Source organism: Stenella coeruleoalba (assembly GCF_951394435.1).
Source record: "Stenella coeruleoalba genome assembly, chromosome: 4".
Taxonomy (NCBI): domain Eukaryota; kingdom Metazoa; phylum Chordata; class Mammalia; order Artiodactyla; family Delphinidae; genus Stenella; species Stenella coeruleoalba.
The window spans coordinates 68,701,001-68,832,821 of NC_137149.1; the positions used below are offsets into that span (position 1 = coordinate 68,701,001).

The 131,821-nt window shown below is 33.8% G+C and overlaps 1 protein-coding gene across 2 annotated transcripts; it reads right to left on the reverse strand.

Annotated features, from left to right (window-relative positions):
- Positions 1–56,649: 56,649 nt before the first annotated feature.
- On the reverse strand, positions 56,650–119,774 carry GABRG1 (gamma-aminobutyric acid type A receptor subunit gamma1; the record flags this gene model as incomplete). 2 transcript variants are annotated; one of them, XM_079920328.1, is made up of 9 exons in its annotated part: positions 56,650–56,919; positions 65,050–65,261; positions 69,463–69,615; positions 69,742–69,879; positions 73,098–73,180; positions 74,022–74,242; positions 88,918–88,985; positions 102,854–103,002; positions 119,656–119,774. In XM_079920328.1, the coding sequence occupies 9 exons, from the start codon at positions 119,757–119,759 to the stop codon at positions 56,650–56,652; spliced, it is 1,398 nt and encodes a 465-aa protein (XP_079776454.1). The 2 variants fall into 2 exon arrangements, with proteins under 2 accessions (XP_079776454.1, XP_079776455.1); XM_079920329.1 differs by having other exon boundaries at positions 65,050–65,138; positions 119,656–119,759.
- Positions 119,775–131,821: the final 12,047 nt, after the last annotated feature.

Here is a 131,821-nt window from a genome sequence, read left to right on the forward strand (position 1 = left end):
AAGAATTTAGGAATAAATATTGATCACACTTATTTTTCCCTATAATGTTTTGGAGCAATGTTTAATACATATATTCATACTGACTCTGGAATTATGTCCCTAGCTCTGACAAACATTCTTCCTCACATAGGGAGATTTTCTGAGGCCTCATTCATCACAATGTCCCACAATGTCCCACAGGGCATCTGGAGACTCATGAGTTGATGGAATTATATTACTTGTACAGCATACATGCATATAACAAGTATTATTTTTTATTTTACTTAATTAATTTATTTATTTTTGGCCGTGTTGGGTCTTCGTTTCTGTGCGAGGGCTTTCTCTAGTTGAGGCAGGCGGGGGCCACTCTTCATCGTGGTGCGCGGGCCTCTCACTGTTGCGGCCTCTCTTGTTGCGGAGCACAGGCTCCAAACGTGCAAGCTCAGTAGTTGTGGCTCACGGGCCTAGTTGCTCTGCGGCATGTGGGATCTTCCCAGACCAGGGCTCAAACCTGTGTCCCCTGCATTGGCAGGCAGATTCTCAACCACTGCGCCATCAGGGAAGCCCTATAACAAGTATTTTTATATGAACAGTACAGTCCTGTTGTTTTGTCTCTCCGTAGTTCAGTCTGAACTGAACTGAGAGAGCAGCAGAATGGATTTCAAATTTGCTTAATCAATATTTTCTGACAGTTGGTTTTTAAGTATTAGAATGAGTTATTTAGGGCTGCTATGAAATCCATTTCCTCTTGAGAAATCTAAGAGCCAGACATTCCTGTCCAGAATATATTTGAGAAAAATCTACCAAAAAGACAAAATGTTGGATTAGGTTTATTTCTTCATTTTTGACTCAGAGTATTTCTCCCTAACAATTAATTAGATAAATTCAGCATATCTAAATAGCCATGTAACAATCTTGTTTCAATTTTTGTATTCAGTTTTATATATCACCTTTATACTCAAGCCTGGAAAACAATATTGTATATTCATGCATTTCACTGCAAAGGAGTTAAGTCATCTGCAGAGCCTTCTTAAATCTGCTTTGAAAAAGGTAGAATATAAGTAAATACATTAATTAAAAAGTAGAGAAAATCTTCCTTTGGTCAATTTGTTTCATTTTAACTGGTGTTAGAAATATTTCTACATGGAGAGCTTTGAACTAAATGAATATTGGCCTTTGATAGAAACTTTTAAATACATCGTATTTATCAATTTGTAACTATTTTAAAACTGTGATTGCATTGTCCATGTACAGTGGCATTACAGAGTACATTAAACTGGGAAAAATTTCCTTTTCTATAACTCCTGCAGGGAGTCTAGTTTACTGACTCGATTATCATAATCCTTTAACTAGTAAGCAACCAGTGAAGCAAAGAAGGAAGAAAGGATGAAGTGATAAGAAGAAAATTCAGAATTTAAATCTCTTAACTTCAAAAAATTTTGCTTTTGCAATTTATGAGAGCTGATTTAATCTCTTCTGTTAATCATTTGAATTTGAGAAACTAGCCAAACATAATTAATAGAAATGGAAGTCACGAGATCTGGAGAAAGATATCCAGAGGGGATACTCTGAACAAAAATCACATTGATATTCAAGACAGACTTACGTACGGAAACTCTATCTTGTCACAGTGCATTATGTAAGCTACAAGAGCCAAAAGGAATTTTTTGGGGTGGGCCTTTTCCTTTTGCCCACAGTAGAACCTTGACAGTTAGACAAGAAGATCTAAGAAAAAGTAAGGCGTAGTAAAGCCAACCTCCCAAAAGGGAAAGTTGGCCCCCAAATTAATGTATTTATCCTACTCCTGATAAAGCACTACCTGGTAGAAAGATGGCCTATATGAGTCCTAGGTTCTCTCCTCTTCAAGGAGTGAAGAGAGGGGAGAAAGTTTCTTGAGTTTCTCTAAAGGTAGGAAACCAGTAATCTCTGTTAATCCCGATGTCAACTAGGGCCATTGATAGTCTCTTCAGGATATAACAAGGCTTTATACTTGAGGACCCCTTCTTCAGCCTTTTACTCTTCTTAGTGATCTCTGTGTTTTCACCGTGGAGTAATGAAATATATAATCCAGATCCTCAAGAATTTATGAATGTCTGCTTGGCTTTTCCCCCAAACCAAAAACACTAACAAAGACAAGTCCTATAGCAACCAACAACACCTCTTAAATGGGTCAGTGCATTGCTTAAATTAATTTTACCTCAAAGGCCAAAAAATCATCTTAGAAACAATACCCTCACCTATTCTCTATCATCAGTAGCTAAGCTAAGTTGTTAAAAGTTTCAATCAAACACTGAACAGAGATGCATATTGTGTTACAGAAAGCAAAACAAAGGGATGATAATAAAAACGGTCCAAACATGACTCTCCTCTGACCATTCTAGCAATTCAAACTTCCTTCATTATGAGCCAGTGCTCTAATGTTTATGCCTTATGCTGATAGACATAGATATAAAAATAACAATAGCTTTCCATTTCTTAAGCTTTGACTCTGAACAAGGCATTGCTTTAATGTGTAATATAAATGTGAGGGAAAAAAATCCAACAAAATGTGCACTAAGTAAAGTTTTCCAAACTCATGCTTGTTTATATTCAACCCCTTCTACTTCACTTCCTAACATAGAGACTTGATTATATCCTTATATTTGACCATGTAACCTCTTTCTCTCCTAAAGCAAGGGAGTGAGAGAATGAGGCAGGGGAGACAAATTGTGGTCTCTGGGTCAAATCTAGCCCAGGGTCTCTTTGTGTATAGTCCACAGAGCTAAGAATGGTTTTTACATTTAAAGGGTTATAAAAATAGAGCAAAGGATAATATGCAGCAGTGACCTTATGTGACCCATAAAACCTAAAATATTTATTATCTGGCACTTCACAGAAAACATTTGCCAACACCTTGTATCGTTTCCTAGGGCTATTGTAACAAGTTATGACAAACTGGGTAGTTTAAAATAACATACATGTATTCTCTCACAGTTCTAAAGTTCAGAAGGCTGAAATCAAGGTCAAGAGGGTTGGTTCCTTCTGGAGTGAGTGAGGGACAAACTGTTCCATGCCTCTTTCCTAGCTTCTTGGGTTGCTAGCATCCTTGGTGTTCCCTAGCTTTTAGACACATCACTCCATTCTCATCACAGGGCATTCTCCCCCTGTCTCTTGGTCTCTGTTTTTTCTTCTGGTAGGGACACCAGTTAGTGGATTAGGACCCACTCTAATCTATGTTGACTAATTACTGAAGACTCTATTTCCACATTAGGTCACATTGTCTTTTTCAAGTCTTTACTGAATTTGTTACAATCATTATTTTTTGTATTTTTGAATTTTATTTTTTTTATACAGCAGGTTCTTATTAGTCATCCATTTTATACACATCAGTGTATACATGTCAATCCCAATCGCCCAATTCATCCCACCACCACCACCACCACCCTGCCACTTTCCCACCTTGATGTCCATACGTTTGTTCTCTACATCTGTGTCTCTATTTCTGCCCTGCAAACCAGTTCATCTGTACCATTTTTCTAGGTTCCACATATATGCGTTAATATATGATATTTGTTTTGAGTTTTCAGGTGGACATGAATTTTAGGAGGGCACTATTCTATCCAGTACAGGCATTTTGAATTTCTTCTAGGTTCCACATATATGCATTAATATACGGTATTGGTTTTGAGTGTCAGGTGGACATGAATTTTGGGAGGGCGCTATTCTATCCAGCACAGGCATTTCGAATTTCTTCTAGGTTTGAGAATGCAGCAAACATTCCCCACCATCAGCCTAAGAAAATCAGGATAGTGTTCATCACATTGACTTTTCCACTGATAACCTCACCTTAAATGTCCACTCCCACACAGAGGTATTCCTGATCATTGAGTGTAAAGTAGCTGTACAGTCACTCTATTGTCAACCCAAATTTCAGATCTACTAGTTGTCATTTTGCTGAAGTGATTATTTGAATCCTACTTTTTTGCATGAAAAACATGTTTATAGAATTAAGCCTCTTAACTACTGGAGGGGAGCCTTGCCAAACTCCCAATATTCAAGCTTAATGCAGTTTTGTTTTTGATTCATTCAGCTATTGAGAGAAATCTCATGAAGTCATTAAAATAAACAAACAACAAAAAAAAGTCCTCCTAAAATTGCTGGTTCTCATGGGGGTAATTGTGGACTTCAAAAAAAATTGTTTGAAAAAAAAGGGGAAATATCTTTTTTCTATATTAAGCAATGAAAATTAGTTAACATATCAATAAATTGCAATTATAGATATCCTATAAAAGGAAGTTAACAACATAACTTGAGAGGGCATCATTTCCACCAGTGACTTACTTAAACACAGGATGCAATAAATATTACTATTTTGAAAGGTCAGGGATTGGACAGACTGAAAATGATAAGCATTTTAAAATAATAACACCACATAAATATAGTATTGTTTTGTATAGTACTTTTTAAAATATAATTTTAAGTAAATTCCAAGGACTTGTCTACTAATATCTTTTAAACGTAAAACTAATATCACTTTCCAATTATAAAATCTAAAGCATCAAATATGTTCTTTTAAAAATTCAGATAGCTTCTAGTATTCCTGATTCCCATAGAATCACTATGTGGATCTTCTTTCATAAATTGATTCACTGTTTTCAGTACCAGAAGCAGTTACAGACAGTAGTGTAAAGGCAAATAAAAATCAAAAATAAGAGGTTTAAGTCTCCCTGATAAAAATAAGGAAATAGAATCCTTCCCCTTCCTCACCCTTTCCTTAGAGCATTTACTTTAGAAAACTTGTAATTCTAAGTTATTTCTTTCTCTCTTTGAAATGTAAGCAAATCTTTTTAAAAGTTAAATAAGCCTCTTGTCAACTTTAAGACCCAGGAATGTCTTTCTCCAGGACCTGGGAAACATCCCTTTAAAATGTAATCATCAAAGAAGATGCTGTCCTTACCTATCTGTTTCTGTGGGATAATAGAAGCCTAAATGCAGCAGGTGCCTAACTCTAAAATTACCTCTGGTCAGAAAAATATGAGAAGTTTATTTTCCTCTGGATAAAATCAATTAGGCAACACAGATAATCACCTCAACTGCCAAGTCAATTTAGGATGAACTGTGTGACAAATGGTTTTGTCAAGTCTTCTTGAGGACCAGTCATTTAAATTGAGAACATGTATGTAACGGGTGAATCTGCCCAGCTATATAAAAGAGCGAGAGTTCTTTCTGTCTTTGCAGTCTCTCAGAAGATTGACTGTGATGCACATCCCATTCTGGTTTAATGCTTATTCAATAGCAAAACTGTTTACTTTCTCTTTTACCTTTGTGGAGAGGTTTTCTGGGTTGAGAGGAAATTTTGTTTTCAATTGTATTTCTTCCAAATAGACCATAGTAAGTAATCCATGTACTCTCTGAGTTAGCAGCTCATTGAAAATAGTATATATTTTATGCTTTCAGATAATCATCTATATTAACAGATTGTCTCTTCAAGTAGGTTTTTCAAAAATGTAGGAGTGTAATTATCTTTTTTAAAAGTTTGATTATATCATTCTATAAAAATAGAACTTCAAATTGACAATACAAACTTACCCCAGGATTTTATGTTTAATACTTGAAAAAATATTTAAACGGCATTTTTTGTTTCAAATTATATTTGAGGTAATTTCTTATTTTTTACTCGATTTTGGAGTTGCCTTCTTGATATATAATTTGAGAAGTGTTCTTAGTATTGCATGGCTTTGCTTATTAACTCTTTATTAAATACTTTTTCCGGGGCTTCCCTGGTGGCGCAGTGGTTGAGAGTCCACCTGCCGATGCAGGGGACACGGGTTCGTGCCCCGGTCCGGGAAGATCCCACATACCGCAGAGCGGCTGGGCCCGTGAGCCATGGCCACTAAGCCTGCGCGTCTGGAGCCTGTGCTCCGCAATGGGAGAGGCAACAACAGTGAGAGGCCTGCGTACCGCAAACAAAAAAAAAAAAAAAAAAATCGAATACAGTAGATTTAGGTTTCTTGCTAATGGTATGTGTTGTTTGTTGTCAGTTCATATTGGGTAGAAGGCCTTCATGGGCCACACACTAGTGACTGTTGATTACTTTATGTAAAACACCTACAAGGGAATACTTAGGTAATACATCAGTGCAAATGATTATATTGGATATTGTTGTTATCAACAAAGAAGATTTAAATCTTCTTCTTTCTGAGTAGAAAGTTAAAATAAACTTTCTACTCAGTTTATTTTAATAACTAGTTAAAACCTACTTATGCCACGGAGAATTCTATACTTACTGATGTATTTTTCAGGAAATAATCAGTAGGAAATTTCCCTTCCCCTCCATCTAATTGCAAATCGTTATTGTTAATCCTATTATGAATAAAACAAGTGTTGTAGTTAGTGTCCAAAATGGCTTCCCAATGGATCAATGGACTATGCCCCTGATATTCACATTGTTGTATGCCCCTCCCCACCCCAGCCCCTGGGTTGTATTTGGGCTGACCTATGTAATAAATAAAATGTGAAAGCGACTTCTGAAGCAAGGTCGTAGAAGTTTTGCAGTTTCTGTCTGAGTGTCTTAGAAAGCTTATGGGGTAAAGCTGGTGATCATATCTGATGTTTAACTCTTCTGAGCTGCCTTTCTATGAGGAAGCCCAAACTAGTCATGTGGAGAGGCAATACGGAAAGAAAGAGATGCCAGTCAGTCTCCAGCTATTCCAGCCATCCCTGCTTAAGTGCCAGGCATGTGAATGAAGAGCCATCTGGACCCCAGCCCAGTTATACCTTCAGATGACTCCAGCACAAGCCTGTGGTTTCTGACTAAAACCACTTGGGAGCCCTGAATGAGAACTACCCAGATAGGTCCAATCAACCCATAGAACGATAAAAAATAGTAATTTATTTTTTTCAGGTAGTCTCTTACGTAGCAATACAAATAGAAATCATTTTCTATGCTTAATTTGAAAAAAATGGAAAAGAATATACCCTTTATTAGTTATAATATGTAATTGTAAAATTTACACATACTTTAGCCTGAATTGTCCAAAAACATTTAAGAATGTGACCAAATCTGGCACAAGCTAAAAAAATAAATCCATACATAGGTCAAAAATCCTACCCAGGACTTTGGGTCGTATAACTGAATATTATGCACTGAAATATGCCCTCCCCTCCCCCAGTTTGTATGTTGAAGCCCTCAGTACCCTAGAATGTAAGGGCCTTTAAACAGGTGATTAAGTTAAAATGAGGAAGTTAGGGTGGGTCCAAATTCAATCTGACTAGTGTCCTTATAATAAGAGGAAATTTAGACAAACTGAAAGACACTAGAGGTGACCACACACAAAAGAGAGACCATGTGAAGATAATGGGAGGAGACCTCAATAAAAAACCAACCCTGTCAACACCTCTATCTTGGACTTCCAGCTTTCAGAACTGTGAGAAATAAATTTCTGTTGTTTAAAGCCTCCAAGTCTGTGGTATTGTGTTATGGCAGCCCTAGCTGACTAATACAAACATGAAATAAGAGTTAAGAGTCAGAGTATTTCCACTGCTGATCAAAGCAGTGTACCTGGCTGAAGTCTCCAGGGTTTGCTGGACCTATACCTGTATAGGACTCCTGACCTATATGAACCAGCACATCCCAGACCAGTAGTGGAATCCGGATTCTGCCTTGTCTGTAGCTGTTCTGGCTTAGGACGTCCCAACAGTTCTATAAACTCTCTGAATGAATCCCTTGTTCTGTTTAAGTTAATATGAGCAATTGGCTCTAAAAAAGAAACAAAAAAACCTTGACTAAAATATTTTGATTTTGACCTATATAACTTTGTGAAACTATATTAGTTATAAGAATAAAAACTGATTCAATTATACCCAAACTTAATATTCAAATCATGTATTCACAACTGATTTAATTTTAAATTATGTGGTAAATCTACTGATTCCATTTATATTATTCAAGGCACTAAGATGACATAGCCTTTAATGTAGTTAATGGAGCTTTTTTGTATGTTTATTTTATAAACAATTTATTAGAAATTAAAGTTGTCTCCTTTCTGTAAATGAGCTTATATAATATTTTAAAAAAATTCTTGTTAGTGTTCTGGTTGTGATTGTATACACACGCAATAAATATTTAAATTGGCATGTAACACACTTAAGTCTATAAAACAGATATATTTAATTGGAAAAAAGACAATGAATCTAGTAAAATTTGGCTGTACAGTATGTAAGTTTTAAAGTCCTAACAATATTACTTTATTGATATTATAATCTAGAGGCCATCAAGAGGTAAACTTTTATTTGTGAATAAATATTTTAAATAATCATTCTCTTTTTCTCTAGTAGGGGGGCCCTAAGCTAGCATGAATGCTGGAAATTGATGAGAATTAGATGTAGATGTATGTGAACAGAATCATCTACTTCTAAAGAGGAAAGGAGTGTCCTTTACTGTCTTGACTGCAAATCAGTGCTTTTAAGAAAATGACTGAGCCAGATTGTTTGGGCTCGAATCCTGGCTTTTCTACTGATTTTTTTTTTTTTTTTTAGAATATACTTAACCTTTCTATGCCCATTTTCTTAAGTGTAAAACGGCAGTACTTAACTCCTATGATAATTATGAGAACTAAATAAATTAATAATTATCAAACTCCTGGATCAATGAAAAGCACTTGTTAGGTTAGGTTAAGCCATTAGGAATTGTCATTTTTATAATTGAAAAATGATTGTGTAATAGCAATGTTGTACATCCCAACATAATATTCCTACTATTACCTGCCTGGCTAACTACTACTCATTATTTAAGATTCAGAGCAGGGATCACTTGCTCCCAGAGCCTTCTCTAACCCCTTACCCTCTCCTTTTTGTGACTAAATTCTGTTCTACATCTCTCTTTCTTGCTACCACAGTACAGAATATCTATCTTTATTAAACCTTAATCATGCATATTCTCTGTTTATTTCTAGTCTTGAAACAGCTTTTTCAAGATCATGCTTTTTATTTCTGTAATTCTAGCATGTATAACATATTTCATTATGCTAACATATCAAAATTATATTAGAAGTGTCAGTAGCAATACCAGCACAGAAATTTTCCTCTCTCATTGCCATATGTTTCACACCCACCCTGGGAGCCTAGCCAGAAACAGTCCCCCAGCTCAGTTTGTAGGCGTCTCACTCCATGTCAAGGGACTGCCTATTGAGCCACTTGGGATGCTGGGACACAGAAAAAGCAGCACAGGCACCTGTACAAAACGAAGTGAAAGGAACAATGAAAACGAGATTGATCCTGCTGTTAGAACTGTCTGCAAAACAATCCTCCAGAATGAATTTGCTATTTTCAAAAAAGTTATTTTCCAGATATAAAATTATGTCTACAGGAGTAATAGAAGATTTGATGCAAGTAGAGGAAGCTCATGATTTCTCATGCAGATCTATTGCCATATAGTGTGAGACAAATGCAGCAATCCTCAGATTTCTAATCTTGAGTAAGGCACGCATGCATTTCATTCTTAAAAGAAGAAAAAGTGAAAGAAAGAACACAAGAAAACAAGAAAGGAAAGAAGAAAAGTAAGGAAGAAGGAAGGAAAGAAAGAAGAAAGAAAGGAAGGGGAGGGAGGAAGAAAACCAGAAAGAAAGGGAAAAAGGAAAAAATACATTTAAGATGAATAAAATTTAAAAAGGACTTTTAATATCCTGTGTGCATTTATCTCACCATGAACACAAATATAGTATCATGTCAGAGACCAGGCTCTTAAATCATTAAAAACTTGGTTTGAATCTTGTCTTGGACATTTATCGTCTGTGTGATTTTTAGCAAGTTATCTTCCTGTCTATATCTCAGTTTCTTCACTTATAAAATGGAGATTGTAATTATAGTATCTACTTTATAGAGTTGTGAAGAGTAAATAAAGTAATGCACATAAATAGTACAATTCGTGGAATGTAACAGTTCAATGAAAGTTCATTACTATGTAAAAGATGGTGTGCAAGTTCAGAATTAGGTATGTTATGTGTATTTATTTTAAAAATACAACAATCTTGGATGAGAATATCTTCAGAGACCATTATTCAAAGGAGATTCCAAAATAGTGGTTTTTAACAATCCTAGCGATTATGATTTTGTTATTTTATTGTGACCAATTATAATTCTTATTTTAGAAAATATAAACATTAAAGAATTTAAATTCAAATTTGGTAAGTGACTCTTTGGATACTGTGAAACTTCATATATAAGGCGGTAAGTTCAGAAGTTTAAACAAGAAAGATGTTTGTTTCTCTCTTACCTAATTCTTTAAGAGGTCCAAAACTGATATGAAAGCTCCACAGTGCTGGAGACCCAAGTTCTCTCAGCTCCGTGTTCTACCTTTCATAGAATGTTGCCTCTGTCCATTCATTAGTTAGGACAAGCTATTATGCATTAACAAGTTAACCCTTAAATCCCAGAGACTTAAAGTAAGAAAGGTTATTGTCTACTTGCTCTGTAGCATATCATCAGCAAAGAGCTCTGTTCCACAAAGTCACTCAGGAACGTGGGAGGATGGGGACTCTATGATCTGATAGCACCAACAAATGGAATATGAAGCTTCACTGGTCACCGTTGCAGAGGGAAAAAGATACTGCAGATTAGCACCTGATATTTTCCCTACCTAAGCCAGGAAGTGTTAGAGGTCACTTCCTCTCTCAGTTCACTGAACAGAAGTAGGCATCTGGCCTTCCCTAAATACATGGGTTTGGGATATATTGAAAATACATAGAATGTCTGAAATGTCTGGTGAGCATTACTATCTCTGTCACAACTTACATTTTCTACTTTCGCCACCATAGCTTCTTTCAGCCAGAAGGAAGAGATAAAAAGGGAAGTGGAGTGTATTCTCCTCTCCCTCAAGCCAAGATCTAAAAGGTGTGCTCTCACTTTTGTTCACAAGACATGGGCCAAATTTAGTGAGGTGGCTATACCTCCCTGCAAGGAAGACTAGGGGATATGGTCTTTATTCTGATAATCATGTACCTTGCTAACATTTAAGAGTTCTATTACCAAAAAAAAAAAAAAAAAGGAAGGGAAAATTAGAATTGGAAGAAAAACTGCAGCCTCAGCCACAACATTTGTTGACAAAATTATATAATATCAGTTAAGGTAATTTAATATTTAGAAAAAATGTTTGAATTTATGGATTCTGATATAAATAAAAATTCTGATTCAAAGTAATCTTGAAGTACTTCCTGTGTCACCAGATATATATTTTTAATTAATAGGCAGTCTACCAATCGATTGAATTATCATCTATCCTCCTACCCACAAGGAATTTTTTCTGAATTACCACCTTGCAGGCTCCTAATGATGACAAACCTTATAGGATATTGGTGAAATAAGGTTGAGTACAAATTAAAGAGAGAAGAAATACACATTTATAGTTCATGGTTTATCTTTCTGTGCAGTTTCATGAGGAGAAACAAGCCATCCATTAACATTGTTCAGCAAAGTTTTTTTTTTTTTTTAATAACTTTATTTATTTATTTATTTTTGGCTGTGTTGGGTCTTCATTGCTGCGTGCGGGCTTTCTCTAGTTGCGGCGAGCAGGGGCTACCCTTCGTTGCTGTGTGCAGGCTTGTCATTGCGGTGGCTTCTCTTGTTGTGGAGCATGGACTCTAGGCACGCGGGCTTCAATAGTTGTGGCATGCAGGCTCAGTAGTTGTGGTGCACAGGCTTAGTTGTTCCGCAGCATGTGGCATCTTCCCAGACCAGGGCTCGAACCCGTGTCCCCTGAATTGGCAGGCAGATTCTTAACCACTGCGCCACCAGGGAAATCCCTGTTCAGCAAAGTGTTGATGGTTTCTCTTCTCTTTCAAGAAAGGCTCAATTCTTTGAAAGAGTTGGACATTTCCAAGAACTAATGTTCCAGTCTTGTACTTATATCAAAATCAATTTAAGAGAGACTGGTGCTAGTTTTGTGTGTGTGTTTTTCTTTTGACATTATTTTTAAAACACACAAAACAACCATTGCCAAAAGGCCTGTGGCCAGTTGAAATTGATCCTTAGATATCATTTTAAAATAATCTTTACCATTGGCTACCTAAGGGTTGCATAAAAGCTAATTGGTGGAAATTATATTATTATGCTGACCTTTACAACCTGAAATAATATTTCAGGCAATGAATGTTTTCTGCAATAAATCTACCTGGCTATTAAAGAGAGCTATACTTTCCTGTTATAAATAACTTCCTTGCAGACCAATTTACAGTGGACTGACTTCCTTCAGAATGCCATCTATCTTCAGAGAATGAATAGATTAGAAATGCATGCTGGTTAACAAAAATATTATTATATAATAATTCTAAAGCAGAGTACAGAAATGGAGAATTATTATACCCAGGCATTGGACGCAGTTTAGGTGACTCTCCAGGTTTGCTCACATCTCCCTTTCTGCACTATGTTTGTAATGAACTTCCAGAAAGATCACTTGGAATTATCTTCCTTCTGGTAGGTTTAATCTTCTGGAGAGGAAGTTCCACTGAGCTCTGATGCCGTGTCGTGGTGTTCATGGTAATCTACCTGCTTGGGCAACAGACCTTCAGGCTGGGGCTCCTGGTCTGCCATGTTGTTCATTGACATAGATACGCAGCACTTCACCTCACACCTTTACCTACACCAGTTGCCTTCTGCCACAGGTTCTCCTGTTGCTTCTGAGACACAAGGCGCCACTAGATCTTTTGGAGGCTTCCTCTGCTACTTTGAGATTGGCTCCCCTAGCAGATGCCCAGTAAGACTGAACTGAAAAACTTGGAAGCCTGGGTATAAGAGCCCTATGGAGGAATTTGGTCAGTGGGAGACAAGAAACAGAGAAACTTTCTGCAGCACAGTGGTTCTCTCAGATGCCCCTCACACTGAGAAGTTGTCTGTTTGTTACCTGGCTACAGCCAGCTCAGAAATGCACCCTCTTATGTGGGGTCTTCTTCTATCCTCGGCTCATTTTCCCTCACTCCATTTTTCCTGAGATTTCAATTTTCCTCACCCATAAAATGTTAGCATGTAAGTTTTCATTTCAGGCTCTGAATTTTAGAGAATCTGGGCTAAGACATCCAAAAGTTAAATATTCTTAAGACGTCAAGAGCAATTATATTTATCTTCCATTCTTCCTACATCCCTTCTTCTTTCCTCCTAATTTTTCCCTATCTCTTTTTTTCATTTCTTGTTAAGATTTTATAACTAATTTTTAGGCTATTCTATGAATTAGCAAGAGCCAAAATAAATTTACATATATTTGGAGGAAAAACAAGTTATGCTGTTATTTTCCTTTAAATGGAACTAATATCTTAAATGACCTCCAAATTAATATATATATTTTTACTCTCAGTAGAGAAAAGCATTTGAAGATTACTTAGGAAATTTGCTGTCAAATTGTAGGGTATGGGAAAACTTTGGTTATGTGGTCTTGACAGATATGAGAAGTTATAATTAATATATTTCACACATAAATCTGTATTGGGACTTTTAAAATTTGATTTTAACTATAGGAATTAACTGTAAACATATAAAATGTAATTTTAGAGACAGAAAAAGCTTCAGCCTTCACCTAATCCTAACTTTAATTATTATATAAGGCAGATAAGTCTCAGAGAGATGAAGTGACTTTGGAAACACCTAACCTTCCAAGTTCAGAGACTCAACTAAGACCTAGACTTCTGAATCAAATACCAATTTTTTTTAAGTCACTTGTAGGCAGTTTGCTATATGTCTTGCCTAATGTTCTCTCTACTTTGACTTTTTGAAACTAGAGCTAGAAAGGGGAAATTAAAAAATAAACAATAAAAAAAATCTAAGGAACTGAATACTAGACTTTAAAAAATCTTGTTAAAGGGACAGATTTTATTTATATCTCCCTTTACAGAAATGGCCCCAAAACTCAGTTTCTTAACTATGTGCTACAGAAGAGAAGGCTGTGGATTCCAAATTATTTAAATTCATGACTTTCTAAAGGGAATGGCTTTAACCCATAGAGAATGAAGCTATTGGCAGTACTTGAGATTTTCTGACTTAGGCTCCTCTGGAATATTTTGGGAAAGTATTTTTTTTTAACCCATACTTGTACTCTGAGTGATAGATGATTTTCAGCAAAACTGCCATGTGTAGATAATGAATCAAGAAATTAGGGAAACAACAAATTTCTACTTATGCGTGTTCTCTAACTATGATGAGCATGTGCAACATTAGCCATATTTTAATTTTATTTTATTTTGCTTCTTTTTCTTTTTCTTTTTTTTTTTTTTTTTGCGGTACGCGGGCCTCTCACTGTTGTGGCCTCTCCCGTTGCGGAGCACAGGCTCCGGACACGCAGGCTCAGTGGCTATGGCCCACAGGCCCAGCCACTCTGCGGCATGTGGGATCCTCCCGGACCGGGGCACGAATCCGCGGTCCCCTGCATCGGCAGGCGGACTCTCACCCACTGCGCCACCAGGGAAGCCCTTATTTTTCTTTTTAAAACTAATTTTTAAATTTGAAAAGTAAATCATACAAATGATATGAAAAATAGACAATATAATTAAGTAAAAAGATGAAAATAATATTAGTATCTCACAACCCAGAATTGAACAGTATTAAAATTTTGGAGTTTATCTTTCAAGAAATTTTTTATTCACATATATTTATGAATTTTTACAAATAAGAGGCCTCACTAAAAATACAACTTTTAACCTGATTCTTTTCTTTAAAATATCTAGGGTGCATAACTCCAAGTCTGAATAGTCCTTGATAAATTCATGCTAAATTTTTCAAAAATATCCTATTGTATACAATATATCTAAATAGTAGTAAAAAGGAAAAAATAAAATGTAAATAATTTGACCACTGTGCTTATGGCATTGAGAACCTCTCCACAGATATGGGATACTATCAAATATTTTACTTTTAGCTATGTAAGCTTTTTATTTACTAAGTTAAAGAGATTTTTTTTTGTGAAAAAGTATTTCTTTTAAAACCAGTGTATGTGACAAATGTGAATAAACAATTTCCCCATTGGAAACAATAATGTTGATTTTAAATTTTTACTATAAATATATGGCCAACATTGTGCTAAGTATTTGAACTGAATTATCTCACTTATTCCTCAGACAACTTAATTATATAAATACCATCATAATTCTCATTTTACAGATAAGGCTATTCAGTCTCAGAAAAGCTATTTTTTTCCAAAAATCAAACAGCTGGATAGCTAGAATCTGTCAGAATTTGCATACAGTTCCAGAACCCATATCACTCTAGAATCCATACTCTTAGTTATACACTGCTTTTAATTAATAATAGTAATAATAATAACAACATAATCTCTTTTCAGTGAGGATGTGCTATCTTTGGAATTATTTATACCACACTTTCCTCTCTCAACTTTCATAAATAGTAATCAATAATATAATACTTAAAGTGTATATGTTGCATGTAGAGTATGTAAATCCTTGGGTTAATTTAGTGAAAAATTACTAAGATAATTTTAATGTGCTGTTTACAATCTTGTTTTACTGTCAAAGATGGAATTTCTATTAGCACAAAAATGATATTTCAGAGAGACCCTTTTATCTTTTGCTAGAAAATACTTATAAAAACAGTTTTAAAAAGCAGTGGCCTGTTCTCTATCTTTAAATACATAATCCTAAAATTTGAGCATATTGAATGATTTCAAGTCGTTTTTCATTGTTGACCAAAAAATGGACTCAACACTCCTTACATTACATCAATTGAAAAATGTATCTCATTTTCCTCTACTAATAAGGAAATAGTTTGTTATTCTTCTGAGAACTTCAGCCAATCTGGCATGAGCAAAAAGGGGAATTTTTTTGGCTCAAGTATCTGAGAAGTCCAGATGTAGGGCGGCCTTCAGGCAAAGCTTGATGTACTGGCGTAAATGAGATCCTTAGCATCTGTTTTTTCCCCACCACTTGGCTCAACTTGACTCAATGTTTTGGCTCTACTCTCCAACAGGCTCAGAAAAACTAGCTGCAGAAGGTGAAAACTCTACATTCTCTTAGCTCCAATTTCCTTAAGAAGGGACAGTGTTCTCTCCCATAGGATTCCCGGGATCTTATTCTCTCTCATTGGTTTAAATTGTATATCAACTCTAAACATAAACCTACGGCAGGAGAATATGAGTCACCAATTTGTGTAAGGTCAGGTCATATGATACACTCTGTCTTAGGTCAGGTCCCCAGGTTCCTTTGTAGGTAAGTAAGGCAGTATTCCTAGAAGAAACCAGAAAGGAAGACAGGGATGGGAAGGAAAACAAGCAAGGATGTAATTTTAGGCAGAGTGCAGAAAAGGGGTATGTTTCAGGAACTGTCCAGAAAGGGATGTCTTCTACATTTTCCCACATGGAAAGCTGGTGTGTAATTTATTCCTACCCTTTTCAATGACTGGGCTTGGATAAACATGATCTCCAGATCTCCTGTGCATAAGGGTACAGTGGATCCAGGGTCCTGAGGGCAGTCTCCTGAAGAGGAGTCTTGAATGCAGACCACTGGAAGCAAATGCACATGGAAGCCAGGCGAGGGCTCACAGGAATTCAAAAGGATTGGAGTAACAGTGTTCCCTACAAAACCTAAGGTCAAGTGGTAGCTAGGTATCTAACTCTCATGAAAATCAGGGTGTGGCTACCAGAATATGGGTGAAATGAGTGCTGAGTAACACAAAACAAGAAACTTTCCAAATTAGATTTTGGAAATGAACCAGAAAACCTTTTAGTAAAATATTGGTAAATTGGTTAGTATTAGAAATCCTGATTCTATATATATATATTATTTTAATTATTTTATTAAAATTAATAAGTGGATTAATTATCTGAATTTATTACTTAAAATTTTTTGTGAGGGTTCTTTTTTTTATTGGAGTATAGTTGCTTTACAATGTTGTGCTAGTTTCTGCTGTACATGAAGTGAATCAGCTATATGTATACCTATATCCCCTCCCTCTTGGACTTCCCTCCCCCCCCATTCCACCCATCTAAGTCATCACAGAGCTGAGCTCCCTGTGCTCTACAGCAGGTTCCCACTAGCTGTTTTACATATGGTAGTATATTTATGTCAAAGCTAATCTCCCAGTTTATCCCAGCCTCTCCTTCTGCCTGTGTCCACATGTCCATTCTCTACGTCTGCATCTCTATTCCTGCCCTGCAAACCGGTTCATCTGTACCATTTTTCTAGATTCCACATATATGCGTTAATATACAATATTTGTTTTTCTCTTTCTGACTTAACTTCCCTCTATTTTAAAGGCAGTATTAGTAAATTAAGCAGCTATTGTGGAGTGGAATGAGCACAGCATTTAGTAAGAAGTTCTAGTTTCAGCCTCTCATTTAGAATGTAAATTTAGACAAATTAATTAACCTTTCTGAGCCCCAATTTCCCTACCTGCAAAGTGAGAATTAAAATAAGACATACATCACTAGTTGTAATGAAGACCAAATGAGGTAGTAAATGCAAAAGAGGTTTTGTAACTGTGACAGTGCTTGGAATGTTAATGGTTCCACCTTACCCATTAGTGTGTAAATTTCTGAAGGCCAAGACCTTACCTCCAAACTATTCTCAGTGTTTAGCCTAATACCTACACTTAATTTACACTACTTGGAGATTTAATAAGAAAACACATTTGGCAGGCAAGATTTTTGCTTTGGTAGCTATATGCTTGTGGGCATTATTGTCTCGTACAAATAAATTTTGTTTTGATAGAAATATAATAAACTATTTCAGCTTTTTAGAGGCCATGCTACATACTTTATAATGAGAAATAACAAAGACTGTGAGGCAAGCTCTTTTTCTCTTTTGTATCCCCTGTCTTAATGCTTTATAAGTTTTTGTTTTATTGAGCAGGAATTAACTAAGCATAAATTCCAAACATTCAAAATAACTAGCAGCCATTTGCTGTCAGAGTAGTTTTGTTCCTTCAGAAAATTGTCTGGAAGGAAACTATTAGTGATTATCAGAATTAAACTTGTCATCAAAATTTTCTTAACAAGAAGTGGAAGATATGAGGAGGTGTGTGTGCGAGGGAGAGAGAGAGAGAGAGACGGAGAGGCAGAGAGAGAGAGAGAGAGAGAGAGAGAAAATTTTATGTAAAACAGATTGCAGGTTAGAAGTGTAGCTAATTGTCTAGACTTCAGAACCAGGCTACCTTGAGTTATTTCAGTTCTGTTTGTCAATTTCTTCATCTAAAAAAGAGGATAATAGTATTGTTCTCATAGTTTGTGGTGAGTACTAATTGTTTTAATACATATAAAATATTTTATCAAAGCATATGCCTTGTTTTGTTTATTTTGTTAACAAACCCTGTTATGTTTATTGTTACCCTAAAATTACCAGTGGATAAAAGACACTCAGGACACTGTAGAAAATCCATGGATATTAACTGCAGAATACATTAGCACCGTAAGGGCAAATACAAATTAAAAATAGGAGGCTTAATTCTCTATGTGAAAAATAAGGGAAAGGAATTCCCTCTCCTCCCTTTTCTTAGACCATTTGCTTTAGAAAATTTCTAAGTGTAAGTTCTTTCTCTGTCTCTTTGAAATGTATGTAAAACATTTTATTTTTATTTATTTATTTTAACATCTTTATTGGGGTATAATTGCTTTACAATGGTGTGTTAGTTTCTACTTTATAACAAAGTGAATCAGCTATACATATATCCTCATATCTCTTCCCTCTTGCATCTCCCTGCCTCCCACCCTCCTTATCCCACCCCTCTAGGTGGTCACAAAGCACCGAGCTGATCTCCCTGTGCTATGCAGCTGTTTCCCACTAGCTATCGGTTTTACATTTGGTAAAAGCTAAAGAAGGTTTTTGTTGGCTGTTTGAATCCCCAGGAATGGCTTTCTCAAGGACCTGGAAACCATCTCATTGTAATGTAAACATCCAAGGAAGATAGGGTCCCTATCCCCCAGTTTCTGTGGGAGAATAGGAGCCTAACTTCAACTGGCTGCAAGTTGCAAAACTGCCCCGTCATAGAGATATGAAAAGATTATTTTTCCTTTGAATTTAGCTAAGTAACTAACACAGATGGTAATCCCAATTACCAGGGTATTGTAGGCGATCACACTACGTGTGGTCAATGATGCTGTCACGTCCCCCTTCTCGAGGACTAGTTATTGTTTATCTTGAGAATATATATGCAATGGGTTGTATCTGCTTGGTTGTAAAAAGGTTGAGATTTCTTTCTGTCTTGGAAACCTAAACCTCTTAGCAGATTACCTGTGATACACATCACATTCTGATAATGCTTACTCAATAATAAACTGTTTTCTTTCTCTACATTTTGGAGAAATTTTCTGAATTGACAGAAGATTTTGTTTTCAATTATATTTTGCCAAAACACCTTCTCTTTATATGTGGACCAAGAGATACATGAGCATTTATATCTATAGAGAAAGGAAGGATGACAACTGGCAAAGAAGTTCTGGATTTCTTCCTTATTCACACTTTGATAATTTTTTTTCATCTCTGCACATAGAGCAGTAGTCACAAAATTTGACAAATGTAGGATTTAGATAGACAGTCTTTCTTGAAGTGCTGGTAAAGAACTAAATCCATCAGAATCACTTGTTCTGCTGATAGAAATGAAGATTTGAGACCCACTGCATCTTTCTTTACTCAAGTACTATTGACCTTCAGTTATCAATCCTATGTATAAGTAACTTAATTGTTGTGAGTTTCAGTTTAATCATCATTAAAATGGGGATAACAACACCTACTTCACTGGGTTGTTATGCTTAGTTAACTTTCTGATGTAATGTGTTAGTCTTTTTTCACTAACATTCTATTATGGAATTTCTGTTATTGTCATTATTCTTTTTGTTTCAGTCACCATAATCTGTGAGTATCACCAAATTTCTTGGTTCCATTAAGAATACCTGCTTGCAGTTTATGATTGTGACTAGTCTAGGTAACACTGAAACTGTTGATTAAAAAAACGTCAAAAAGAATTTAAAAAATTTAAAAAGACTTCTAGATTAATATAAAAATGTCCAAGAAACTACTTCAAAGAAAATAAGTAAACACATTAGAAAAATGGACAAAGAATATGAACAATTAAGTTATAGAAAAAAATGGCTAAAACTATATGAAAAGAGAATTAACTTTGCTAGTAAATAGAAATGGCAAATTAAAACCACAGTGATATACCCTCAATCAGACTGGCAAACATAGATAAATATCAAGGGTTGTGTATTATGTGAAAAAATAGTAACCTGCATGCATTCCTCTTGGAATGAAAATTAGTACAGCTATTTTGGAGAGTATTTTAACACGGCATGTTAAAATGTAATGTAAATGTATAGCATGACCCAGCAATTCCACTCCACATCCAAACAAAAATGGGCTCAAAAGGGAAATTCGCAGAACGTTTACTGCAGTATTTTTTGTAGAAGTAGAGAGCTGGAAATAATCCAGTTGTTTCCAACAAAGAGAACAGTTAAATAAAATATAGTTTCCTTATACTATAGAACAGGCTGCAGCAGTAGCAGTTCAAAGCAATGAATGATATTTATATGCTAATGTGGACTGAAAATTGTAGTATCAAGTGTAAAATTAAGATATGGAAAATAGATCTACGACACAATGTGACATACATAGAGGCAAAATACATAGAGATGGGTTAAAACTTCCAGTTTCTGGAGCCAGATAATCTGGGTAGGACTTCTTGTTAGGTGTGTAACCTAGGGCAAATCACATAACTTCTCTGTGCCTCTGTTTCTCATCTGTAAATGGAGAAAATAATAGTACGTACACCATAAAATTGTTTTAAGAATTAAATGAGTCAATATATGAAAAACACTTTGAAGAGTGCTTCACACATATTAAGACCTGAACAATTCTTAAAACTGTTTATTATTTATTTTAAGATGTATTTAAAACATATACATACACCCACCAGTACTATATATTTTTGAAAAGATCTATCTCTGTATTTCCCTGATAATATATGAAAGTGAGAACGTAGTTAAGGGCAGGATGGGTGTGAAATAAAATAAAATGTAGGAAATAAATAAAATCAAATATAAAATATGAGAGAGGACTTGTAAAGATTGATGATCATAGAGTCCCATGAATGGAAGAGCATGATGAACTAAACTATCCTCAATTGAAATCTAAACAAAACAAATCTGCTATTTTAACTTCAACTGTATTCAGGCTTGTCCAGAACAACTTGTCACAGTTAGTTGGAATAAAATTTTTGCAAAAATCCTTAACAGCAAAATTCACATTTAATTATGTATCTAGGGAGTGATATCCTAAAACCTTACAGGAAATAATATAAAGACATTCCATCAAAATTCAAAGTTCCTCAATCTCACCACAACAGTATATACATAGGAACTTCTGACGGTAAAATAAATCATTTTCCGGTTTGTAGAAAGGGAAAGGAAAATTGAGTTTGCCCTTTAGAGTGTAAGCATCTACTACTTTTTAATATCTTTAACCCTAGCAACTATACACATGCCTGACACTTAGTATACTCTCAATTATTATCTGCTGAGTTAATGAACAGATATTTAAGCAGAGATATTTACCCCTCTCTAACTGGTGGATTTTGCTTGCATATTTAAGAGCTCATTCTCTACTAGGGATCCAATTGTCATTACTTCACGAATAAGAAACTGAATCATAATGCTTTATGATCTCTGTCTCCATGCCTGTGGTGAGTTGCCCAATTAATGAAGCCTGACAGATGCCGATACAGTTCCCTTCTGTCCCCAGGCCAATGACAATGACCCTGGTAGCATATTAGAAGCCTTTAGACAATGGATAGAGTCAGCACTTTGTTTTCTGTTTTAAGCCCATTATCTAAAATCGATAAAGTGAGGCCTCAGGCCTGAACTTAACTGCTCCCCATTTCCTCCTCTGTGCCAAGTCAGAGTGATGAGATTTGTGCAACATCATTGAGATTATGCCCTCATTTCACCCTGAATTTGTTGCGAACTATAACAACTAATTATATTCTCATAAGTGTCTTCCCCGTGGTTGACAACACTCTACTCACTATGACCTCAATGGGATTTAATGTCCCCCGCAACCCCATTTGTGCTTAGAGTCTGCTATGGTGGGTACTAGCTCCCAGACCAGTGCCCTTAGATATTCAGTGAGTGTGAATCAGAACAAAGCTTTTTTATTCCACATCTGTGGGTGCAAAGTTCTGGTCCTGGAACTGTCAGTTCAAATTTTGGTCATGTCAACTCCCAGGTCACTCCCCTCTTCCTGCCTGCCTGATTCCCATACTGACTTGTGATTGGGTCTCCATGTAACATGATGAATTGTCTATGTAAATGTGTCTGCTAAAGTTTTCTTTTCAATTATCAAAGATAAGCAACCCCAGCAGAACTCTGACTGCTAATTAAAACAGAACATATGCCAATGAATACGTTTGTCTTGATATGTAACTATAATAAGTTGCATTTTTTCCCTAGTGAGAATAATCATTGTCCCCAGTATTTGAAGGAGATAAAACTTCAGAGAATCTTCCCATTAAAAGGCACTTCAATAATACATAATGATAAAATGTTTTGTACTGTATAAAACATCAACATGTTTTTAAGTGTTTTCTTAATTTTACTTTCAGATTTTTCATCATTAGTGTATAGGAATGCAAGAGATTTCTGTGCATTAATTTTGTATCCTGCTACTTTACCAATTTCATTGATTAGCTCTAGTAGGTTTCTGGTAGCATCTTTAGGATTCTCTGTGTATAGTATCATGTCATCTGCAAACAGTGACAGCTTTACTTCTTCTTTTCCTATTTGGATTCCTTTTATTTCTTTTTCTTCTCTGATTGCTGCAGCTAAAACTTCCAAAACTGTTGAATAATAATGGTGAGAGTGGGCAACCTTGTCTTGTTCCTGATCTTAGTGGAAATGGTTTCAGTTTTTTACCATTGAGGACGACATTGGCTGTGGGTTTGTCATATATGGCCTTTATTATGTTGAGGAAAGTTCCCTCTATTCCTACTTTCTGGAGGGTTTTTATCAAAAATTGGTTTTGAATTTTGTCGGAAACTTTCTCTGCATCTATTGAGATGATCATATGGTTTTTCTCCTTCAATTTGTTAATATGGTATATCACAGTGATTGATTTCTGTATATTGAAGAATCCTTGCATTCCCGGGATAAACCCCACTTAATCGTAGTGTATGATCCTTTTAATGGATTCTGTTTACTAGTATTTTGTTGAGGATTTTTGCAACTATATTCATCAGTGATATTGGCCTGTAGTTTTCTTTCTTTGTGACATCTTTATCTGGTTTTGGTACCAGAGTGATGGTGGCCTCGTAGAATGAGTTTGAGAGTGTTCCTCCCTCTGCTATATTTTGGAAGAGTTTGAGAAGGATAGGTGTTAGCTCTTCTCTAAATGTTTGATAGAATTCGCCTGTGAAGCCATCTGGTCCTGGGCTTTTGTTTGTTGGAAGATTTTTAATCACAGTTTCAATTTCAGTGCTTGTGATTTGTCTGTTCATATTTTCTATTTCTTCCTGGTTCAATCTCAGAAGGTTGTGCATTTCTAAGAATTTGTCCATTTCTTCCAGGTTGTCCATTTTATTGGCATATACTTGCTTGTAGTCATCTCTCATGATTCTTTTTATTTCTGCAGTGTCAGTTGTTACTTCTCCTTTTTCATTTCTAACTCTATTGATTTGCGTCTTCTCCCTTTTTTTTCTTGATGAGTCTGGCTAATGGTTTATCAATGTTGTTTATCTTCTCAAAGAAGCAGCTTTTAGTTTTATTGATCTTTGCTATCGTTTCCTTCATTTCTTTTTCATTTATTTCTGATCTGATCGTTATGATTTCTTTCCTTCTGCTAACTTTGGGGTTTTTTTGTTCTTCTTTCTCTAATTGCTTTAGGTGTAAGGTTAGATTGTTTATTTGAGATGTTTCTTGTTTCTTAAGGTAGGCTTCTATACCTATAAACTTCCCTCTTAGAACTACTTTTGCTGCATCCCATCGGTTTAGGGTCGCTGTGTTTTCATTGTCATTTGTTTGTAGGTATTTATTGATTTCCTCCTTGATTTCTTCAGTGATCTCTTGGTTATTAAGTAGTGTGCTGTTTAGACTCCATGTGTTTGTATTTCTTACAGATTTTTTCCTGTAATTGATGTCTAGTCTCATAGCGTTGTGGTTGGAAATGATACTTGATACGATTTCCATTTTCTTAAATTTACCAAGGCTTGATTTGTGACCCAAGATATGATCTATCCTGGAGAATGTTCCATGAGCACTTGAGAAGAATGTGTATTCTGTTGTTTTTGGATGGAATGTCCTATAAATATCAATTAAGTCCATCTTGTTTAATGTATCATTTAAAGCTTGTGTTTCCTTATTTATTTTCATTTTGGATGATCTGTCTATTAGTAAAAGTGGGGTGTTAAAGTCCCCTACTATGATTGTGTTACTGTTGATTTCCCCCTTTATTGCTGTTAGCATTTGCCTGATGTGTTGAGGTGCTCCTATGTTGGGTGCATTGGCTTGTTTATTTAATGTGCATTGTAAATTATTCTGTCACCATATTATCTAATAAATGATATTGCTTGATGTTCACATGGTTCTTGCTACTCAAGACTGCAAACATAATTCATGGGAAATCAGAAAATCTCTGTGAAATAGTACACCCAATGTTTATCAATAATGACATTTCAAAAAAATATATAGTTGATATTTTAAAATTCCATTTCTGAGAGAGTAAAAGTCAAAAGAGATTTCAGCAGGTCATTTTGAACAGGTATAGTTTCATTTTACCGAAGCCAGGTCTATATATAAACTTGGAGTGCATAGTGAATTTAGACGAGGTTCTTTTGTTTATATTCCCTATATCTGCCAAAAGATTCTTGCTTTTCTATAGTAATTTAAACTATTGCAGATATATGAATTCTTAGAAATTGCATACAGCATCTGGGACTAATGAAAGAGCCCAGAATTGGGAACCTAAATACATTTTACCTTATATAGTAATGTATAACAATCTAAATTTGTAGATCCACATAGTTTATTTCTTTAAAAAAGAGTTAATGGTTTCCTGAATCACATCAAGAACGGTAAGAAATTGTAAAACAAATAAATCCTTTTTTTTCAAATAATCACATTTTATGTTTTATTTAGTTCTTGAGACAGCATGGTATACTGCCAAATAGCATAGGTGCTAGTGCCACAACATCGAGTGATAATTCTAACTTGCTACTGCAGATTATTTAACTTCCTATATATTAAATTCCTTATGCCTAAAGTAAGAATAATAACAGTACTCAATGGATGGGCTGCTGTGAGGATTAAGTGTGTTAATACAGGTAAACCACATGGAAGAGTGATAATATGCAATAAGCGCTCAATATAACTCAAAAGCCAATATGAAGAACAAAGTAGGATAAATATTTGCAATAATATGACAATATTTTCCCACTAAACCTATTAGAAATACTTAAAATAGATCAATGAATAAAAGACATAAATAGATAATTCAAAAAGGAGGACATATATTGTTTAGGGGAAAAGTAAACTTCATTGGTAAAGAAATACATATGAAAAAATAATTTTTATTTTTTAAAGTAGCATAGATATGGGAAAATACAAGAATGTACTATGCAAGAAGTTTACACTTTTACGTTTAACATTCTTGCATAATGCTAGTGGGAGTGAAAATTTGTATAATCATTTTGGAAATCAATCTAACTATATTTATAATGAAAGGTAAAGTCTCTTATTATTTGACCTAAAAATAATATTTTGTAATTTTGCTTTAGGTTAAAAAACTTTAGGCAAAATGATAGTTAGTACAACATAATTTGTAACTGTAAATTTTTGAAACAATGTAAAAGTCCAAAAGTAATTGTTAGTATATTAGTTTAATTTCAATTATTAAAATGTACTCAGTGAAAAATAACATGAATTCTGCTTATATGACGATTAATTTAAAAAAGAAGAATACAATGTAGACTATGTGATAAGGATCACAGTTAAGTGAAACAAGGAAATAAAAGTATACATAGATACAAGGCTGAGAGAAATGCAACAAAATATAATTAAAAGCTATTTATAAATAAAAATTAAAAATGATTTGTTAACTATTTATATCTTTGTAAATGTTCTGTATTTTATATACTGAGCATGTTCAATTTACAAAATAAAAAAGGAAACTTTAGGAAGAAAAATAATATTTCATAAACATTTAAATTACTTTTAATTAATCATTCATAATTATTTAAATTACCAAAAAGAATTTTTGATATAAAATTAATTCAATGCTGTAGGAAAGATTCAGATCTCATTTTTAATCTGTATATTTCTAGTAATAAAAGATAACATCAGGGCTTCCCTGGTGGCACAGTGGTTGAGAGTCCGCCTGCCGATGCAGGGGACGCGGGTTCGTGCCCCGGTCCGGGAGGATCCCACATGCCGCGGAGCGGCTGGGCCCGTGACCCATAGCGGCTGAGCCTGCACGTCCGGAGCCTGTGCTCCGCAACGGAAGAGGCCGCAACGGTGAGAGGCCCGCGTACCGCAGAAAGAAAAAAAAAAAAAGATAACATCAGAATATCATGTCACTGATTAAAAAACACTGCGTTCATTTTCATAATAGTCACAATGGATTTCATGTAAATATCTTAATTTTAAACTTTATTTATTCAATTATTTATTTTCAACTCATTTTATTGATCAGGAAGTTGAAGTTCAGAATGGTAAAAGGAGTGGCCTCAGGTAACTCAGCTCATCAGTGGTAAAACTGGAACCCAGGGGTATTCTGACATAAAATGAATGTGTCTTGCTTTATCATATGTGGGGTGCCACTTGTCTCTTATTTGCAGGAATTAAAGGGAAAAAGAACGGGGAAAAATATCATACCAGTTTTGTTATTTATTCAAGAGGCATTTATTGAGCTTAACATGCATCAGATTATGTGATAAATACTGACATTGAAAGGTGGGTAAATCATAATCCCTAAATCCATGAATCTTGAAGTTATTAGGGTGACAAACATTTAAACAAATATAAAAAATGTCATCCTGGAAGTATGTGCCAAATATGTGTAGGAAAAGTCCTTTTGAAAATGTGTGCCAAGTGTAATGAAAATGTGTGCCAAGTACAGTGGAGACACAAGAGTGTCAACCTGGGGAATCTTGGAAGGCTTCCTAGAGGTGGTGATCTATGCACAGGATTTCACCAGACTGAGGAGGAAGTAGAGGAAGAAAGATACAAATGAGGTGGCACTTTAGAGGAGCAGCAGTTAATTCTATAAACTGGAACCACAGCATGCTGAAGGGTAGTAAATAAGGCTGGGGACATGAATAAACACAGACTGTCATTGTAGATTTATAGGTGATTTAAGTGAGATTAAAATATATAGAGTAGAGGAAAGAATAGTAGACTAAAAAGCAGGAGAATTTGTTTCCAGTTTCGACTTTGTTTTATAAGCAGATATCTTGAGTCCTTCATCTGCTGGGCACTGTGCCAATTGTATAACTTACAGCAATCAGCAAGAACAAATAAAAACCCTGCTTCGATGGAGCTCATAGTCTAGTGAATAAACATACAGTCAAAAATATTTACAACACATATTATAGTTGCTAAGTGGGAGGGAGGGAGGTGTGCAAGGAACTAAAGCAGTGTGCAGGAGTTATTAGTGATATTTGAGTTCAACTCTATAACCTGTAGGAGTTAGATTTAAGGATAAGGTGGAAGTTTCTATAGAGCAAGAAATCAGCATTTATCAATACAAAACCCAGGGGCACGCAAGAACATGCTGAGGTCAGTAACGTAGAGGGCAGCACTTGAAAAGGAGAGGTGAGAAGAGTTCAAGCTGGAAATCAGAAGTGGCCATATCAGTCACAGACTTGAAATGGAAATTAAGGGGCTACTTAAGGCAGTGGGAAGCCTTAGAGATTTTATGGCATGAAGAGTGCATTTTTGAATGAGTTCTCATTTGTTAATGTGGAGAATGGATTGCAAAAGGCAAATCTAAAGACAGTGATACACACTTAGGTAGGTGTGTAGCAAACAAAGGAAGAGATAGCAGCAGCCTTGAGTCACTAGGGTCACAAGAGTAAGGAAGTCAATTTTACTTAACCTCTCTGAGCCTCAGGTTGATCTGCTAGCAAATAAACATGTTGGGCTAGATGGACTCAAGTTAGCTTTCTGATGGAAAAATGTGCCCCAGAGTTTTTAGCTCATGTACTACAATGAAAGGAGCATCTCGTCCCCACATGGACATTCACAGAGCAATGCAAAAACATTTTGACCTAAAACATAGCTCTGAGGGACTAGGCTGTGTGAGTTTGAAAGAGAAAGATAAAAATCAGCCACAAGAGAAAGAAGGAAAGCGAATAGAATGAAATATCTGCTGGGAACTTTCACACAGGCTCATCTGTGAAGACTCCTAGGGGAAACAAACAAGCCAGAACACTGAAATTTTCATCAGAAAACCCCAAACCACATGAAAACTACCTCCTTCCAGGTTTATGCACAAATTTCAGACCAAAGAGATTTCATTCAGATTTGTGGAATGTTTTCCCCTGAGCCCAGGAACATTTCATCAAAGCAAAAAGAGAAACCTGTAATCTGGTCTAGAGAGGGTGCTTTCTCCAGGTTGACTGTTCAGCTCCTTGCTCTGTGTGCTTGCAGTTCAACAAGGAGTGGGGGTATAAGTGTAGGTGTTTGGCTCTCCTGTGCTATTGCATGAAAAATCAGAGTAAGGATAGGATTTTTTTAGTATCTGATGTAATATCCAGGTTCTTGCCATTTTTTAGTGATAATGGAAAAAGGACTGGATAGGAGTCCTCACCTGGCCTTTTCATTGTTACACACCTCTCCCCAGCTCTGTCCACCCCCCATAACTTCTGTCCTTTGCCTACAGGGGCCAATACACCTTTGTTTCCACTTGGTTGTCAGAATTTATTCAGTCCTGCGATCTACTGGGCTCAGCTCCTGCTCATTCTCGCCTCTTCTGCATTCTGCCCTGTTCATACTTAATGGAATTAGGATTAGATATATAAAGTCCTAAGCTTCAAGGGCCCTTTAAGAATCATATAACACAAGATCTTTACCTTACTTCTAAAGCAACTGAGTTTTAAGTCTATGGCATTCTCTGCCTTCTCAACCCTGTCCTGAACCAGGACTGAATAAATAGGAAAAGGATGCTACATGCCAAGTCTCTCATTGAATACAGCTCCTTCCACGGCATTGGTCCTTCTATTACCACAGAGGCTTTACCTTTGCCACTATTGTGAATTTAATGTAAGGAAATACAGTGGTATTTCTGTTCATGAAATTTTATAATTCACGTATTAGTGTTTTTCCTGGATTTTAGAATACAATGTATCATGTCTTCACAGGATTTTAGCTGGTGGTTAAGGTGAAATTGTTGAAAATTAATTCAGAAAAGCATCAGTTTTTATGAACATTATAGGTATTATCAATCTCTTCATTTGCTGTGCTCCATAATGCTTCATTTATTATATTTTTATGGTTCCTCTGACAATCTCCACTCATATATCTCATTTCATGCCTGCCTTATTTTATACTACAGGCATCTATACTGTAAGCAGGGCCCATGTATTCTTCACTTTTTGCGTTCTAAACCTCTAAGATTATATCTAGCAAATAGAAAGGACTGAGTGAATAGTTGCAGAGCAAACACTTTTTTTTCTTTGAACTGAAGATACAGTGCCACCTATATTAAATAAAGCAGTATAAAAATCATGAAAAAGTACATATATCAATGAATTTCTGCAAGATATCTTAATTGGGCTTCCCTGGTGGCGCAGTGTTGAGAGTCCGCCTGCTGATTCAGGGGACACGTGTTTGTGCCCCGGTCCGGGAAGATCCCGCATGCCACGGAGCGGCTGGGCCCATGAGCCATGGCCGCTGAGCCTGCATGTCCGGAGCCTGTGCTCCGCAGCAGGAGAGGCCACAACAGTGAGAGGCCCGCGTACCGCTAAAAAAAAAAAGATATCTTAATTTTAGAGCTCTTGTGCATATTGAGAACTGAGAGAAATTTGAAGAAATGACTTAGACAATTTTTAATATGTTTCTAATTTCTTTATATAAAACCAGGAGAGAAACAAAATAGTAAAAGAAACAGGATCACTTAAATTGTGTATTCTCTCATTTATTAAAGGTATTATGGAGTTTTAAGAAATACTGGCTTGAACTGGTTTATCCATCTAACAAAAGAAATTGTACGTCTATCTAGGATATGCAAAAAAATTCTGTGAGTTTTAATTTGTGTGAGAAAATAATGAGGGACTTCCCTGGTGGTCCAGTGGCTAAGACTGTGCACGCCGAATGCAGGGGGCCCGGGTTCGATCCCTGGTCAGGGAACCATATCCTGCATGCTGCAACTGAAGATCCAGCATGCCACAACTAAAAGATTCTGCATGACACAACGAAGATTCCACCCACGGCAACGAAGGTCCCACGTGTCACAAGTAAGACCTGGAGCAGCCAAATAAATAAATAAATATTTTTTTAAAAGACAATAATGAGCATAGTCTTTAGCAATAATTATACTACATATACCTACTTCAATTTCTACATTTCCAACTACTCTTTATCTATCCAAGGATGAAACCAATTTCTCAACAACAGATGTGTAGATGTGTAGTGAACACGGCTCTTAGACATATAGTAATATTTGTCATATTGTAATTCCAAGTCTTCCCACAATGAAATGATTGCTGTTAAATAAGGAAAGACAATTGTTTTTAAGACTGAGGAAGCAGCAATTTATTTGTCTCCTGGATTTGGTATTAAAAAGAGGCTTTGGATAAGGCTTTTGGATTATTAAACTACTGACTAGTACTGTAAACACATATTGTTTTTTAAATTGGGGTATAGTTGCTTTACAATGTTGTATTCATTTCTGCTGTACAATGAAGTGTATCAGCTATACGTGTATATATATATCCCCTCCCTCTTGGGCCTCCCTCCCACCCCTACCCCCATCCCATAGGTCACCATAGAGCACTGAGCTGAGGTCCCTGCACTATACAGCAGGTTCCAACTAGCTATCTTTTTCACACATGGTAGTGTATATATGTCAATCCCAATCTCCCAATTCATCCTACTCCCCCTCCCCCATCCACATATTTGTTCTTTACATCTGCGTCTCTATTCCTGCCCTGCAAATATGTGCATCTATACCATTTTTCTACATTCCACATATATACATTAATATACAATATCTGTTTTTCTCTTTCTGACTTACTTCACTTTGTATGACAGACTCTAGATCCATCCATGTCTCTGCAAGTGACCCAATTTCGTTCCTTTTTATGGCTGAGTAATATTCCATTGTATATATGTGCCACATCTTCTTTATCCATTCATATGTTGATGGACACTTAGGTTGCTTCCATGACCTGGCTATTGTAAATAGTGCTGCAATGAACATGGGGGTGCATGTGTCTTTTAGAATTATGGTTTTCTCAGTGTATATGCCCAGTAGTGGGATTGCTGGGTCGTATGGTAGTTCTATTTTTAGTTTTTTAAGGAACCTCCATACTGTTCTCCATAGTGGCTCTATCACTTTACATTCCCACCAACAGGGCAGGAGGGTTCCCTTATTGAATCATCACCTAAAGCTGTAAACCAGAGGCAGTGAAGAGTCCCATCAGCAGACTCTGGCTGAAATTTCCTTTGGATCTTGCCAGAAATTTTTATCCTTGGATTTCTCCTTTTCTAAGGCAGCAAATAATCCTTGTGTACAGTTTGCACATGTGAAAATAATGTGTTCCCTCTAGTTTTGCTCCCTTGTAAGGGGGCCACATTGACAAACTCAAGAACATACTTCTGTAGAAGTGATATAGAAGAACATTTCTTAAAATGTATTCTGTGTAATGTCAGTTTGATTAGATTTTCCTCTTTCTAAATGGGAAAAGGATTCTGTGATTAAATAGTTTAAGGAAAGTGGTTAGACAGACTCTTAACGCTAGACCTCTTAGGAGCTTTAAAATGCTACTGTGTATCATCTATCACCAGAAAGGAAATAGAGAATACAGTATTTTCCAACCTTAATGACTACAAAATCTTTATTCAACCCTAAAGCATCTTGTGAGAATAATGTTCTGTTAAAAACAATTGTAAAATTTTCATTCATGTTAATGGGAACAGAAGTGGAAAGTCTATTAATTGAGAAAACTGGGATGAGTTCAAAACTAAAGAAACCTTTAGTTTCTTTACATAAAAATAAATTCAAATGACAAAAATTTATCATTTTATGCTGATATATCTAATGCCAACTAAATACAATAACATTTTTTCTTTCCCCATTCTATATTTATTTGTCTTTTCTCTCATAGTGAGAACCCTGGCTCCCAGAAATATCACTGTGTTTACAAATTTGCTCAGCCCTACAATACATAATTCCTGCTTCTGTACTCTGAAAGGATAGAAGCAATGGAACTACAGCCACAGTGAGCACACCTTACCACTGTGTCTTGTTTTCTAAATACTGTTCCCTATTAAAAGTAAAAAAGGAGTACTTAGAGAAATGGCCAATTCCAGGGAAAGTAGAAGATGATTCTGGAATATCTTATTGTGTCAGAAAGTATACAGACACTCAAAAATGAGGGGTCCTGTACAAATGACACAAGAACCAGTTTTGAAAAATTTCCCACTGTTGGCCAAATTTGGGAAAGTAAATCTTCAAAATAACTAATGACAGTTATGGATTAAAACACAATGGGTATTTAGAAAAAATTATTGTGGAGACCAGAGATGTGCAGCAGGGCAATACAGATATATAGTAGTTTTTACTATCAAGTTAACACTGGGAATATTTTCTTATAAAATTTAAAATAATTGAGAAGAATTATATTTGTTACTTATATACAGTATACTAAATATTTTAAAAGAGTAAGTGACTCACTTCATTACAGTTTTCTAAATGATTTTGTTGCCACCCAAGGATGCTGTGAAAATAAGTGAAAAGAGATCTGATCAATGAAAAAAATCACAACAAACATAAAAAAATTCATGATTTACATAGTAACAGTAAAAACCAAGCGAACAAATAAATTCAGGGAGAAGGGAAGACTCTTACAGTAGAATGCAAACTGATCATTGTCAAAGAATGATAGAGTTAGAAAAATCACCATTCTTCAACTTATATAGTAAGAATAAATTCAGGCAAGAATGATCTTTTATAGTGTCTTTTCTACATTACCTGTGGCTTAACTCTTTGTAAGTGAAATTATGAGCAATAATTATAATGTGTAGACTACATAAATATAAAAGAATAAGGTTTATAGAAAAGCTCTATTAAAAGTCTGCATGCAGTGCTGATGGTTTTCTTTTTTCACAAAACTATCCCAAATTTAATAATGTGATTTAGAATTCTTAGCAGCATTTTGACCAGTTATCTAAATTGGGTAGCTTAGACTTCTGTCTCTAATCTTCAGAGTCATTAACTTTTTTCTTGATGAGTTCTGATGTACCATATGTTCTTTTCCAATTTTCCTTTTTGTATCATTTCGTCTAACCGAAGCTAACATCAAAGTATAAAATTGACTATTTTACCTACACGCTCCTTTTTTTGTCTTTTATATAGTTGTTTTGATTAGATAATTTGTTGCTAACCACCTGATGTGCAGTACTTTACATCTACTTTAAAATTTTAAAAACAGTTGGTTATATTTGATATGTTAGCGAAAATTAAGGAAATAAGGAAACATAAAAAATAATAATCTTATAAGAAAAATTCTTAGCAGCTTTCTAAATTTATCAATTACTTTTTCTAAGTTAAACACATTTTTATAATACTGACTAAAAAACTCATATAATTTTCACATTCTAAAGTAATTAGTGATATTTTAGGTGACTGTCAAAATAACTAACAAAATTGTAAGTTTCTACAATTAACGGGACTTGTTTCATTCTTTTTTATATATCTTCTTTCTTAGTTTCTGGGAAAGTACAAGTAGGCATTATGAGTCTAGGAGATAATTTTGCCTTGAGATTAAAACCCAAAAGTTAGTTATAGAAATAGAAAGTCATTTGGCAATTTTTTGAAATTTATATATATATATATATATTCAATTTTGATGTGATTCAAACCATAGTGTAGTCAAGTTATCTTGTCATAATGAATATCTGTTTCATCACTACTTAAAATCTAATTTGAGATATCTTTCAATGATACAGATATAAACTGACAAGTTAAAAAAATAAATCAAGCAAACTTATTTCAGTATGGATGGTAATTAAAATTGCTTGATCATTCCTTGATTTGCCAAATTTCCTGTCTTCTCTAAAATAGGGAAATCAGCTGTCAAAGCACTTGAAAATATATTCTCTATAATGAGAACATATGTTATATAAAATATCTAACGTACCTAACATAACTTTATGTTCTTGTACATTAAAATACCTAATACAATGATCTAGTTGTTAGGACTTATCACTGCTTTAAAGAAATTCTCCATGGAAGAAGAATAGAAAATCTAATCAGTGAAGAAAATGCACACGTTTTCTGTTATTAGTCTATATATTTGCAAAGTCTATATATTTGCATTTGGATATGAATTTAGTCCTCCTTAAGAAAAATAATGCAAGTAGTCCTGTTCTTTATGATTTAATAATTACAGCAAATATTGTATAAGTTTAGGTTCTTGAAATATGAATGTATCCATCTTGCAAAAGATATAAGTAGAAGAAAATTATGTCAATTAGCTTGGCAAGATATTGCAAGAACAAATTAGTCTTCTTCTAAATGGCCTCAAAGCAGTTTCCTGCAAGGGAAAAACATAAAGGATAATATCCAACTTCACTGATGTGGAATTAGGAAACATCATCTGAATTGCTGAAAAATCAGAATCATTAGAAAATCTCTTAAAGACAATCATCTCCTGCAAAAAACATAACATATAAGGTCATTTTAATACTGCTGCTAATGAAGATAGTTTATCTGGGCCTGCTTTATTTATTAGATCAAAATTATGATTAGATTTAGACATCAAGTTCTGGTAAAGGTAAGGACAAGGGCTATGCTTTATTTAACTTTGCATATGGGATGGCTAACTTAGAACCTTATATATAAAATGAACATAATGAAAATATTCTGCATATAAATGGCTGAATGAATGGCTGAATGAGTGAAACGTTTGAGGAGTTTGTTTCAACTGAACAAGATATCTCATAAATTAGTTTTTTCCCTATAATAATTATATTTTACTTAAAGGTAAACTTTAGTTCCATATATTGACCACTAAGAAAATTAGAAATGGCCTCATCTTAGTTAAAATGTATACTGGAAGAACATGAACTCAAAGGAAATTGTTGAACACTTGTTCTGGTTTTTAACACAACCATTTTATTCATTAGAAATCCTATGTAAAAAATACTTAACTATAGTAACATTTTAATAGAAAATTTAGAAAAAGAATGTGGGATTAATTATTTGATTAATATTGTCACCAAAACCCATGGAGAAAACTTAAGTAGAGTAAGGGGTTATCAATTGCAGTGAAAGGGAAAAAAGATGTTGCTATTTCAGTAGGTTAAGGGAAGGCCTCCTCGATAAGGTGATTTTAGAACAGGGACCTGAAGAAAGAGAAGATAGCCCAGTCATCTTCTTTCCCAGGTCTTCATCTGGGGCCTTGGGTAGAGGTACCTCTGCTGTGACCTCCTTAGGAAGTAAGAGGCAGAAAACTTGAAGGCAATTTTACCCAGTCTGACCCAGTACTTGTTCACTCCTAGTCCTTTACCTTTGCTCTCCTCCCAACCCAAGGTCCATGAAACTGCCAGCGCCTTTTGTTAAGGGCTTCCTCAAACCCTGAGTGACCCAACCCTCACTTCTGTGTTAATCCACCTGACACCAGACTAACGTGCCATTCTGGAGAAGTGAAAGGGGGACTTGGAGCTCTATCCTATTTCAGACTCTAGCTTATATCATAGCAGTAAGTAGTTAAAGGTTTAACACTTTCATTTTGGGTTTGCTGTTTAATGCACTACTCGGACACTTGATGGCTCAGCTCTCTCTCTCAGTTCAGCTCCTGACAATGTAAATTATCCTTGTGTGTGTATATATATATATATTTTTTTTTTCTTTTTTTGCGGTACGCGGGCCTCTCACTGTTGTGGCCTCTCCCGTTGGGGAGCACAGGCTCCGGACGTGCAGGCTCAGCGGCCATGGCTCACGGGCCCAGCCGCTCCGCGGCATGTGGGATCTTCCCGGACCGGGGCACGAACCCGTGTCCCCTTCATCGGCAGGCGGACTCTCAACCACTGCACCACCAGGGAAGCCCCTTTGTATATATTTTTATCAAAACAAATTCCATATATTTTACCAACATTGTGTAGCTTAAATTTATCCTGAGGTATTTTTCTATACTTGACATGTATTATGATTTTAACATTTCCTGATATTCAGGTAGTTATTCCAAAAATTCTATAGGCACTTTGTTTTTGATAGACAAACACTACTGTGGCCTTATAGTAATGCTTTCGTATTCCCACTAATGTCTTGAAAAATGAATAAACAAATCATATTTCATTCACTAGGCTCTTTCTCCTGCTAATTCTTCTATCAACATTGTTAAATAATTATACCCCCAATGAATTAATGGTAAGCTGCAATCTTGGTGTTGTAACTACAAATTACTTTAGCATAACTGTAATTAGTCAATTTTTGAAACCTTATTTTTATTGCTTGTTTGGTATAAAAGTTGATAAAGTTTAACCTACATTAAAATCTGTCATTATTTAATAAATGACATTCTAAGTTTTTCTTGAGAAGATAAAATACTGAAATTCAAAGACAATGCCATTTTGAGCCTAGATTTACAGGGAAAAAGTTAACTATGAACCATCATGAAAAGTGAAATATATCTATTAAGAAGATTGCTTAGATTTTACCTAGTACCTTATGTTTCATAAGAATTTTGATATTCAAATGTTACTCTTATTTTTAATGTTGTCAATAGGATTCAAAGGACCAGAATGTCTTAGATACAACAAATACAGTTCACTGAGGTTTATGTAGAGGAAATTAAATAGAAATAGGTGTCAAAAGCTGGTTCTATTTTCAGCTCTGGCTTGCTAGCTGATGACTTCTATCAAAATCACTAAACTTCACTGAGTCCCAATTTCCTCAATCTCTAAAATTAATTTAGTCAGAACATTATTACAGTAATCAAATTAGTTGGTAGAGTTAAAAATAACATATATTGTGCTGTATACTACTCAATCCTGCAGTACTTTACTATGATGTTAAGTTTGTGGAATGTCTTGGTGAAATATATTGGACCTTCCATGTGGCAACAGGTAGACCACATCTAGGAAGTCTGGAGCCTTCCCTTTCCACCTCTCAATAACTTCAGTTCTTTGCCCCTTTGTCTCCTTACTGCCCACCAGGCCAAATGACCTCAGATATTCCTTTATTCAAAGGGCATTTGTTCTTGTAGGATCAATCCCTTCTCTCAGCAAGAACCCTCTTTCCTTCCTCACATCTCACAGGGCTAGATTGTCCGGGCTGGTCAAAGTGAAGGAACACCAGTCAGAAAGGAATGGCCTTGTGTTAGAAAGAACTCTGGAATTAGCCTTGAAAAGGCTCATATCTTTGGCCTTAATTGAGTACTTCTTTAACTTTCGGAAAATAACTAGTTCTTGTTTTCTTAACTGTGCAATGGGACTAGTGGTACTCTTTAGCTACTTCTAGACATTGTGAAGATCAAATGAAGTAAGGTCCCCTAATGCCTTATAAATGGTAAAACATACAAAAATAAGTGGATATTACAGTTCAGAATACAAAAATAAGTGGATATTACAGTTCAGAAAAACTCATCCATTCTAGCAGAAGGAAGGCAGTGAAGACTCCCTGGAACCTCCCATCATTATGAAAAGTTGTTTGAGTATTTAACAAAGGTCTTCCAGAGACAGTATCTCTCCTCTATTGCTTAACTGGAAGCATCAGTATAGAAGACAGACTGGTGAAGATGTATTTAGTCAAGGACGTATTATTATCACTTCCTGAAAAACAGATCATCTAAGTGTAGAAATATATGATTTACCTACATTATCTCCAAATTTTATTTCAGAAAATCATGCAAGGTAAAGCTGGTAATGGTAATTCATCTGGAATTACCCCCAGTGAAGCTCTTGCATATCTAATCCCGTGTTGACTTGCTTCTTGGTGAACCCAGGTATCCCATTGCACATTTACATATGTCACCCGCCACTGCACATGCACCAAGGAAGGAATTCCTTTAGAGAATGAGCTCTAGTATTTACTTCAAAAAGGTCACATTGAAAGAATGGATAAAATATTCCTATAGTTTGGAAACCAGTAATAGAAATGAAAAATATTGACTCTGGTGAGATGAGGTCATCTATTACTCTCTGTAACATCAACTATTTTGGAAATTTCTTGATGATGCTTAATTCCAAAAATTGAGTCTTATCACTTCAAATGTTTCTACAGTAATTCTTAAGACTAATGTATAATATTATGCTGTGTCTAGAAGAAGTCCTTGAAATACAAATGAGTAACAGATGGTTTTTCATATACTGGAAGGACTTTTGACTTAGATATTCAAGATGAGATTCAGAATACTTGGACTATATTCAGTTGTTCTGGAACTGATAAATGGAAAACTCAGGTGATTTATTTAATGCGATTGGATATAGTAGATGGATAGTGGGCTGTTTGACTCTAAACCACTTTTCTTTTGTTTGTTTCTGTAAAAGGACCAAGTGTAACATATGTCAAATGATTACCATTAGTATAGTCAGAGTTTCATGAAACAAACAGAACAGAAAACATTTTAAAACCTGAAAGTTGTTAATATATCCTTGGGTAAATATCCATCAAAACTCGGTGGTGAAAACTTAGTGAAGATTTTTTTATATTTAGAAGAAAGTTAGAAATATTCAGTAGAAAAGGTGATGATGGAAATAAGAGAAAAGCTGAGTCCAAGGTTTTTGTTTGTTTGTCTTGGGTGGCTTGTGACTATTAAAATCTGTTACCAAAGAAATCATATTTATACTCCAATCTATTTGAATAGGAATTAAAACAATAGTAAGATTCCTCAAGTTCTTTGTGATTGTGATTATCACAAATAGGTTATTTCCATTTTTCACAATTTACTAGAAAATGTTTAAGTCTGTTGTTACTTGTTATTTTTATGATTTTTGAAAGTACTGTTTCATTAATAACTGCTCTCATCTATCCTGAGGGCAATTTGGCTTTACTTTATTACTTTGTTAATATATTTTCAAAATGCTAATATGTTTATGGTGGTATTTCAGCAATTTGGAAATAAAATATTGTTCTAAAACAATATCATTTAGAAAAATATTTCATGATGTTTATAATAATATTTCACATTGAGAGCCACCATTCTTTTTTTTTTTTAACAACTTTATTGGAGTGTAATTGCTTTATGATGTGTTAGTTTCTGCTGTAAAAAAAAGTGAATCAGCTATATGTTTAAATGTATACCCATAATCCCTCCCCTTGTATTTCCCTCCCACCCTCCTTATCCCACCCCTCTAGGTGGTCACAAAGCATCAAGCTGATCTCCCTGTGCTATGCAGCTGCTTCCCACTAGCTATCTATTTTACAACTGGTAGTGTATATATGTCAATGCTACTCTCTCACTTCATCCCAGTTTACCCTTCCCCCTCCCCGTGTCCTCAAGTCCATTCTCTACGTCTGTGTCTTTATTCCTGTCCTGCCCCTAAGTTCATCAGAACCTTTTTTTTTTTTAGGTTCTATATATATATGTGTTAGCATATGGTATCTGTTTTTCTCTTTCTGACTTACTTCACTCTGTAGGACAGACTCCAAGTCCATCCACATCTCTACAAAAAACTCAGTTTTGTTTCTTTTTATGCCTGAGTAATATTCCATTGTATATATGTGCCACATCTTCTTTATCCATTCATCTATTGTTGGACACTTAGGTTGCTTCCATGTTCTGGCTATTGTAAATAGTGTTGCAATGAACATTGTGGTACATGACTCTTTTTGAATTATGGTTTTCTCAGGGTATATGCCCAGTAGTGGGATGCTGGGTCATATGGTAGTTCTATTTTTAGTTTTTTAAGAAACCTCCATACTGTTCTCCATAGTGGCTGTATCAATTTATATTCCCACCAACAGTACAAGAGGGTTCCCTTTTTTCCACACCCTCTCCAGCGTTTGTTGTTTGTAGATTTTTGAGGATGGCCATTCTGACCTGTGTGACGTGATACCTCATTGTAGTTTTGATTCGCATTTCTCTAATGATTAGTGATGTTGAGTATTCTTTCATGTGTTTGTTGGCAATCTGTATGTCTTCTTTGGAGAAATGTCTTTTTAGGTCTTCTGCCCATTTTTGGATTGGGTTTTTTTTTTTTAAAGTTGAGCTGCATGAGCTGCTTGTAAATTTTGGAGATTAATCCTTTGTCAGTTGCTTCATTTGCAAATATTTTCTCCCATTTTGAGGGTTGTCTTTTTGTCTTTTTTATGGTTTTCTTTGCTGGAGAGCTACCATACTTAATGTTTCTATGACTCGTGGTTAATTTATTTTGCTTTTAATAGAGTTAACCACATTTCTTTTATCCTTCTCCATATCAAACCATGAAAGATGGAAACACACCACATACACACAAACACACACACACACACACACACACACACACATACACACACTGTATTTAGTCAGGTTAATCTAAGTTCAAGTCTCATTCTGCTATTTACCAACAGCATGACCTGCACAGATAACTCTAGTACCAAAACCTTCAGTACCTAATTTAAAATAAAATAACTACCTCATAGGGAGACTGCAGGAATTACATGAAATATTGCATCAAGCATTGCCACTATTTACGCACATGTTGACAATGAATTTCCTTCCCTGACATGGATCCATTTCCTACCTTCATAGCCAGGAGTTTTTCAGGTAGTAGAATTAAGGCATCCATAAAATCATTAAATAAGCTTTTCAAGATGACTGTGAATAAAATGTACTCCATAAAAATTTCTTGTGGTAGAGAAAAATTGAAGATTGAATAAGCATAGAATATTCAACTTGGAATTAATCTTTATGAATTCAAAAATACTATTTTTGAAAACCCCTTAGTACGTGTATGTTCCTTCATTACTTAACTTGATTTGAAATAACTTCAATAATGGTAAAATTGCCTGAAATAAATAATGTATAAATCATTTTTTTCCAACTGTTATTTTCCTTGAAATATTAAAAGTATACTTGTGCATGTACACATTTATTGCTATAAGTTATTGAGCTAAAAATATTGTTTTAAATTGTCATATGTATGAGATATATCAAATAGCCTGTGGAAATGGAAATTTGGCTTCAGGAAAACCCTCGGGGAAGCTACATCTCATAACCTTCTTGAGTTAGTTATCATTTCAGAAGTTCTTGGCCATATGTAGCAAGTAATATTCTCTGTCAGGTATGGAACAATTAATGCTGAATTTTATTTGCTAGAATTTTATATAAAATATATGTAACATATTTTATGCAATAGGCCTATAGTATTATTTTTATTTTCAGATTTTAAAATATATTTTCTGGAAAAGTCAAACTGGGAGGTTTTAAAAACTTATTTCTAGTCTATTTCTTGAAATGTAAAATAATCCCTTGTTATATGTCTCTGACTCCAGTGCCTCTTCCCTTTGATTCACATTGTTGTTGGCATACCTAATACTTTTATGTCAATCGTGCCTATTTCATGTTGCCTTGTTACCATTGTGTAATTGCACAAAGTATTCTAAAATGTCTCAATTATTTCTCTAGTTGATGTTTTATCTTCCTTACATTTACAACTTTGGTTACATTAGTTATCTTTTTTATTCTCTCGTTTTATAAGTGATTTTTCTCTTTTATTTTTTAATTGCTTGTCTCTGTTTATCAATTCATGTCCTGTTTATCAAGCTTTAATTTTTCTTTACTATTATTCATTTTCCGGTTTTCCTGCATTTGTTGTATTGTTTAATTGAATTTTTATTCAATCCATTTCCTTTTTTTTCTAATTGATGGTAACATTAAATACTGTCCATTTACCTGATTTTATATATATATATATATATATTGCATTCCATACTTTTTTAAAAGAAAAATTTTATACATTTGTTGTATTGTAATCAAGGTATAATTATGACTCTTCTCTTTTGAATCATTATTTCAATGATTCTTTCAAATAATAGTTATTAATTTTGTCTTATCTGGTAGCTATTTTGGCCCCTCAGTATCTGAAGCTACAACTTAGAGGACGATCTATTAATCAATTAATAAATATGTGTGTATATACTTATGAAAGTTACTGCTTATAATAAGTGTTACAAAGTGAATAATGGGCCTCAGATCAATCATATATAGAGAATAGAGAATAACGAAGGGGGTCTCACATTTACAGAGTAGTCAGAGGATTCCTCTTTTAGATTACACTTAAGCTTAGATCTACAATACAAGAATGGGCCAAGAAAGCAAACTGTAGGGAAAAGAATAATCTAAGCAAAAATAAAAAATTATGCCAAGGTTCTTTGTTGTGAACACCCAGAGTCTTTGAAATAGCACTAGATAAACTTGTAGATGTTGGCAAGGCCAGATACCATTGAAATTTCTAGAAAATAAGTAACTGAATTAAGTCCTACCTTTTAATTGGAGGAAAGTCAAAAATCACATCATAAAACAAACAAACAGGGCTTCCCTGGTGGCGCAGTGGTTGAGAGTCCGCCTGCCGATTCAGGGGACCCGGGTTAGTGCCCCGGTCCGGGAAGATCCCGCATGCCACGGAGCGGCTAGGCCTGTGAGCCATGGCCACTGAGCCTGCGCGTCCGGAGCCTGTGCTCCGCAACGGGAGAGGCCACAACAGTGAGAGGCCCACGTACCGCAAAACAAACAAACAAATCATGTATGCTGGGAAGTGTTGTTGCAACCTTTTCTTGAAAACACAATCTACTGTGGAATTGGTTCAGTAAATAATGGAACTCTGGAAATATGATTTGATTCATAAGCTTTCAAAGAGCCAGTCACATCTTTACTTCATTGAATGTATCGTTTTAGATTAAATGCTACTTTAATTTTCATCTTGATAGTTTAAGGAAAGCTAGTCATGGTTGAAAACTACACCATTATAAAGCCCATTAAGAAACATACATTTTCCATAATAGTAGAAAGAGCATTTCAACTTATTAGCTTTCTCTATGATGAATCAAAAAATGAATCAGCTTTACACTAGGAAGTCAGCTCAGCTCAATAAACTAATCAATGAACTAAGGCTTGAGCATATGGTATACACATTTTACTCCCCTCAAGATATTTTAAGCTCATCAAAATAGTCCAAACCAGATGCAGATCCAATTTTTTTTTTTAATGCAACAGTAAAATCTATCCCAGAAATGATTTTTTTACACACTCTTTGGAAGATTTTACAATATATTCTCATGCATTCTTGAACGTCTATTTTCCTCACTGTTCAACCAATCAATCAGAATATAATGGAAAGTAACTGTAAAAATTGAGGAAACCTGTAATACAATTGGCTTTTCATAATTATGTATCTATTGGCAAAGGTTAGGAAAGTGATAAAAACATTCAAATATAACTTACATGTAGATTGATACCAATGCATTCTTCTTGTAGCATATGCTCAGCATCATAGAATATGAAATAGAGGGGTTGTTAGATTCACATTCATCTAGGCATACATGCCTGTCAATAATAATTTGCGGCAGGCAAGTCACCATGCTAAGTGTTTTCCTCCCTTTTCTTCCTTTAATGCTTGTGATAAGCTTGTATGGTGTCTAAAAGAATAGAGGGTTTTTGTTTTTTTTAATCCATAATGACAAGAAATTCTGGGATAAGCAGTCTATGGCTTATGTGGCAACTCATCAGTGGTATAACGATCTCTATTTTTTTCTATACATCAACTTTTGCACTTCCAGGTCTTCTGTCTGAATTCCAAGAGGAAAAAGGGGAAGGCTAAACGCTGGCAGGCCTAAGGGCTGATTGCAGACACTAGTCTATTTCTTAAGAAGAAAAAGAAAATCTTGCTAGAAGGAACACCCAGGCACTTTCTTACATATAATTAATGAGAGCTGGATCACATGGTCACCCTTAAATTATAGGAAAGTATGGGAAAACATATATTTATTTTCTTTATTTTCCTCTATAGTAGAGAAAGCCTAAGGGAAAGATAGGGTTTTGGAATATTTTTTTATTGAAGTATAGTTGGTTTACAGTGCTGTGTTAGTTACAGGTGTACAGGAAACAGATTCAATTATATATATACATATATATATTATTTTTCAGATCCTTTTCCAATGTAGATTATTGCAAGATATTGAATATAGTTCCCTGGGCTATACAGTAGTTCCTTGTTGTTTACCTGTTTCATATATACTAGTGTGTATATGTTAATCCCAAACTATAACTTACATGCAGATTGATACCAATGCATTCTTCTTCTAGGATATGCTCAGCATCATAACTTCTGTATATCTATCTATTTATCCCTCCCCCCTTCCCCTTTGGTAACCATAAATTTGTTTCTACATCTGTGAGTCTATTTCTGTTTTGTAAATGAGTTCATTTGTATCATTTTTTATATTCCACATATAAGTAATGTCCTATGATATTTGTCGTTCTCTGGAATATATATTTCTGGCACTCAGTTTATAGTGTCTGCTGCACATTCTATAGAATCAGTACATTTATTATCATCCATGTTTTACGGTTGAGATGAGTGTGGCTCAACCCTTGAAGGGGTTAAGCAGTTTTCCTAGTGCCATGTGGTCAGTAACTAGTGGATCTAGGCTACAAACTGTGCATCTGAATTCAGAATCACGTTTTCAACTGCTATATAAAGTTGCTTCCTATTACAGTCCTGGATCAAAAAGTCATTATTTCAAGAAATCTCCCTTTCATAAGCCTTTCCCCTCACGTAAACATCAAGGGCAGATATTAACAATTTTGGAGCATCTGCCAGACACCAAGTATTTCCATAAATGTTATCTTTATGAAATCCTTTGAATTATATGTTACCTCCAATTTTTAGATTAAAAAAAACCACGAAAGCTTATAAATTTAAGTAATTTGTCCATGGCCACACAGAAGTAAGGGAGGGCTAGGATTTGATTCCAATTCTGCATAATTTCAAAGCTGTTTCTCTTTTTTACTACCCAATAAGGTTTTAATTTTCCTAAATATAAATGACTATTGCTGATACTACTCATCTATATCTAGTCTGCAAAGAAGATTGGGGAAGTAATTTAACTTCTGTATATCTATCTATCTTCTATAGATAGATATATAGACATATATTTAATTGTGGTTAAAAAACAATTTATTATCTTAATCTGTACAGTTCAGTTGTGTTAACTATATATACATTGCTGTGCAGCAGCTCTCTAGAAGTTTTTCATCTAGCAAAACTGAAACTCGGGACTTCCCTGGTGGTCCAGTTGTTAAGACTTTGCCTTCCAATGCAGGGGTACAGGTTCGCTCCCTGGTCAGGGAGCTAAGATCCCACATGCCTCGCAGCCAAAAAACCAAAAAACATAACACAGAAGCAATATTGTAACAAATTCAATAAATACTTTCAAAAAATGGTCCACATCAAAAAAAAAATCTGAAAAAACCCCCCAAAACTGAAACTCTATATCCATTGAACAGCTCCCAATTTCTCCCTTCACCAAGCCCTTCGCAAGTACCATTCTACTTTCTGTTTCTATGAATTTCACTGCGTTAGATAACTCATAAAGGGGAATCTGCAGTACAGGTACACCCCACTTTTCAACAGTTCACTTTATGCCACTTAAGTTTTATGGAAAGACCTATGTTGGTACCTGATTTTGCTAACTGAAATAAATCCTAAGAGGATTTTTGCTTTTACAAAAAAAAAAAGTGAAAAGTGAAAATAGTGTTCAGCATTTGTTTTGCAATAAGCTTTTATAGAGGAAGTGCACAGCCTGAGCAGCAAGAATGGCACCACCAAGCGCCTTCTCCAGGAACTACACAACATCTTAGCATCAATCTGCCATAGCTTTCAACTTTGTGAGCATATGTACTTTATTTCAATTTATTGTGGGCATCTGTTAGCAAGGTGTGTCCTAAGGTAAGTTTTTCTTCACTTTACATGGTTTAGGCTTAGAAAAGGTTTCATAGGAATGCACTTATTTCACTTAGTGTATTGTCCCAAGTTTTATCCATGTTGCAGCATGTGGCAAAATTGTCTTCTTTTTAAAAGCTGAATAATATTCCGTTGTATGTATATACCACCTTTTCTTTATCCATTCATTTGTTGATAGCTGTTGGGTTGCTTCTACCTTTTGGCTATTGCAATAATGCTGAATGAACATGTGTGTGCAACTATCCCTTCAAGATGCTGCTTTCAATTCTTTGGGATATATATAGGATTGCTGAATCATTGTAGAAGTAATTTTAATTAATAAAAGGATTTAAAATATGAAATCTGTATATTCCATTTGGAGATTGCCCTTTTTTTTCCTTCACCCTTTATCCCTGCAGTCTCATGCTAGGACAATTAATATTTGACCTTTGACTTCTCAGTTATATATTAATATAAATAATCTTGTTTCCCTAGTTCATCAGTATGTGGATCCTGTATGCATAGAGAGGCAATTTGTAGAGTGATGTAGAGAACAGGTCTCAGGCTGGCATGCTGGGGTTTAATCCCAGGTATGCTACTCACTTTCTCTGTGTCCTTGAGCAAGTATATCAGACACTCTGTGCCTCAGCTTTGCTGTGTAAATTACAAATAAAATAGTAGCTACTTCTTAGGGATGTTGTAAGAATTAAGCTAGTTATTATGAATAAAGTTCTTAGGATAATGCCAAGTATATATTATGTACTGGCTAAAGTTACTTTTTCTTATTTTTATATTATATTTTACCTCCCACTCTTTTTTTTTTTATTCTCAGAAGCCATTCCCTCTCACAATTCCTCATAGAAAAACATGGCTCATTCTCACTATACTTAGTTTAGTGTGTCAACTGCAATTTCCTGTATTACAGTTATTTGTCAAAGGTGGTGAAATCAGAATTGAACTATGGTGTGTTTGTGTATCGCAGATGTTCAATTGCAGACCAGTCAATACCATCAATACATTTTAAAGTTTCACCCTCATGTGCAATTGAATTTTTGTAAATAGTTCTAGGTACGTAGTGAAAGCTCAGCATGTACTATTACACTTTAGTTTATAATAATTATTGAAGTCAGAAACTATGTCATATTCATTGTTGTAATCCTAGCAAAAAAGAAAGAGCTAGAAAGACCTGAATCCTGTCTTTCCTGGTCCTGCTTCTCTTCTTCCATTCAAATTATCAATAAAAAGAGGTGTATAATAGAGACAAAGGAAAAGAAAAACACACTAACTGGAATTTTGGTAACAAATGTCAAATAAAAAAAAAATCTGTAAATTAGCCCTTTGCTCTTAGAACGAACATATACGTAAAAATTTACTGCACTAATGTGCACCAAATAAAACCTGCCTGTATCAGAGAAAATAGAGCTGGAGGGACAGAGAAGCTTTTCTGATGCATAGGTCAACTTTGCCAAGGCATCCTGATCCAGCCATGGCTGGTGACTGTGCAGTGAGAGGCCCAGAGCTCCGAGTTGCCAGGAGATGCCTCTAGCTCTGTTTTTCCAGGCAGAGAGAAAGTAATTATGTGACCATAAAGGTCATTAACTGTAATCAGTTCTAAATCTCTCAGTAGTGCCCTCAAACATTGTTCTGGGTGTTTTCCCTTTTCCCTTCCAAATATCTCCAGTCTTCTGCCCTCTGCTCTGTGTCCCAGAAAACTGACCTGTATGGATCAAATCAAATGCCCCTTTGCTCTCGGCTCCCAGTTAAATTTTGCCACTGAGCAGCACTAGCAGAAGATTGGAGGGAAGAAGGGAAATGATGTCACTGAGGTATTTATTCCACAGGATCCTCCAACAAGGTTGCCACAAGTTGCCAGCATCTGTCAAATGTCCTTTTGCCCACAGTTATTTCTTTCTTGCTCCCTGCAGCTACTCCCTCCCTTCTGATCCTTTGGCACCAGCTCTTCCTTCTGGAATTAGTTTCAGGATTCTGGAAGATGCTTGGAGGCATTCCTAACTCTTTCCCATACTTTTTTAAAGTGTCCTTTTGTTAAACCCTCCTCAAGTTACACAGTTCAACTATCCCATCATTCTCCTTCTGGGACCATGACTGAAAAACACATCAAAACACTCTGAGTTAAGAGTACATGTTCTCACCTTTCTTACTCATCCTTGAGAAGACAAAGTCAGGAAAGATAGGAGGGATTATGCACGCAGTACAAATGGCTCTAGTTCTTTTGTAATATATCTTAAAATCCAGAGTTTACTTAATAAACAGAATTTATGAGCAAACGACTGAACTTGATGTGTGTCATGTTGTCTGGGTCACCCAAGCTCACGGTTTCTAGTTTGCCAAACGGAATGTTTACTATTGGTCCCTCATATGGCACAGGCTTTGCTACTCATCAGCTGAGATCATTAATTTTAAAATGTGTGGTAAAAGGATACACTAATATTAATTATTAATATCAATGCAAAGTGAGGCTTTCACAATTTTGAAATTTTATTATAAGAGTAATCTTTTAAAATGACAAGCCATAATGAAGAATTGAAATTTTAGCACAATAATTTAAAAGGTTTAAAGCTAAAAAAGTGAAAAAAGTAAAAATCTAAATCTTAGTATGAACATAAACAATTTTTAGTAGTGTACTTTAATCAATATTCAGAAATTTGATTTATGGTAAATGTTGAATGTATCATTACTAAAGTTACCTATTATATAGTATTATCTTAAAGATGTTTTCCTATTTTATTGAGCATAAAAATTTTAACAAACTAATTTTTGTGACTATTGGAATTGTAAATTTTAATTATTGAAGTGCACACCCTGAAATGCAGAGAGAAAGCTCATGAGTACTGTGTAAAGTGAACTAAATATTTATTCCAATAAAATTATTCAGAAAAAGCTGTTTGGATTTTAATACTGTGAAAAGTGTTAAAAGCAAGATAGTATACTGACACAAACAATTTTAATGAGAAAACATACTTTATGCTGTCTCAAGGGGGAAAATATTAAAATTACTTTAGCAGTTGCATTTATCACTTTTCTTTTACTTAAAGCATCTTGTGTCAATTTTAGTGGTAACAGCAATCTTCTCTCTAGATTAGTCTACTTTACTTCAAAAAACATTGAAATAATTATGAAGCATGCATTTTCATTAATGAAACAGATTCACAACAGTTTTTTTTAGCAGATTTAAAAAAGGAGAACATAGCTTTGATTAATGTTTCTTTGAGAGGAGTTGAGACTATAAAGTACAGTGGAGAGCAATTAACTGTATTATTTTTTAAAAATTAAGAAAATGCATTTAAAAAAATGTGGTGCCTTTTTAAATAGCACAATAAAGTTATTCCAAAAAAGGGGTTGCAAACTTTTTCTGTAAAGTGGCAGAGGATAAATATTTAGGCTTTAAGGACCACTTGATTTTTGTTGTACCTACTCAACTGTGCTGATACAGTGCAAAAGCAGCCGCAGACAATATGTAAATGAAGGGGTATGGCTGTGAGCCAGTTACTATTGCTGTGGCCATAGTGTGCCACTCCATTTTCTAAAAAGTAAACACAGGCATAGCTCATTGTACTGTGCTTTGCTTTATTGTGCTTTGCAGATATTGCATTTTTTACAAATTAAAAGTTTGTGGCAGCCCTGGATCAAACAAGTCTGTTGTGCCATTTTTTTCCAACAGCATTTGCTCATTTCCTGTTTCTGTGTCACATTTTGTTAATTCTCTCAATATTTTGAAACTTTTCATTATTTTTATATTTGTTATGGTAATCAGTGATCAGTGATCTTTGATGTTACTGTTATAATTTTTGGGGTGCGCCACAAACCATGTCCATATAAGACAGCAAACTTGACTGGTGAAATGACAACAAAGAATTGAGGATATTACATAACCTTTGTTGATAGAGCAGAGACAGGGTTTGAGAGGATTAACTCCAATTTTGAAAGAAGGTCTACTGTGGGTAAAATGCTATCAAACAGCATTCCCTATTACAGAGGTATAATTCTTGAAAAGAAGAGTCAATCAATGAGGAGAACTCCGTTTTTTGTCTTACTTAAGAAATTGCCACAGACACCCAACCTTTAGCAAACACCCCCCAGATCAGTCAGCAGCCATCAATATCTAGGCAAGACTCTCCACCAGTAAAAAGATTATGACTTGCTGAAGGCTCAGACGATGGTTAGCATTTTTCAGCTATATTTAAAAATTAAGGTATGTAAGTTTTTTAGAAATAAAACTATTGTACACTTAATTGACTACAGTATAAACACTATAATAACTTCAGTATTGGGAAACCAAAAAATTTATGTGGCTCGCTTTATTGCGATATTCACTTTATTGCAGTGGTGTAGAACTGAACCCACAATATCTCTGAGCCATGCCTGATAGTCTGTATTATATTTGATTGGATATCAGGAGTAATTTTTAAGAAATCTTATAGTACCTGTTTAAAATATATCAGCTGACCTTGAGTCCACACTGGAAATAACAAGGAGATAACAAAGATTACACTCTTACTGAATAATATAGGGTTTCTGTGCTTCAAACAGAATTGAGTAGGCTGCTTTTTAAGTCTAAATACCTCTTCTGTGAAGGAAACTTGTTCTAGTTTTGGAATATGAACAATCACATTGTCATCAGAATAGTTACTTGTAACTGAAAGAGAAGTGTATGTGTAACTAGAGGTACCTGTATTTAATTTCAGGTTACAGGTATACGAGCTTGGAGCATGTATCTAATATACTGAGCCTCAGTTTTTCCATCTGTTACATAGAGCTCATTCGTTTGAAGTCTAAGTTATTAATATAGAATGCACTTAAAGTTCCAGACACATGGCAAGTGCTCAAGAAACACTAAAACCTCCTTCATCTTATTCAGGTTTTTTTGTTTTTTTTTTTTAATAAAAACAGCATTGAACCTGAAGGAAGAATCACAAACTTTCCTTTTTTTTTAAGTACTGTATTTTAGTGGCAGAGAATTTTCCTTCACTGCTTCCTCAAATGAAATAATACATTTTCATAACGCAAGGTATTTGGAATGGCCCGAGTATTAATCCTCACTAATATATATTTTTCTTATTGATTCACCTGGGGAATACTATCTGGCATTTCCGATTAGGATGAAATCACAAGTTGTTAGAATAATCCAGATTCATTGTCTTGGTAGTGAAAATCATGCATAAATATTAACTATCTTTGCTTAACCTTTTAATTCATTCAGTTTAATTCATTTTCAGAACTCTGTGTCAAAGAGAACTCTTACATTTATTTTCTTAATTAGAAAAATGTGAAATAACATTGATCATAAATTAACTTCAATGCTAAAATCATGATTACATACTCTAAAACTAAAAAAGGGACATATCTGTATGAAAACTATAAAAAAGACACATTTTAAGAGAATGTAACTATTTCATAATGTTACTGAATTTATTTTGTACTTAGAATCATTAAAGGACATAATACTTTGATAAATTGAGATAACTTTGCCACACACAAAATGCTCCCCAAAATGATGAAGCAGAAACCACTGCAATCACAAGCCACAAAACTTTATTATACGATGTGACTACATACACTTTATGGACACAAATAACTCTTATTACAGTGGTTTATCGAGATCCAAACTATTTCTATTTAGGTCAATTATATCTTAAAAGTCCTTTAATTAGCTCTTTCCAGCTTAACTGCATTACAGGCTCATCTTAACTATTCCCAGACTCAAAGCTTCCAGGTACATATTTCATTGACCAAAAATAAATTCATTTATTTTGAGACAAATATTTCAGAAATTGTTTGAGAATCAGAATCCTGGATTTGTCTGGTCACACAGCAGCCTATTTCTATTCACAGTTCTCCCTTCCTCTCTTTGTCCAAATACATTATTTTTTTTTTCTTAGTTAGAAAGAAAGAAGAGAAAGTTATTTGAAGAGAAAGCCCTTTTCATGAGGAAAAGATTCTCACAAAATAATAATCTGGACAGATTATACTTCAGGAGATTATTCTTTTTTTCATCCCTAATGTAGGAAACATAGATCAGTAAGAAAAATAAGCATTTGATTAAAATTTTAAAAGTAACAGCAAACAAGATTGTAATACATCCAGAATTTCCTTGCAGTGTTTTAGTGTTCATTTACACCCAAATACCTACTATGCAATACAGGATCCCCTCTCTTACACACAACATGTCACTCAGTTTCCTGTTAATCACAGCTTCATGTTTGCCATTTTTCCTTTTTTATTCAGGATCTGTCTTTCCCCCTTCTCCATTGAACTTCAATCACCTGCGTACTGACCTTCATTCTTTCTCACCTCATGTATTACAGTAGCTTCCTAACTGGCTTTCCTTACTCCAAACATCACACACCAATAAATGAAACTCTTGCGATATTAATAATGGTGCTTCTGTACTCATGTATCTTTGTGAACTCTTCAAGAATTGATATCAGTCAGCCCTCTGAAGTTCATATTCTTGCCTCTCTACCATAGGGCTAGACTTATCTTTCTAGCCTCATCTTTGCTTCCCTATATGAATCTTAACCTTCAATTGAAATGGAACTTTTATTTGTGCCCATGCTTCTGTTTCTTTATTCAAGCTGTTTACTCAACTGCAAAATGTATTCTCTGTTAACCTCGCCTATTGACATATTGAATTCTCAAGCTCCCATCTCTAAGCCTATATTCTCCAAGAAACTTTCGCAGAGTTATCCTCCATCCCTTAAATTGTATAACTAGTCTTCTGATTATATTATAATCTCCTCCAGAGTTCATTTTTATATTCCCTATTGTATCTAAGTCAGTACTTTATATATAAGAAGTGCTGCATAAATATTTGAATTAGGTTATGTCATTTCCAAAATGCACAAGCAAAAAAAGACAGAACTGACCTTACATTGACTACAGCAATGTGGTCAACAGGGTCTGGAAACTCCATTTGGAATGTTTTGATAGAGGCTTGGTAATGGTTTCTGTGACTTTACAGTGCTCTGTCAGGGACTCGCTAGCAGTAAAAAACAATGACCAACAGAAACATAATACCAAGTATGTCTAGACTTCATTTGGTGTGACATTGAGGAGTTAAATAAATTTGATGATATAAAGAAAAATAGCTTGGTCAGAAATTATTTTCAAAATGTTTTTGGTGGGACATATGCTAAATTATTGAATGTCTAAGTGATCACTTAAACTCCAGCGCTAAGATCAATGAAATAATTGTGAATGGTATCTTGCTGAATTTTGCAAGAGTGAAAATAGACACTGGTATAAAACTGATAATTTTGTGCATATATTTATTCATTTATTATATATCTAATCAATTTTTGGTTATTAATTTAAAATTTAAACTCAAACAAATCATCCTATCTAAATCTCTTGTGGAATCAAAGTACGAGATGCATTTCTTCACAACACCTTGACTTGGAATACAATTTCACATCTTACAATTATGAGCCCTTGATGTGAGAGTACTGTCAATCATTCTTTTTGATGCTGAATCATTGGAAAGAATACAACTCTCGATATTGATCTTGTTCTTAAACTGAAATATAAGATATTTTATGATTAAATTTGATGTCAGAATATGGGACCACACTAAAGGGGAAAAAAAACCCTGGTGATTATTTGTATATTTACCCACATTTATTGTACTTTAACCTAAAGTTAATGTTTTCAAAATTCCTTAATGAAATCTATATCTTTAAAATAAAATGTAACCAATGAATTATCTAATTTCTGCTTACATTAACACTTTATATTTAGTTAGATTTATTCTTTAATTTTGCCCTTTCCCTACTGAATTCTCAGGAAATCTAAGTTCTTTTTTTTTTTTTTTTTTCCAGAAACTACTTGGCCTTTTAGGAACTGATTTCAATTGAGTCTATCTATGCAATTCAAGAATAGATAAAATATTATCATGCAATTGTAAACCCAAGAGAATAAAATCATGCTAGTCACAGTTTCCCTTCTTGATACTTCTAGATCCTGGTCACATATTTAGAGGATGGCTCGATGTGAATGAACACTTTTCCAAATTATTCTAAGTCCCTCTGCTCTAATTATCTCTCCCCTCATCTATATCCACTTTTTTGGTCTATATTAGTGTTAAAAACATTTAAATCAGTCAGGAAACACAAGTACCAGTGAATCCAATAAAATTAAGATATAACTCACCTGGAGAAAGAGGAGGATTTTTTAAAAATAGTTTCTCAAGATGATAAAACTAATACTTGAAAGAAGAGAGAAACAGGGATTAGACTGCATACCCTTTGAAAGTAAGCTCTATTTGACTTCTTGTAAGAATAATCTAACTGCATTTTCACCTTTTCATTCTCATTTTTAGAAATAATAAGATTTTTACACACTTCCCTTTCCGATCTGCTTGTTTAAACAGAACTGCTCAAAATGCCACTGGCTCTGAAAACAAAGCACTAGTTTTGATGATATATACAATGAATGTATATAGAAAAGCATCTGTCATATTTTTATCATCATATCATATTTTATTTCCACTTGTAAATACTGTCAACATTTAAAGCCAAGTTAATGGAACACCAGTGAGAAAATCAAAGCTACTAATATTAAGCATTTTTAAGAATTTTAAAATAGGGTCATGCTGATAGACTTGAAAGAATCCCAGAATTAAAATTGCCCCCATGGTAATGAGCAGGCTATAGCTTAAAGCATGGAAATAGCCATGATACATTTTAGTGAAATGATTTATTCTTTGTTGGTACTTCATTTTTCATTTATCTTTAAATGAATGCTTACGTTAAGAATATCCATCAATACTCAATGTTATAACAATGAATGCATGAGCACTTTGTAAGTGAATATATACATGGCCAAAGTTTAATTTGGCTCTCCATTCAGAAAAAACCAGTGTCGGTGGATATTTGGGCAATATCATTTAATTCATGCTTACGTTTTTCCAAGATTTATAAGCAAAGTAAAAAAGTTCATATGTAGGTGGTGGATACCCAATGAAACATATTTAGATTAAAAAAACCAAAACACTATATATTCTAAAATCGTAAGTATAACCATGCCAGAGCATACACATGTATTCACTATCCACATGGTGTCAGGCGCACAGGTGATAGCTTCCTCCACATACCATAAGATAGGCCTTGATCACAAAATTATTCATCCTGATAGTTGCTCTTGACAATGGAAACAATTTTTAAAGGCTATCTTCAAGATCACTCTGGTGATTTTACAGATAATTAGGTAATGGTGAATGAATAGGGAGTTCTTATAAATAGTTAATATGCCCAACTAGTTACAGGAATAGATTAATTAAAGCCTAAATTTATCTCGCCTCTTAACAAAACAGACATTTTGGAAACTATTAAGCAACAGGCTTTAAACTATAGTAAGACTATTTTTGTTCCTCTCAGAATTGAGAGAGCTCCACACACTCATGTTCATTAGAGGTGCCTCTAACAGAACTCCACCTTTAACATGATTTTTGTGCCTGCTCACATCTTTTAAAAAAAGAGAATATCATTAAAATTGATAACAAAGTCGTAAAGCTGACCAAGTCCAAATTTAGGAACTGGGAAAGGCGATATAGAACACAAGCCTAAGACTGTGTTTCTAGAACATTTCTGGTCTGAAAAATGTTAATAGCACGTAATTAAGACCATATCCTCAATATGCATTTCAAATCAATTTGCTAGATAATAATTCTTTAGCCACAATGAGCAAATAGAAGCCCTGTTCCTCAATGTTTTTGGTTAATTTAAGGAATGTAACATTTTTGTAGAGGGTTAAGAAAAAGTCAGTTCTTTCTGTATTTAAGTTCAGGGTCGGTAGATCTAAACACTTCAGTGTTAATCTCTTCATTCTTCATAAATGCTATGCGGCAGAGAATAAAATGGTTAAATGTAATATTCTTCATTTTTTTTCACCTTGTATTTAAATTACTTTGATGGTTTCCATCTTAGTTTGTAAATCACCAAACCTAAATATAACTGGAGTTTTATTTAATGTTTCATCAGGAAATGAATTGGATCAAAGATAAGGTAAAATGGCCTTTTCTTTTTTAAATAATAAAAAAATTAAAAATAAATTAATTTGTTTTTGCGAGTAAAGTTTCTTGGAAGTCAATCCAATGAAATCATTGTTTTCATATGTTTCATATGTTTTCAACTAACTCTAGTGCAAACAGAGCATAAAAATAAAAAGCAAAAAAAAAATCAAATTAACAATATTTTCTAGGCAAAAACATATTACATAAATATTAGGCATTAGATTAAGCTACTATTACAAACGATAGGTTATGTTTAAATAAAATATATATTAAAATTATTCCATCTTTGAAATATGAATCACAGAACTTATAAATTCAAAATCATAATAGGATATATGTAAAAATAAAGAAAATTAAAGTACAAATATATAATACTATTTTAATATACTGAATTTTGCAACTAATCTGTTTTACATAAATTTACATATATTAATCTGAAAGCTGCTACTTTATTTACCCAAGAAAGCTGTAAAATAGTTAAAATAACTATTCACATTTTAACCATTGGTTTCTCTGCATTTTAAATTTAAACGTCATGTTACTGAAGGACAGTCGATTATATTGGATTTAGTCAGACTTCTTATGAGTTTTGCCTAGTAAGTAGAATTTATAAGTAAAGATAGCCAACCCAGTAAACCAGATTGAACAAGGCAAAAGCTGTTGGGAAAAATATTCGAGAATAGGAATCAATTTTGGCAATGCGTATATGTATCCTCCCTTCCCTCCATGATCCTGTTCTGCAGTCTTCAAAGCAACAGAAGAAGCTGGCACAATCTTTTCCCTCCAAGCACTGGTACCCATAATCATCTTCTCCTTGCGGCAGAGAAAGGCTATTCATTGGAATGAGAGTAGATCCTGGATGGAGTCCAGAGGACATCTGAGTAAAATAATAAATGAGTTTTGAGAAAAAAAATCATAAAAAAGATCAATTTGTCCCCTCAAGGCAAACTCTGAGAGACTGACACGCAGTAAAAATAATCTTATTTTCCAAAAATTAAATGAATACCCAGTTCTAACATGTTTTTAGATTATAATTTACCTTGTAGCACATAAAAATATTATTTTACATTCCAAAGATTTTGCAGGGAAAAAAACACTCAAAATTAAATATATTTTATACCTTTAGAAAGTTGTTCTACTGAATTATTGTTAACCATGAATCTAATTCTAAAATGAGAATAAACTATATTTTTCTATGATATTTTACAGTAAAACATTTACAATGCTATAAACATGTGTTTGTTTGCTGTGGTTATATTCTGTACTTTATTTTAGTAATAATGAGAACAAATAGTAAAGATGACATTCTGATAAAGCAGAAAACTTTGAGGAGCTATGAATGAATAAAAAAGATATGAGGTCTGGAGTTGTGGATAGGCACAAAGCATCATATTTGGGAGACAGAATGTGCAGGAGGTAAAAATTCAGGTTGGGGAACAACTGGTATTCAAAATTCTGCTAATTCTACCAAAATTCTGCTCATTCCAGCTATCCAGCTGGAATTATATTACCACCTAATTTTTGTGATGGTTGTGCTGAATAAGCTTCATAACATGTAAAATGATCCATGCTTCGTCTTGCCTAGTAGTAATAGTTATTATTTTTACCAAGATTTTTTGGGACACATATCAAACTAACTCTTGATGATACCATGTTCTGAATAATACTTAAATAAGAACAAGAATGTTTAAAAATATAAAAAATTGAGCATGGCCAGGATACTGTGGAATATTAAAGCCAACACTTTGGAACAATCACTTTGGAGCAATCACTTTGGAGTCAGGATATTGTGCAATATTAAAGCAATTACTTAGGCTGAAATTCCAGCTCTGCCCAGTAGAGTCCTGTAACTTTGAACAGGAAATGTCACTGCTCTTTTGTGTCTGTGTCTTTTGCCATACCAAAGCCACAATAACAATACATAGATCTGTTTGATGAGTAAATGAGATGATATACATAAAACACCAAACGAAATATTTGAAACATAGCAACTATTCCCTTGCCAATTGATAATAGTGCTGTAATTGTCATTGCTACTGTTGATTCCTGGAGAGGATATATCATAATTGACTATAAAATATGTGCTAAAACAAGCAATAATAACAATAAAAACAACAACAAAAACTTGGACCTCATCAAAAATGTTCCTGGAAAGAAATACATTAATGAACGCTTGAATAAAATGGCAAGTAAAATATGAGTGAAGATTGCTGTTTTAGTAACTCTTCATCTCTCAGGACTTCCACATATTTCAGGGATTATTTTAAAATGTGAATCTCACAATTTATTTTAATCAGTGGTGTCATTATGTAAACACTGAATAGAATGCTGAGATTATAACAATTGTTTTATCCTGATTTTAAATTCTAATGAAAATGTTTATAAAATTTTTTCATCCTAAATTTTGAAATAAATAAATCTCAAAGCCATGAAAATTAAACATTGTATGAGAAAGATTTTTAAAATTAAACACAAAAAATGATAATTTTTAAAAATTTGGACCTATATTCAAACCCATTTCATTTCTGAAAAGAAACATAGAATCTGACCCACTACATATTAAACATTCAATACATGCAAAGAGAAGCAAATAATCACATTTAGTGATATTTTAAAAAGATAAAACCATCACACAAGTCATAACATCCATATTAGGAACAAAATATGCAGCCTGAAGATAAGAAGCCATGCCCTAAACACAAATGCATGACTTCACTTGCCTAGATATATCATGAAAAACGGAGGCAGTATGTTATTAAATGTTAATGACAGATCTTTTTTGAGATTGACACCTGGAGATACTCGACTAGACTCCTAAATTTTAGTGGAGCACTAAACTTACGTATAAAAATGAGGCAAATTGGTATTCATTTTCTTGTTACTTAATACTTAAATAACATATGTTCCAATGTTAACCAGAGTGAAAAGTGGTTAAAATGCAAGTTTGTTAGTCCGCAATTTCAAGGTTATATGGCATAGAACACATTCCATATATCATTCAGAACTGCCATAAATGGGAAGATGGTGTGTTTGTTAGAAGATATCAGTTGTGCATGAGAGGTATGATTAAACATTAAAGTACACAAAAATGGAGGAAAACTGCAAATGGTTCATTTAAAACATTGACCAATCCCTGATGGTCAAAATCATGGAGAGCTTCTTATTGCAGTGACAATTTAGATTGACAATTTTCTAGTTTCCTGCTGCCTCCCCCAAAACGCCACTAATTCATAAATTGAAAGAAACTACGCTTTATTGAATGATGAATGTGACTAGGAATGAATTTTATATGTATTGAGAAAAATAGCCAAAGAGCTGACACAGTATCAGTAAAATAAAATACTTTTGACACATTTGTGATCTTGGAAACCACTGAAAAATTAATTGGAACAATATAAACATTATATGCCTTATTTATCTGAAGTACAACAGCAAAACCCACCTTACAATTTCTCAAATAAAAATCCTGCTGCCCCCCAAATAGCAAACTTTGAAAAAATAAAATAGATCCATTTAAATGACACAAAAAGAAACAACACAATTGAATAGAATTTCCTTTTACTTCAAATGATGTAGTTTTGAGAATATGCTATTTTTTTGTTATTTTAAAAAGTCACTAAGAGTAGCTGAACTTAACATTTTGAGAAATCCATCCCATTCTCACTATTAAAGATACATATGTGTCTGGTTATATATTAAATACTCTTACTTTTAGATTAATCGTATAGTTAAATATACAAAATATATTTTAAGCACCAAGACCAATAATATAATAAGTATTTAGATCATATACTAATACAATTAATAATATTAAGTATTAGCAATATGATTAGCAAACATTATTAGGTCATGTTATTGATACTATGAAATATTAACTAATATCACTATTAATTTCTCATTCAAAAAGTGGCACATGAGAATGCCAAACTAAGCACAGATTTTCTCCAATCACCTTTCACAAAATCCCAGTTATTTATCAGTGAGAATTTCAAAAATTACAAGATCTACATCAATGTTTATAAATAGACATGAGGTGGATTTTGGTGATTCTGAGTTGTCAATTTTGGTACTCCAAGAATTAGAAGTTAATGGAAATAATTATCAGAGGAAAGTAAAAAATAGAAAGTTAAAAAAAAAATTCTGAGGGTTGGGACCAAGGCTGTGAAGCAGAGAATTGTATTCTCACTTGTACATTTATATACTGTTTGATTTGTTCATTTGTTTCAACTATGCACAAGTAAACTTTTTACTGTATTTCACATTTCACCAATATCGAATAATCCTTCCTAGGAGCTTTGCCAATTACCATTACAGGAAAGAAGGTTTATAATTTATGAAACTGTGTATTGATTCATCTTTTCATTATTTTTGTGCTCTGAAAGGTAGAAGAATGTTTATTCATATAGATATGCACTGGCTGAAAATACGATATTTTTTTGTGTGTGAAGAAAATGTTATGGTTGGGTATTGTGGGCAAAAACAAACAAACAAACAAGAAACAAAAAACACAACCTTCCACACATTATTTCCACTCCAATGCCCTAGTTCCACTCTCAGTAATATATGACTTATTGAACTACTGCAATAGTCTTTATCTCCTTGCTTCTTTTGCCATTCAAGTATATACTCCATGCTACTTATAATTATCTTTCAAAAACATAGAAGCAAATATGCCATCTTGCTTAAAAACATGCATGGCTTATCAGTGCTGACAGTGCAAAATCGAAATTTTTAACATGGTACTGGAGACTTTCCACTTCTCATCAATAAACCACTTTTCTATCCTCAACTTGGATATTTTCTTTCCTAAGATTCCTCTTTTCTATAGCACTGTCCAGGAGAAGTTTTTGCAGTGCTTGAAGTGTTCTGTATCAGTATTGTTCAATATGGTAGCCACTAGTTACATGTAGCTATTAAGCAGTTGAAATGTGACTAATGCTACTAAGATACTAAATTTTAAATTTTGGTTGATTTTAATTAATTTAAATCAACCTAGCCATATGGCTAGTGGCTACTGTATTAGACGAAAAGCCTGAGTAATATACAAATCTACTTTGTATTCTTATATGTATGCCTCAACTTGGCTTACATGGTTCCTTCTCTCTCAAATATTCTTGATAATTTGTTTTCCTGAAAACTGCAACTTATTCTTTAAAGAACTACTTCAATGATGCCATGCTTTCTTTGTAATTTTCTCTATCAAATTCCCTTTGGAAGAGTTAGTTTACATACATTTTGAATAAATTATTTACAATGAAATGAAAAAGGCCACCCACTGTACTGTTGGCTCACAATGACATAGCCTCTTCTCAACACTATGTGCTTGTTAGTGCTTCACAGACCATATTACCTGATGTCTCAAGATTTCCTCTGTGCATAGGACAGGCCACTTTGTTCGGACTTTGTGGTACCTATCTCTATTTCAATAAGAACATCTTTAAATATTCTTAACTTATATCTATCATAGAAAATATTTTGCTGCCGAAAAGGTATTTGAAACCAGTCACCTAACTGCTACTTCCTAATAGTGTCTTTGTCTACTTTTGATTTTTATATTGGACTGTTATTTGTACTGTACTTTATTATCTTACATTTGCACTTCTAATGTATTTTTCCACAACTGGATTCAAAGATCCCTGAAAGCAGAGAACACATTGTGTCGTTATTTTCTTCATAGTGCCTTGTTCATGGCTGGTGAAATAAACTTCCTTCATTTAACATTTTAACCAATTGAGAGATTACAAATAAGTTCTACCTCAAATGGGTAGATCAGGCTCCTGATGTAGGTATAACACTGTTTTCTGAGATTTTTTTTTATCATCAATGGGCTATTTGAGTTTCAACAAGAACTACTCTTTAGTTAGCTGGTTTACTACTATTGCTTTTCTGAGATCTTTACATGTTTCATAAGGATCTTGATTCTGTACTTCAACGTAGTTAACTTATTAGATTCTCGTGAAAATAGATATTGATACAAACACACGTAAATCATATTCTTAATGAGTAGAAATAAAAACCCAATAAAATATATTGGATGGTAATATGGACCAAGTCAAAATGTCACTGACATTCACAATAAAAAATAAAGGAGAAAGAAACAAAGAAATATGGACATAAGTAAGGCCAGAAGGAAGAAAGGGATAATGGAAAGAAAGAAGGAAGGAAGAAGGAAGGGGGAGAAGAAGGAAAGGAGGAAGGGAGTTGGAGAGAGAGAGAGCAAGAAAAAGAAAGAGAGAAAAGGTCCAATATATCATGTGGAGAGTAAGGTAGAAAGCATCTTTATTAAGTTATATTTTTCTTAGAGGGGTCATTGAAGCTAAAAATCTATTGTGTTCAAATATCATCTCTTCCTGAGTAAAATAAATTGGAGTTTTCTGGGATTCTCAGCTAAGCAGTCAAAGAGATGTCAAGAAGGGGATTTTAGTTTCTTTTAATAACAGACATGTTGACTTTTCAGTGACTCTAGGCAAGATCTTTGGTCCTGGCCTATTGCCATAAATAATTTGGTGAAGAAAAGGGAAATGCTGGATTTTAAACAACTCAGAATTTTGAGCCTATAAAATAAAGTGGGCAGATGGAAGGACAGAGATAGAGAGAGATAGAGATAGATAGATAGAGAGAGAGAGACAGAGAGAGAGAGAACGAAGATAAACTCACAAACAATTAAAACAGGTGTAAAGGCAAGATGCTGCAAGATTTCTGGGTCTAGGCTTGCATTTGATCCTCCTGGCTGGAACAGAAGAAAAACACAGATTCCACAAAGCCCTTAAATAGAATATTTTGAGACAACAGCAAGCAGAGCTATCTATTCTTCATAAAAGTGTGCTCTGATTTACCTGATTGGCAAGACCATATGGCTAAACACTGAACTAGTCAGGGAATCAGATTTGATTACTGATCCAATTTTTCACTTAAAGTGTCATTTTGTATTGAAAAAGCTCACGAAGCATGTAACTGAACAGAAAGAAACTACTATAGAATTTTATTTTGGACGGCTCTAAAAATATTTTTCTTACCTAGGTAGTCAATTACATATCAATTTAACTTTTGATATTTGCAGTTTAATGCTTCAAAGCTCTCATTTATTTTTTATTCCTTAATTTTTCATCTTTAATATTTTGCTTCTTGGGTTTGGTGCTAAGTTTTAAATACTCAACATACAGGCATTTTTTTCCTAAATAACTATTATAGAACAGTGCCTAGAACATGGGTGTCCTTAATTAATATTTGATGAATGAATGATTAAATGAATGTCATAATGTTAACGCTCATACTCCAATGTTTCAGCTTCCTGAGTAAATGAGACATCTGGTAATGTGGTTGAGAGCACATGATCTGGAGTCAAACTGATTATCTGTAGTCCTACAGTAGCCACTTATTGGTTGAGTAGCCTTAGATAATATTAGTACCTGTATTACATATTCTTAGAATGAAATTCTAGAATCCATGTGAGATTGTACATTGTCTGGCTTATAATGTTAATTATTTTTATTCTAAACATTTTCATTCACAATTTCCAAAAATAAAATTGTCAAGGTATTAATCAAGCACAGCTGTGGATGAGTAAATGATGAAATGGAAAATTCAGAGAGGATGTTTGGCTTGGATTAAAGGAAAATAGTAGAAAACTTGTGTTTTTCTTTACCTAAAAAGTTAGCAAATGGATTTTAAAGCTGAAATCATTGCCCCCTGATGCTTTGTCCACTCAGAGGCCATAATAAATCCTATGGATAAGCTAAAATCATGTCAAGTTGAGAGAGTCACAGGTTAATTCTACCGTGTAAGTTCTGAAATGTGTACCACCAACAATGTGCTCTCCTTCCTTGGGATATTGTGGGAATCTGGAACCAAATACACAAGGCTTTGGTCCTTGGAGTATAACATAAAAGGTAAAATATAATGTAAAAGTATGGTAAAGTTTTATAAGGAAACTAATGAAAAATGGGGGAAGGGAGAAAAAGCATTGAATCTTAGAACTTACAAATTTAGGACATAACATGAAAAATCCCATGCCTCATTATGTACATGCTATGGTAGGTTTACAAGCTTGCCACTCATGCATAACTGTTTTATATAGTCCTCAAGTATGTTGGTATTTTGGAAAAAATCTGCTTTAAAAACATTTATTGGAATTAGCAATGAAGTGTCTTTTTTGTTAATATTGGAGAAAAAGATGTTTACTTTTCTGAGTCCTATGAAAACAGGCAACATAAAGGAAGGATTACAAGCTTGACCTCTGTCATCATAAAAGACCTGGGTTTGAGTCTTGGATCCTTGACTTCCTAAGTTTGTCCTTGTGCAAATTACTGAACTTGTATGTATAAGGTGCCTATGGGCATAAATGAAATTATGCATATAAAGGAGTTCCTGGAATACTCAGTGTTAGATATTACTTTAAAGTTGTTATAATTGCCATTATAAAAAGAAACTATAGTTAATCATCCAATACTTAAGTATTTTAGAATCAGTAGAGTTAATTCTAATTTATCAACTTGATGTGATGTAAGTTAAGGTAGATATATGCTTAGGAAGGGGGAGTAAGTGAATACAAATATACAAAAGCCAAACAGATATATTCTCTATGACATAGAAAGCTATGTCTTTCAAACACAGCTGAATACTAACATTAAAGAGAGATCTTTATCTCTAAAAATTAAGTTAATTTTGTGGGGTACCAGTGTAAGAAGTCCAAATCCTATCACAAAAATAGATTCAAAGAGAGAGTTTAAATAATTTTTAGGTACAAAGAATTTACTACTTGTAGAAAATTTCACAGCATAATAACCACTCTTTACAAAGTTGATCCAAAAGTCTTTTCTAGGGAAAAATATAAGAATATTTTTGCTGGTGGGCAATGTTAGGTACTCCAGTTTCATCTTAATATTTTTTTTATCTTTTGTCAAGGTACCACTAGCAACCATATCGGTCTAAGAAAGTATAACATGAGAAAAGAGTATCTCTAACAGTAAATTGTTGCTTATAAAATAGAGATTTTTTTTTAACATACCGAGGCCTTATTTTTTAGCTTTCTTTCTCTAGTAGTCTTAACTTTTTTGTTGCTGGTAAAATAATGCAAGGTACCATACTCCATCAAAGCTGCAAAAACAAAAATGAAACAAACAGAAACAAAGAGATCCATCGCAGTCACATAAGAAACCTTAGGTAAGGACTTCCTGGCAATTGTACTCAGAGTTGTCATAGTCAGAACTGTAGTGATACCTGTGGAGGGAGGGAAGAAAAATAAATGATGAAAAAATAAGACCATTTTTATTCTTCCAACCGATTTGGCAATATTGTGAGCAGAAATAAACAATGGAAACAAAAGCATATAATTACTTGTGATTTACAGAAAAAAAAAAAAATTCTGGGAACCATAGCTACATTGTGTTCAATGTGTTCTTTGTGTCTCTGTGAGTTCTAATCATCTAAATTCTCCAGACCGCAGGTAGTTTACTCCCTGTACCTATTCTTCCCTTCCTCCATAATAATAGACTATCCAATTTTTAGCTAGTCTGCACCTGCCTGAAAGTACAAATTTATTTGCCAGCTTCTTTTAGCTATGTGTGGCCACAGGCTGAAATCTAGCCAAGAAGAATTAAGTCAAGGGTGTAAACAACTACCAAAAGATGTCATTAGAAAGATAGGAAATGCTCTTCGTTCCCTCTTCCTAATTGCATTTTTCTGGAATACAATAGCCAGAGAACCAGAAGCCATTTTAGACCTCTACCCAATTTAATCTACAGTGATTTGAAGTTTCGTGCCACACACAGTTAAAAGTAATTCAAACTACTATAGAATGTTTTTTTTTATTACTTGAATTAGACCTATTTTTTTCATCTCGGTAAAGAATACAGGCAAAATGATATCAAGGGAATACTTTAAAAAGACAGAGTAAATCTTCATGTTTTGAAGAAGTCAACATATAAAATTAGAATACCCGCCTGGGCCCCAGCCCTGTGTATGGATCTTTGGGGGTATCTGTTTCTCTTTATCCATGGCCTTCTTGTGGTTCTTACCACTACTAATTTTAGGCCCCCTAACTCACAGCTGCACATGTTATGTCTCTTCTGATCTAAACTGCCTTAATTCTCATTCTTTGCCTTATGAAAGAAGGCACCATTAGTGGGATTGTTTTCTCTCCAAAAAAGTACTAAATATAATGCCAAATGAATCTTAATTTGGTCAATTATTTATAAAGTGGCAACATCTGGGTTGAAAAAATAGAAAGTGCCTCTTTGATATGGTAAAGGCAACATCCACCTCTTTCCCTCATGTCTACACTGAAACATGCCTTAATAATAATTCCTTTCACATGCCCATCTTTTCATTTTTATCGCTTAGGATTGAAAAATTAAAGATGATACACGTATAATGAATTGGAAGTCATGGAGGCAAATGAGGTTCAAATTCTGATGTTCCCGCTCTTAACTCTGTGACCTCAGGGAAGTTTCTTAACTCCTCTGTGCCTCTCATCTAAAAAATGGGCACAGTAATGTAATAAATTTTGTATAATATATTTATATAAAAGGTATTTACTTATTTTTTAAAGTAGATGTAAAATCCTTCTTCCTTTCTAATACTAGCATTTAAAATTTCCCCTTTAGCATGCTTTAGCTGCATATTACAAATATTTATATGTTAAATTCTTATTAAAATTAAGTTTGAAATATTTTCTAATTTCCTTTTTGATTTTTCTTTAACCCAAGTGTTATCTAAAGGTCATTTAAATTTTTTCCAAGCATGCTTTAGCTGCATATTACAAATATTTATATGTTAAATTCTTATTAAAATTAAGTTTGAAATATTTTCTAATTTCCTTTTTGATTTTTCTTTAACCCAAGTGTTATCTAAAGGTCATTTAAATTTTTTCCAAATAACTGAGGCCATTATTAATCTGTGTTATTTTTATTCATTTTTAATTTACTTTCATTTTGGTTAGAAAATATACTCTGGAAAGTTTTAGTCTTTTGAATGTTATTGAGATCTTGGTTAATGTTCTGTATGCATTTGAACATACTGTGTATTCTGTAGTTAGGTGCAGTGTTTTATAAATATCAATCAGGTTAAGTTTGATAATTGCATTCAAATTTTCTACATCTTAATTGATTTTTCCATGTAGTTATTCTATCAGTGAAAGAGTATTAAAATGTTCAATTATTATTGCAGATTTGTGTATTTCTCCCATTATTCCTGACAGTTTTTGCTTCAATTTTTTTAAGCCAAAATTATATTTAAAGGCTTTTCATATGGTAAGTGCGAAATAATTTCAGTGACTACCCGTCTTCTCTCTTCCTTGATTTGTGGACTATTTTTTTAATAACTTATTAAATCATAACATTCCCATAGTCAGACAAAGGTAGTTTTCCCAAGGTACTCCTGGCTTCTATAATAATGTCCCATCCCAAGTAGAAAAAAAATCTTAAGGCCAAGTGTTCTTTGATTTCATTATCAATGACGGAATTAAATTTCACTTTACTAAAATACTATTACATTTCTATTGCATAAATTAAGGAAAACTATAGCAGAACTTAGCTTCTACACATTTATTTCTTTAATTTAGTAATTATTATCACAGAGTTTAGCTTAAAAATAATATGGTGGATTTCCTTTTAAAACAAACACCCCCGGCTTCCCTGGTGGCGCTGTGGTTGAGAGTCCGCCTGCCAATGCAGGGGACACGGGTTCGTGCCCCGGTCCGGGAAGATCCCACATGCCGCAGAGCGGCTGGGCCCGTGAGCCACGGCTGCTGAGCCTGCGCGTCCGGAGCCTGTGCTCCGCAACGGGAGAGGCCACAACAGTGAGAGGCCCGCGTACTGCAAAAAAATAAAAAATAAAAAAAAAATAAAACAAACACCCCACTAAAACATAAATGTTTTATGTTTTAACATGAACAAGAGCACATCACAATTTGTTCATTGTTAACACTGCAGCACCTAGAATGCTGCCTATTTCACATAAAGGATTTGATAAATGTTTGTTAAAATACAATCTTGAATAAATGGGCTCAGGAAATTGTCCTTCAATGATGGATGTATGGATGTATGTATGTACACTTAAAAAAAAATCCTTGACCCTCCAACTACATAGAGTCCACAGTTGTAAGAGATACTCTTTAAGTTAGATCTGGCTATGGCTTATCTTTATAGTTGATATGGTAATATTAAAAATATGAATTCATGTAAAAACACAATTCCACTATTGACTATTCTCTTTCATGACACTATGGCATAGGCTTTTGTCTTCATATAACCCTTATGGTAGAAATAATCCATCCAAATTTTCTTTGGGAAGAAATATAAGAATAATATTTAAGAACAAAATATAATATTTGGTATACTCAGAGAAGCATACAAAAAAAACTAAAGTAATTTGATTACCTTGGAACATAAAATAATTTGAAATAATTGTAGGAAACAAAACTCAGATATGAGTGCATTTTATCCCCTAGCTATATCACACCTCTATTTAAATTCCCAAGGAGTTGAATTTCCAAGTATAGAACTAGGTACTTCAGGTTTTATTTTGCTGCTTTTATGTAATTTGCATTTTACTATATTTACTAAATGGAGTTAGTCACCAGCTACCATAGAAACCACATGAAAACCTCTTTATTGTTGAAACTAGAAACTGTCCCAACTTTCTTTATGTTTTTAGGACACAATTATCAGTAGTGAGATTCATATCTTATACGGATGTTGGGAATTAATCAATTAATCAATAATTCATCTTTGTATATCAATACATAAATTTAGGTTATCATTTTCTTTTAAACCAATGTATAATAATTAGACACATTTTCTTATGACTCTATTGCAACACATTGCTAAAGAAAAGGTAAAAAATCTATTTTATCAAGTATGAATTACAAATTATCCTTTTAATCAGTGTTATTGTACAGGCAACTCTCAAAAATATTCACAGACTTATTACACATTTTATAGATCACAGAAGCCTGGAAACTTCTTGCTCCTTTCAGCACCTGCCCTTTGGAACCATTGACTGTTCATTAGCACCATTGTAAGAGAAGGGGATTTCCAAGCTTTCTAAACACACACCAGTCAGTAAATACTGGCTATTAGTGATTTGGCTAAAAAATAAAATCTTGATAAAAAGTGATTGAAAATATTGATCACATTTAAGATTCAGGGATTATGTATGATTTTCATGCATTAATTCTTACTTAGTTTTATTCTTCCCTTGACCTATGTTAAAAACATTTCTGAGATTTCAAGCTCTTTACAATTCTTTTTCCTACTTGTTTCATATATTCATTTCAGCATCATATTGCACTAGAGTATCTGTTCATTTTTGTCAGACTGCAGTTAGAGGGATATTTCCAACATATTAAACTGTAAACTTTTATCACATTAAAATGTTGCTAAAAGTCATATGACACTATAGCATATATTACATGTCATACCCAGTGATGTTCTTGCAGGTACTGCATCTTTATTGATCCAAAAAGACACCCAGGAAAGAACAACTGTCAGAATACATGGAATGTAGGTCTGAATAGTAAAATATCCCATTCGTCTGCTCAGGTCAAAAAAAATTGTCATGATAATATAGTCCCCTGGAAGAAAAAAATATGTTTTATTTTGGCTATAAAATACATATAAGTATAGGATTCCAAACCATAGATTTAAATACAAATGCCACTGATGCTAGGATTAATCACTGATTTGTATTTCCTTCTTACCAGAGATTGTGTGAGAGATTTCAGTTGTGTTCCGTAACCCTACAAATGCAAATTGATATAATCTCCAGTATTTAGGATCAGCCACTTCTACAGAAGGCTTTTTCCACTTATACTCAATTTCATTTTTAGGGTATCCATCTAGGTAAAAATTCAAATTAAAAATATATACATTAGCAGATCCAAATCTGTTACTGTTGCAATACCAACATCCAAAGACAAATTCTTTTGAAATTCTTTCTCATTTTTATTATATGTCAAATATAGAAAAAATACTGCATAAAATTTATGAGTATAGGTTAAGGAATAATCATAATGATTAAATAATGATAATCCATGTTGACTTCATTTAAATCAAGAAATAAAATCTTGCTAGCCTTGGGAAAAACCATGTGTCCACTCCAATATAGTATTTCCCCTCCCGACCACAGGTAACCACTAACCTGATTTCTGTGATAATCCTCCGCTTTTTTTTTTGGTTATAGATTTTTTGATAAGCAATTCTGAAATATATAGCTTAGTCTAGTTTCTTTTTGAACTCTGCCTGATTGTTAACATACTGGATGCATTATTTGATATCTTACTTCTTTTAATATCATATTTGTAATAATCATCCATGCTGTTTTATGTAGTAGTAGCTAATTTGTTGTATTGTAAAGATGTGCTAAAATTTATTTATCCATTTTACTGTGTCCACACTTGTAATCTTTTCTGTTGGCTATTACTAACACTGCCGTTAGTTATGTTATTGTACATGTCTCACAATTGTATATGCAAAAGTTTCTCTGGTATATATACCTAGGTATGTAGTAGCTGGGTCGTGGATTACATATACTTCCCACTTTATGAAACAGCGTCAATCTTTTTTCCATAGAGAGTATACTATACTCATCTCTCACCAACCAGAGTATGAAAATATATGTGGATCCATATTCTCATTAGAGTTTATGTGGACAGTCTTCTTTAGTTTCACTGTAGAGTGTACTTTATTTCACTTTTTTCCTGATTATGAATAAAACCTAGAAAAATTTTCATGTGTTTATTAGATTCTTCGGTTTCTTCTTTGGATAACTGCTTGTCAATTGCCCATTATTTTATTGGGTTTTCCTTTTTATCTTTCTTTTATCTGAATTCTTATGTATATTCTGGATACTAGACCTTTGTTATTTAAGTTGAAAATGCCTTTGCCTTCTCTGCAGCTGTCTAGAATGGAAGTGAATTCTTTTAAAAAGGATATGATTTTGTTTCTGCTACACTTCCTGGAAATCCACAAGGGTTTTTTGGACCAAGTGAAGGAAATTTGGGAAAATCCATGTGGGGCTGGGCTTGTGGTTAAATCCTCTCAAGGAGTTAATTCACCCTGGTATGCTGATTGAAGAGACAACTTTCCTTTTAGACCTTAGTGTTTGTATGTGTATGTGTGTGTGTACGGGGGAGGGGGTGCTCCTTCTTGTTACTCTAATGTTACTCTAAGTGTCCAGCCTTTTGTAACCCAGATGTATGTAGCAATCATGTTTTACTACATTTGCAATCCACAAGGCCGTCAAAATCGAAGCTCAATTTTATCTTTTTTTGGCAAATGTCCTCAGGCTACAAACCTTCTTACCTTTCTGGTTTCAACTTTTAATGTGAATTTTTGTGGCTGAAAATTCTTTCCTAGTGATCACTTAAAGGTTTTTGAGATGATTTTAATAATAAAATGTTTTAAATTGTTTTAGACACAAAGGTTAATCTACCATATTACCGGAATGAAATTCAGTATCAACTTTAAAAAGTTCCAAAACAGAGTATCATTTCCCACCAGTATCCCTTAATCAGCCATGCAATGAATTTGCTCTCATCTTTGTTGGCCTGTATAAGGATGTGTTTCCTCTTTCCTTTCTCCATCTTCTCTCTCTTGTTCTAAAGGTTTAGCATCTTGTTTTTCCATATTTCCCATTCTTTTTCATTGGAATTGTAGAAGTTATAGAGTATAATCATAATATACAGGAATGTGGGCACAAATAGAAACAGGGAGCTAGTTACTTAACCACTCTAAATCTCATGATGTTGACTTGTAAAATGGGAGCCATAATGAAATCTTCCAAATACATTTGTTGTGAAATATTAGATGGAGAAGGCTGGATACCCTACTGGACCCCTATAGAGTGCCTGATAAAAGATAGCTATGATTATTATATTTATGTCAGTAACACCCAATTGCACTAACAGGGATAGGATATTCCCAATAATGACAGTACCAAGAATTCAGGTATGATATCTAGAGGAGAATACAGTAATTGCTACATCTTTAAATTTAATTTGTGTATCAACTAGTCCTTGAATGTTCCTTTTAATCAAGTCTTTGCTGTTATTTGGCTGTTTTATTCATTGATAAGTCAATGTTAGAAAATCAGAGCAGTGAGAGATGAGACTATGAAGTAAAAAGGACATTTTAGTGAGATTAAAATTATTAAGAAAGTCAAGAAAATCCTTAATAAATGACAGCAAGAGATATATGGGAATTTTTAAAGTGAAGAAGCAGGATAATACTTATAAATACTTGTAATCTACTGTGAATAAATTCTAGAATGTGATATCTGAAAAAAATTGAATTTTAAAAAAGGAAAAAGCATTATACAATTCATAGACATAAGCAATATTTTTAAAGTCATTTTATGGGTTTTCAAGACTTGCTCAATTATATATTATGTAGAAAAACATTTTTATAAAGATAAATGTGAGGATAAATATGTTAGTAAATATAAAACAAAACTGATATTGGTATAGAAGATTATAACTAGTTCTTTGCAACAAAATACTAAGTGTTTGTATCTAAATTATTTCTCTCTAATCATTTCTCTGTGTTTCATTCATTCTTTTGAATAAAATAAATTTATTTATACCTTGGTTTTTCCAACTCATTAAAGTTTTCTCAAGTATTTGCTACCCATATAGTAAATGTTCTTCACCAGACCAATTAAATGTATTTTAAAGTACAATGTAATAAAGTTAAATCTGGCCTCTAGGAAAATGAATAAAATTCGAATCAACTTTTTATTCATGGCAGTGTAAAAACATCTGAATACAAGTCTATCTTAGTAGTCCCTTATTTAATCAAAATAAGAAAAGGACATGGATATAACTAAGATTTGTAAAGAATGATAAAATATATATATTTACTATGGATTTATTGCCATTTTTTAACTTAAAGCCAGGAACAAATATGTCATTTGTAATTTTATCTAAGACAGTTAAACATAGTCCACACTTCTGAAAATTGTATAAATTGTAGTTTATCTCATTTTATTTTACATTTTTAAATAAACAGGATCAGAGGCTATAAAATTCTATGAAAAATCAAGTATTTTATCACTTACAACTTGAAAATTCCAATGGACATGAATGTTCATCCATAGGAAAGTTATGAAGCTGAAGGTAACATTCTGCATTAATTGTCAATCTATTTAGATGGAAAAATAAATATTAAATAATGAGAAATAATTTCAGGCATTAAAAATCTTTTGTCTAATTTTTAAACATGATTTTGGCCTACAATAATGGACTGTGATACACTAGAAAATAATAATAATTCTGAAGCCTCACAGTAGTAATATAATAATATTCATAAATGAATAAGAAAATTCTGACATTTTTCTCTCCAGCCAACTAAGATAACTCATAATTAGCCCAAGTGTGATCTCTGTGTTTACACTTAAAAATTCATACTTCAGGATCTCAACAAGCACATATACGTGCACACACATGCAGGTTAACAGAGTGTACCTGGTTAAGTATGGTGAATTGTTTTCTTTTGACCATAAACATCTTTCCATTAACAGGATGATTCTTAATGAGTCGATATGTTCAAGACAATGAATTAAATAAACTTGAATCTTACACATCGACCCTCATTTAATCCTGTGTTAGGGATGTTTTACTACACCACTGAAAATCAGAGTATTTTAAAATGTTATAGCAGGATGAACTCCCAGAGAAAAATCTCTGTCAATCACTTGCCCTATAGATTAAAAAAAACATAATGTTTGTACCACAATCTCTTCTGCTTCAAAGAGGGGAAATCGAGGAGTTTTTCCTCTTTGCTTTCAGTCCTTTTCACATACTAGTAACTCCGAGTTTAAACAAGTGTTTCCACAATTGTTCACCATTTTAGATTTTAGTGTATAAAAGAAGCTTCATATTTCTCACTTTGCCAAGTTTGAAAAATGGAAATTTATCAGTTGATCAAATATTAGTATGGAAAATAAATTAGAGCAACTACAAGTTTTCTTAAACAGTAATACCTTAGAGTATATAGAACGCGTCCATCATTCCAAATTCGAAGAAGACGATTAGGAGTTGTTATCCAATGAGCATCAGATTTTCTTGAATTTCTGAAGAAAGTGTCAGGAATCCAAATTTTTCCAACCATATTACTGTTAAGCATAAGCACTTTCATGGTACTGTTGAATTTTAGACGACTATCAAACCAGGTTTGGGCAAAAATTATATCTATTGTGTATTCCTAAAAGATAAAAAGAAGAGTAATGACTTATAATAGTAAAACCACTATTTTAGACATTTTCTTCAGGTTGAATTTTTATAAAGTTTCTGTAAGTAAATAGCACTTAAACTCAGTCTTTTTTGTAGAAAAAAAGTATGCCATTATCTTAACCTTTTTTTTTCATTGTTTACATGAGTCATGTAAACTAAAATTCAAGATTTCTCGTAATTACTGCTGTCCCGTGTGGCTTTACATATCTTTTTGTAAATTGTATTCAAGATTTATAATAGGTAGGATATAGCTATTAAATATAAAGGCCAATCATTTTCATGTTAACAATTATATTAAATTTTGTGATATTTACGAATGCTTAAGTCACACAAAAAGTCACAAGCTACAAAATCAAAATGCAAACACTCGCTAAATTATCTAAAAGCCCTTATCTTGTCCTTTGTCCAAAAAATTAATTTCAATTATTTAGATCCACTGTTTTCAAATATTTTAAAGCAATCATACTCACACACACACATACACAGACACACACACACACACACACACACACACACACCCTATTAAGCACTTATAATATGCCAAGTATCTGTTGAGTTTTGCAAGTATCATGTCATTAAATCCTTACTACAGCCCTGTGAATAATTACTACAATAATCTTTATTTTAAGGAACATTTATTAATAGAGATGTAAAATAACTCTCCCCACATCAAAGAGCAGATGATATGAAAACTGAGACACTGTAGGTTGAATCCCAAATCCACATATCTAACAACCACATATAATGGTGGTCACAGTGAGGCCTGATGAGTGCCATAATTAGAGCAAAGGCTCTGCTCATAATCAGCGAGTGACTGTAAGTAGGAAATTGCATGGTTATGAGAGAATTCTTAGGAGTAGGTGATTAGGTATAATCTACCTTTATATCCTGACAGAATATCTACCATATTATAAGCATTAAAATTTATTTGATAAAATTAATGAATAAGAATGCATATTTGATGCTACTGAGAAAAGAAAGTGATTATATGTATTTGTATGTAACTTTGATATTAAAAGAGGAGGAAGAGAGTAAATTGAAAGATATGAAATTTTATATGAGTCATTTGAGATGGGAGAGATTGGTTACTCACTCTTGATGTAATACTAGCTCTTGTCCAATTTACCTGGAGAGAAATATTTATAATAAATGGAATTATAATTGGGAGCTTGACTAATGAATGAAAAACATTTTAAAATGGTAGAGAGAATAATAAGTAAACAGATTAGGAATCAACTTGTCAATAGAGAAGTTGGATCAAATCCTAATTTCCAGGCAGGATATTTAAATTACAATTTACTTGACTAGAATACAGAGAGTAAAGTGAGTGGAAAACCTCCTTTTATCTATTTTGGTGGGTTTATTTTATTTTTATTTATTTATTTATTTATTTATTTATTTTTTAATAATTCCATAATCCAACAAATTTTAATTGGCCTTCCTAAGCCTCCAGTGGAAAAGCCCTATTTTCACATTATGAATTGCCACAAAGATGAAATATATAAATTTCATAAACTTAGTCCACTAAGTTTATGCACATACAGTTTTTAACAAATAAAATTTTAATGTTTCCTGTAAGATCTTAATTCAATTATTTATTTATTTTTAAAATTTTAATCACTCAGAAGTGGTTTTATTCTCCAAAAAATAGACGGCACATGGGCTCAAGGCACACCGGCTTCAGTAGTTGTGGCACGCAGGCTCAGTAGTTGTGGCCCACTGGCTTAGTTGCTCCTTGGCACATGGGATCTTCCTGGACCAGGGAGCAAACCCGTGTCCCATGCATTTGCAGGCGAACTCTTTTTTTTTTTTTTTTTACATCTTTATTGGAGTATAATTGCTTTACAATGGTGTGTTAGTTTCTGCTTTAAAACAAAGTGAATCAGTTATACATATACATATGTTCCCATATCTCTTCCCTCTTGCGTCTCCCTCCCTCCCACCCTCCCTATCCCACCCCTCTAGGTGGTCACACAGCACCGAGCTGATCTCCCTGTGCTATGCGGCTGCTTCTCACTAGCTATCTATTTTACGTTTGGTAGTGTATATATGTCCATGCCACTCTCTCAGTTTGTCACAGCTTACCCTTCCCCCTCCCCATATCCTCAAGTCCCTCTTCTAGTAGGTCTGTGTGTTTATTCCTGTCTTACCCCTCGGTTCTTCATGACATTTTTTTTCTTAAATTCCATATATATGTGTTAGCATACAGTATTTGTCTTTCTCTTTCTGACTTACTTCACTCTGTATGACAGACTCTAGGTCTATCGACCTCATTACAAATAGCTCAATTTCGTTTCTTTTTATGGCTAATATTCCGTTGTATATATGTGCCACATCTTCTTTATCCATTCATCCGATGATGGACACTTAGGTTGTTTCCATCTCCTGGCTTTTGTAAATAGAGCTGCAATGAACATTTTGGTACATGACTCTTTTTGAATTATGGTTTTCTCAGGGTATATGCCCAGTAGTGGGATTGCTGGGTCATATGGTAGTTCTATTTGTAGTTTTTTAAGGAACCTTCATACTGTTCTCCATAGTGGCTGTACCAATTCACATTCCCATCAGCAGTGCAAGAGTGTTCCCTTTTCTCCACACCCTCTCCAGCATTTATTGTTTCTAGATTTTTTGATGATGGCCATTCTGACTGGTATGAGATGATATCTCATTGTAGTTTTGATTTGCATTTCTCTAATGATTAATGATGTTGAGCATTCTTTCATGTGTTTGTTGGCAGTCGGTATATCTTCTTTGGAGAAATGTCTATTTAAGTCTTCTGCCCATTTTTGGATTGCATTTTTTGTTTTTTTGTTATTGAGCTGCATGAGCTGCTTGTAAATTTTGGAGATTAATCCTTTGTCAGTTGCTTCATTTGCAAATATTTTCTCCCATTCTGAGGGTTGTCTTTTGATCTTGTTTATGGTTTTCTTTGCTGTGCAAAAGCTTTTAAGTTTCACTAGGTCCCATTTGTTTATTTTTGTTTTTATTTCCATTTCTCTAGGAGATGGGTCAAAAAGGATCTTGCTGTGATTTATGTCATAGAGTGTTCTGCCTATGTTTTCCTCTAAGAGTTTGATAGTTTCTGGCCTTACATTTAGGTCTTTAATCCCTTTTGAGCTTATTTTTGTGTATGGTGTTAGGGAGTGATCTAATCTCATACTTTTACATGTACCTGTCCAGTTTTCCCAGCTTGGTGGTTTTTATTAATTGAATAGATTTGACATGTAACTTTGTGTAAGTTTAAGGTTACTTTAGTACATTTATATATTGTTATATGATTACCGTTATAGTGATATTTATCACAGTATCTAATTATAGTATGATATTATTGTCTATATTCATTATACATTAGATTTCTATGCATTAGTTAATACTCCTTATAAATTTATACCTTTAAACACCATTATTTTATCTATTTCGTATGAACACTATTGCAATTTGGGAAAGCCACATACATATTAATAATTATTTAAAATCCAACACAGGCCTAGACATTATGTAATTAAGTATGAAATGTATGTTTTATAAAGTGACTAATATGCATAGATAAATTATTATGGTTAATTTGTCCCATATAATAATGTAATTAGTGATCATTCATATATTTAACATCTACAGTGTGTCATTCATTGTTTTGCATAGATGTAAAGACATGAGGTCTCTGTACACAAAAATATTGCATCATGACCCCCTCTTCACATAGTCTTGGTTACCATTTAAACAACATTCTATACCAGAATTACACTGTGCTTTTGTATGGGATTGAACAGCAGAAACTGCTTAAGATAAAGGAAGAAGCTAACATACCCACCAGGTTTATGGCTTGGCAAAGATCCAACATTGGTTGGTAGAGGAAACCTCAAGCTACTTAGTAGGTATACTTGGCTTCGGTGTTCCTGACTAACAAGGTATTAAAGATTGCACTTGAGAAGTAACTTATATAGGGCTGGGATATAGCAAGCATCTGTGAATCCTGCTTAGCAGCTGGCAGGATCTTCTTTAGCACACCTGTTTATAAATGTGCTAATCATTGTTAGAAGAGTTATAACTTCCAAAGGCCAAATTCTTCCAAGCAGAGATTTTTGGGAAAGTGTGAAGTTTTTTCTGCTCACAAGTCCCTCAATCTATGTTCAAGAAGAGAAAGATACAGAGCCTGTCTTGATTATCCACCATTCCTAAACTTTTTGCAAAGGCTAATACTTCCAAGCTTTTTAAAATTACTAATCCTTAATAAATGCCTCATTGAGATGAAAAGTTATTAAAATCTGTGCCATTTTATACATAAGTGAAAAATCCAATTTTGTTTGCTCATTTGTATTAGTGTAATTTTGAGAAAATAATCAAACTGTGTTCTTGTACTTCATGTTCCTATTTAGAGGTTATAATTACCTGCATAATAAATAAGCAAAAGAAACATGAAAAGGAACTTCCATTCACTGAGAACAAGTAGCTTGTTGAAGAATAGCTTCTAGGATAAACATTTTGAGATGAGGAACAGTGCATTTAACATTTGAGATCCAAAGTACATTATGAAACTTTGCCTCCTTGCAAGTTAGCCCAGAAAATAGCATTAGTGAATAAAGGTGAAGAAGTGAGCCATCTTGATTTCTAACTTAATCAGTCAAACCATAACTGATGAAAGTTCATGTAGTGCATTCTTCTACTTCACTGTCAGATTTGCAATTATGTGCTGTGTCTAACATTTAAAAGCACTGGTTAATTCAATACTTTTTTTTTTTAGTAATGGAATTAGCATCACTCAAAATACAGACCTAAATAATTAATTTAGGTGCATAATTACATCATGAAGTTGGGTTGATCCTGATCTGATCTTAGCACCTTGGCATTAATCTCTCCCTAAAGTATCTATTCACACGGCCAAAATATGATGGGCCAATGGTTAGCAGTAAACCAGATACTAAGGCTATAAACATGTAGAGAAAAGGTACAAGTGTAGTTAATCCCCAGCACAAATAGGTTTAGTGATAAAAGTTCATAGGATTCTGCCCCACTTTGCTCAATTATTGTAAAAGCACCAACTTCTTGAAACTATCACAAGATAAGTAAAATAACTTGGTGTTATTCTATTTTTTCAAATGAAAAAGAAATAAGGAAGGAGATTATGTCAGGTACTTAAATCATTGAAATCAATCATCAGTACATTGAGAGATATTACAAAAGCAGACATAAATCCTGAGTTCATTTATCAGCCCTTTGGGTTCTATTTTTATGTCTCTAAATTTAGATTTCCAAAGGTACATAACACCATGTGCATTCATCACTTAACTTTTTAACAAATATTTTTCAGTGTCCAAGTTACTTCTGTATTGTTCTTGGTTTACAAAGATGAACATGAAGACTTCTTGTTATGAATATATAAACAATAAAATTGGAAATTAATAATGCTTAGGGGGGATAGAGTTAAACAGAAATAGAAACAATAGAGATCATTTTCAGCTATGGAAAATTAAGAAAGACTTCATGACAGAAGTTGTATTTACCTGAACTGACTTTCACACACAGCTGAATACTAACATTAAAGAGAGATCTTTATCTCTAAAATGTAAGTTAATTTTGTGATCCACTCTTTGTTACAAGTTCAAATCCTAACACAAAAATAGAATCAGGGGATTTTCTGACATATCAGTATGCTACTAGGATGGCATTTTTCACACTATTATTGGAAGTGCTGGCTTCCGACGTTTACTTCAGTAGTTTAGATCAAGTTGTGCATATCACAAAGCTGAGTGCTCTACTCAGATAAGCCAAAGCCTGTGGCAGGATTTGCACAATTTCCATTATAGAGATTTGTCTTGATTTCCATTATAGCAAGATGTTAAAAGTGGAGACATTTAAGAAGTTTTCTCTATTTCAGATTTTAGTTAAACTGCAGGGTAACTGATGTGAGTTCAAATTCACTGCCAATCTAAAACCTAAAACTTTAGTACATTATTTAAAGACTTTGGGCTGAAACAAATATAAAAATAACACAACTGAGTAGGAGGTAGGGCGTTGTCTTTAATTATGTACATAATTGTAAATACTTTTCAGATAAACAATGACTAATACTAATACATCCAAAGTGTGTTGTAGTTAGTGTGTGTAGTGAGACATTATGATGTAATCTAAAGAATTACTGGTTGGGTGGAGTCAGGAAATCATGTCAGAGTCCCAGTTATGTGATTTAGAGTAGGGTGCTGACTATGTCCTTTACTCTCTCTCACTGGAAAAATCAGGGCACTATGTGAAATTATCATTCTGATCTTTCCCATCTCTAAGGTTTGGTGATCTTGTTCTAAACATAAACAAGAATAAAGGCTACAGTGGACATGGTGTTGTCCAGTGACCCATTCTCATAAAAATACTTCTGATCTATAGGCATCTTTGTTATTTTAATTTAATCCCACCTAATTCCTGCTAAATTTATTGTTGAAAATGGCTCAAGCCAGTGGCTGCCAAAACTGGTTGACCAGAAGTCCCCAAAGAGCATTTTCAAATTTCTGATTCTAGGTCCCCATCCCAGATTACTGAATCAGAATCTCATAAAGCAATACTGAAAAATTGCATTTTTCTTAAATGCAGTTTGGGTTTCTAAAAGTTTGGAAAATTTCGACTTAAAATTCTATCACTTCCTCAAGGCATTTCTATCCAATAACTAGGTTTCCTGACCAAAAGAAAAGGTAAAAGTAAAAGAAATAAAGAGAGTTAGAGAGAGAGAGAGAGAAATCCATAGATGAGATTTGTACAGAATTCCTCAAACTGTACAGTATAACCTGTCATCTCTTTAAATAAAATTTCTATATATAAACACTGTTTGAGAACATGTGTTTATGTGTGTGTGTATTTAAGAAAACTTTAACATTCAGCTAATAAACGTACCTCAACAGAATTTTAAATGTAATCTTCAAAAATGGTGAACTGTTATCCCTCTGAAGTTATCTTAGGCCATGTTAATTATCACCATATGTGCTAAACTGCTTTTTCTTAGATATTCATTGTTTTTCTTTTTTTAAAAAAGAGTATTATTAGCAACGTATTAACGTTTGTCATTCTCCTCTTGTAAATAAATTTTCTATTAAGAAGTGAAGCAATCAAAGCGGTTGCCTAATAACTTTGAGTTTATCATTGAAAACCCTTGGTAGGTACCATATAACTCATATAATTTGATTTTAAACAAAGAGGTGAAAAATGTATACTCATAAGATATATTTATTATCATCTATAACATTTGACAAATGAAATAGTGCCTTGAATCAGCTAGTCAGGAAGCAAGGCTACCTACCTTTTAATCACATGTATGATTAGGTCCTTATTCTGGCAGAACTTTCCCCCTAATCCTAGCCTGAGGGCAGAACAACCAAGAAGTACAGTCCCATTCTACAACATTCTCTATCTACTAATTCATGAAGGACTCAAAATTGTAACTAACCTAGGAGGCAGATCATTAAAAAAGAATTCAATATAGACACCTCCAAAATCTGACCAAGATGTTAGATAATGTATTACTAGATAGATTATGGTACAAATACATCCCCTAATATCATGCAACATTTAATGATATTTTTAAAAAGTAGTTAAGTGGAATAACAGTCATGATATAATAAGTAGAAAGACACAATGTTATAAAAATATGTATAATATTAATAGTATAACATTTGGGAAAACTATGTACATGAAGTTATTAAAATGGTAGTTAACAATGGTGACCACTGGATAATCATAATCTAGAATATTAATTTTTTCTTTTGCCTAAATGGAATTTCTAATTTTCCAATATTGGTCATGTATTTCCTTTATAATAAGGAAAAAAATCCTATTTTAATGAAAGATTTTTAGAAATAAAATAGCATAGGGTCACCATTTGCAACTTAAAATATGTATGGGTTCATACACAGAACTTTCCTGGCCCTTCCTCTTCTGTATCGATCTAATTTGTTATTTTTTAGACATCTTCCCCACTAGGTTTTATACTTCTCCAAAGGAAAGAGGCCATATATATTCTAACTTAGTAGCCAATGTACCAACTTTCTCAATACAAGTCTTACATAAATAAAAGACAAATAAGACCATAAAATAAAAATTTAAATGTGTTTTTTTTCAACTCAAGAAATAGTAAAATTATTTTAATAATTTTTGGTGGTTCAGAGGTTATGTTAATTTCTTTATTCTAAGAGCTTTAACTTCCTATTCATGGGGCAAGTGAGCATTCTGGATCAAAGAAGTACAGAGTTGAAAATAATATTTATTTATAATTTTTAATTTTACCTCTGCTAGTGTTGAATCAAAACTTACCTAAATTCTATATTATTTTAAAATAAAGCCTGTGAAAAGAAATAGATTTTAGAGTATTTAATGAAAACAATAAATCTTAACATAATATGCAAAAGAAAAGAAATTAAAACTATGGCAACAAACTTTAAAATATTGTACAAACCAAACAAATAAACTTAATGTGTTTGCTGTTTCATAATTCCTAAAAATAATATAGCTGGCAAGGAGTGACCGTTTCCTGTTAATATAGTAAGAGGAAAAAACACGGTTAATTTGATATGTAGAAGCTATGCTTGAGGCTTTATTTCCTTAAATCTGGAAGCAGTAGGAACAAAAAAGAGAGAAAAGGAAGGAGAGGAATGAGAGGGAAGAGAGAGAGAGAGAGAAAGGCAGAGACAGAGAAAAAGAGAGATGGAAAGATGAACCTATGAACATTAGCACCTATTGTATGAACCATGCTGAAGAAATGTGCTCCTTGCAAGAAATTCATGGAGAAAAAAATTCTCTCTGAGCACCAGCTTTCTCAATATATCTAGAATGTTTAAACCCAAGTTATATGTCTAGGGAGTTTATTGTCAAAAACAAGTCTGATAAAATAAGGGAAAATAAAAAATATTAAACTTCAGTTCTCACCATTCTCAAATAGATTATTTAACTATACCTCACCCCCTATACACACATTTGATGCTTGGCCATTCTATTTGAATGATAGAACAAAATTTGGTTTCTGGGAAAATCTCTTATATCCTGTACTGTATTTCCATACAATAATGATTAATGTTTATAACTTTCATAGTTCCATCTACGCTTTTAAAGAATATTTTTTCTTTTATAAGGAGCGGTTGGATTTTCCTTTTCTTGTAAAAGGAGTCTGAAAAGGGGCATTACTGTTAAATATTTCTATACTGGACAGAAAGAAAACAACTTGTCTTTTGATAAATTAATTTAATCCTATTTGTGTACTGCTCTCCCCAGCATTGTCATCTCCAGCAGGTAGTTACTTTGGAGTCTAGCCCAGCTTGTGCCCTGGCTCCTTTATAAGTTGCCTTCCTCATAACTTGTGTTTTCACTCTTCATCCCTGTCTCCATTACCAAAACCAATCGCAATTTCACGCTGGAAGAATCTATTCAGCTTCGGAAGCATATTCTAAGACCATGTGACCTCTGACCCTGGCAGTTAGGATGATATAAACTTAAGTTCTACAGACATGAAATGGGATCTTGTTCTTGAACAGTTTTTTATAGCTGTTTAATCTCTCTGGTCTGACACTTTCAAAATGCGTATATTGATAATCTCTTAAATATTGGACTATATAATGGTGTACCAGTTCCTATGAATAAACCCATGTCCAAATTATACCTGGAATTTTCAATTATAACTGTTTTGTACTTACTCCCCTTGTGTTATATACCTATAATATCATCTTGGATTCCCTGGAGCTTTCATTGATTTTGACTTGATTCAGAGAATCGCTATAACGCTTGAACGTTGTATTTGCTACCAGAGGATAAGTGCAATTGTTTAATTATCCTGACACATTTACTTGAAAGAGTGAAAATACATAATCTTCTCAAAACCTGAAAAATTAAGAGGTTAAATACTTTAATTCCAGTCTAATAACCTCTATTAACATTTTTTGCCTTCAGTTTTGATTGTATATTTCTGTTCTGTTTACAATTAGATAGTTTTAAATAGAGATGCATAGTTGAACAGCCTCTTTCCAAGTTAATTTTTCAATCTTCATTAGTGCATCTGTTATTCACTTTGCACTTAAATTCTCAAAATAGAAATTATAGGAATGATCTATTTATTGATTTATTCATTCTTTCAACATGCAATTATTAAATATCTATTTTTTGACAGTGGCACCAGGATTGAAGCCATTAATCTAACCCTGGATTTAAAAAGAAAAGAAAAGAAAGACATATCCTATTGTAGAATGATATTGCTTTAGGTCTTATCAGTAATCTACAGATACTATTTTATGTAGCCAAGCTTAAAATGAAACAACCATTTTGCACCAAACAAAATTTTGCCTCATTTGAAAAAATAAAAACATTAAACCTATGTATTAATTTTGTTCCTTATCAGTAACTTAAGTTGTATGTGTAAAGAGGGAAAAAACAGTTGCTTGCTTAATTACACTCAGGTCTGCTTGCTTTATTACACTCACAGTCAAAGCAATTTTGTTCATTTTATAATAACTGAATTCTAATTTTCCTGTATTGTTTAGTTAAAATAGTCTGCTATGTAAACTGTTCCTTAATCCCTAGTATGACAATGCTTCTCTTTTAATAAACACTATCAAATATTCCACAGTTTTTTTTTCTTATACTGCTTTAGTATCACCAATTTTAATAGTAATTTCACTTAATTAGCTTTTTTAAAAAACTATCACTGTCCAAGGTTACAAGTGTCTAATTTGCCCCACTGGGAAAACTAAATATTTAATACCATGAAACTTTTATATAGGAAGATTATCATAGAAGCCTTTTGATAGCCATTCTTGTCAAAATATTTCTGGAATACTAATTCAGTCTTGAATTCTACTTCTTCTTTAATGACCACATTTTTCTTTAATGAATTCATTCAAATTGAAAACAAAAGCCCCAAATAAAACATATGCAATGCAGGAAAATTTAGACTTCCACATGCCCAAATGGGCTTATCTAAGTATTGGTTAATTAGAGGCTGAATATTTTATGATTTTTTTAAAGAGAAAATTAACATTTTAGTAAGGCATTACTTTATGAAATCTTATATTTGCATAATGTTAAATCAATACACACAGGTATATAGAATGTTTTATCTTTACAAAAACCAAGAGGTTGTATACAAATTTGTTTGGGGTAGAAGTAATACTAAAACACTCTTTGAAACTTTCTCTTCCCTTGCTTTATCTTCATTTTCTTGCCAACTATGCTGTTTAATTTACTACCTCAATTTCATCTTTCAGGTCCTTAAATATATTGGGTTGGCCAAAAAGTGCCTTTGGTTTTTTAAGTCAAAATAAAAGGCACATTTTTCATTTTCACCAAGAACTTTATTGAACAATGTATTCGCCCTTTTGTTCCACTACCTTCTGCCATTTTTCAGGCAACTTTATAATTCCATTTTCCCAAAACTTTTAATCTTTTTGAGCAAAGAACTGTTCCAGGTGCCTTTTACAGTCTTCCAGGGAATTGAAATTTTTTTCCAGAATTTTGTAAAGACCGAAATAAATGCAAATCTGAAGGTGCAGTCTCTGGTGAATATGGCAGAAGAATCAGAACTTCCCAGCCAAGCTGTAACAGTTTTTGCCTGGTCATCAAAGAAACATGTGGTCTTGTGTTATCCAGATGGAAGATTATGCATTTTCTGTTGACTAATTCTGGATGCTTTTCGTCAAGTGCTGCTTTTAGTTGATCTAATTGGGAGCAGTACTTGTTGGAATTAATTGTTTGGTTTTCCAGAAGGAGCTCATAACAGAGGACTCCATTCCAATCCCACCATGTACACAACATCACCTTCTTTGGATGAAGACTGGCCTTTGGTGTGATTGGTGGTGGTTCATTTCACTTGCCCCACCATCTCTTCTGTTCCACATTATTGTACAGTATCCACTTTTCATCGCCCGCAACAATTTGTTTTAAAAACGGAATGTTTTCATTACGTTTCTGTAGAGAATCACATGCAGAAATATGGTCAGGAAGGTTTTTTTCACTTAACTTATGTGGAACCCAAACATCAAAGTGATTAACATAACCAGGCTGGTGCAAATGATTTTCAATGCTTGATTTGGATATTTTGAGTATGTCGGCTATCTCTCACGTGGTATAATGTTGATTGTTCTCAGTGAATGTCTTGATTTGATCCCTATCAACTTCAACTGGTCTATCTTACCGTAGGGCATTGTCCAGAGAGAAATCTCCAGCACGAAACTTCACAAACCACTTTTGACAGGTTTGTTCAGTCACAGCACCTTTTCCATACACTGCACAAATCTTTTCTTGCATTTCAGTTGCATTTTTACCTTTCTTGAAATAATAAAGCATAATATGCCAAAAATGTTGCTTTTTTTCTTCCACCTTCAGTATTAAAATGGCTACACAAAAATTCATCAATTTGGTAAGTTTTTTTTTAAATGCATGCTGATATGATAGCTGCCACAATACAATCTAACAAAATTGTTTCAAATTAAAGACAACTAAGAGCTACCAGAGCCATCTTACAGGAAAAAACGAACGAACATTTTGGCCAACCCAATATATGTTCCTCAAGGTCTGATATTTGTTTCTTTTTCCTTCTCTCTTTACTTTAACACTGCTTTTCCAATTCCTCGGAGGTTTAGCTAATCCCTGGAAAATAGTTGCTCCAGCCCTTTCTCCTGACAGTTGGCTCCTATTTTCAGACTCTCAAATTCAACTTATCCCAAGCCAGTTCGTATTTATTTGCACTAAGGCAACACAGATGTCCATTATGGTGTGACCAAAATGCTGTCAGTACGGTACTCAATATAGGCAGCTGTGAAAGTTAATGACAATCATGTGAACATCATATTGAGTAAGAGAAAAACTGAGCACGGCTGTAATACTATAAGAATAAGCAGACACAGACAAGTATATAATGATGGTTATTCAGGCATAAAGTGGTTAAGATCAGTAATAAAGAGACAATTTATTGTGATAATGAATAAATGAAGTTAGGGAGAAAAATCATCAAAGGGTTAGAGAATTATCTTTGCATGGTGTTATGGACTAAATGCTGTCCTCCCAAAATTCATATGTTGAAGCCCTAACTTCCAGTACCTCAGAATGTGACTGTATTTGAAGATAGGGCCTTTAAATAGATGATTAAGTTAAAATGAGGTCTTTAGGGTGGACCCAAATCCAATCTGACTGCTGTCTTTATAGAAGAGAAAATTTGGATACACAAAGAGCACCAGGGAAACACATGCACTGAAGAAAGCCCATGTAATGACACAGTGAGAAGGTGGCCATCTGCAAACCAAGGAGAAAGGCCTGAGAAGAAAGCAAAGTTGCTGACACCTTGATTTGGACTTCTGTCCTTAAGGACTGGAGATATAAATGTCTGAAATGTCTGTTGTTTCAGCCAGCAGTCTCTGGCACTTTGTTACGGCAGCCTGAGAGAGTAACACAGGTGACCAAATCAGAGGAGATGAACATAAAACATGATTGAGCTCATTGAATGGGACCAAGTAGTTTGACTCACAGAAATGGGATCATTAGGGTTTGGAACAGCACATTTTCAACCTATTTTAAATAATGTCTGTGGGTTATATTGGAGTTATTAATTATGTCTTTCAAATGGTAATGAAAACTATTTATTCTGTGTATAAGCATAGTTACAAACTTTTCCATTTTCCATCCTAAATGACCTTTCCTTGACATTTTCTCATATTCTCTCTTGCTCATATTTCTCTTTTACTCTCTTCCTTCTCTACCACCAAACTCTTACTTCATTCTCTTCTAAGTCAAGTTTCTCAAAATAGTAGTTCATAAAATTAACCTGCATTCCCACTTACTCACCATCACCTTGAAATCCACACATGATTGCATGTCTATCACTGCAGAACCCATATTTCTAGCTCTGTGACAAGAAGTTGGATAGGAAACCAATTTTGAGGATGGAGGAGAGACGTACGATTCAGCTGTTATTCTTTTCTTTCTTTCACTTTTCCACTGAATTTCACCTAACAGAGATAACCAGTACCATATAACCAACACCAGTGGGCCCAATTTATTCCATTTATCACTGGATTCTCATGTATGTTGACAACTGATTATTAGTTCCTTCTTTTCCATTCTCTTTTCTTCCTCAGATTATACAATATCATCTTCTCCCTGGTTCTTCTCCTACCCTCTGACTTTTCTGAGTATGTCCCTTTTCTGCATTTCTCTTTCTTCCACCTGTATTTTACATGCATTGATCTCATTATAAATACCATCTGATTCTCAGATCTGTGTTCCTCTTAATCTGCATCTTTCTTGGATCATTTATTGTGGCTTTAAGCTATATTTTATGCTGCTTGTCCCTCTTCCCTCCCCAATTTACATCTATTGCCAGTCATAACTTCTTCCTGGAAATTAAAATCCAAATCATTACTGGACGGTTCCTCCTGAATGTGCCTTCAGCATCTGAGGGCACATATGGCTATATTCCCTATCTCAAAAAATGACTCTACCATCTGCAAAATCATCTCTATACCTTGGAGTCAGCCTATGCACAACCAACGAATCACTAATTGCATCTGTTGCCCTGAACTCATTCAGAATTAGTTATCAGAAATTATTCACATATTCTTTCTATTATTGTGGTATATATATACTCCAGAACTCTATGCCAGATAACTATTTTTAATATTCATTACTCACCATATTTATGGGATCAACTGGTCCAATGCTGTTTACGTAAACATCAGTTTCAATTACTGTGGGCCTCACTGCAAAATACCAATATAAAGAATGGTCAACTGAAAACAGAACTACCATACGACCCAGCAATCCCACTACTGGGCATATACCCTGAGAAAACCATAATTCAGAAAGAGTCATGTACCACAATGTTCACTGCAGCTCTATTTACAGTAGCCAGGACATGGAAGCAACCTAAGTGTCCATCAACAGATGAATGGATAAAGAAGATGTGGCATATACTCAGCCATAAAAAGAAATGAAATTGAGTTATTCATAGTGAGGTGGATGGACTTAGAGTCTGTCATACAGAGTGAAGTAAGTCAGAAACAGGAAAACAAATACCATATGCTAACACATATAAGTGGAATCTAAAAAAACAAAAACAAAAACAAATGGTTCTGGAGAACCTAGGGGCAGGACAGGAATAAAGACATAGAGAATGGAGTTGAGGACACAGGGAGGGGGAAGGGTAAGCTGGGACGAAGTGAGAGAGGGCATGGACTTATATATACTACCAAATGTAAAATAGATAGCTAGTGGGAAGCAGCTGCATAGCACAGGGAGATCAGCTCAGTGCTTTGTGACCACCTAGAGGGGTGGGATAGGGAGGCTAGGAGGGAGACACAAGAGGGAGGAGATATGGGGATATATGTATACATATGGCTGATTCATTTTGTTATAAAGCAGAAACTAACACACCATTGTAAAGCAATTATACTCCAATAAAGATGTTAAAAAAAAAAGAAAAAGAATGGTCAAAGATATAATCATAGGTTGTCTTAAATAAATCTTATTTAAATAAATCTTAATAACTATTACTATTTTACGCTTTCAAGAATAAAACATTCTCATTATTAAATGAGGAAGCATGGCCCATTATATAAACACAACAACCTTTTCATTTCACAAATAAATTATGTAACTAAAAATTACCATTTTTGACTAAAAACCTCCCAGTGTACAGCCTAAAACTGTCTAAATCATCCATTAAAACTAAGGAAGTTTATTCAGTTAAAAATGCTAGGTAATTTGCTCTGCAATAGTCATAGAAATTTAGGATTAGATGGATTTTAGAGCCTAAACATTGTTATGTTATCCTACTTAGTGCATATCATGATGTGCTAGCAAATGTTAACAAATTTGCTCTTGGACTGGGAGAAAACAAGCCCCGATTTGTACCTTTTGCTGATTTCAATGTTGTAAATACTCCCACAATGAATGATTTAAAGACACCAGTGTGAAGTCACTGAATACAGAGTCGGGACGATATATAATGAGTGGTTATTGTGAGCCAGTATAAGCTAGTTCGGCACACGCTAGAGCTTGAAGCATAGTTATGATGATTAAAGGAGGTGATAGATCTGAAGCGTCTACATCCAGGTCTGATTCTCGTGAGGAGCTTCATTAAATGTGTTCCCACCTCCTTCCTCTCTTGTTAACAAAATTCCTTTGGGTTGTTTATAACTGGTTCCAGTGAAAGGTGTATTTTCATCTAATTCTTAGAATATATTGTACAGCCATCCCTGTGGACTTCATCTGTTGTGTTTTGTACATAACCATTTGTGTTTTCCAAGTTAGTGTTTAAATGGTATATGCTGTATTCTTATATTCTATCAAAATGTGCAGCACAGGTCAGCCTTTTAAAGTTAATCGAATGATATGATTAACTACTATCTGCAATAGTGCATATTTGATTGTGATTTGGGCTTTGAACCTTTGACAGGTATTTTTGGCTTGCTATAATGAGATTTACCATAATGATGATAACTTATACTCATGAGATTTTTTTGTTCACTATGAAAAACATTTTCACATAGTTTCTTTTTACTCCCTACCCCCCCTGCCATATAAAGCATAAAGGGTTCATTTACTGATTCAGCAAATACTTGTTGAGGAATGCATATAAAGGTTTCATAAAGAAGACAGGAAGGGAAAAAGACATTGTGAGAAGAAAATCTGTCATAGATCTCATGGAGATTTACATAGAGATAATGCAAATAAAATAAAGCAGAAAAACCACCTTGTACCCTAAAAGTTTCTATGCTAAAGTAAGCATGTTTCCAGTACTGTATACTCAGTTATCCTTTCTGGATAAGTTTATGTGATTTCCCTTTCTGGCCCAGTACTTACCACTCTTACAATGCAGGCACTATATTAGACCTCACAGGATGAACCCCCTCCTCTAGTACATAGCTGAATCTGCCTGTCTGAGTCCCTATCCTGTCTCAAGTCTCCCTATCTTAGTAACTTTTAGTCTGTCAGAGCTTCCAGGCTGGTAAGCTTCCATGGAAAACTTGAGGCATTTTGGAAAACAGTGCCTGTATTATTTTAAAACCATATTTATTTTTAATCTTTGAAATTATAAAAAGCCCTACACTTAGAAAAACATACAGTATTTATTTAGTTTGTTTTACCTCAAGCAAATATTTTATTACATGACATACATATTTTCTTAGCTAGAAAAATAAATGGGATTTGTTAGAAATAGTTTTAGTGTGCAAAACTATAGGTTTATAGATTTACATGATACATGACAATGTAATTCGATCTAGTAGCCAACAATTAGATTTCTTAAATAAAAGTAGGTTCTATGACTTATAGAAGGTTATATAGCTTAACTTATATAGCTTAACCTAAGCTGATGACTTCTGAGATGAGTTGCTTTAATCATTTGCCATTTATGTTTGACTAGCTATGAATTGTAACCAATAAATATCATATAATTAAGCTAAATATAACTAGATTTACAGAGTGGTTTTTATGAAAGTCAATTAATAACAATAGGTTTATTAGTTTCATTTAGTATATTTATTAACAGTTATAAGCAATTAAGTGCAATGTACCAGTCTTATCTGATTAGACTTTTTCAGTTCATCTGATAAATCAACAAAAACTGAGTGCCTGCTCTCTATTGCATGATACTTGGGGCTGAACACCGCTTATAACAAGAACTAAATGATTTTTTTTAACATCTTTATTGGAGTATAATTGCTTCACAATGATGTCTTAGTTTCTGCTTTATAACAAAGTGAATCAGCTATACATATACATATATCCCTCTTGCGTCTCCCTCCCACCCTCCTTATCCACAAAGCACTGAGCTGATCTCCCTGTGCTATGTGGCTGCTTCCCACTAGCTATCTATTTTACATTTGGTAGTATATATAAGTCCATGCCACTCTCTCATTTCGTCCCAGCTTACCTTTCCCCCTCCCCGTGTCCTCAAGTCCATTCTCTACGTCTGCGTCTTTATTCCTATTCTGCCCCTAGGTTCTCCAGAACCATTTGTTTTTGTTTTTGTTTTTTTTAGATTCCATATATATGTGTTAACATACGGTATTTGTTTTTCTCTTTCTGACTTACTTCACTCTGTATGACGGACTCTAGTTTCATCCACCTCACTACAAATAACTCAATTTTGTTTCTTTTTATGGCTGAGTAATGTTCTTGAGGACATTTTTATTTACAGGACATACTTTTCACATTTTACAGTAGAGAAAGATGTAGATATGAGTGATCTGTCCTGGTTTCTTGATATCAACATTTCCTTAGCTAACTATAAGGCAAATATATGTATGTTACAAAAATATTAACTCTGGCATTAGGGCTTGAGCCACACTATTTCATGATGCGCATACATCAAGTTCTTCTGAGATGGGACAAAAGATATATTACATCAGTAATTCCAGCGTAGAACATTGCTATTCACAGAAGATATTCAATAAATTACACAATGAACATATATTTGCAAACTATGAGCATTTTTTGAGTTGTTATGTGTATCATTTTATAACTTTGAGGTGCTATCATTTGATCCAATCCTTTAAACTTCATCCCCGAAACACGACGTAGAATAAACCTGAAAGTGAATTAAAATATTTCAGATTAATTTTGAAACTACAGCTAGTGCTTATATGCTTCAAAATATAAAAAGGAAAACAACAGAAATCTGTAATTGTTCCTTAATAATGACTTATTACTGCTTTCATTGATTCATGCTATGAACAATACTTTTGGGTGAAATCACTTAAAATACAGGATTCTTAGTAATTGAGTAAGTACTTTCTTGGCTTTATGATTTTCTCAGTAGAAGGTTTGTCCAATTGCAGGATTTTAGTGATATTTAAAAAGGAAAACACCATACTTCAATTCAAAAGTAGGAAAATGAAGCTAAAAGAAAATTGCTATTCCAAGCTTATTAAATGATGTTTAGAAAGTGGGCACACTATGTTTAATTCATCAATACACACAGAGATCAAAGATCTGTTTTTTGTGATAGTACAACAATGACTTAGAAAAGCATGTACTGCCACAGCAAATTACATTTTTGATAGATAGAGGGAAGACAGGTAAAGAGGACACTGAATTATTTTTGCAAGGCCTCTTTCTGTGCTGTGACTTCTAAGTACTTTGCTTTAAGTATCTCACCAGAATATAAGTAAACTCCTAGTGCAAGTGAGTATATAGAAATAGACATTCCAGGCAACTTAGTAATCCAGAAAATACAAAGAGGAAGGAAAAGAGAAAGAAAGAAAAAAACAGTGAGCTCAACATCGAGTTTCCACGTAGTTAAGGCAAAACTGAAGAGAGCTCACTCTGGGTGGGTAATTGGTTATCAATCAGAAGATATAAACTAAAATGAATTTTTAAAATATTTTCTTCATACTTATTTTTAACCATGCTGTATTCCAATAGTCAAGATATCTTTAGCATAATATGTAGCTTTTTGGTCACCTTGGATATTAAAATTAATTGAAGTCAGTCAAAAACTCTAATCCTGGAAAATAAGATTAATGGTCTTTTCTTACTGCCCCTAAATGGTATTAAAAAAGAAATAGTCCCACTGATCTGGATATTGCAGTTATACAGATTTTGAAAGAACTATGACTAATATGTCTTATTGCCCTAGAACAGACAGCAGGGGTTCTCAACACAAAGATGTCATATTTGGGTCCAGATGCTTCTTCCCAGCCCTTACTAACAAGGAATGTCAACTAACATTTGCCATCTCCTTCCCTAGGTCACATATGGACAAACAGACACTTGGATACACATGGAAGAAAAGGTAGATATGGATAAATAGATACTTGAGACTGTGCTGTCTAATACCTTAGCTAGTAGATACTAACACAGATGGCTAGAAAAGATACTAACATAAATTTTGGACAGAAAAGAATGCCTACAAAGATCACTTTAATAATTATTCATATTTGTTTGTTTTCAAATTTTTTATTGAAGTATATTTGATTTATACTATTGTGTTAGTTTCAGGTGTTCAGCATAATGATTCAGTTATTTTTTTCTGATTATATTCTATTACAGATTATTACAAGATATTGATTACAATTTTCTGTGCTATATAGTAAATCCTTGTTGCTTATCTATTTTATACATTTTATGTATAGTACTTTGTATCTGTTAATCCCATACTCCTAATTTGTCCCTCCTCCCCTCTCTCTCCCCTTTGATAACCATAAGTTTGTTTTCTATGCCTGTGAGTCTTTTTCTGTTTTGTATATAGAGTCTTTGTATTATTTTTTAGATTCCACATATAAGTGATATCACATAGTATTTGTCTTTCTCTGTCTTACATACTTCACTAAGTATAATATTCTCTAGGTCCATCCATGTTGCTGCAAATGGCAATATTTTGTTCCTTTTTATGGCTGAGTAATATTCCTTTATATATATATTTATATATATATACATATATGTATATATATATATATATATATATATCTTATCTTCTTTAACTGATCTGTTGATGGGCACTTGGGTTGTATCTATGTCTTGGCTATTATAAATAGTGCTGCTGTGAACACTGGGGCACATGTATCTTTTTGAATTAGGTTTTTTTTTTTCTGGGTATGTACCAGGGAGTGGGATTGCTGGATCATATGGTAGCTCTATTTTTATTTTTTTAAGGAACCTCCATACTGTTCTCCATAGTGGAGGCACCAATTTGCATTCCCAACAACAGTGTACAAGAGATCCCTTTTCTCCACACCTTCTCCAGCATTTATTATTTGTAGACTTTTTGATGATAACCATTCTGACAAGTGTGAGGTGATACCTCTTTGTGGTTTTGATTTGCATTTCTCTAATAATTAGTGATATGAGCATCTTTTCATCTGCCTCTTGGCCATCTGTATGTCTTCTTTGGAAAAATGTCTATATAGGTCTTCTGCCCATTTTTTGATTGGGTTGTTTATTTTTTCAATCTTGAGTTGTATGTGCTGTTTGTATATTTTGGATATTAACTCCTTGTTGGTCGCATCGTTTGCAAATACCTTCTCCCATCCCATAAGCTGTCTTTTCATTTTGTTGATGATTTCCTTTGCTGTGCAAAAGCTTTTGAGTTTAATTACGTTCCATTTGTTTATTTTTGCTTTTATTTATTTTTCCTCGGGACACTGATCTAAGAAAATATTGCTACAATTTATGTCAGAGAATGTTTTGCCTATGTTCTTTTCTAAGAGTTTTATGTTGTCATGTCTTATATTTAGGTCTTTAAGCCATTTTGAGTTTATTTTTGTATATGGTATGAGGGAGTGTTCAAATTTCATTGACTTACATGTAGCTGTCCAGCTTTCCCAACATCACTTTTTGGAGAGACTTAAGTCATTTATTATGTATACTCTGAGATGAACAGATAAAATGCTACTCTGCACAGTACATATTACTACTTAAATTTAAATAGAAATTAATTAAATTTAATTGAAATTTAGCCATACTAGCCACATTTCAAGTACTCAATAGTCAATAACCAATTTCAAGTATTCAGTACTCACAAATGTATGACTGTTATTAATATACATAATATATATTAAGTATATGTAAATTTAATTATTTGGAATTTCTTCTTAGGAGAATGAAAGACTGCTCTCTTATTCTGTAGTTTAATGTCTCTTTAGACAGCAGACTGATCAACCTGCTTCCACTCCTACACCTGATCAGGGGAAAAGAAAGTTGGAGAGGAGATTTAAAGAAAGAGAAGCAATGGAGTATCTGCACACCCACTCTTTAGAATGTCTAGGATATTTTATTTTCTTGTGGGTACAATTCACATCAAAGGAATATAACTGGACCAGAGGCATCTTACCAGTTTTTTGGCCACAGCAGCACATATCTCCAGACTAGATTGTTGATGAAAGGAACTAAGGCAGGTGGAAGATATAGAGAAGCCTCTAGATTCCCCAGGTCAAGGAATTGAACAGTATAAAACGCCTATGAACAACAACATAAAGCACTTCTATTCTATTCCTACCCTCCTACCCTCACTAGTTATATGTTTGCCTCTCCAAGTGTACCAGGGGCCATTTGGTGTTAACCCAAAAAGAAATGAAAACTAAGAAGACAAAAGTTTCAAACTGCACCCAGTTAACCCCTCATATCTCCTGCATGTTCCCATCACTAGAAACTTAGAACAATTAAACAGATGGAATAAAAAAGCAGATCCTCCCCTTCTCACCCCAAGTCCCTGTCTAGTGGCACATGTCTATCATCTATCCTGGGAGAGGGATAGCTTTAAATCTATTGGGATAGTAATTTTTTAGATTAGATCAAACTTTAAATCACTGAAATTGTTTGAAAAGCTGTAGACTCTACCTGAAAAGTTGTTAAGAAATAAAAAAGAAAACTCAACATAAAGTAATTAAAGCTTTACTAGAATTACAAAGCCTTTTAATGTTAATTTGTTATTAATTTCATAAGTCCTCAGTAAAGTGATTAAATTTTTTTTCATAATTTATGAAGAAGAAAGATGTTAACACAAATTTTGGACAGAAAGGAATGCCTACAAATCATGTGAACAATTAACTAATTCATTGTGTATAATCTGAGATGCACAGATACAAATGCTGCTATGCATGGTATAATTATCAAGGTACTTAGGACATGTCTCATCTAATCTATTAAACGATGTGATGTCACAGATGTATATAGCATTTGAAAGTCCAAATCTCGATCTGAAATAATTTAGGTAAAATGCTAAATTCATGAAGTAGAACAACTGTCAAAATACTTACACATGAAATTAAAAGATTATACACTCTAGGTTCTATTCAAAAAAGTTCACTCAGTAAATATTAAGTGAACATAATTTATGTTTCAGACATTGTTTTAGCAATGAGGGATAGGATGCTTTCTACCTTCAGGGAGTTGACATTAATTGAAAGAAAAGAGAGTGTCAAATAATAATAGTGAAATATGATGAGTAAAATGGAAGTACAGATTTCTGTTTCTTGTGATAAGTAATTGGCATCAATTTAACCATCTCAATAAAAACAACAACTTTTTAATGTTTAAAGCCATGAGAGTCATTATGAAGATATAACACAAAATATTTATACACCAAATAGCAATGCATTTACCTTTATGAGGCAAAATCTACAGGAGAAAAAGGGAAATACAGATAGTAACACACCAAAAATTGAAGAGGGAAAATAAATAATTAAATTTCCAACTCAAAAGAAAAAGCAAAACAAAATAAAATATAATGAAGGTTGTAATAAAGACAAAGTAGAAATTACAAGGTAGTTAATAGAAAAACAGTAGAGCTCATTCATTAATAATGGAAATTCTGAAAAAATCCACTTCTCTTAATTTTCTTGATCAGAAAAAAGGGGGTAATAATACAAAATATAAAATAGGAAATAACAAATGGGAACTAAACATTGAAACAGAAAAAGGGTTTTTTTTAATCCTAAGAAATTACTTTGAAGACTTCTTTGCAAATAAACTTGAAAACCTAAATAAAAAAGATAGTTTTCCTAGGCAAATACAGATTATCAAAAATGAGTAGAAAGCACAAACAGACCAAATTTCATAGGAAAACAAAGTGATCAAAGTGATTAACTATTTCCAAAAAGCACAAGACCTGGATGAATTTATAATGGAATTCTATCAAACTTCCAAAAGTCAGATGATGCTAACACCCAGATAAAGTGCTAGACCTTTGAGAATGAAGGAAAATACCTTTTCATGAAACAAATGTAAAAGGATGGCTAAAACAAATGAAGACAGTACTCAAAAATAAAAGATGAATATCACTTATAAATACCAATACAAAATACTAAATAATATATTACCAAGCAGAATCCAATACCTCATTAAGTTTATAATATATCATGACCAAGAAAGCTTTAGTCCAGAATGCAAATTGTTTCAATTAATACTATACACCATACTAATAGATTTAAAGAGGATAAAACTCAAAATTATTTCCGGAAATGTTGAAAAAGTCTTTGAAAAATTTCAGTACCAATTCCTGATTTTAAAACTAAATCAAGCAAATCAAGGGATAAGTTCTTAATGTGAATATTCATATGAAGAAACACTAGAGTCATTTCCATAAGAACTAAAACGAGGCAAAATTACCCATTATCTCCACTACTATTCATTATTATATTAGACATGTTAGACAATGAAACAACATAATGCTTTTAGACAAGATAATTCGATTAGTTGCATATGAGTTGGTAAATAAAATAAATACTTTTTTGTATATGGTATGATAGCATATTTTGAAAACAAATGATGCTTAAACTAACAAAAAAAATCTGTAAGGCAGCAGGAAGGTAGTAAGATATAAAATGAACATTCATAAATTAATGACATTGATATGCAAAACCAGAAATCAGGTAGAGGACATTAGAGTTGAGGAAATATTTACAGGAGAAAAAAATTAAATACTTAGGATTCAATTTAAGAAATATGAAAAATCTATGAGTAAATCTTAAAACATTCCAGAGAGATACAAAATTAACATGAAGATTTAGAAAGACAGCCCATGTTCCCATATTAGATGATTCAATGTTATAAAGATGTTAGTTTTCCCAAAGTTAATTTACAAATTTAATGCAATCCCAATAAAAATACCAACAGCTCTTTTTTAAATGTATCTAAACTTATTGATAATAAAGCTCCTATTTTTTTTAAATGACACGCAATAGCCAGGAAAACTGAAAAGGAAAAACAAAACAAAATGAAAATATGAGGTGGGGCCAGCTTTATAAGATATTAATACTAAATGTTTTAGTCTCAAAATACTGTTGAATCTCTACTGTTAATATAGTGTGGTGGCACATAAATAGAAAAACAAATGAAAGAATGGAATAGAAAGGACAGAAATCACAAAAGTACATAAGGAAATGTAATATATGATAAAGTTGACATCTCAAATAATGGAAGCAAAGATTGACTTTTTAATAAATCATGCTGAGTCAACAGAAAAGCCATTTGAAAAAGATAAAAATTAGATTCATACTTTACACCATACACAGAAATAAAATTCAAATGCATCAGGGAATTAAGTAAAAGAAATAAAATCATACAAATGCTAAAAGTAAACATAGATGAATTCCATTCAAAGTGGAATATAACCAGTAACGTGGAAATGAAACTGTCATAAAATGGTTAACATAACCACATTGAATGGGGATAAGGAAGAAAAGAACTAACCTAAGTTACTTTTGGGAACAGTATTTTGATTACATACTGCAAAGATAAAGGCAAAAAAATTGTATATGAATATTTTTAATATTTTTAATAATTCTAGTTAATTTTTATAGACATGTTAAAATTATAGAATTACTTTATGTATTTACTGGAATTGAACAAATAATAAAATATACTATGGGTAAATGAGAGCCAGGTGTCTCCCTGATGGAAAAAGAAATTACAGATAAGGAAAAGGGAAAGGTTAGAATGAACCCTATTGTCTTTGGATTGGAAACAGGGCTGTCACTATTGACTTCTGGTTTATAATACATATACACAAGGATAGACATAGAAATATAGATGCCTATGAATGTGTGTGTAGAACATATATTTTCTCCTTCTGCCCAATGAGAAGGTCAAGAAGCAATGACACCCAATATTAAGAAATACACCTGGTGCTCACATCTTGGTTTCTAAATACCATTCTACAAAAAGAGGAACCAGGGTTCTTGGAGAAATGATGAATTCCATTGCTGGATCAAGGGAAGCCTGGAAAATTTTATGTGCTAGAAAGTAAGGATATGCTCAGAAAATGATAGAAACATAAAAGAACAGAGAAATAAAATTATAGGACATACCAGTTGTCAAATTTTCATTTTGAGCAATAAAATAAACGATGGTAAAGGATAATAAACTATAAGATAAGACATATATCTAGAGGTCTACACTGAGTAAATAAATAAGTGAATAGATAAACAATTGGACAAGTCACAGATCCTAGTTACTGCAGAATTACAATTAATTTGTGTAGAAGGAATGATGATAATATTGACTTACCACTTGACAAACATCACAGTAATGCTCCTGCAGGTAAGAATCATTGATAGAGACCAGAGGAATGGACAAAAGTGTGCTGAGAATATCTGCATAGTTCTCCCCAGCGCAGTATCTCCTCACAACATATTTATTAATCAAAAAGAAAGATAATAACTTCACGGTGAAGAAACGTGGAAGAAACCACACTTAATGAAAGTGTGGTTTACATCACCAGTAATAAGATATATAAACATCACATGCCTCCTAACACAATACACTGAAAGCACAAAATATCACTTTTGTGGTGTTCTTGGCAAAAATGCATAAACACAGCCCAATAATGAAAATATCAGACAAATTTAGGGGTGTTCCATTGGCCAGTATACTTTAAAATTATCATGTTCATGAAACAAACAGAAAAACTGAGAAACTATACCAGGTTGGAGGAGAGTATGGAGGCATGAGAACAAAATGCAATGTGTGATCTTGGTTGGGATTCTGAACAGAAAAAAAGGACATCAGTGAGGTATCTGCCACAATTTGAATAAGGTCTGTAGATTAGTTAATAGTATTGTATCAATATTAATTTAATAATTTAGATAATGGTTCTATGATTATATAAATATTAACATTATGGCTGAAAGACTTCTGGGAATTTCATGGATAGATAATATTTTATTAAGCCTAAATTTTATTTTGAAAAAATAATTAAAATAATCTAGGAAAACAGAAAATTAAATCATGGAAAATAGATTAATAATAAACAAAATAGTGTAAAATAATAAAATTTAAGAAAATTTTCAACAAAGAAATTTGACAAAGCTAAAATTCGATTTTATGACAAACTAATAAAAACTTTAAAGCCCTTCAAGATTTATTCATAAATGAAAGAATAGATTACTAATATCAGGAATGGTGAAGGAGAAAAGCCCTCAGATCCTAAAAACATTAAAAATATCGTAAAAGATGTTATGAAACAATCTAACTCAAGTAAATTTTAAAATTTAAACTCCTTGAAAACTAACCAAAACTAATAAAGTAATTGAACTGCTAAAATTTTTTCCCAAAATACAAACTCTAGGCCAACATGACTTCACCAAGTAATTCTTCCAAATATTGAAGGGAGAAATAGAATTCATTTTAGGTAACTCTTTCAGAGATGAAAAGAGAGGGAAATATAACTCATTTGTAGATGCTAGCATAATATTGACTCCAAAACTGAAAAAGACATTACAGAAAATAAAATAACTGGCTAATGCCCTTTATGAACATAGATATAAAATTCCAAAACTAAATATTATCAAACTGAATCTAGTGATATTTTAAAAATATTACCATGTCACAACTAAGTAACATTTATTACAGACATGCAAATTTTGTTTAAGTTTTAAAAATCAGCCAAAGTTAGTTACAGAAAAAAAAATTAGTAGAATAAAGGGCAAAATATGATCAATATGATTGTTTCAGTAGGTGCACAGAAGTCATTTGAACCAGTAGGGAGGTAAAAAGAACCCTAGCAAAATAAGAAGATAAAGGAACTACAAGGAGCATCTTAAAAAAAAAGAAGCTTACATCAAACATCATAATTAATAGTGAAATATAGACTGGTTTCCCTGATATCAGGAACAAACCAGGACTATTCAACACTGATTCTAGTCTTAGTGCAATAGGTCATGAAAAAAGTATAATTTTGAAAATTAATTAGAATGCTCATTATTTGCAAAATAAACACTATTGGCAAAGTAGTCATTATTGGTAATAGTCATTACTCTCTGTGTTTATAGAAAATCTATATTAATATAACAATACATAAAGTTGATCAATTTAGCAAGGCTGCTGAGGACAGAGTAGATTAGCAAATATCTATTATATTTCTATACACTGCTAATAAAAACTTAGAAAGTAAAATTTTTTTTAATCTATTTATACTTACATTAAAACTTCAAATTAGAAAATTAAATCTAGTAAAATATATTCAGCACTTCTTTACAGAAGACATTAATAAAAAATTGAACATATGTGGAAGAATATATGATGATCATGAATTTGGTACAGTAAAAATTCAGTATGGTAAACATTTCAATTTCTCTATATTGATTATAGATTTAATGCAATCCCAATAAAAATCTCGCTGCCTTATATTTTGTTTGTTTGTTTTAAAGTGTTGCAGTGGGAAACTTAGAGGTTATTTATTTTGTAAAGTGTATACATAAATGCTCAGAACTGAGAATAACAATTTTGACAAAGAAGAACAATGTTGGATTGTCTACACTAATTATACTCTCAAGGCTTATAATTCTACATTAACTAAAACAGTGCAGCATTGCAAAAAATTGGAACTCCTACATACCTTTCAAATATTCCCTTTTATGAAATATCTCTTAGTTTTTCAGGCAGTTTTATCAAAAATTGCTCTGTTGTAGCAATTGTAAAATAATTACATTGAAAATGTTTAGATGTCTTTCTTCCCACGTCAAACTGTGAAGCTTTCAAAGCAGTACCATTCCAAATAATAATTGCCAAACCCGCAGTCTCTAACACACATCGGACACTCAAGGAATATGAAATATGATAAAATAACATCAGCAAATGTGGCTTTCACAGTCAGCAAAATCCAAGAATGATTACTCGAACTTACCTCCTATATCTGGGCGAAGTTTATTGTCATAGCCTTGAAGCAAGGAGTTGAGAATTTGTGTTATATCTCCTTCATGAATCTTTGGTGCCAAGACCCAAGTTTTGTTCACTGTTAAATCCTCATCATCTTCATCATCTGCTTTATCAACACTAAAGAATTCAAAAACAAAAATTGTATAATAGAAAGTTCAACCAAGTAGTGTATTTTTAAAAATAGTTTAAGATTATTCTAATTGTGTAAGCGAATAATAAGGGGAAAAAAAGCATTCGAAATATTTTACATTCAGTAAGACTAAGGCCTACATCATATCAACTCCTGTTTTAATAATACTCAAAAATGAAGAATCCAGTGCAAGAAAATATCGTATAATATTAATGTAATAAAGTTTTGCCACTCCCACAACTGTCATTTAAGGCCATAGAGATTATGCACTGATAATGTGAGGAGTGGCCCTAGATTTGTGCGGTACACAATCTGCACAACCATACGTAAGTGACTCTATACCACCACACCCTAAAATAAAAATTAAAAGGTAAATAAGTGCAGGAAAAGTTGTAATCATTAGTCTGGTAAAATGTATTTTAAAATGCACGTGTAGAAAAGAAGACTTAAGGAAAGATGAGTGAAGAAGGATTCAAAGAAAAAAGGAAAAAGTATTGAACACACCTATGCTTCTTCCTTTTAAGTCAGAAGAACTGAGACCCCAGACATCTATTCCAAGAACTCTGTCAAAGATTGTCTTACCAAATCATGAGTGGTTGACTCACTCTCCATATATATACATATATATATAATCACGTATACATATATATACATATTATATATATACACATATGTATATATATACATGTCTATATATATACACATATATATATAATCATGCTTTCCATATATATGTGTGTATATATATATGGAAAGCATGATTATCACATTTTAGGACTAGAAGATAGACTTTAGGGATCCAATAACCCACTGCCTTTATTTTGTGAATGAGGAAACAAGTCAGTAGGGAATCAACCAAAGCACAAACTCATTTATTTTCAAAACTGAGACTCAAACCCTGGTCCTATAGCTAATGCTTCCTGCTATGCCTGTGTGTTTAACAAGCATAAAGTTTCAGCTTACTTATGAATTGTGGTAGAAACGTATAGTAACATAGATATTCATCTATAATTCACCAAAAGTAACAAACTACTTTGTTTATTACCCGTAAGTAACCCCACCTTCATTTGAGTGAGATCAACCTAGACTTACACCCAACTTTAGTAAATATTAGTCCTCCACTGAAAAAGTATATATAAACTTTTATACTGGTAAAATCAGGTAAATCTATATTATTTATTTACATATATTTGAGAGATGAGCTTCCCTCCCACAGTAGATATTCAAGTTTATCTTAACAGCCTTGGTTGATATTTCTACACTATTCATTCAAATCTCTTTTGCTGTGAACCTAAACATCTTAGCTAATGCAGCCTTTACCCCCTTTATCCTTTTAAATTATTTTTCAGTTTTATTGAGATATAATTGACATATAACATTGTATATGTTTAAGGTGTACAACATAATGATTTGATCTATGTATATATAGTAAAATGATTACCACAGTAAGTTTAGTTAACATCCACTCTCTTTATCCTTTTAAAGAGTATAAATTAACATTGTAAATTAAAACTTAACCTGTAAGTATTTGTACCTCATTTTATCTTTACAATAATTGTATTGATAGTTATTAACGGAGAGTTAACGGATAATGGAGTACATTATTCTTCCCAATATTTTTCCTCTTCTTCATGTCAGAGAATTATTCTTTTCATTCCACTGACTTCTAACTTGGTCATGTGACCTGAAATACTCCTTTCTGCAATGCATCCCTGTCCCATTAAACTCAGGTTTGGCCCTGCAATTTGCTTTGGTTAATGGAATACATGTAACATACATCACTACCAAGCAGATTTATTGTCAGTGCATGGTTCACCATATCTCTGTCCTTCTGCCAGAAGACCAGCCATACTCAGGCAGAGGCTACTACTCCATGACTTCACTTTCAGGATGAAGGCAACATGAACATAGCCACAGTTGACCTACAATGGACATGTAGCCTGAGCGAGAAATAAACATTTAGTATTGTAAGCCACTGAGATTTTAGCTTATTACCACAGTATACAAATTTTATCCCTATGTGAACTCCTGGAGTACATTTATTTAACAGATTTTTAATGAAGTGCTCATTTATATTAATTGTTTTGCTGTATTTAACTTCAAAAATATATACTACTGAAATACAGTTGTATGACTTCCTTTAAATAATTTCTTATTTTCTCTCAATAAAATATATACATATGTACATACATACATTCATTTATAAACTAAAGCTTTAAAAGTACTGAAATATTAAGAATCCTGCTCATGTGTCTTCCAGGAAAATTTTATCTAATTAGAACTTCTGAGATATTGTCAACAACCAAAATTTAGGGCATCCATCTAGCTTTAAATCCCAGTTTTATAAAATAAAACATCTGATGGATAGATGCAGACCACTGCACGTATAAGAACTTGATTTTTCTTTGAAATATAACTGTAGTCAAATGGAAGTTCCCAGAAAAAATATGTTTTTCCTGTGTTTTAGGGTAGTAACATCTTGGTAATCCAGGAAGCACATGCTTATACTGACTTATATCCCCCTTTTCCCAGCTATCTCAGAGGTAATATAAAAATTGACGTCAATGACATCATAAACTAACTTTCCTCATTTTTGTCAAAGCAGAAAAGAAATTTCATTATAGTTAATTTTCTTCATTTTTCCTCCACACTTTCTGAATTACCTTCAGAATATTCATTAACTACCTTAATTTCACACTGGTATTATTTTGGTGACTAAAAATCACTTATAATTTTAAAGATAGTTCATATAGCATATCTGATGTTTCACTATCATTCATAGACTGGAAGTTTTGTAACATTTACCTATGTTGAATGAACATTCATTTGGAGGAAACAAGTATTATCTTTGTAGATAATATTATGGGAATTTGTAGACATTTGCAAGCACTTCTCTTAAATAATTTGAATGAGTATAATTTTATCATTATTGGAAATAAATATACTCCTTAGTATATAATTTTACTAAATGTTTATTTTGATGATTGATGTTTTTATTGTTCTTATTAGCTGTTGAGTAAGTTCCTACCATGTTTCATGAACTGAGTGCTAGGTTTCTTCCATATTAAGGTATGTCATTTAATCCAGAGTAATCCCGTGAAATAAACATTACTATTCCTGTTTTACAAATTAGAAAAAAATAGATTTATAGAATTCGCTGGACCCACACTATTAAATAATAGAGCCAGGATTTGAAACAAGATTGATTTAGCTTGAAGACTCCTTTTCTCTTTGAAGTTTCCATGGTATCTTACTTTATCTTTGTTTAACAATCCAGGGTAGTTAGATTTTGAGTTTTCTAATTTATAAGAACACAACAATATTTATGGTAAGTAGTTAGCAAGTGCATTTGGGTTGTGCATGGGTAGAATGCTTAGTCTCTGCCTTTGAGTTCTGAGAAGTTAGAATAATAATTTCAAGGAATCACACACACACTCTCTCTGATGAAAAAGACTTTCTAAAGTGTGTGCTCAGTCTTCAGTCCAATGCTTTAATTCATTTATAGAGGAAATACCATGTATTACAAAATATGCTAATTGCTGAAAACAAAAAGATAAGTAAAATTTTATTCTTGATCTATATGATCTTATTTTCTAATGAAGGAGAAAACTATTCAGATGATACAAAAAACCATCATATACAAAGATGCTTATCACAGTGTTATCTATAGTAGCACAAATTTTAAACAAAAGAGCAGGTTTAAGTAAAGTATTATATGTCCATATGGTGTGATTGATGCATCCATTCAATTGGTGATTATGAAAAGTCTGTAAAAATATTAAATTATTTTCATAATTTAATGTTATATGCAAAGTAACATATAATAATTTGCCTTGATCAAAACCTAGGTATAAAATGGCTAAAGATTTAACTGGAAAGCAGTATAATGAATACACTAAGTATTCTATGCTAGTGGAGCTATGCAAAATTTAATTTTGTTCTGTATATTAATAGTATACTACAATTTTTCTGCATAATTTTGTAATATAACTATATGAAAAGCAGTTGATGTGACATTAATGCCTACCTAAGAATGAACTGCTTCTTCCTATACACCAGATAGTGCCCAGAAATAAATTTCTAATCATAAAAAATAAGTAATTAAGTAGAGGTTTTTATAGAGACAAGTAGAGCTTTACACTCTGCCAAGAAAATGAAATTGGCAGCCTTAAAAAGTTGCCACTCGATTCTCCTGGGGTAGGAACATGGTTGACTGACAGCCCAGGCGCCAGCCCTCTGGACGAGCACTGCATCTGTACCACATCCAAGCTTCCCTGGGCTGCTTTCAGGCAATAAATGAACATTGTGGCAATGGTAGTACAGACCCGTTCCTGCAAGACTAGGGCCTCCTCTAAAGGGCAACTTGTGTTGGATGAATCCTGCTGGCCTGGCCAAAGCCTGTTTAGTAGGGCTCTCTAGTCTGAGACTCTTTTAACCCAAACATCCTCTTTGCCTTATACTTGCACAGGGATCAGACCTCCGTTATTATCTGAAGGCTCTCTCTGCTTACTTCCACTTCCTCTCGTTTACCCTGCACGGGCATTTCTCTCAAAAATCTCTTACATGTGCAATCCCAACTTGGCATCTGTTTCTCTGAGGCTTTTGCTTCTCATATTCTTTAATTGACACTTGTAACTTGTTACTAAAGAAAATTTCTGAGTCACCTGTATCAGTGTTGTTTTTTTTGGTCTTACTAACTTAGTTTAATACTTTGACAAATCCATCTGATTACATAGTAAATTATTGTATGTAAAAGAGTACTTTAATGATTGTATTACTCTTCTGAATATGACAAGCAAAAGTTTTAAACTAATGATAACTGAGAGATAGGTTAAGTGAAGACAAGGCATGCTAAGCCATATAATCATGAGGAGAATTCATCTTTACAGCTAGAAAATATATATATATATGTCTATAACAAGTCAATCAATCAATATAAACTATTTTTTATACATAGGGTAAATATTCATCAAGATTTTCCCAGGACAATCTTGATTTACACCTGTTGTCCTAGAATAATTACAATATTAATAGTAACCTCTTTCACTCACAAAATGGCCTAATTTGGATGATAAATTGTAAAGTCACCCTGGATATAGTTCATATAAAGTTTACTGCAATGCAAATGCCCTTGTTGTGACACCTAGGGAAGACTCTTCCATTACCTAGTAAGACAGTGCAGATGACAGCAAAGGAAACCATAAACAAGATGAAAAGACAACCCTCAGAATGGGAGAAAATATTTGCAAATGAAGCAACTGACAAAGGACTAATCTCCAAAATATACAAGCAGCCCATGCAGCTCAATATCAAGAAAACAAACAACCCAATCCAAAAATGGGCAGAAGACCTAAATAGACATTTCTCCAAAGAAGATATACAGATTGCCAACAAACACATGAAAGGATGCTCAACATCATTAATCATTAGATAAATGCAAATCAAAACTACAGTGAGATATCATCTCATACCAGTCAGAATGGGCATCATCAAAAAATCTAGAAACAATAAATGATGGAGAGGGTGTGGAGAAAAGGGAACACTCTTGCACTGCTGATGGGAATGTGAATTGGTACAGCCACTATGGAGAACAGTATGAAGGTTCCTTAAAAAACTACAAATAGAAATACCATATGACCCAGCAATCCCACTACTGGGCATATACCCTGAGAAAACCATAATTCAAAGAGTCATGTACCACAATGTTCATTACAGCACTATTTACAATAGCCAGGACATGGAAGCAACCTAGGTGTCCATCAACAGATGAATGGATAAAGAAGATGTGGCATATATATATATATATATATAAAATGGAATATTACTCAGCCATAAAAAGGAATGAAATTGAGTTATTTGTAGTGAGGTGGATGGACCTAGAGTCTGTCATACACAGTGAAGTAAGTCAGAAAGAGAAAAACAAATACCGTATGCTAACACATGTATATGGAACCTAAAAAAAAAAATGGTTCTGAAGAAACTAGGGGCAAGATGGGAATAAAGATGCAAATGTAGAGAATGACTTGAGAACACTGGGAGGGGGAAGGGTAACCTGAGACAAAGTGAGAGAGTGGCATGGACATATATACACTACCAAATGTAAAATAGATAGCTAGTGGGAAGCAGCTATATAGCACAGGGAGATCAGCTCGGTGCTTTGTGACCACATAGAGGGGTGGGATAGGGAGCATGGAAGGGAGACGCAAGAGGGAGGCGATATGGGGATATATGTATATGTATAGCTGATTTACTTTGTTATACAGTAGAAACTAACACAACATTGTAAAGCAATTATACTCCAATAAAGATGTAAAAAAAATACGATACATATTGCTGAGGCTATGATTACAAAATTGAATTTCAAGCTGTTTAGGACAAGGCAATAAATAATATTAAATCATATAGCAAAACTTAAAAAAAAAGACTCATCTCTAAGATTGTAACAAACTCCCATAAATTATTTAGAAAAAGATGGATGATCCATCAGGAAAAAAAAAATGGGCAGAGATTTGATTAGGCATTTCACAAACAAAGATAACCAAATGGGAATGAGTACATGAACAGACACTCCACATCATTACTCATGAGGAAAATGTAAATTAAAAACATGAGATACCACTATACATAAACCACAATGGTTAAAATAAAAAACCTTGACAACACCAAGTGTTGATGAGGTTGTGGAACAACTGGAACTCTTGTACAGGACTGTGAGGGCAAACTGTTAAAACCACTTAGAAAACTCCTTGGTGTTATCTCCTAAAGATGGATGTGCACACACTCTATGACCCAATAATTATACTCCCAGGTACATACTCAACACAGATGCATAGTATGTTCACCAAAATGCTTGTTCCACAATATTCAGAGAAGCATTAGTGGATGTACCATCAATTCAGAAAAAAGATCCAAATATGCATCAGTAGTGGAATGGATAAATAAAATGGGTTATTTTTTTTAAAAAAGTGCAGATGAAGTTCCAAACAAGTCCTCACCTGTGATCTGTTGCTCATGACAAATTAGTGTTTGTTTATGAACATCAGATACATTTCTATAAGTCAAGTGACAAGTTCCAGGGAAGAAACATACCTCTTCTAATGTTTCTGAGTAGACTATATTTTAATGTCAAAGCCTATAGGAGCTAACTTTTAAAGAGTATGTATAGGCACTGAATTTAGATCTGAAAGTCAAAGAAAATAAAATTTAAAAACTTTAATTCTTATTTTCTTTTTGCCTTTATATTCTACCTGCTTAATTCTTTTGTACAAAGCTCTTTTTAGGGTAGTAATGCTGAATCATTTTTATTGCTCATAAAAGTTGGTAGGGAAGCGAAATAAGTAAAAGATGATAGATAATAGAGTTACAGATTTGAACTTTCAGAGTTTTAGAGAGGTGAAGTGATAGTCCACTCAATTCTGTGATTATCCTCTTAACACAAAAGAATTTAGGACCCATCACTTGAGGCACAGAGAGGAATGCTTTGAAAATTTGAGGAGGGGGAAGGGAAGCATGCCTAGAACATTAAATAAGTGTGTTCCAGTTTGTCCAGTGCTTAACTTTACCATAAAATTGATCACACTGCATCTTAATTAGCTATTTACTTTATTTATTTATGACCCTCTGTAAGCTCCTTGAAAGCCAGGGTTAAGGTTTTCAATGTGATACCATTGGCACTTAGCCTGACATATAGTAGGTATAAAATTAAAAAAAAATTCACTAAGTAAATGAATAAATGGACCGAATATTAGAAATCATCTTGCTGTTTACAAGTGAATTACAGTGAATAAAGAAAATAAACAACTGAAAACTGTAATTATTGGTCTTAATCAGAGAATTGATTGTAGTTAACCTAATATAAATTTTAAAACATAGTAGCAGTAGCTTTCTGATTCTAGTATTCATCCATCATAAACTTAAAAAAAAAACTGATTTCTTTCACAATGATAATACAATCTATAAAACAATTACAAAAAATATAGCAGGGAAGATCTGTCTTATGTGAAGAAACTAAAACACCAATTGAAGAATATAAGAATAGAACAAAATAAAGGCAAATAAATATTTTGGCTATAAAACAATATTATTAATACATAATTCTCAAATTAGTTTATAAATTTAATAAAGTTTTAATTGAAATCCACAGTTCCTATATAACAGATTAAAATCATTATACTGTAATTAAGTAGAAGAATCAATATAAGAATTACAAGAAATTATTGAAAAATAGATTGTTAGATGAAATTTGCCAGAATAAAAAGAAAACAAAATAAAGTTACTGTAATCAAAACCATATTGTGATAACACATAAAGAAATCAGTGAAAACAAAATCAAACCTTCAAATTCAGATCCCAAGTGTCTAGAAATTCAGTATACAATAAATGTGACTAGTCAGTTTAGAAATGAAAGGATGAATTATTCAGTAACTTGGATTGAAAGGTTTATCAAGCCATTTAGAAAAAATAAATTAGATTACTACTTAGACAATAAATTGCAGATATATTAGAGATCAAAATATAATAAAGTATAAAACTATTAAAGAAAATATTGAAAACGTTTTTTAACTTTTGAGATGAGGAGGTCTTTCTATGCAACATGTAACCAAACCAGGAAAGGAAAAAAAAAAATGACAAAAAAAAAAGGAAAAATAACTCATGGAGGACATAAGACAGTTTAGACAAAGACTGGAGACAAAGGATAGATTGAGACAAAGATATTTACAACATAACTGGTATACAGGAATTTCAGAGGGAAAAAAAGACTAATAAAAATAACAAACTGTGCTAACATTTACTGGTAGCAAGGGAGAATAACTTTAAAATGTGACAAATTTTAGCCATCACATTGGCAAAATATTAAAAGATTCATTACATTCAGTACCATTGATAATATAGATAAATGGCATTTTTATAACCATTAATAGAATAAATTGCTCTAATAGAATAAATTGAGTAATTTGGCAACATTGATGAAATATTGAAACTAAAAGCATGTACATATGTATATATATATATATATATATATATATATATATATACACACAGTAACAATATTCATAATAAACAACAAAAAAGAGAATCTGTAATGGAATAATTTAACAAATTATGATACTTCCTTAATATAGAATACCATATTATCATTAAAAAGGAGGTACAACTAAGTATGTGTACAAACCTACAAAAATATCTTTGATACTAGCTGTGTGACAAAAACAACTGTTAGATTTCATTTGTATAAAAAATGTACATACAAATGTGTATACACATATTTGTTTAAACTTATGGAAAAACCTGGAAGTATAGGCTCCAAATTGCTAAGTAATTTTGAGGAGTAGAATGGACTAAGTGTTATTCCATTATTATTCACATTATATGATCAAAACAATTATGACATTAGGGAAAAAATTTTTGTTTTTCCCATATATTTCAACAACATATATTTATATCACTTAGAGATTGCTTAAATTGTTTGTTTAAGGAAACAAGTAAAGAAAAATAAGGTCTAAACTATTTGTGGTAAAAAATTTAAAATATTTTATGTCCACAGAATAGAACAGAAATTGGATTATATATTAATGATTCTACAATTTGAGATGTGGAATATTAGTCTCAGAGAAAAAATAAAACATGACATCTTCATCCACTGTGATTTTTATGTAGTTTCCTTGGTAAGGTAGAATACATAGCATCTTTAAAATTACACTAATGTTAGGAAATTAAAGGCAATAGAGATTACTTTGGGCACAGAGAGCTTCACTGTTAGTTTCAAAAGGGGTATGGCCAATTCCTAAATCTAGTAGAACATAGTTTGATCTGGTTAGATAAGATACAGGAGTGTAGGGTTATATTAGTTAATGAGAAAAGCGACAGATTGATATCAGAATTGATTTTTAAAAATTAGTATAGTGACGTATTTTTAGAAAGAAAACAAAAACAGAAAAATATAAAATATAGCAGATTATTTTTTGTAACATCTTTGCTCATAGTTTAGTGATTGATCCTTAAGATAACAACTAGTACTAATAATAAAACAATATATTTTTCCAGTTTTGGGATTTTTTTATTTGCTTTGTTTGGTAGGCCAATGCTATTTTGTTAAAACAGAGTTTAGAAAATTGGGAATCGTGCTTCCAAAGAATAGTCTTTAGGGGGATGATGAATACACAGAGATTATAAATGTTCTTTTGAGACTGGTTCCATGTGAATATTTTTTGGAGGAAGGGAAAGAAACCATAATTTTCTTCACAGTCCATTAAAAAATTACCGCTGGATTGAAAGTATATTAAACTGAACACCAAATTTTCCATTGTTCCACTTTATATTCATACAACATAACGGAACATAAATTAGACTTAGAAACATATAACACTTCATGACATTCACATTCTCTAAGCCTTTGATGCACTTATGCATCAGATAAATTCTATCAGGCTGCTAAAATTTTTGCAAAATTAAGGCATAATATTGAGGCTTATTAAATTATAAACGATATGAAAAGATCTTAAAATTAAATGGAAGAAAGAAATGGGAGTCATTCTTTTGAATGCAAAAAGATATACCTTCTCCCTAAGTCTTGGGACCATAAAATGAGAGGTAAAATAGTTTCATTGACATAAGTATCCTCTCAGAACTTTCACTTCAAAAGGGAGAGAATACAAATGAGTAGAACAGAAGCAACAAAACACTCTTTCTAGTCAACTCCAGTTATGATAATTTGCAGGTTTTTCAGAAAGAATTGTACTAAGGAAATGACAGAAAGAAATATACACTCATAAGACACCTGCACAGAGTAACAAATTGTAGAACACAGATGTCTGATTAAAACTTAAATTTAATCCAACCAATAGGGCTACATTGTTCTACTCAATGTGGCTATTTAGTAGAAAAGTAATCCCTGCTGGAAACACTCTACTGCATGTGTTGGAAAATTATTCTAATAGTGGTACACATCTAGGCCGACTGAGAGGTAAATGACCTGCCTATATTGAAACGGATCACAAATTCTGCAACCACAAGTCATGGTCCTAGCAATCTACCCAAAGATTAACTTGTTTTCCAGAACCCTTGATTCTAGCAGCCCTACATCTATGTGGAGAACCACATCACACCCTGATCACAACAATATTAAAATTTTCATATTTAACCTACTATATTCTAATCATAGATCTTCTGATATGCTCATCTACCTACAGGTTGGAGTGCAGGGTCTATGTTAACTTCCTTTCTATATCCCTAATATTTATCACAGTCTCTACCACTGTGTTACTCAAAATATTTGTCACTCAATATATTTGTCTAAAAATAGGGAGAAATGTTAAATCTCTAAATGACTCGTATTTGTAAGGAGAGAATGCCTACAGTTCAAAAATTTACTACTAAACTAAGTTATATAGGTTTTAATAGGACGTTGCTATCTTAATGTCATATGTTAGATGACCAAAGTAAAGGATATCTTAGGAATATAGTTTTCAAAAGGCCCACCAAAGCATGAGACCATACCTCTGGCCACAGAATATTAGTGTTATCTTCCTATGTATATTTTTCACTAACACTGACCTGAACTTATGCCTATGACAGCTAAGGGCATTCAGTCTTTTCCCAGAGTTACAATTGATGCCAGTCTCCTTAGTGTCCCCACTATAGCTCATCTAGAATTGCAAGTAGCTTTTATAGCATTTTATTGTCTTTACTTGTTTATATTGATAGACCATCTCAACATTAACTACTAGAGTTTAAGTTCACTGGGGTCAGGGGCTCTGCCTTCTTTGTCCAGCACGTATACTATCACATATATGTCCTATATACACTATACAAACACTACTAGCGCAAAGATTATGTCTTGCTTTCCACTGTGTCTCCAGTTCCCTGCTTAATACATGGTAGGCACTGAGTAAATATTTGTTGAATGAATGCTAATGCTTAATAACTGTTTATTGAATGAATTAATAGCTAAGACTATTTCCTGAAACATGGGCCTTCAGTTGGTTAAACCATTTTAGTACAGATAGAATTAGATTCTGAGATATTTAAAAGTAGAAAAAAACATAAATTTCATCTGGCTCTCACAGAGTACAAGAACTCTAACAAGCTTCTGCTTGAAGTTTAGTGACAAGACATCCATTATTTTGTTAGAGTGCTTTTGTACTGATGAAAATCGGGCTTCACATAGCTTTCACTACTTGTTTATGGTTTGTCTGTAACATCTATACATAATAAATTCAACAATGATTTTCTCTAGCATCCTTAAGAATATATGATTCCTCAATAAAATTTACCTGAATTCAAAATTCTTGCTTTTAACTCTCTATCCAGTGGTGTTTTTTCTAGATCAAGAACTCCAGTTCGTTTAAGTTTTTCCTAAAATAATTAATCCAGCACTACACATAATATTCTAGATTATGTGATAAATACACAGCGGACTGTAACTTACTCAGCTTGTGTCAATTTTACTGTCTCTCCTCTTCTCTCCTCTCCTCTCCTCTCTTCCTTTCACCTTTCCTTTCCTTTCCTTTCCTTTTTTTCATTTCCTTTCCTTTCTTCCTTTTATCCCTCCCTCCCTTACTTTCCAACCCCCTCATCCACAGTTATGTTAATTGCTTTGATTTATATGGCATTTGTAATCTTGGAGGAAAGGTGATTAAAAATGCAGGCTCTGGGCATAGAGCACATGGGATCTGAGTCTTGGATTCAGCATTATCGGCAAGATGATCTTTAGTGAGTTTGTAAAAATTGCTGTGCCCTGGTTTTTCCATCTGTGAAATGGGGAGAATAACAGTATCTGGGCTTTATTTTCCCTTCATTTTTGATTGGTAGTTCGGCTAAGTATAACCTTCCAGGTTGAACATTTATCTTTAGAATTTTGGAGACATTTCCTCCATGGTTTTCTGGTATTATAGATGAGTAATCTCATGATGTTCTAATTCTCTTTCCCTGACTGTGATCTTTTCTATCAGTACCCTCTAACCTTAAAAATTTAGACTCCTGTTTATCTTTGGAGTTGTGAAGGTATATTTCCTTATTTTGACTACAAGATGTTTTCCTTTGATTAATACCATAAACCTCAGCCTCAGCAGTGTGTATAATGGTAGTACTCATGTAGAACACTAGACACAAGCACTATCCATATGGTTAGTTCTCATGTCTAGTTTATTCACCACTGTAAACCCAGCAAGTTGCACTGTGTAGAGCACATAGCAGGTATTCAATAAATATTCATTGAATGATCTCTCCCATAATCCAAAAGGTATTTAATAATGCACAAACAATTCAAGGAGTTTACTGCACTTAAATTTAACTAGAATAAAAAATTCTAGAATTACTGAGATTCCAAGAATATCTGTTGTTATGACTTTTCAGTTAAAACTTTAACTGTCATGTACTTTGCAAAAATTTTCTCTCTTGGTCTTGAAACAAGCTGGAAAGGTAGATGCCAGTTCTACTTTTCACAAACGAGGAGTCTCTGCCTCAAAGATTTGCCTGATTTCAGCCTAGTGGGAAGTGCTGAGGCTGAAACTAGAATTTACATCTAATGGTCGAGTCTAGGATTCTCAGTTGGTAGCATGCATATATGTGAATTATTCTCCTGAGGCCTGTGGCAGTCATTTCATCATATTTTGACAATATCTCAAGAGCCCTTTTTTTCAGTTTTTCGCCCTGCCTGTCTCCTCTTCTTTGGGACCCCACCTTCATTATTATTTTCTTAGACAAATTTTAATCACCTTTATATAAATATATAAATATAAAATACTAGATTTGTCTCTTTCATTTTTAAGATGAAAAAATCAAACATTTCCTTTTGTTGATAAGCCAAAAATGTGACTCATAGTATATAATAGGATAAAAAGGAAGACGAGTATACCAAAAAGACTCTATACACAGGGGATTTATCAATTATAGCATTTACATTTTAACTTCAAAATCATTTTGTCTCTCAGTTCTTCTTTGAATATTTAATTATCATGGAGCATCATTAGTCATTTTGTACTCATTTGCATCTATATTTTATTAGAAAACGAAGCCAAAGCTCTGTATGCCTAAAGAAAAACCATGCATTACCATCTCCACAAAATATATTACTGAAATTATTTTAAAATAATATATTTTATAATGTAATTATACTTGAATATTGTCATTTGGGCAACTGACTGCTAAATTGTATGATTATTGACTCATGAGATTGTTTTTAGAAACAATCTCTAAAACAATCTCTCTTTAGCTCTCTCAAAGTATAACTTCTTAGTCAAAGCTTACCATAAATTACATTTTAGATTATGTAAAATCTCAAAGCACTTTTTCAATTCTTTTCAAAAGTCTGATTATAATTATATTTTTTTCAACATTACAAATAAGTCAACTCAAGCTTGAGAGATTTTAACCAACTTGCCAAGATGCCATAGAGCCTCACAAAGAATGAAACATAGGAACCATGACTACAGCTTTTAATTACAACAACAGGATTGGTTTTCATAGTTCAGCAATGTAAAAATCAATAAAGTGCCTCTCCTTTATGCTCTTGATGAAAAATAATGAGTAAACAAGCTACTGTCTTTGATTAGATACAAAAAATAATAGCCTCCAATTCGGTAAACCCCAAAATAGGTGACTTTGAAAATTTAAATTAGAAACTGGCATCAGACATCAAAATTCTTACAAATAGAACCATCTGTGATTAGTTTTAGAAAGGTCCCTCAAAAGAAGAAGAAAGGAAGAAGAAATTATGAATGTAAATGGTTTATACATGTTGACATCAATTATCTTCAACTAAATATTAAAAGGATAAAAAGTTCATCACAACTGTAGCTACTTTGAAAAGTGAAGACATACACTCTCATAACTGAGACCCTAAGAGTTAATTACAACAGCAACATACAGCTTTATTTTTTAATATGTATATTTTCACTGGCCAGAATAATCCATATTCTCTATAGTACTACGATAAAACGATTTATTTATTTTAGCTACATAACGCATCTCTCTCTCTCTCTCTCACTCATACATATGACCAAAACAAAAGTACACAGCATTCCCAATTAGAATTTTCCTCTTGAAAACTGCTACAAAAAGCCAGTGATGCAGCTATTGAGTTATTTTATGTTTCAGTTCAAATCTTAGAAATATTGAATACAAAAACTTGAAGAAATCATAAATGATCTACTACTGCCCTTCATTTCCTAGATGAAGGAACTGTGTTCAGAGTGGTTAAGGACCCTTGACACATAGAATCATGTCTCCAGACTTCCAGAGCCCATCTCTGTCCACTATACCACACAACTTGTTAATTCTGAGCAGCTTGAAGAGAGTCCGAAACCCATCATGATTCTCATAATGTAAATATCCTCAAGAAGAAAATGTATTATTTAAAACCAAACATCTCTTTAAGTAGACAGTATGCCCTTTAGTAAGCAGCTTGTCTATTAGGTTGCAAGAGAAACTTGCACTTACAGTGATAAATCAGCTTACAGGTTGTTATTTCAGAAAATCACTGGGTTAGTCTGTTTTTACTTATGAGAACACAGATTCATTTGCGATATTATGAAGATGCATGAGAGCACTAATACATGGCCTACCAAAATATCTTCCATAATTTTATAATATATTAAAAGAAATAAACCATTACAAGGCACTTAAATATAAGAAATAATTAATCAAGTAGTATGTTTGTGCTCATGCAGAACATTTATGTTTCTAAGGGAAAAGGGTAAATAAACTAAAACTGTAATATTTAAAAAACATTGAGTGTCAAACATATTCTGGCAAGTCTAATATTACTTAGCATACTTTATTCTCTATTTTTGGAGAGAAAATACAGTTGTTCTATCTGTTAGTAATGGTAAAAATCCACTCTAGCTATATGCTAAAAATAATCATCATAATAATAAATTTTAGCAGTGATGCAAGTACTTAAAAAGGCATTTTTCCATCTCTATAGTGATTGCATTTTACTCTTGAGTTCTAAGCACTCCCTCTCTCTCTTCCTCTCTGTCACACACATACACACACACACACACACACACACAGGACAATCACATCACCTTACAATATTTATTTACTTGTACACAGCCAAGTTAAAAAAAATGATTCAAAGCTGGCTCAGTAAAATATACATGGTTATTTCTAACTTAAATGTAACATAGCTTCAACCCTGATGGATTTTTAGCCATATTTATGATCTTTCTTGATGTAAAACTTTGATTTTTTTTTTAGAATAGTAAAAAGGTAAGGGAAAAGGCAATATTACTGTATAAAAAAGCATCATACATGCCATGCTCTGTAACAAGTTTCTAAAATAACTTTGTCTTTAAAATGCAGAATCATCCAGAAAGTTCATCAGTGGCATTCATTGACTAAATGTAGTAGCGAAAACATTTCTACTCCCCTCCCCACTTCCAGTAACTGAATCTTTACTAGTTTCTACTCTGCTTCAACTGAGCTAATCTCCGTGCTTCACACATAGGCTAATTTCATTCTATCAGAAAAAGAGTAGATCTAATCAAAAAATAAACTGATGGTAAAATGTTGCACATGTGCCCAGGGAAATGCAAATTATTTAACCTAGAATGATTTTTTTTTTAAAAAAAAAAAGAGAAATGAGGGGGGAGTGGGTAGATACCAAAGAATAGTTTTGAGTCCTTGAATTTACTCACCAGTTTCCCAGATGCAGGGTCAGTAACAGGAACATCAACCTCAACCCTTTCCTTTGACTCCACAGAAGAAAAGGGCAGAAGAGAAGAGTTTTCCAAGAACCCATTGGGATCGCTTTTTCCGCTCAGTTCTCCAAGCCAGGACTTTTTCTCCCACCTTAGCTGCAGCCTGGTGAGTACAGAAGGGAGACTGTGGGAAGGCAGTACACCTCCCAACCAGGTAGGATGCGACTCCCAGCGGAATTGAGCAAGGGAGCCAATCAGACCGAGAGGATGCTGGCATAAATTATCTGAAAAGAAGTTGGGCCAATCAACGGCCCCAAAAGGCGGGGCTTCCCCTACTAGAAATCGAGCCCAGTAGGGAAAAGGGCTCCGTCTTTCTGAAAGAAAAACAAACCTCTTCTCTCTGGCAGCCTCAGAGAAGCAGTTGAGTGGCCCTGACAGATTTCCCTCGCTAGGGAAAGACGGCTTCCCTCTTCCCTCTAGCCTTCCCTCCTGCCTGACTCTATTTCGGGGATCTGTTTCCTCTCCCGTGTTTGGATTCTGAATCTGTCTTCCAAGAGGGATCCGTGGGGAGTTTGCCGTGCCTAATTGGTTTTCCCAAGGCTCGCGAAGATTCTGCTAATTTTTGTTAATTATTGTTGTTAATTTTGTTGGGGGGGAGGGAGCGGCTCATTTCTCTTTGCAGACCCAGCACCTGGCACGAGGCCCAGCACAAATATGTCCTCGGGAGATGTTGAAATATATAACTGAATGAATGAATGAGCGGGCTGGGTGCATTCCTGGTAATCACGTTTCCTACCCACCCCCCTTCTGCTGCCTTATAAGAGAGGATTTGCAGTCTCCTCTCTCCGGGCACCAGAAGATGATACTAATGAACAATACCAGACAAGAATAATCTCCTTTTACAAAGACATAAACAAAAATCCGATTTTAAAAAGGTTATTTTATTCATAGGAGCTGGAGATCGATTACATGTGTAATCCTTGTTCTCCCCTTTGCGTTTGTTGAGCTCCAGTGTTTGGTACCTAACTTCAGAGGCTCTGCTTTGAGTTTGCAGCAGAGCCCAACAGTTGCCATGGCAACTAGAAAGCCTCTGGCAGCTCGAACAAACTGTAAAGGCTAAGACAGTGGTGGTGGTGGAAACAGGTTTGCTCTGCCCAGCCATCTTCTGCCTCTATGCCCTCCTAAATCACTGCTTCCCACCGAAGCCCTGGGTTTGGGGTCTTTGGCTGTCATTAATCACCTCACAACCACCTGGAATTGACCAGATTCAGGGGTGAACTGCAATTAACCACCGAGTTACCTTAGAGTATTTGTCTCCCAGCAAATAGTTCAAGGTAGAAGTAACAGTGTTTGTGCATGAGTAGCTGTTGCTACCCTGCCGTCTGAAATCACTTAAAGGAACTGGATGGAGGTAACAAGGTTACAGGTATTCTCTTGCCCAGAATAACAGATGGTGCAGTGCTGGGCTTTTCTCCCCTCTCTTTGATTCTCCATCTTTCTAGTCTTCTCTGAAAATAGGTATTGACTTCCTTGTTTTTCTTCTACTACTTGTTAATTAGGAAGCATTATTCTCTTCCACAAAGTATGTTAGTCAAGGTAGCTCATACCAAATAATTTGTATAACAATAAAGTTTCATTATAATAGATTTTGAAGTGAATAAATTTAAAGTTGATTTCAATATGAATCTGGGTAGTTATTTTTTTTTTCCTGGCCAATTAAGAATATGCTTTGCATAGCTATTTAACTGTTTCATTGTGTGCACACACTAAATCACCATTCTGATTAGCCAGTGAACTAGGAATGAATTCACTAGACGTATGTAGTGAATAACAAATACTCGTCTAGGTACTCTTTGCATTTTGCTAAGATTAGGTAAGTTTTCTGCATATAATCAGTGGCAATATGGTATTGCGTATTTTTATACAACAGTAGTTTATAGTTTTCTCATCAAAAATTCTTAACAAGGTTTTACTTTTATTGTTCTCATACATAACTGAAAGATGCTGAGAACTGTTCAGAGAAATTAATGAAGAGAAAAGGTGAAGGATATATCCTTAGGCAGTTACACATTGTCTGTTTATTCTTGTAAAAATAAAGGACTGGAGGAATTTCCAAACTGGGAAAGTTTCTGTATTTTCTGAAATATATGTTTTTGCCAATTTGGGGCTGAAATTTTTCAAACTTATTTAAATTCTTTCTTTCAAGAAATTTTATCTGACTTTTTATTTCTCTGTCTCTTCCTTTGATTTATTTTTCCTTCTTATAATATTTGTCTTCTGGGAAACTGATCCTATTCTGCTGTCAAAATTAACTATAATTCCCTGTAAACTACGTTAAAAGGATCTGAGCCCTCTGGAACCTGAAGAAGGAATGATGATTTTGTATATCAGCCATGTCTTGACGCTGACAGTCTGTCTCATTTGATTTGCTAAATCAGTTGTGTGTGTGTGTGTGTGTGTGTGTGTGTGTATGTGTTTGTGTATGGTGGGAGGAGAGGTGACACATAGTGTGAGCTCTGAAAAAAAGCCAAGAAGGTACACTGTGCTCATCAAACAAACCATAGTGTCTCACAGAGGAACACTTATGGAGAAACAGATCAGGTGTCTTATACCGTATACAAATCTAGATTAGAAGGCCAGAAGTTGCTGTAGGAAAGTGTCTGGAGACAGCTCCCTGTCTTCCACTATGGCAGTGGCTTCCAATTCTAGGCAATTTGACCTCATGAGACATTTTTCAATGTCTGGAGATATTTTCAGTTGTCATATTTTCAGTTGTCACAACTTGGAGGATGGACGAGCTACTGGCATCTAGTAAGTAGAGTCCAGAGTTGCTGCTACACATTCTAAAATGCAAAAGAAAGCCATCCCACTACAAAGAATTATCGAGTCCGAACCCTCAATAGTGCCCAAAATGAGAAGCCCTGCCATACGGATGAAAAGGATCAGTAGAATGATTCCATTGCAGCTGATGATTTCTTCATATTGTCATTGAAGTCACCATACCCCTTCTCCTTCCTTTGACAGGCTAAGCCATAACCATTATTCATTAATTTCATACCTAGTTGTGATGATTATCAACTCATATTTCACAGCATTTTTTTCAAAATGTATTCAAGTATCACCTTAGAATAAAATGCTTGGAGTATCTACTAAAAATGCAAAGACATGGGCTTCTCCCCAGACCAAATGAATTAGAATCTTTAGCAAGAACCTGTGGAGGTTCTCATGCATCAAAACATTTGAAAACCATTGTCCTATAATTGTCCCACAAAATGACCAGTGAGACAGTGACCTGATTATGAATGTGCAACCCTGGCCTAGCAAAGCTAGATTTCCATATGATTCACTTGTCCATTATTAATGTATTCATTCAAATATTTATGAATAAATTATGATGTCAGACACTGTACCAGGCACTGAGAATACAATGGTGAACAAGACTTACCACTTTTTTTTTTTTTTTTTTTTTTTGCGGTACGCAGACCTCTCACTGTTGTGGCCTCTCCCATTGCGGAGGACAGGCTCCGGACGTGCAGGCTCAGCGGCCATGGCTCATGGGCCCAGCCGCTCCGCAGCATGTGGGTCTTCCTGGACTGGGGCACGAACCTGCATCCCCTGCATCGGCAGGCGGACCCTCAACCACTGCGCCACCAGGGAAGCCCCAAGGCTTACCACTTTTTGCCTTGCTTTCTTCATCTATAGAAAGGTTATAAGAATTTTTAGTTTACTGAGTTGTTTTAAGCATCAAAGGCATGAAGACATGGGGATTGCCTTAAACAGTACATGGATAATAGAGATTACTCAAAAAATGTTATTTGTCACTGTTGTTTACTTGTTGAGAGTAGGTGTCAAATCTAATTCATTCACTCCAACGCTTGGTTACAGGCTCTGGCACAGAGTAGTAATTTCTAGAATGTACAGTCTAACAGGGAGAATGGAGAAGATTAGGAGACACTGATGTTCTCACCCCACCCTCAACATTGTCCTGAAACCTGACTTCTCCAGAGCAAGAGGACATTTGGAGTCATTTTCCAGTTCTCCTGGTACACTTTTCTTCTGATGGCCACAAACTCTATACTTCAGTCAAAATCACAATTGTAGGTTCCTAAACTTATCACTCAATATCATACTTTTGTGTGTTTGTTTGTTTTGTCCTGTCATATGCTATTCCTTCAGTTTAGAAGGCCCTTCCCTCTTCTCCATCCGCCTCGTCTTTCTTCATTCTTTCTGATTAAGTTTAAGTGTCATTTTTTTCCCCCAAGGAGCCTTTATTGCTTGTTCACTGCATGCTAGTCTGTGGTACAGTCTGTCCTATAATAATAGTTAATATTTATTGAGTTCTATGTGTCACCAGGCATTATTCTTAATGGTTCTACATTATAGGTGCATGTAATACTCTCTCCACTTAAAGCAACCATTTCATAGTTGTATCATAGAACATAACACATTTTTTAAAAGTATCTGTATTTCTACCCAAATTATCAGTTCTGTGTTTTAAAATTTTATATATTAAAAATTTATAGTACTTATCAAACCTGGTATTGTTATGTATATATTTAATGTTATTATAGCTTATCTGTATTTAATATTATGTGTACATTTGGTCAATACCTTTCTCTCCCTATAATTTAGCTCTGTGAAGTCAAGGATTTCATTTGTTTTCATCCACTCACCCCTTTTGTCCAAAGCAATGGCTAGCTAGTAATAGGTACTCGATAAATATCTGTAGAATGAATAAGTATTCAGTGTATAATTAAATAAATAAACACATGCATAGCTTTATTCGTTTTATATAATTCTGCAGCCATTAAGGGATCTCTTTCAACAGCATAGATTCCAAGTGCCCATCTCTAATTAGACAAAATCCAGACCTTGTTGCTTGACTTATTCCTTCTTATCACACCATGGAAATTAACTATTTTTCCTATTTACATATTGCCATGATAAAAATTAACAAACCCAAGCACTTTAATTTATGCAATAAGATTATTATTTAAATCAAACAGAAGAGAGGGCCAGCTCAAAGAGATTTCAGAAAACTGAAGACACACACCCTTTCTTTGTTCAATCTCCTTAATCCTGTACCTGGCCTCTAGAGTACAGCAAAGAGAGGGAGCACTGATCATTGGTGGCAGGCAGCTATGGATCTAAAGCATCTAAGTCCATCCCATTTTTGGGTTTCTGTATCGTAGTTTCTGAATCTGACCTTTTGCCACTGGTTATCGCTGTTCTTTCTTGTATGTTTCATGCTTTCTTTTCTAGCATTTCTTTTCCAGCACATCTATTTTATAGATGAGGAAATTGATCTAGTAGATTTAGTAACTTTCCCAGGTCACACAGCAAGTCAATGGCAGAGCTGGGATTTGAATCTAGGGAGTCAGTTTTCAGAGCCCATGTTTGAGCTGCTGCGTGATGTTGTCTTTACGATGACAGATGAGTCATGATCTCTGCTTTAAAGAAGATAATTTATATTTCTGCCCAGGACACCTTTTCCAACCTCAGGTTAACCAACACTGTTATTTTAGTGACTACATACCAGGGCATCACTGTCATGAAAACCTTCCATATTTTACTTTAAAGGGCCATCCCATAAAAATGTCGAAGGTGGGAAAGAGTTTTTGAAGAATGACCCTTTAGCAGCCGTGATTCAAAGGAATACAGTCCTGTTCAGAATATGAGACACTTACAGGAAAAGGTACAGCACTTGGAGATATATCAAAGCCTGACATTTAATGAAAACCTTAAAGATCTTGATGGAGCTTTATATCAATTACTCATTCACCTTGTATATGGCCTAATATATTTTATTTTTAAAAAGTCTCACTAGCAGGACTGGCATTGAAATGCCCCAGCCCCAAGGGCATCTTTGAATGGGTCCTATCTAGTAACTAACTCCCTACTTATCTAGTTAATAGCCTGCAGTATGTCTATTTATATGGTTTTGACTAGCAGCTAAAGAATAATATAGTTTCCCGCGGCCATTTAAGCTCCACAGAGAGAGAACGTCCTTCTACTTGCATATTTCCTCCCTAATTTGTCTTACAATAGCTCTTCGTCCAGCAAAGTATGCAGTGACAACATGTATGTACCAGAAAAGCATTTATAGTCCTCAAGTCTCCTTTTAGACCACAAGGAGGTGCCATGAACACCAAAAGAATTGTCCTTATTGACAGAAATCTGGGGAGCCTTTATGAAAATAAATTTTAAGTATATTGGATCAGGGTAGAAGGATTATAATGCTGGGTGGGTCAAATTGCTTTGAAATGGGTACATTCCACTAAGTGAAGATTCTGGATTCAATATGTTTAATCAAGAGTATTTCTAGCAGTTTGCTTTAATGACTGACTGATCCTTTACCCCAAAGTAGCAAGTTATGAAGTTAAAACATCCATGATACTGAAAAGTAGGTATCCGAAGTTTTAAGAATAAATAGATGTTAGCATGGATTTGTCCTGTTCACCAAATCCAATCTATGCCCCTAAATTTGTCCAAGCACACTCCCTTAATGTATTCATCAGGGGAGCTCCAGCAGCCTTGAAGAGCTCTTGGGTGACTATTTTCTCTAGGCCAGAGATGATAGTGGGAAATGCTGCCATCAAACTGGATTCCCAAATCCAATGGAGATAATGGGATCTCAGGGATTCTCTGTATTCAATGGGCATGATAAAATCCTAGAATATCAGGGGTCAGGTGGTGGCACTTAATCACCAGAGTAAAGATGGGCATGGGTACAGAAATGTACACCAGAGGCAACACAGTAATCAGCATAGTCTGAGCTGCAGAGATCTTTGGTGTTTGTTAAATGATAATGGTGTCCTTGGAACTGAAGTAGATGATCAGCCTATAGAACCTTAGTGATGTGTATAGTCAGCAAAACATTAGGTCTGGTGAAGAAAGATGTGATTTGAATTATCACAAAAGAGTTCAAGCCCCTCAAACCAGTTTCTAGTCTTGAGTCTAGAGCCTCTTAATGAAGGGGAGATGGGTTTTGCTTAAGGAAGATTGTAGCTACGCAGACAAAAATTTATTCTGTAAATTTATGTCCTATTCTTCCTCCCAGAAGTCCTGCCACCATTTTTCAGAGTGACTGTAGAAGCTGAATAACCAGACTCTTTGAGATTATAAGGCCCTGGTTTTAACTTACAGCAATTCCTGGAGATCCAAAATGCCACTGTGGTCCAGTGTAGCCATAGTAGACATCTATAGAGATGAGATGATTTATGGTTTGGGGTAATTCCAAGGTAGGCCTATGTGCACCTGAACCCATCATGTGATTTTATCCCAGGTATACAATGCATAGCTGTGAGGGACATACTCAGCAACTTGTAGAATACCAAATTAATTCTTTGACCTGTGGGAAAAAACCCAAGAAAAGCCCCAGGACTCTCTTTACCTACCAATATAATAAACAAAATGTAATGCTGCATCTCTACCACATCAATGACGTAAAAGATGAAGGAGTGGTACTTCTTACTAAAGATACATTTAGTTTGTCTATTTGGCTTATACACAATGCAGATGGGTATAAGAGAATAAGAGTAGATTATCAAAAATTTAATTAGGTAATGATTCCAATTGCAGCTGTTATCCCAAATTTGTTTTTATTACTGGAGTTTCCAGAGTCTCTTGATACCTGATGCGTAGCAAACATTTCAGTGGTGAAACTCATTAGAAGTTTACTTTCAGAGGAGAGGGTCAGAATACACTGTTGCTGACTTACCTCAGGGCTAAATCAAACATCCAGCCAGTGACATAGTCTAGTCTAAATGGACCTTGACTGTCTTTTTATTTTATGAGACATCATGCTTTTCCATTAAGTTGATGACACCATTCTGATTGGATCTGGTGGACAGGAAGAAGAAACTACTCTAGACACCTTGGTAAGACACACGCATACCAAAATGTGGGGAAAGCATTCCACAAAAATTCAGGGCCTTGTTTACACATTGATGAAATTACTAGGGGTTCAGTGACCTGGGTGTGGAGATATTCCTGTGAAGGTGAAGGAAAATTTAATGCATCGGGTCCTTCCTATCATTAAAGAAGGATCATAATGTCTCTTTGGATTGTAGAAACAACATATCCTTTATTTAGGTTTATTACTCCAACCTATTTACTGAGTAACCTTAAAGTCTGTTTTTTATTAGGGCTTTTATTATTTTTATTAGGCCTCAGAAAAAGAAAAAAACTGTGCGATAGGTTTAGACTACGGCATAAGAGCCTCTACCACTTGGGCCAAAAGAGAATACTAATCCAATTATGTTTGAAATGATTGTAGCATATAGGGGTGCTGTATGGCACTTATGAACAGACTCCTGTTAATGAATCACAAAGAAGACTTCTAAAATTTTAGAGCAAAGCTGTGCCATCCTCTTCAGATTATTATTCTCCTTTTAAGAAATAGATTCTGGCTTGCTACAGGTCTCTAGTAGAGACTGAACACTTCACGTGAGCCACCAAGTTACCATACAACCTGAGTTACCCTTCATGAACTGGTATTGTTGGCATGGGCAGAAGTCCATAGTCAAATGATAGCAACACATAAGCGATCAGGCTTGAGTGAGGCATAGACTGAGACACACAAACAAATAGCTAAAATGCCTATGGCCCTTACTCTAGCTCCTTTGCCCATCTCTCTCAGTCTTCCCCTAGAGTCTCATTAGGAATTTCCTATGAGTAGTTAACAAGATGAAAAAAAAAAATCAGGCCTTATTTACAAATGATTCTGTAGACAAAAGTAGACAACTTCAGCTTACTCCAGGAACTCCAGAATAAAGTGAAGAAAACTCCCAGTAGGCAGAACTTTGAGTAGTATAACTGTTTTGTTGAATTTTTTTTTTTTAATGAGAGATTGTCAGAAGTAGAATCTTCATTGATTTATAGTCTGTGTCTAAAGGTCAGAGACTTGGAAGAGACACACTTGGAAAATTGGTTGCAAGAGAATGGGGAAGAGATATTTGAATAGACCTCTCTGAAGAAACACAGAATGTCGACATATTTTTCATTCCATCTATGATTCTCACCAAAGATAGCCTCACCAGAACAAGACCTTTGTGTTCAAGTGAACAAGATGATGTGCTGTGTGACTATCAGTTACCCTCTTTCTCCAGCCACCCATGTCCTTATAGACTGTCCTTTTACACGAAGTGATGAATGTTATACATAGAGTCAGTAATATAGATTCACCAAGTATGGTCTGACTTGGCAAATTTCCGGCCAGTCAATAACAGATACTAACACTTAGCTCCAAATATGATACCATTGCACAAGGGCATTAATTAGCCACCTGATAGCAGGTGGATTGAATTGGACCCTTCCATGGATGCCATTTTCTTCTGAAAATTACCTGAGTTGTCAAGATTGGAGGTTGTGAGAAACACCCCAGTTTCTAGTTTTTCCTTGCTCTCTCTCCCTTCACAGACAGCTTTCCTCCACAACTGCTACCCCTGCTAACCTATAGCCATTTATCACCAACCACCACCCATGAAATTCTATAGAAGTCTGACTCATTTTGAACAAAAGGGTGGTCTGAGAAAAGTCCAAATTACAAAGTCTCCAAGAATATTAGTGTCTAAATTTGGGGGAATAAATATTGCCTAATATGTCGATTCACAATGTAAAATGTATTTTTACATTAAATCTTTGTGGACAGATTCTACATATACACAATCATCATCAGATATTGACATCTATTTTTCTGTATTTCTACACTGTATATGTGTTCAATTTATAGCAGTAAGTATTTTATATTATGGTGTTTGTCATAACACCATATGGCATACTCTCTGTAGCTGGGACTCTCTCTTTTGTCTTTGTGTCCCTAATAATACCTAGCTATAGTAGGTACACTGTAATTGTTGGATGAAAAAGAGTGAATTTGTGAATTATCTGTCAGTCAGTCTGTCTGTTTGTCTATTTAGATAACTAGCTATAGAAATAAGACCAGCATTTAAGTCATGAAAACATAATCAAGAATTGAAGACTTGTCACAAATTTGGGTACACAGGATGGGATGTCAGGGTTAATATGGGGAGAGGTTTCTCAGCAGAAATTGAGATGGTGCAAGGATCTGTTGCAAGTTAATATTTGCTGATCAAAACAAGACTTATAAAGTTAATCAGGTAAATTATGTCATATCTCATGGGTAAAAGAGAGGAATATATTTGTCCGGATATCCAGGGTAGAACAGGAGTATGGACAATTAATCTTTGAAACAAATTATGAGGCAGAGAAGTGAGGAATATAAAAACAACGTCAAATTCATATTAAAATATTTTACAAGTGGAATAGATGGAGAGGAGAAAGCATCTACAAATTTACACAACACATATGCATAATATTGTATTTCCCCAATACTAAGTATTTGATTAGTAGAGCTGATTCTTAAAAGTCTTTACAATATTAACTTCTGTCATATTTTCCCATCAGAAGAATTATGAACATCAGTGTGCTATTCTCTGAAAACTGGATTTTATTTTAGAATTACAGTATTATTTCTTCAAAGCCAGTAGTTCACTTCGTAATGGTTCCTTCATTATTGCTAAAAACATCCATAAATTATTCTGCCCAGAACAAATGTTTGAAATGGTTATGAAGGCATGGAATTAACTGCTATGGTCTTTAGGAATAAAGTTATCATCAGTAATTTGTTTTCATTGAGAAGAAGTTTAACTTAAAGAACATGTTAGATAATTTCATGTCTCTATAAACATTGAAAAGTAGTCCAGGACTTAGTAATTTTTGAACCATATTTCCAAACCAGGCTATTGAACAGAAAGGCCTAGTGGAGCCTTTAAAAATAGAAATTCTACCACCCTGTACAACCTTATTCAGAGTTTCAGTAGGTAAAATCCTGAAATTTGTATTTTTAACAAGCTTCTCAGGAGATGCTTAAACAAATGATATATAGACTTCCATTGAAACCACTGATACCATATACAACGGCAAAATGCAGTCAATACATATTTGCTCACTGAATATATGTGACCAGCTTTGCAGCTTTGCTAAACGTATCACATTCCAAAGAATGTTAAAATACTTCCAAGAACTTTACAAGTATTTATAAGACAACATAATGGTGATCCTTCTCTTAGCGTTTGATGACCTCTTAATGAAAAGATGAATTGGATTCATAGTCTTTGACCTCCATTTTACATGAATAATATACATGTTTTTTTCTGAGAAGAAGCTTCATCTCATTCTCATTGATTCAGCAAATATTTGACTATCTATAAGGGATTCTTTCTTCTCTCCCCCAAAGGTTAAGAACTATTGCCCTAAATTACTCATATTGTTGTTGATTTGCATTCATACTCTTTCCTCCAGGCTCACAACTAACATCATTTAAATTTTAAGCAAAGTGCAATTATCAAGAATCTATATACCCTTAGAATAAAAAGGAAGATGTGTGATCAGAAAAAAAGAAGCCAAATAATGTCATTTTTCCACATTAATATACATGTGGAATAGCCTCAGAGGTTTAATTTTTTTCATCTTGGAATTCAAGACAGATATTTTTGCTTTGAGATAACTTAATCAACCCTCTCAGTTGACTACATTGCAGGAACTTGCTGCCAACAGACATGGTGGAGGATCATAGCTTTGAAGTCCTTGGGGTCCATGTTGTTTCAGTCTGTTTAGTAGCTGTAGTCTGTGTGGATTTAAAGTTGGTTAGTCAACCAAACAAGGACAGAATAGATTTAGTTGATCAATGTCACCTTGAAAGAAAATTAAAAGGCATTTTTTGCAAGACTGAAAAATAGGAAGCTAGAAGAGAAAGCTTACTTATATGCTGGATGACAGAATTTAGCTTTGGGAAATCTTGACACAGATAAAACCTAACAGGAATGAGTGTAAACAACATTGCTTACATCCCATGATTATTGAGATATAATTTACAATTGGTAAAATTTACCCTGTTGAGGAATACTATTCCATAGGTTTTGACACTTGTCACTATGAAGATACAGAATATTTCTACTATCCGAAAATTTTCAACATACTTCTTTGTAGTCAATCCATCTCATACTTAGTCCTGGCAATCACTGTCTTGATATCTATCTCTGTTCTTTGCCTTTTCCAGAACATGATATAAACAGAATCATAAAGTATGCAATTTTGTGTTCTTGTGTCTTTCATTTAGCATAATAAATTTAAGATTCTG